Source organism: Podarcis liolepis (assembly GCF_965112155.1).
Source record: "Podarcis liolepis genome assembly, chromosome: 10".
In the NCBI taxonomy this organism is placed as follows: Eukaryota; Metazoa; Chordata; class Lepidosauria; order Squamata; family Lacertidae; genus Podarcis; species Podarcis liolepis.
In genome coordinates this window covers 46,292,848-46,430,197 of record NC_139562.1, presented here as the reverse complement: position 1 = coordinate 46,430,197, position 137,350 = coordinate 46,292,848, and the positions used below count along the sequence as shown (strand labels likewise).

The 137,350-nt window shown below is 43.2% G+C and overlaps 3 protein-coding genes across 10 annotated transcripts; 2 read left to right on the top strand and 1 right to left on the bottom strand.

Moving 5' to 3' along the window:
• Positions 1-643: 643 nt before the first annotated feature.
• RASSF3 (Ras association domain family member 3) lies at positions 644-57,193 on the top strand. 4 transcript variants are annotated; one of them, XM_083463756.1, is made up of 6 exons: positions 644-863; positions 10,298-10,407; positions 49,022-49,129; positions 50,996-51,263; positions 53,318-53,433; positions 53,682-57,193. In XM_083463756.1, exons 1-6 carry the CDS (start codon positions 659-661, stop codon positions 53,829-53,831), a joined length of 957 nt encoding a protein of 318 aa, XP_083319882.1. In that variant the 5' UTR covers positions 644-658; the 3' UTR covers positions 53,832-57,193. The 4 variants fall into 4 exon arrangements, 3 of the variants coding, with proteins under 3 accessions (XP_083319882.1, XP_083319883.1, XP_083319884.1); XM_083463757.1 differs by lacking the exon at positions 644-863 and adding an exon at positions 6,820-6,932; XR_014516617.1 differs by lacking the exons at positions 644-863; positions 10,298-10,407 and adding an exon at positions 31,404-32,031 and having other exon boundaries at positions 53,682-56,094; positions 56,211-57,193.
• A 1,918-nt stretch (positions 57,194-59,111) lies between these two features.
• Positions 59,112-87,105, bottom strand: GNS (glucosamine (N-acetyl)-6-sulfatase). The gene is made up of 14 exons (XM_083463596.1): positions 86,755-87,105; positions 83,352-83,411; positions 81,523-81,729; positions 80,527-80,592; positions 79,414-79,512; positions 77,332-77,499; positions 74,922-75,004; positions 72,846-72,964; positions 72,263-72,366; positions 70,778-70,879; positions 69,499-69,606; positions 69,110-69,220; positions 63,825-63,985; positions 59,112-62,547 (listed from the first exon to the last, which is right to left on the bottom strand). The coding sequence occupies exons 1-14, from the start codon at positions 86,902-86,904 to the stop codon at positions 62,472-62,474; spliced, it is 1,614 nt and encodes a 537-aa protein (XP_083319722.1). The 5' UTR covers positions 86,905-87,105; the 3' UTR covers positions 59,112-62,471.
• A 4,649-nt stretch (positions 87,106-91,754) lies between these two features.
• Positions 91,755-136,934, top strand: TBC1D30 (TBC1 domain family member 30). 5 transcript variants are annotated; one of them, XM_083463434.1, is made up of 14 exons: positions 91,755-92,192; positions 97,052-97,216; positions 112,442-112,503; positions 112,988-113,053; positions 114,202-114,327; positions 119,179-119,364; positions 120,157-120,325; positions 121,590-121,758; positions 127,681-127,786; positions 131,064-131,170; positions 131,346-131,485; positions 132,618-132,824; positions 133,009-133,065; positions 135,247-136,934. In XM_083463434.1, exons 1-14 carry the CDS (start codon positions 91,850-91,852, stop codon positions 136,023-136,025), a joined length of 2,682 nt encoding a protein of 893 aa, XP_083319560.1. In that variant the 5' UTR covers positions 91,755-91,849; the 3' UTR covers positions 136,026-136,934. The 5 variants fall into 5 exon arrangements, with proteins under 5 accessions (XP_083319560.1, XP_083319561.1, XP_083319562.1 ...); XM_083463435.1 differs by lacking the exon at positions 133,009-133,065 and having other exon boundaries at positions 91,756-92,192; XM_083463436.1 differs by lacking the exons at positions 91,755-92,192; positions 97,052-97,216 and adding an exon at positions 109,013-109,547.
• The last annotated feature ends 416 nt before the right edge of the window (positions 136,935-137,350 follow it).

The window sequence follows — 137,350 nt, the reverse complement described above, 5'->3', positions numbered from 1 at the left end:
TGTTTTGTTTAACGAGAATAGTGTAATTATCTAAAAGCACAATGAAAATATAAGCATCACTGTTGCACAGATTCATCATTCTTATCTATATATAAAAGCATGTCATTTATTTATAGACTTTCATTTTGAGGTGCCAAAAGTAAGCCACTATATATTTTATTCATTTGTTGGATTTCAGTGTCAACAAAAGTGATTTGTTAGAGACTGAGCCTAAGACTGCATATTGGGAACTTCAGCATAGATACCGGCAGTACAGTTTAGAATCAGAAAAGGATTTCAAATAAACATGTTAATAACAGAGCACCTCATTCTAAATAGTAACAATATCAAGGTATCTTTATAATTCATCACCCACTTCATACGTTTGTGGGAAGAATTCTCTATTGATTTGATTAACGGATTTCTGTAAGGAAAACACCTGTTTAATGTTGGGATCATATATAACCTGAGAAAAATACTACAGGAAATGGTTTTTTAAACAGCATTTTTGTAAAGATACTGATGAATTCCTCTCACTGTACTACCATACAGTTTGGTTATAGTAATGTGACTGTATATAAAGACAGAGATCTCTAGTTTACTAAATGTAGATGAGAGGATTTAGGACCAACAGGTGGCCTTGAGACATGCTGGCTGAGGTTCTATTCACGGCGATCTTATGGGGTTGTGGGTATTTGAGGCTTTTTCCTTCCTTCCTGCACTTCTGTGCAGTTACCTCAAGAGCAGTCGGCTGACTTTAGCTATGGCAATAAGAAACGACTTCAACAAAACAATTAGAAGGATAGCACAGTTTTTTTATTGGTTCCCCAAATCACTGGGTAGCCCAAGGAGGAGAAAAATCAAGCTTCTTTGCACATCTTCTGGTAAGTTTATCTTTTCCTCTTCTCTGCAATGAACTTAAATTGAGAAGTTATGTATTCTTAACAAAACTAAAACCTTTTCTCCTGCAGTTTTGTGATGAGTGTTGTAGCAGAAAGAAATTAGTCTGTCAAGTTGCTTGAAGCACATCTAAGGGTCTGAGCAGGCCTACTAGAATTTTTACTCTTCGAACCAGCACGTTTCCACTGATAGATAGATAATAAGCAGCTTAATGTTTTTTAAAAAAATCTAAGCAGTGTACAACATGAACACTGTAACAATTTCATTAAAACAAAAATACAACAGTAAAGCTGTAGTATGGAAGCATATTAAAAAACCAGGTTCAGCAAATTTATACAGAGAAAATTGACTGATCTTATGGATTAGGGAAAGCCTGGGCAAAAAGATATACTTATTTACAAGATGTCTGAAGTTGCTGCTTCACATATGGCAGAGAGAGAGAGAAAGAGAAGAGCTCCTCATTGAGTTTGAATAGAGTCTTGAAAGCTGTTCTTTAGGGAACACTTGTGCCAAGCAGCAGTGGGTACATGGGCTCGTCGTGCTCCTGTCTGAATTCCGATCATATGCATTATTTTGAGATATATTCTTAAAATATTGCTTTGGTGGATTAAGGCCATCTGCTCTAGCATTCAGCTTCACGTGGCAGCCAGCAAGATTCCTCTAGAAGCTAGGAAGGAAGGAAGGAAGGAAGGAAGGAAGGAAGGAAGGAAGGAAGGAAGGAAGGAAGGAAGATATCTTCCAGCATCTTGGAACCAGGGATACATTGCTTCTACAAGCAATGGCCATTCCCGAGTTTGCCTAATCCTTTACTTGATCCATCTAAGTTTGTGGCTGCCACCACATCTTTTGTGAGTCAATATCATTCATTATACATTTGGTCAACATAGCCTGTCCTGAACCTACCGTCAGGTGACCCCAGGTGCTATCATGAGAGAAGGAGAGAAATGCCTTCCTCACTATGTTTTACACATTGTTAATAATTTTAGAAAACCCATTTATTTATGTATTAAACATATATCAAGCCTTTCCTCCCAAAGGAGCCCAGAGTGGGAAACACATCAGCATTAAAGCAAGAACAATTAAAAATAGCACAGCGATGCATTCAAAACATTCACATACGACGACATACTTTCACAGCTAGTAATTTCAAGGTTGCAGGAGCAGAAAGGCTCAGTCATCAAAGGCCTGGGTAAACGGGAATGTTTTCAAATTCTTTCTGACAGTTCATAAAGAAAAGTACAGATGCCCTTCACCAAGGGGGCAGGATTCAAAAAATGGGGAGCAGCCACCAAGAAGGCCTTGTCTTGGGTCAATGCCAACGAAGGGACACCACCAGCAGTAGCACCAACAGGGCCTCCCATGGCATTCGTAGAGCCTGAGATGGTTGGTATTGGGGAAGGCACTCTTTTAGGGTCTCATGCCATTTTAGGCTTTGCATGCTAGTAATAACACTTTCATTTGTGGTAGCTCCCTGGCAGCCACTGCAGTGCTTTCAGGACCAGTGATACATGCTTCTATCAGGCTGATCCACTTATCTGTCTAGCAGCTGTGTGCTAGCTACAGCCTCTGGACCATCTTAAAGGGCAGCCCCAGGGAGATCACACTGCAGCAATCCAGGCAGGAGGTCACCAGAGCACAGACAACTGAGGCCAGACTATCCCAGTCCAGGAATGGCAAAATATTCCTAGCCACAAAAGCAGCTTAAGATTCCAGTGACAAGTTAGAATCCAGGACTACTCCCAAACTATAAACCTATTCCTTCAGCAACCTCTCCCAGAACAGGCCCCCCTAATTCCTGGACATGGGAACAGCCCATTCACAGCACCTCCATTTTATCAGGATTCAGCCTCAGTGTCATGGCCCCTGTCCAGCCCATCACTTCTTCCAGACAGTGGTCCAACACTTTCTCCGCCTCTCCTGATTCTGATGAAATGGAAAAACCAAGTTGTTTGTCACCAGAGTTTAAGAATTTACTGGATTCACATCTTCTCCCCTCCTGCCCACAGTGTCAAGCAATTTCTCCCACTATGAAATGGCACTGCATGTATGAAGTATTATACCACGCCCTAAGTTGTTGTTATTCTGACTAGGTTGCCCCAACCACTCTAGGTGGCTCCCAACAAAATATTAAAATCGCAGTAAAACATTAAAAAATTCCCTGAACAGGGCTGACCTCAGGTGTCTTTTAAAAGTCAAATAGTTATCTCTTTGACATCTGCTGGGAGGGCGTTCCACAGGGCAGGTGTCACTATTGAGAAGGCTCTCTGCCTGATTCCCTGTAACTTCACATCTCACAGTGAGGGGAGGCCCTCAGAGCTGGGCATCAGTATCCAGGCAGGACGATGGAGGTGGAGCCTCATGGCTCTGGCCCATGGCTCACCCAGTCCAGTGTCCTATTCTCACAGTGGCCAATGAGACAACATCCATTTCTGACAGTGCTTCTGCAAAACACGCCACTGTGGCGCAGTCCCAGAGCTCTTTTCCACTAAGAAACCCAACTAGGTAAAGGTAAAGGGACCCCTGACCATTAGGTCCAGGTTGTGGCTGACTCTGGGGTTGCGGCGCTCATCTCGCTTTATTGGCCGAGGGAACCGGCATACAGCTTCCGCGTCATGTGGCCAGCATAACTAAGCCGCTTCTGGCGAACCAGAGCAGCGCATGGAAATGCCGCTTACCTTCCCGCTGGAGTGGTATCTATTTATCTACTTGCACTGCGTGCTTTCGAACTGCTAGGTTGGCAGAAGTTGGGACCGAGCAACGGGAGCTCACCCCGTTGCAGGGATTCGAACCGCCGACCTTCTGATCAGCAAGTCCTAGGCTCTGTGGTTTAACCCACAGCGCCACCCACGTCCAGAAACCGAACTAGAAATGTGTTAATTGCCACCTTTCAGAGAGAAAATCTGAAGTGTCAAATTGCGAGGCTACCTTCAGTGTGTGATTCTCTTCCTAAGCAGACATGAACATTTTTCCAAGACTGCGCTGATGCAGTATTTATCTACCTAGCTTTTCTGTTTGTTGCTCTGAACACAGTCAATGCAAGTGGGACCTGCAATGTTATAGTGTCTTCCCCCATCCAATGGATATTATTGTTCCAGGTCTCCAGATAGCTGCAAGCCTTGAGGTCTCTGGAGGGCAGGGAGATATTGAGGAGAGGGGGGAACGTGCACCCTCTTTTTCTTTCCCAGCTCTGAGCCCTTTCCCTGTTTTGCTATCTAGAGATATAGTGTCAGAGGACTCAGGTTTGGGGCTGGCTGACAGTTCTGAACCTGGACGTTTTAATCACTATTGTGTGTCTGTGTTTGCCCTTGCAACTTATTTTGTTTACAGGAATACTGCAGGTTTCACAGAAACCATTGGGGCTTTATATCTCCTAAGAGTCACATGGGAAAGAAATTATTTTAGCAAACCTGTTAAATCCGATAGCCAGTCTAAGACGTGCTTCAGACCCATTTTAATAAACAGAATTAAGCAAGGGATGCTGCTTTGTTGTTGTGATGCTGCACACTCAGCACTAGGGGTCAGTAAATAATCACTGAAATAAATATACTAAAACCCACAGCAGAGTGATATCTGAGACAATTCAAAATGTGCCAAGCTTTCAAAACCTATTTGACCATAACTTCACCACAAGTCTGATTCAAGCACATACAGGGAAATATGGAGCAATGAGAATTCTGCCTTAATTTGGCAACTCCCATTTGACAAAATGGCCTGTTCAATGTTTTTGACTTCAGGCAAGATGCATAAACGTTATTGAATTTGTGATAGAAAATGTAAGTGATATAAGGCTCTATTTCACCAGCTCACTCTTAGAGGGGGGTAAACAGCAGTCTACTGATTCCTGTTTTCCAATCTTATCCCCTGCTCCCTATCAAGAAATTATATACTTGCAAGATTCATTAGTTTTCTTTACTGGACATTTTCTGTGTTTCACTCCCCTAAAGACGTAGAAAAGGGAGGTGTCTGCAGCTATGGAATAAGTCAGTGGCACAACTGTACTGGGATAAAACTCCACATAGCAAATTTGAAAGGTTTTCCCCATTGCTACTGGAATATCCTACTGGTAACATAGCATGTTATTGTTGCTGTTGTTACAATCCTCCTCCTCATCATCATCATTAGTTATGCTGCAGCTTGTAAAAGAGCCCATCATGGAGTAAGAGATGTAAAAAACAGGGGTGGTAGAGATTATGTAGGCAAAAACTGTATCAGACAATATTATTAGGTAATGTCATCAAGCCCTGGCCTACCTGGCGGCAAGTCAGTTTGTCAAGTCCCCAGTCCAGGGTCAGGTCAGTCCACATATCCAAAGTCCAAAGCACAGTCCATAGCGGTCTGGGAGCATCCAAGCTGAGGTCCATCAACATGGGCAGTTGAGCAGACACAGCACCTCATCTCTGCTTCCTTTTAGTACTTTGCATGCAGATTGCAGCATCTGGGCTTGATGAGGCAGGTGTCCCTCACCTGTCCTGAGTCTACTCCAGCTGAGGAATCACACACCTCCTCCCAGAGCTAGTGGCCAGCTAGGGAGCTGGGTTGTGGGCCCTTGCCTGCCCTAGCCTCCTAAAGCTTCTGTCCCACTGCTCCCTACGCCTCAGAGCATGCCATGTTTGTGGAGATAGGGGCCCCTCTGGTGGTGGATCCTGCTGCTCTGGTTCCTGTGCACTGAACCCCATCTCCTTGTCATCCTCCATCACCTGTGAGTACTTCCTACACCAACCTCTCCTTCCCCATTCCCAGCTTGTGTCCCTGTGTGTCCCAGTCCCGGCTACACCGCACACAGGGATACTCTTCCTCCTCCTCCTCCCCGTTGTCCTGCCAGTTTATCACAGGTAAATTTCAAATCATTAAAAAGATGAGATATTCTAGAATCCAGATCCTAAAGAGACATTCTGTATTCTAAATAGATATTTAAAAATCCCCCCCAAATACAGAACTGTATACATTCATATGCAAATACATTTTTCCCAATGGAATATTATAATCTCACTTTACTTTTTCTAACCAGAAAAAAATGTTCGCATCTGAATCTGAAGGCATTCCTATACTGTAGAAACTGAAAGCTGGCATAATAGATTCTTTTGCGATTCTCAATTTCGTCATCTCTGAGTTTTCTTGAGAGACAAATCCCATTCAAGGCTGCAGTGCTATCTTCACTTGCCTAAAAATTTGCCCCATTGAAACAGTGGGCCTTACTTCTGATTAAGCATGTATAGGGTTGCATTGTAAGGCTGCAACCAATGCATGCATATGTGTGTATGTGTGTGTAAGTAAATCTTACTGACATCAGTGTGAATTGCTTCTGAGTAAATGTGCAGAAGTTCAGACTGCACATTTCAAATACAGGTGCGTTGATCATCCTTCTAGATTGGATCCTGGGCATGCAAGATGATGGTTTGAGGGTCACTTACAAAGGGTCAGTGTGTGTAGGTCATTGGCACCATACTCACACGACCAAACTGCCTGCATTGCCGAATATGATTGATTGTGAAATATGTGACTGAATCTAGGCACCCCTTTTGTCTGCTCCAACCAGTGACAAGCCTAGCCAGAAATTACAGCACCAGTCACATGTTTTGTGAAGGTGGCAAAGCCTTCCATCTGCACTTCATGATTGTTGGGGCACAGAGTTGTCTAGCTGAGCGGCAGATATAACATGGCTTCAAATGAAAATTTATTCAAGAGAGATATAAGAAAGGGGCACTGCCCATACCAAATCCGACGTGCTTATCCCTGTTTTGGTTCTGTGCAGACTTTAGCCTCCATTTACAAATGTTTATTTGGAAGTCAAATCAGCTAATTCAAATCAAGGTTTCAGCGTGTAGGGCTACAAAGGCTGAAAAATAAGTCTGGCAGAATATGGAAACTTCTCTTGAGCAGCAGCAGCCTGGTTGTTTTATGAGATCCAGCACAGCTCAATTATCTGCGTCTGCTTGTAGAGCATCTGTTAATCTGCTTGCCTACGCAGCCTTGTAGATGCTCTGTGATGGGAACAGCCATATACAAACTATCCAGCAAAATCAAGCTTGAGGTGAAGAAAAAGCAGAGAGCAGGTAGGTGGCAACTTAACGCCGTGAAAGAATCACACTGTTGCTGCAGGCAGAATATAAGGAACTACCATGACCACAAGTAATTTGTATGTTTTTCAGCTGTAAGCGTTATGCTAGTTCTCCTTAGATTCTAATTTTTATATATATATAAAGAAGACAAATTTAATTTGCCCTAGGGCAGAATCGAAAGTAATGTTTTGTCATGCAGCCCTTCATCGTTTGAAAATGGAAAGCTTAAAATATTGTTTTGTATCTATTTCTCATGTATTTTTCAGATGTGTTTTTAGAAACAAGCCAATACTGTAAATAAATAGCGAACTGATTTGTTATGTGCAGCACCAGCTGAATTGCTGAGGGAAAACTTTAATCTGATCAGAATGCCTTTATAAATATTTGGTAAAATTTTAGTGACACCAGCATGAGCCTGTGCTACCCTCCAGATCAGCATCTTTCAGATGTTATCAGGAAAAGAACAATGAGAAATTAAGACTGGACAAAGCTTGTTTTCAGAAGCAAATAATTTTGTATTAGATTGATAAGTACTCTAGGAGTGGGCAGAATAATTCTTTAAAGGCTTTCACACACAGCTATCTTTTTCTCAGCTTTATGGTCTCTGTGGTTCTAGTACAGGCCTATACAACGTAGGTCCTGCAATGTCTATTTTGTTCACTCTCTGCCTTCTTATAGCTTCATCAAATACACTTTGCTGCCTTTCCTTATCCTGGCAAAAACACTGTAGACTTGCTCAAGCTCCTAACAAATGGGAATGCATCACTAACTGTGCATTGTTCCCACTCTCAGGGCCCAGCTGCAACTGCCAGGCCAAGCAGCAGCTGAGGGTGGGGGTTATTGGGACTGCAACCGCTCTTAATGTAGCTCCCAGTTCAACCCTGATTGCTCCCCACTTGCTATTTAAAATGGAAATAAATAGTAGCAAACAATACCACACAATGTAACATGTGGTTTGGCCCTTATTTGATTCAGAGGCATATGGTAGAACTTTTCCAGTCTGTCGTAGCCATTTTTATGGCCTACCTGTATCTAAGATTTCCATCACTGGTGTGAATTTGTTTGACAGAGAAAATTTGCCAGTAAACACAGTGGAAGACAACTACTGAAACTTCAAACACAAAGCACAAATTGGACATATACAAGTTGGGTTTTTGTTTAAGTTGTGTTTCTAGGGTGTTTTTTATGACAACAGTCATAAGGAGTATTGGCATTGCTATTTTTGCTGCCCCTGGCAGCCATTTTGTACTGGCGCCCACAGACCTTTTATCAATACAGTGGTACCTCAGGTAACATACGCTTCAGGTTACATACGCTTCAGGTTACACACTCCGCTAACCCAGAAATAGTGCTTCAGGTTAAGAACTTTGCTTCAGGATGAGAACAGAAATCGTGCTCCGGCAGTGCGGCAGCAGCAGGAGGCCCCATTAGCTAAAGTGGTGCTTCAGGTTAAGAACAGTTTCAGCTTAAGAACGGACCTCCGGAACGAATTAAGTACTTAACCCGAGGTACCACTGTATATGATTATCAGTACCTCATTCCCCGCCCCAAAAGGCACAGTGCTCTTTAGTAGAAAGAAATTATTAGCCTCTTATGTGAACAACTTCAAAGATACTCAGGTTGAGATTGATGGTGATAATAAAAACAGCCATAGCATCACTAGTTTCCTAATGTGATTAGCCACCTTGTCTTTGCACATTGTTTAACCAAATCACAGCTTTTTAATTTGACTTCCCAAAATGTGTCAGCTCAATGATAAAAATAAATTAGTACTGTCAGGTGCTGTTGCGGTTGCTCGAGAGTAACCAGGCAGGACTCTGACCTGTCTTTTACAGGCTTTATTTTGGTGCAAACTATTTACAGTGAAAAGCGCCATAAGTTCATGTCTGGCTCAATCGCTAGCAGAATCCGGGAGTGGTCTGTTTTGTACCTCTCCCAACATAAAAGTTTTGTCACCCCCAGCCTTTTTCGCCCCTCCCTGCGCCTCAAACTACTGTGCATGATGGGCGACAGCAAGGGCGTGCCTCCTTCCTCTCCGGCTTGCTCAGGTGTTAAGGCTCTTACTAGCAACTTCTGCCCCTTGCACCTCTTCTCCACTGGAGGTGGGGCTTTCCTCCTTGCTGGAAGAGGAACTGCTTCGCAAGATTTTCAGAGGCTCCCTGTAACACAACTGCCCTTCTATCTCTCGCCTCTGAGCCGATGGCAGTTCCCTGACAAGTACAAAATAAATGGGATGCCTAACAATGGTTATTCACAATCTCCAGCTATCATTACAGTGTTTGTGATCTTGCTCTGCCCCAGGCAACAGTGAAGACCACATGTATAGGCTGGTGTATTTCTACTGCTTCAAAAAGTCACTGTCCTAAAGGGCTTTTCTTTTCCTCAGGTTGGGCAGCCTCAGCATGATTTTCAGTTTCCACATGACTGGGAGTTTCAGTTTGCTTGTGGCCTAGTCTATATCCTTCTTGCCATAATATTTAAAACAGTCCAGTTCCATTGAGCCAAATGTACATGCCACAAAGCTCTAGATATTTTCCTTACAAAATGCCTTGAAACCTTCAAGGCTGCCTCTAGCTTACCTTTATTGTTCCTATTCCCTACCAGCAACTTCGGATCACAAGAAAACTTATATTGGTAACTGACACGTTGCTTGCAAGAATGGTGTCTGGGTCGTCCCCCCACAACAATTTATTTACAGGCACAAGCCTCTGGCAAGACCCCAAAATTTTGTAAAACTACAGTAACTGTAATCATAAGGTTGCATTATTGTCCTATCCTGACCTTAGCAAGAGGACCATGGGGTGCAAGGTAGACTGGTCCTTGCAGCACCATAGAAAGCTCCAAGTGAGCTAAGTGCTCCCACACAGTCTAGGACTGGACTAAATACTTTTATGCCTCCAGAACCAGTTCTATGCCTCTTCCTTGAGGAGCAGAAGGCCTTAAAGGGGCAGGTCTCTGGCTTGGAGCCTAAAATTCCTCCTCATCTTAGACCACTCCCTCCAAACTTATCACATATGCTAACCAGACAACATGAGGCTGTGAGTCCATAGCATGAAGAGAGTTGGTTCTTCAAGGGATGCGGACTCTAAGGATGCAGACCCAATGCAAGGGTTTCTGGGTCATGGATCCCCAATCTAATAGGATTTGGCACTGGCTTAATTATGATGCTGGGGCCTAGGCTGGTTAAGGCTGTTCTATGTCTAGTGTTGCTGATCCAACATAACTGACTGCCCCTCACTCTTCAGAATCAGAGCACAGGCTGCTGTTCAGGATAGGAATCTTGACAATTCTATGAATTCAAAGCAACATGAACGGCACTGATATGTTATCTAAATTGAGTCATGCCTTTTATGTTTCAGATTGCAAATACACATGCCATTCTCACTGTCAAGACTTGCTACATCTGGACTATACACAGAATGGAAAACTGATGGAATGCGGCTCCATACATGACACTGATGATGGGCAGGTAATGAATTTTATTCTCATATCATAAAGGGCACCTGCCTTCAAATCAAACAGTGAGGGAGTCATAGGGACCCACGGTTTAGAGGTTGTGTTCTTAGGTGAATACAGATGATCATGTGTCAACAAATTGGGCATTAATACCTTAAAGAAAACATTTAAGGTAAATATAACACAGACAGAAGTCAATCTGTTTCCCAGAGAACAGAGAAAATTTGACCCAGCGGATAAAGAGAAAGCTAGAAACTTACCAGTCATGTTTGATTTTCCTGCGCAGAAGGGTAGAGGTGCATTTGTGATTTTTCAAACTCTGCTAGTTGTACCTAACTACAAAGGACAAATCGTCAGTGTTTTGTTTTTTGCAACAATCACAAGACACTTTCAAATATCAAATTCAAAATATTTAACCACTTGTTGTTGTTGTTTAGTCGTTTAGTTGTGTCCGACTCTTCATGACCCCATGGACCAGAGCATGCCAGGCAATTCTGTCTTCCACTGCCTCCTGCAGTTTGGTCAAACTCATGCTGGTAGCCTCGAGAACACTATCCAGCCATCTCGTCCTCATCCAACCCCTTCTCCCTGTGCCCTCCATCTTTCCCAACATCAGGGTCTTTTCCAGGGAGTCTTCTCTTCTCATGAGGTGGCCAAAGTATTGGAGCCTCAGCTTCAGGATCTGTCCTTCCAGTGAGCACTCAGGGCTGATTTCCTTCAGAATGGATAGGTTTGATCTTCTTGCAATCCATGGGACTCTCAAGAGTCTCCTCCAGCACCATAATTCAAAAGCATCAGTTCTTCAGCAATCAGCCTTCTTTATGGTCTAGCTCTCACTTCCATACATCACTACTGGGAAAACCATAGCTTTTACTATACGGACCTTTGTTGGCAAGGTGATGTCTCTGCTTTTTAAGATGCTGTCTAGGTTTGTCATTGCTTTTCTCACAAGAAGCAGGCGTCTTTTAATTTCGTGGCTGCTGTCACCATCTGCAGTGATCATGGAGCCCAAGAAAGTAAAATCTCTCACTGCCTCCATTTCTTCCCCTTCTATTTGCCAGGAGGTGATGGGACCAGTGGCCATGATCTTCGTTTTTTTGATGTTGAGCTTCAGACCATATTTTGCGCTCTCCTCTTTCACCCTCAATAAAAGGTTCTTTAATTCCTCCTCACTTTCTGCCATCAAGGTTGTGTCATCTGCATATCTGAGGTTCTTGATATTTCTTCGGGCAATCTTAATTCCGGCTAGGGATTCATCCAGCCCAGCCTTTCGCATGATGAATTCTGCATATAAGTTAAATAAGCACTTTAACCACTATGTAACCACAATTAGTTGTATTTCCCCAAATCAACAGATATGCTATCCTTTTTAAAAACTTTTAAATGGATCTTGTCTCAACTGCAACATCGTCTCAACTCAAGAGCCACTCATCTTTTCATTTTGTATCCAACCTGGGCCAATTTTCTAATATATTAAAAATATCTTCTAATGATCTCCTAACCAGGCTACTCATAAAAGCCATAGTTGCTTCCCTTCAGTCACTAGAGCAGCATTAGGTGCCCCAAAATCTCCTGAGTTTTATGCTGGGGTATGTGTTGTTTTTATTTCTTGTCATGCAGACCCAAGCGAATCAATGTGCTAAAATGTTCAGATGAACTTCTAATATTTCATGAACTATGATTGGTCCCCAGACAAGCGTGGCACAGTCCTAAAGCTATGCTGCCTAAATTCATTATAAATTCAGCTTGTATTTACATTCCGAATTTCCCACTACCATCATTCAAAGGTTTTATTTATAATACGTGTGGGGTTTCCCCCGCATGAAAATGCTAAAGGGTGTGAGCTGCGCACAATGCACAAATGATACATTTCATATGGTTTCGCCTTGTTCTGTGGCGGGTGAAAGCCGTCTCTCTCTTCTGTCCCTGCTCTGGCTTGTATGCACTCAATAGAGCCATTAACAGCTGGGAATAAACTTATGGGCATGGCTTTGGGCAGAGCTGGAATGCTGTTAAATAATTAGGGTGAATTGTGCCATACAAATGGAAGGCCTTTCTTATTAACTTACCAAATAATAATGTCTTCTTAAAACGTGCCACCCAGGCCACTAAGGAATTACTAATGCATTTTTTTTAAAGAAAAGCTTCTTACACTTTTGTCATGCATTCTTATTATGTATCATTTAGCATGAAACTGCAGCTAAAATATGTAGTGTCACTGAGTAATTGAAACTGAAGAATACCAATGATATGTTCCATGAAGATATCCATCTTTTTTTGGCCTTAGATGTATAATATTAATATTCTGTACATGGTCTATGTATGTATAGACAATGTATCTGGCTATTATAAGCTTTCCTGGTGCATCTTAAAATAGCTTATTGCATAGTTCTCTCCTTCAGCTGCTTCTTCCTTTGCAAAACCCACCCTTCTAAAGTCCTCCTTTCACATGAATATACATTTCAAAGGCACCCACGCTCATCCCCTGCTGAAAAAAAGGCTCAAGTTTCCTAGAAGAGTCAGTGAGAGGTTTTGACATGGCAGGTGCAATTTTTGTGCCTCTGTAGAATGGACTCAGGTGACTATACACCGTCTGCAATGATGGCACGACAGTATGGTATTACCATAGCATAAGAACAATGGTGTGTCTTCCTGATCATCCATCATGGGTAGACCTCAAGCGTCATTGTATAAAATGCATTTTCTAGGACACTCAGAATGGACACAATCTGGGCATTTCATTAGCAAACAGCTGTCAATCAAAGGCAAGATGATACCATTCTGGACACCTCCAGAGAGCCTTTTTGCTTTGCATTCTTGATTATTTGTGCTCATGATGGTATTACGGTCCAGTTTTCTGTACTGTTTGTGCCTGCAAAAGTTATGGGATAGGAATATTGCTTCATTTCTCTAATCGGTGTATGTCCCCAAGCTTCTTGCTGAAACCCAAATCCTTTCATACCACAAAAAATGTTCCAGTGAGGTTTCATTCCACAATAATGCAGGTAATGTTGGGGAAACATCATGGAACAACTAATAGAATGGAATGACGTATGTATGGCCAGTCCAGTATAAATCCACAACTGATACACTATTATTGTGTCAAGAACATGTTGGAGAATACGCCTGCAGAAAACCTGGAGGGCCTTACTAATCTCCAAGGATTTATGTGATGAAGCTATGCTTAATAACTGTTTTCTTGAGGTTTTGGTGTTTATGAACTATTTTAGAGTAAGACCGGAGTCTGAACATGTGCCGAGGGACCCACATTTTGACTCATTTGAAATGTTCATGTGTTTTTGCATTATCCACTTTAAAGTATTATAAATACAGTGGTACCTCAGGTTAAGTGCTTAATTTGTTCCAGAGGTCCGTTCTTAACCTGAAACTGTTTTTAACCTGAAGCACCACTTTAGCTAATGGGGCCTTCTGCTGCTGCCGTGCCGCCAGAGCCCGATTTCTATTCTTATCCTGAAGCAAAGTTCTTAACCTGAAGCACTATTTCTGGGTTAGCGGAGTGTGTAACCTGAAGCGTATGTAACCTGAGGTACCACTGTAGGAGAGATGATTTTCACCCATGGAATGAGCAGGAGCACCTTAGGATAGATAGATAGATAGATAGATAGATAGATAGATAGATAGATAGATAGATAGATGGATAGATAGATGGATAGATAGGTAGATAGATAGATAGATAGATAGATAGATAGATAGATAGATAGATAGATAGATAGATATTGCTTGTTGAAAAGTATGATTTGTGGGAAATTAACATTTTGCTCTGTGCTGAGGTCATTGTTTGGATACTGTGCTTGTCAGCTTAGCAGCTGTTGGGAACCCGTTAGGGAAAGTTTGCCAATTTTTTTTTTGTTTTTTTTGACCCACTGTAACAGGTGCTGATCATTCATTAGAGTGGGAATATGGAAGATGCCTTTTTCTTTCATAATACATTTTTGGAGGTATTAGGGCTGACTTGCTTGGAGAAAAAGCTCTGTATATGTGAGCTCTTACAGATAGTGCTGAAGTAGGTCTGGATATTCCTCACTGTTGTTGTTGTTCTTGTTTGGTAAAACTCATGCTGGTAGCTTTGAGAACATACCCCAAAACATACCCCTCATACGACTTTGTTTCTTCACTTTACAATCTCAAATTTGGTTGCTCTTTGAAAACCTATTTTTCTCCCCCCCCCCTGCCCAGGTTACCGTAATTCCTTCTTTCTTGCAACCAAAAGGACATACAGTTCTACTTTTCCCCACAGCTTAGGATGATTTAGAAATAAGTAAGTCGCTATGAGGGTCCCTGGACTGAAAAGCAGGATATAAATGCTTTAATAGGTAATAAAAATGTCATCTCTTAAGCGAAACATCTATTGTAGCCAGAATTTGGAGATGGATGCTTTCCTCTCATGCTGACAGCCAACATTCTGAAAGCAGATCTTGCTTTCCTCTCCATACCCAGAAGGATGGGTTTGCTGACAGCTGGCCTGGACGATTTGGAGAAAGTTGAGCTTGGCTCTCCATGCCCCATTGAAGCCTTAAGAATTGTTGGCATCTGCCCATCCCATTGTCAGCATTTTATGGAAAGAGTCTAATAGGTTAGGTTACAGCAGCTTGTGCAAAAGGAACGTTTCCTGATAATTCCCCACTCTGTGTTGCACTTGCATTTCCCTTAACACGTCTGCAGTTCTTGCTAGAATCTTAACTACTCCACTGCGCTTCAAAAATAAATAGAAAATCTCTCCAGCTACAGCCACGCGTGTCCCGTTCAGTATGTAGATAAATCTGCAATCCTATGTCCACTTACCTGAGAGTAAGCCCACTGAATATTGCTGCTGAGTAAATACTACAGTCGTACCTCAGAAGTCGAACACCTTGCGAGTTGAACATTTTGGCTCCTGAGTGCCACAAACCCGGAAGTGAATGTTCTGGTTTGTGAACGTTCTTTGGAACCCGAATGTCCAACGTGGGTTCTGCGGCTTCTGATTGGCTGCAGGAGCTTCCTGCAGCCAATCAGAAGCCGCGCCTTGGTTTCCAAATGTTTTGGAAGTCGAACGGACTTCCGGAACGGATTCCGTTCAACTTCCGAGGTACAACTGTACATGCATTCTTCTATTTAAATCAAACAAGTAATAATAATTCTAAATCAAGGATTATCTATGGAGAAATGGTTGAAGGGGCCCCTGATCCCTTCTGGGATATTTAAAAGAAATGCTTTTTAATTGTCGTCATAATCTAGGTCTGTTTCCTGAGTATTCTGCTTTAATATTTAAATATTTCCTAACCCTTGCACCTGTTTTAAAACAAATGTACATATAAAATAACATGTATGGGTATCCTTGCCTAAAGAAAAAAGATTTTAGCAGGTGCTGGGGGGGGGGAATACGGCAAAAGCATGCTGCAGTATTATGTTTAATTTCTCAGTAATTGATAACTCTGCTTACTTCTGGATGGTGAGTGCAAATGGCACTGAAATGTTTTTCAAGGACTAGGCATTTACTTTAAAATGTGTAATGTACTTCATATAGTAATGCAGTCTAATCATTATTGCTACTTGTATTTAGGTTCTGGTTTTTCAGCATTTGATTTACATGTTTGTTATTAGCCCTCTCGTTCCCAACACTTACCACCACAAGATGTCTGACTATGGGCCAGTCCAGTTGCTATCAGATACACGGATTCATTGTCCCTGAAATCTGTTCTGCAGGCAGTGATTGTTTCCCACCACAAGATGGCTGTCATTTTGGGGTTTATCAAATCCCAAAGGTTGGCAAAAGAAAGGAACTGTTTTTAGCAACAGCTCTTTATAGTTAGGTCTGGCATGTTCATTATGGCTGCTACTTCCAGCAATTATCTCCCTCTGACACTCTTTCTCCAATTGCCCTTTTTATGAAAATGCCCTACTCATATTTTGTTTTGGAAATTTATTCTTTTGCAGACTGCTTTGCATTACTAAACTTAAATGTGGTGCGATGACAGAATCTCCTCGGACCTTTGTATGGCTGTTCCATGTTGGAGATTATTCATAGTTTGTATAATAGATGTGTTTGCTGTGTGAGCAACATGCATTGAGCCACACAGAGTAGGGCTGGCGAAGCTGTGGTCCTCTTGACATTGGCCCCATCTGCATTATATATTCAAAGCAGTGTCATATCACAGTTAGGGCTTCTTCCAGAGCATCCTGGAAGCTATAGATTGTGTGCCGATAGTTTTTAGGAGATCTGCAGCTCCTTAACAAACCACCGTTCCCAGGATTCTTTGGGGGGGAACGCAGATATTTAAAGTGGTATGGTACTGCTCTAAATGTATAGTACAGTCATATCTCAGGTTGAAGTTGCTTCAGGTTGAGCGCTTTCGGAACGTGTTACTTCCTGGTTTCGCAGCTCGCACATGCGCAGACGGTCAAAATGACGTCACACGCATGTGCGGAAGCGGTAAATCACAACCCGCAGACGTGCAGTCACAGGTTGTGTTCGCTTTAGGATGCGAACGGGGCTGTGGAACGGATCCTGTTCGCATCCTGAGGTACCGCTGTATATATAATAAAAGTTGGAAGGGACGCTGAGTGTTGAGTTGTGGGTTGACATAGCAGACAACACAGCAATTTCTCCAAAGCAGCTCTTTATTTTGTAAGCTGGAACAGAACTAAACTGAGGAGCTCAGTCAGCTTGCTTATATAGAGCTACAGAACAATTGTAACTGTTGCAACGTTCTAAAACTATCCAATCACTGAACGTCACTTTTCGATCCTTCATTTGCATAACTATCTACAGTATCCCCCTGCTGGCCCAGGGTGAGAACTTCAGTACATAACACTGAGGGATCATCAAGTTCAGCCCCTTGCAGTGCAGGAATCCCATACAAGGATTGAACCTGCAACCTTGGTGTTATCAACACCATGCTCTAACCAACTGTGCTATCAGCCCCAGCCAGCACATGCGGTAGTCAGGTGATGATCAGAATTGTAGCCCAACAACATATGACGAGACACAGGTTCCCTTCCTGTGCCATAAAGTGTGAATGCGTGAGGCAACTCTCTATTTATGTGAGGAAACACAGTGGACGTGTGCCAGAGAGCCACAGGTGCTGTGATTGTCTGTTATGCAATGTGATTCAGCACTTAGTTTTGCAGAACACCAATGTCCAGACTCCAGATTTTAAAAAACCAAAAGATGTGGCATGTCTTACTCTAAGCCTATAGTCGAAGGCATCAAATACACAACATTGACAATGCTTTCCTTTGTTATTTGTGCAGTTATCGCCATGATTATTCTGTATGTGACTTCTCTCTTGCACTTTGGTTTGTGATATAATTATGAGAAGCTCTCGAGTAAGGCAGCTGCTGAAAGAGTTTTAGGATCAGCATCCTGTGTCATAATTACACTGAGCTAAATAAGAGGTAGAATTAGCTCTGGAGGTGAATACACAAACCAACTTGTAGAAACAACTTCCCTGTTAACCAACAGAAACCACTATAAGCAAGATCTTTAATCAAAGTTAAGGGCTTCAGGCAGTTGAGCCCTTTCTTGGCTTAATATTGCGTGTCAAACATTTGACGCAGCTGCTTAAGGGAATTTCCAGACAACTAGATGTGTCACTTTTCACATGCCTTTCAGGGGGTTATTCCTCAAAAATATAGGTATAATGTCAAATACCACCCACCCCCCGACTTTCTTCTGTGTTGGAACATAAGGTAGCACAAGTCTCCCAGGTGGTTCTCCATCCAGACTCCTAAATTTTAGGGACGGTAAAAATTCCTCTCCCCACTTCACAGGAAATTCAGTATTGACCTAGGACTTTTCACTGCCCCGGGAAGTTAAGAGGACATTTTAGTATTACGCATCGGGCTGTCAGGTGGCAATCCTAGACTAAACCAACAACATCCAGCTGACTAGCTACACCTAGTTCTAAACATATTGTTAGCCTAGCCAAGCTCACTTTGGATATTGGGTGAAATACCAGGAGATAGGGTGGAATCCAACATCATTTTAATTTTATTATTTATTACATTTATATCCCACCTTTATCTTCCAAGGATCTCAAGGTGGTGTACATGGTTCTCTCTATTTCATCCTCACAACACCCCTGTGAGGTAGGTTAGTCTAAGAGATGGTGACTGACCCAACGTCACCCAGTCAGCTTCATGGCTGAGTGGGGATTTGAACCCTGCTCTCGCAGGACCTGGTCCAACACTCAGATTGTTCTGTCAATGCAAGTATTTCCACTTGACAGATAGAACCATCTCCCCTCTCCTTCCCTGCTTTTCTGGGGGTTCTCCAAAGCTGATTTGGGGGAGGCATTGGGTGGAAAGAGGGGGGAAGCCCCATTACACTAGTGTGAATTTTTGTTCTGCCTCCCACTAGTGCACCAGGGTAAGGTAAAAGGTAAAGGATCCCTGGACGGTTAAGTCCAGTCAAAGGCAACAATGGGGTGGAGCGCTCATCTTGCTTTCAGGCCAAGGGAGCCAGCGTTTGTCCACAGACAGCTTTCTGGGTCATGTGGCCAGCATGATTAAACCGCTTCTGGCACAACGGGACACTGTGATGGAAGCCAGAGTGCACGGAAACGCTGTTTACCTTTCTGCCACAAGCGTACCTATTTATCTATTTGTAGTGGTGTGCTTTCGAACTGCTAGGTTGGCAGGAGCTGGGACGGAGCAATGGGAGCTCACTCCGTCGCAGGGATTTGAACCGGCAGCCTTCTGATTGGCAAGCCCAAGAGGCTCAGTGGTTTAGACCACAGCACTACCCGTCTCCCAGGGTAACTGAATGTGGCCCACGGACATTAAATTTGGTTATTTCAACTGTATGGTAATGAGCAGAAGAGATCCTGAAGCAGAAGTTCAAAACAAAGTAGCTTTGGCAGTGCACAGTTTGTGTTCTACCTGCTGTGATTGTGACAAGCCTCTGCAAAGTTAATGGAGTAAAATATGGGTGAAAAGGATAGCCCAGAGGAATGTAAACAAGCTTAACTAACATGCTTCTCAAGCTACAGGCATTGACCCTGAGCTTTGTTGATTTGATTTGCTCTGATCCAAACCATCTGCACTGAAAACAATTAAAAGCCTTCACATCTAAGAGTTTCCTTCCTCTTTTTAGAACATGTGCTGCATGTTGAAACACAGAGAGTGGCTATTAGTTAATATATTCCAGAATGGTACAGTACTGTAGTTGTCTGTAGCAGCAATGGCAACAAAGGGTTTTGTGGCACCTTCAGGGTGAATGGATGTATTTGTGGTCTAGAACTCAATTTATCCATTTGACAAGTGTTATATGCGTGCACACACACACACACGGCGAAATGTAAACAGTGCGGCTATATAAAATTATAAAGATAGTAGTAGATCTGTGACATTTCCTAGTGTGACCAGTTGTATTTCCTCCCAGAGGCATGCACAGAATTACCACCTAAGAGAACAACCATATTGTGTCTGAGGAGCATTGAGCAGTTTTGTTCTGGCCATCACATCCACCTGACACGGCAGAAGGTGGAGAGGCAGTACTGTAAATCCACTTTTTTTTTTGGCTGTGCCGGCTCCATGCTCCTTAATAAATGCCTGCTTTTTCTTTTCATCACTTGCCAAGTAGTTACCCCTTGCAGCATGAAACTGACACGTTTGATTTTATCAGAAAAGGTAAATTCGTTGTAAGACTTGTAGGTGTATTTAGCCAGCTGCTTCAGTTTCCAGTATAGCATATCTGCCCTGTATTTACAGTACATTTCCATTTTCTTCTTAGCTGTTCAACACACTTCAAATGTGCAGTTCAAATGGAGTGCATCCGTGACCAAGTTTGGGAAAAATACTGGATAACGATGTTGGCAAAGGTATCTGAAGAAGTGTGCATGCACACAAAAGCTTGTACCCAGAACAAACTTAGTTGGTCTCCAAGGTGCTACTGGACAATTATTTAATGTTGACAAATGTGAGCTGAGAAGCACCTTCAGAGTACAGTGGTACCTCAGGTTACATACGCTTCAGGTTACTTACGCTTCTGGTTACAGACTCCGCTAACCCAGAAATAGTGCTTCAGGTTAAGAACTTTGCTTCGGGATGAGAACAGAAATTGTGCTCCGGCAGCGCAGCGGCAGCAGGAGGCCCCATTAGCTAAAGTGGTGCTTCAGGTTAAGAACAGTTTCAGGTTAAGAACGGACCTCCGGAACGAATTAAGTACTTAACCCGAGGTATCACTGTATTTCATTTTGACTGCTGAGGTTCTTGCGCAGACACATACATCCCTGCTGAAAATAAGCACTTGAAAGGAGGATTACAATCTGATTCTTTTTCCGCACTTGGCTCTTGAAGCTTTCTCTTTTGAAGATGCTCTTTGCTTGTATTGATTTTCCATTTGATGGCTATCTTTTCAGCCTTTTTGTTCTCTGCCCCTCATCCTTTTATGGGAGTAAAGTAGGAATCTGAGCCATGTGTTCCAACCAGCCAACGGTTAACATATTCATTATCTGTTCAGTTTATTGACTTATTCACAGTATTTATATACCACTTTCAGGTGGGTTTTAAAAGTTGTTTACTTAAGATTATTAGAATAAATATCAATATATTTTTTTAAAGTCACCACAGAATGAAAAACACAATTTGTTTATTTAAAAAACTCTGTTACTGCTTCTTTTCCACTCTCTTTGGGAAAAGATGGTCCTTCAGTTGCCTCTGAGGTGACAGTTGGGTGGGGAGGAGCCAATTTAGGTATCTGTGATGATGGCCACACCATTGGATTGGTGTGGATATTTTTTTCCAAACATTACATCTCAGTCTTTTGTAATATTTGTAATTACATACTTGTACATTCCAATATTATAAATTGGGGGGGCAGGGGCAGTAACAGCCAATCTTGCTGACATTATTTGACATTCACGCAAGCTTGAACAGGAAAAAGAATGGAGTTTCCCTCTTTCACAGAGACCTTACTGGTCAGATTTTCTGATGGCTCCCTCTTCATGTCGAGTCGCTTGTTTCAAGACAGATGCTGGGAATCAAATTGCAATTGCAGTGCAATAACAGGCTGGAATTCTCTTGGTGCTTGCAGGCATGCTGAGATTCGACGTTTGGGGTGCTATATTTAAACCACAAAGTATTATAGTTGTGTTTTTATTGCTGCAAGTCTTTTTATTTTATTTTACATGCCATTAGTGAGTGGGGCAGGAGATGGAAAGTCCCCTTTAAGTTCACCCCACTACCAAATAAAGTTCACTAGAATAGAATTTATTATAGAGAGGTTTATGGATTTGTACTATGGAAAGAAGGAAGCTAAGGAAGGATGCATTTTTTACCACTAAATAATCCCATTCTTCCTGCCATGGAATAGAACTAACAATTGAGGAAAAACTCTTGGCACATTCTCAAGGTGCTCTGCCAACACAAGCTCTTTTGGAAGATGTAGAAGATTTTACATTCAAACATGCCTGTTTTTATTGAATTTATTATTTATTAAAATATGTATGACCTGCCATTTTATGCAAAATTTCCTCACTGTGACCCAATGAGTAAGAGCAAAGCACCTCCCTTTTCTTCCCTATCCTTATATTGTGCTCAGCACTAATGTCTCATAGCGAATGTAACTGATCTGTAATCTGTATAAAAGACTTTACAACCTGAAAAAAGAGATAATGCACGTACTTTTGTAAACCAAATAAATCTTTAATTAAAATTATTGGGGGGGGCAGCAGTGGTGTTAATATAGAATAGAATGTCCCTATTTTCATCTGAGGATTGTTGGAGGGTATGTAGCTAAACATAAATATGTGTGACATTTTTAAATCAGATTAGTTCCTGCAGAACACACATAGAAAGAAATCAGAATTGTGACCAGTATTTTATAGGAAGAGAGGTTCTGGCTGCATGCATTCTTTTCTATGTGTGCCAATCACAGAGGAAGACTTTTTTCAGGCCTGTTGCTATCTGTCTTAAAGCAAAGAGATTGCTGAATATAAAATTAGGGTATCTATTTTCATCTAACAGATGTCAGAGGCTATGGAAAGACTTGATGATTGTCTCTCAGGTCAAAAGTGGTCCCAGTTCGTAGATGATTGAAAGAATTATCTCTAGGCAAGGACAAACCAACAGACAGGGTTGAGTCAGCAGTGGCTAGGGTAGATTCCCCTGACAGAGGAAGGGCATTGCTTATCTGAGGTAGCCAGCTGCTATGACTAGGAGCTAAGCCATCTATGAGTGTACCTTGAGTCAGTGAGCAGGTTTCCTTTAACCGTCATACGTGTACAGTATATTTCTAAGTTAGAGCCATGATATTTTTACGAACAAAATTAATGATTGTGAAACTTGAGGGTTGTTTTAACTGTGTAAGTAAATCTCCTAGAGATACTTTGAATCATGCAACAAACAAACAAACAACGTTACATAATCATGTATTTTTACATCCATCTCGCTACATAAATGTTTGCATTTCACAGGAACTCTCACAGTATGAAACATCTTGAACCATATGATTGATTTCTTCAGATTCATTGCTCTAATCTACTTTCCTAATCTGGCAGTGTGAAGGGAAGGTAAAGGTAAAAGGACCCTTGACCATTAGGTCCAGTTGTGGCCGACTCTGGGGTTGTGGCGCTCATCTCGCTTTATTGGCTGAGGGAGCCGGCGTACAGCTTCCGGGTCATGTGGCCAGCATGACTAAGCTGCTTCTAGCGAACCAGAGCAGCGAATGAAAACACCGTTTACCTTCCCGCCGGAGCGGTACCTATTTATCTACTTGCACTTTGACGTGCTTTCGAACTGCTAGGTTGGCAGGAGCAGGGACCGAGCAACGGGAGCTCACTCCGTTGCGGGGATTCAAACCGCTGACCTTCTGATCGGCAAGTCCTAACCTCTGTGGTTTAAGCCACAGCGCCACCTGTGAAGGGAAGAGTTAAACATAAATATGTAGGAAAGGAAGATTGCATATCAATGCACAGCCTATATAATGGCTACATTATAACAAGCCTAGAGTAAGTCAATTTTGTTCCAACTACCAATGTTTTTCAAGGCTCAATTCAGGTTTCTTGGCTTAGGCCTTCAAAGCCTGGGCCACGGTTTCTGAGGAAGCATCATCCTCTGGCATATGAATCTCTTTGAAATTTGCATTCAGTTTTGAGGGAGTGTTTATCATCTCTTCATTCTTTATTTTATCAGGCATTTTTGTTCAGTGTCTATGATTATAGTTTCAAGATTGTGGGTTGCTAATATGCTTTTCTGATGCTCTTTTATATTACTACTGTTTTATATTTAGGATGGATTTAATTTGTTGTGACATATATTTCTAAGCTACCTTGTGTATGATTTATCATAGAACGGCTGGTATAAAAGTCAAAATAAATGGCAGGGGGAGATGTTATTTCAAAGGTGTTTGTATCCTCACAGATCTTACACAAGGAAGTAGACTCCGTTTAATAGAGAGAAGTTGTCAAACCTGTTTCGGTTTGTTTTCATGTGTTTTTATGACTCGGATGACCTTGTTCAGCACACTCCTGCTGAATTCAAACTCCATTGCTAACGTGTAATACTAGATATGCATTTACTGATATCCACTGATTCAGGAAGGGATTAAGCAAAGATTACTGCAATTTCAAAAACAGAAACCTTGTTTTTACGTCAGTTTGATGGTTAGATGCGGTAATGTGAAGTTCAATTTAAACATCATTGTAACCTTATCTATTATCTGTAAAACTGAAAACTTTGGTTACAACCTTGTCAGAGATATGTTAGACTTTGCAGGGCTATCACAAATATTTTAAAGAAATAATATTGCTGATCCATGTTACAAATAATGTGAATGTCGCAGGTGGGAGAATTGAACACAGAGGTAGGCATGCTTAAGTACCTTGAAATCAATTGGCTTAAGCATGCCTCTGTGTTGGATGAAGGATGATCCAAATAATTAGGAGCAGGGATTTTAGAGCAAGTGGGTGTCAGGATTTGACACAGGAGCCTGAGGGTGTTGTCAAGTGTCACAAAATTGCTTGTGTCTTGGACATCCTTCTTCCAGCTTTGTAGCATAGAAACCAATTGAAGAGTCAGAATGACTATCTACTGATAAGTAATCACAAGGAAATGCAGTTTAATCCTTAAATATGAGACTAAAAGGATGCAAAGGTTGAGTAATCAGCATTCTAAAAAAAGTACAGTAAACAGCTTTGTTTTCTTTGCAATCTTCTACTAATTGATATGGTTATTGGAATAAATGCACTTCCTTTGGGTAATGGAAAATGATTTAGGACTTAATGCAGAGGTCTGCACCCAGAAGTTTACTATTGATATATATTTAAAATGTGTTTGTCTTACCCAAATCTTCTGCCAGAAAGTACTCAAGAGTGGCTTACGGGAATTTAAAATATGCAGTGAATACATTGCAATCAAGCTTACAAATAAAACCAAAATAGTGCAACAAAACAATTAAAAGGCTTCCATAAGAAATCCTCGTTCAGGGAGGCGAGGAATCTAAAACTCAGACTTGCCAGCACTGTAATGCCAGCAAATGGTTTCAAACACTAATGAGCATACCCAGTAAGCTCTGGACACTGGGAATATGGCTCCGGTAACCATGGGAACCAGAAAACAAGGAGGGAGAGGCCAAGTATAGCATAACCTAGGTTGATTTGCTGTAAGCTGCCAGAGATCTCCGCCTGCAAGACAGGAAAAAGGAGTTGCGGCAAACAAGATCAACACAGTAATCGGAAACTGTTACCTAGGAGTGCCAAAATCCAATTTGAGTGAGGGAAGCACAAGGCCTGGGAACTGACTGGGAACAAGAGGAAGTCTTGAAGCTTAGAAAGAATGTGTCTCTCAAGGCTTCCCAGTGGTGCAGGAAAGAGGATATCACTGTATCCTCTGATGCGGGCAAGCATCATCTTCTTGGGTGCTAAGGTTGCCAATAATAATAATAATAATAATAATAATAATAATAATAATAATAATAATAATTCTTACCTGCCATATACTGAGGTCCCAGGACAGCTTGCAACAGCTTAAAAGTGCTGGGCAGGGTTCGCCTAACGAACTGCATCAAGACTTTTCTACCTCTCCTCCCTCTGTGCTTCCCCATGACTCATGAAATTAAGGAGAACCCCCAAAACAGTGCAGGAGGCAGAGGAGGACTGGAAGGGGGTCACTGAAGCTGGGAAGCTGATATGCTTGTGCAGACAGCGTGCTTATAATACAGTGGAACCTTGGTTCTTGAATGGCTTAGTTCACCAACAAATTGGCTCCTGAACGCCGAAAACCCGGAAGTGTTCTGGTTTTTGAACGTTTTTCGGAAGCCAAACATCCGACGTGGCTTCCACTTGAGTGCAGGAAGCTGCTGCAGCCAATTGGAAGCTGCGCCTTGGTTTTTGAACATTTTGGAAGTTGAATGGACTTCTGGAACGGATTGCATTCAAGAACCAAGGTACCACTGTAGTACAATGTTGAATTCCACCCACTGTTACACACACTCCATTCTCTGAGTGGCGAAAGACTTCAGCTGGTCCAACGCTTACCTCAGGTTTGGTTTCTCTGGGGTGAAGGTCTCTGGGTACCGCGGTGTCTTTTTGAAATATTGTCTTAATTACACATATATACAAAGACTTCTTACAGCATTAACACTCCAACAGATTTTGCTTTCCTGTTAGGTTTTTAGGAGACTCCTCAAAAGCATAGCTTTGGCCTACTGTTTCCCTGTTTCTAGGATGGCTTGGCTTCCAGCCAGGTGAGGGGAGGGGAAGAGACCTTCTGTCTCCTCCTGGAAGAATTGCTAGGTAGTTGCTTTTATGACAACACACCTTTATTTCACCTTTACACATGTAAAAATGGTGCTTAACAGGCTTGGCTTGGGCCATTAACTTAACAGAGACTGGTTTGTCCACTTTAGCCGTTCCTTCTATCACACACTCCCAGTTTACAGATTTAAAACTAGAGGCTTAGAGAGGACCCAAAATATATCAAACCAGCCTCCCACCTCCTAATCTGAGCTCTTGAATTGGGCCTGGAGCTGTTTTAAAATTTGGGTTCTGTGAGTTCTACATGGAAACCCAGCCAGTATTCTGGCTGCCATATTTTGGGACAGTTGAGAGTTCTGGGTCTTGTTCAAGGACAGCCTCATGCACAGTGTGGAGGAGAGGAAACCACCCATTTCTCCATTCACTGCAATTCCTCAATCCTTTCTGGAAATTTCAGTGATTAGTCTTGACTTCTCAGGTGAGAGGAGATCCCTGGTATTCCTAAAGAAGTTATTGCTTCCACAGTTCTTCCAAGTTTATTCCAAAATTCATAACTGTTTCGCCTCCAGGGTGCCTTAGTGCTCTTTGTATGAAAAATTAAGCAAGTTTGCTTTTGTCAGATTGAATCCACTTTGCTGCCCTTCTCTCAAAATTGTTTCCCATTTATTTACCTAAACAATAGCTGTCAGTTTGAAAGTGAACACTTCAAAGTCAACCCTGTTCACCATCTTTGCAACTCTTCAACCTGACAATTAAGTTATAGATCCTGTTACATATATTCTGCTACCCTTCATGGTCTTTGAAACCTGCCATCATCAAGGTTTATTCTATCTTGAATAAACTTATATTTTACTGCAAGTTAAAGTCTATGATGTCCATGCTAAACAGTATATGTTTAAGAGAGGGAGGAAGAGAAAGGTATTCAGTTTCATGTGGTTCCTGGAGATGTTAGAAGTAGATGTAGAAAATCGTGTGCTTACATGCTGACTTGCTGGTGATAGTAAATACAAATTTAAATTGTTATAATTGCTTACAGTTATTTGTTAGAATTGTCACACATAATCCATATACCTTTCGAAGGCACTGGCTCATTTTGCACTCTTGCCAAGCCAGCTGATTTGTATCTTAAAACACCAGATGCTATGGTTAGTCATTTTTCCTAGACGGATAATTATCCTTCTACTTCCTTCCTTTAAACATTCACAGTATTAACTAAAGCTTCTTGAAACATTTACAGTTCAAAGTGATTCATCGGGACTAAATACAGAGCACCACTAGATGTCTAAGGGTGTGTTTTAAATTCCCATTTTTGCCATGTTATTTGTCTTCTGATACAACATTTCATTAATTTTGTGCATTGAAAAAAATGGCTTTTGATTGGCTATCTGCAAAAACATACAGGAATCTTTATTCTAAAGATGAAATGTCATTCTAACGGTTCTGATCAGGTCTACTTATAAGTAGGTGGGCAGAACAATCCTAACTGGGACAAGGAAAGACAGGAATATCTGACTCACCACGACACATATGAAGTTTGATCAGAAAGGAAAGTGGAGAGGCGGTTTTTAGCCATAGCTGAGGGGTCTGAGGAGCCATGTTTTGGATCCTCTGGGTCCAAACCCTCAAGCCACTGAAACAATAGAGGAGACCCACCAGTAATGTTTCCCACCTGCAAGGGAGTAGTTTGGGTGTCTGCTTCTCATCATTGGCAGAGAGACAGCGCTACATCTTACCTCTCCCCAGCCAACAACATGGGGGCGGGGCGGGTTAGGATTACTACCTTAGACAAAAAGTTTGTTACCGGAAAAATCCGAGGGCTCCCTTGGACAAAAACAAAGACACCAACCAGGATAACTTGGAGCAAAACAGCAGCCTGTAGGCTTGGCCTTTATTGAACTGTTGCAACAGGGTGTTCCCCTCACTTGCAGGAGAGAGGAAAGACCCAGAAAGATGGTGTGCAAGACCTTATAAAAACTTTTGAAATTCCCATCCTCTAGGTCAAGCCCACCCCCAGAAACATCATGCATACATTACAGAAAGGAGGGGTTGAGGGAGGAGTTGTGGTGGTAACCTGAGTGTCCTGTCACCTGGCTGGTTCCTCCTTTCCCCCTGCCCATGAGTCACTTCCAGGAGACAAAGGGGAGTTTGCAGTTTCCTGCCCCCAGAGGGAAGATCTGATCATTGTCCTTTGTTTCAGTCCATGCTGAATCCACTCCCATATGCAAGTTCTTTGTGATCCTGATTGTCTTCTGTCTGGGATCATCAGGGTTGACATAGCAACTGGGCAGGGCTCCTGTGGATGTGCTGGGATGGTGAAGGGATTATGGCTGACCAGAACCAAGCCACCCCCCTTTGATAGTCCCTGCCATATGGAGTAAAATAAAAATGGAACAGTGCAAATCCGATGCATGGTTGATTTTTCTATGAATTTATAACAGAAATGTGGCGTATGTAATGTGTGAGTGTGAGTGTGTGTGAAGTTTGTACAAACAGAATGATTGGGGTGGGGGGGTTCCTGCTACAAGTTGCATCAAAGAAATTGGTAGGAATGATTCAGTAAGTGCACATGGAGAAAGGGAAGTTCCCAGATTTAACTTGAGGCTTTGGAAATAAATAGGCAAGAGGAAGTTGAAAAGTCAATGCATGTTACCCTTTCAAATAACTTGGCAGTAGCTGTTACAGATAGGTAGCCGTGTTGGTCTGCCATAGTCAAAATAAAAAAATTCCTTCCAGTAGCACCTTAAAGACCAACTAAGTTAGTTCTTGGTATGAGCTTTCGTGTGCATGCACACTTCTTCAGATATGTATCTGAAGAAGTGTGCATGCACACGAAAGCTCATACCAAGAACTAACTTAGTTGGTCTTTAAGGTGCTACTGGAAGGAATTTTTTTATTTTGCAGTAGCTGTTAGTTCAAATGCTGCTTTACTGTATGTCTGAGTTGCAGTTGTGGAAAATTAACCTAGGTCTGAAATAAAATGACTTGCATTTCCTAAAAACCTCCTTACAAAAAGGAGCCTCTCCTCACACAAGGAATTCATAGCACAAATGAACGGCTATTTACATTCCTGATACTTTACTAAAGGACCCATCAATTTTAGGTGTAAGAAAGCTACTTTTCTTCTTTTGTAATGTGATTTTGCCATTGTCTTATAGAGCAAGAGGCTCAAGGAATAACAAGTAGCAATTCTGGTTGTTGTTCATAAGCAAAGCATAAGGCCCCTGTGAAGTATATTGTCTGTCTCACACACTATAATTCAAAGTCCAATTAAAATTTTACAGCCAGCAGGCCAAACTCCATTTGCATACCTGGCCCATAATTTATAAAGAGCATGCTTTGGAACTCAGTGGTGGATAGAAAAAAGTGCTATGCTGTCCACCTGAAAAGTACCGTACTTACGCATAACTTGTACTATGAGGACACAGAGGATGATATTCTCTGCTTTACTGTGAAATTTGGCAGAAAGCTAACACAAAGCATTGATTCGTATATGCTCATTCCTTTGTTGATGCAGTTAAGTGTTTTGCCAGTAGCTTTAAAAAAATGCAAATAAAGACACTAAAGCGATATAACTTCAGGCATCTTAGCATGGTATTAGTTGTTACAAACCAGACAGTACAGTGTTCATATAACAATTGTTTTTGTTCTTTCTCCTTCCTTTTCATCCTGACAACATGCAATTAGATATTCAAAGTTATGGAAACACTGACTATGGAACTTTATTTGCAACTCAACTTTAGAACATATTCATACTTGCTTTCGCTTTGTGGAATTAATAACTGAGCTTTTTTAAAATGCCTACCATGTTTGTGCTGTCTTTTTTTAAAGACTCAGATTATATTACTTTGCTGTATTATTTCAGCATTGTGTTTTTAACCATGTTCAAAATGTGCCAGGGAATGTACAGGTGGCAAACTCCTCATCTAAGGCTGCAGGAAACGTAGACTAAAAGACCCAAAAAAAGAGTCAGATTCACTTCAGCATAACCATGCTTACGATCAGGGTATTCTGTGGAAATCCTCTAACAGTTCAGAATTATGATTCGGCCACTTGGCAACAAATATATACAGAAGTATTGTCTTTTATCTGAAGAGAGATTTGCTTCCCACCACCCCATAAGACACTCCCATGTCCACAACTTTACTAATTGTCCGTCTTGTGGGATAACCTGGTTTTAAAAACTGCTTGCGCGCGCACACCATGGACTAAACCTGTTCTGCCCCACCTGTTTAGTTTTGTTGACTATAGTGTCTTTTACATTAGGATATGGGTACTTATAATTGATTTTTGGGGACTTCTAACCTGCCTTTCACCATCTGCTCCCAGTTTGTGTAAGGTCATACCTCGGGTTGAAGTAGCTTTGGGATAAGTATTTTCAGGTTGCGCGCTGCAGCGACCCGGAAGTAATGGAGCGCATTACTTCCGGGTTTCACAACTTGCGCATGTGCAGACTGTCAAAATGATGTCACGTGCATGCGCAGAAGTGGCGAATCGTGACCCAAGCATGGACGTGGGTTGCGTTCGCTTCTGGATGCAAACGGGGCTCTGGAACAGATCCCGTTCGCATCCAGAGGTACCACCTCAGGTTAAGTACTTAATTCGTTCTGGAGGTCCGTTCTTAACCTGAAACTGTTCTTAACCTGAAGCACCACTTTAGCTAATGGGGCCTCCTGCTGCCGCGGCGCCGCTAGAGCACAATTTCTGTTCTTATCCTGAAGCAAAGTTCTTAACCTGAAGCACTATTTCTGGGTTAGCGGAGTCTGCAACCTGAAGCGTATGTAACCCAAGGTACCACTGTACTAAAATCTCACCTAGTGTGCAGCCTGGTCTTTTTTTTTTTGGCATGTTTACTTGGAAGTCTGCATGGGGTGTACTCCAAAATGAGCCTGGGATTGCAGTCTTGATTGCTCCAGCTCCATGATATATCACCTTTTAAAATGTAAAGGTGTCACCCGCTTTGCTGACACCTGTGTGGTCCTTTGAGGCTCTGACACCAGTATTCTTCTGTGTGCTTTTGATACTTGTCAAGGCTTGGTGCCATTCAGAAAACCAGAGGTGCGTCGTGCCAGATTAAGTGACACCCGTCGTGTTCTCTTAAAAAAGAGTATCTGAAGAAGTGTGCATGCACACGAAAGCTCATACCAACAACAAACTAAGTTGGTCTCTAACGAGCAACTGGAAGGAATTTTTTTATTTTGTTTCTTAAAGAGATGAGCTCTTCTGGAACTAAGGAGGTGCCCTTGACAATGAGGGCCATTTGCCAACCCTTGAAGCGCTTCTGCAAGAACGCGCGCCTATCAACACTCGCTATCTCCGACGGATATTAGCTCATGCAGCCGGCCTGGGCCGAAACTTTGGCGGCGAGGTGCCCAGGAGCCAAACGGCGCTTGGGGAGGAGCACTAACTTATCTCCGCGGGAAGAAGCGCGGCCTCGTCTTTGCCGGCACACCTGTTGCAAGGCGAGAGGGCGCAGTCCCCGCGCGCGAGCGAGCCAAGTTCCTGAGGGGAAAGGGAGGCGAGCCAGAAACTCCCGCCCAGCTTCAAGGCAGGTGGCGGCTCAGTCGCGGCCACTCGGGGGAAGGGAGGAGGAGGGAGGAAGGCCCGGCTAGCTGGCTGGCTGGGCGGGAGGCGGCGCTGCCTCCGCGGAAGCGCGTCCGAGAGGAGAGCCGGCTTCAGTGCGCCGCCGGCCAGGCTGCGGCGCGCAGCGACCACGGGACTTGTCCGCCACCGAGCTCCGGCCGGGCGGGTCTCCATGCGGTGGCGGCGGGGACGCCCGGGCCCCCCTGCTGCTGCTGCTGCTGCACGGAGGGCGCGCCACGGGAACTAGCAGCATGAGCAGCGGCTACAGCAGCTGGGAAGAGTCCGAGTCGGAGGAGTTCTTCTTCACCGCCCGCACCTCCTTCTTCAGGAGCTGCCCCGCCAAAGCCAAGCCGAGTCTGCAAGTAAGCGAGCCGCCATCTCCCTCCTTTGGCCGGGCGGGAATCCTCCCCGTCCAGAGCAAGAGCGCCTTTGCCCTGGCCTGACCCGCAGCAGGCCGCGCCTTCCGCTGCGACCCCACGTGCTCTTCCCAGGCTCGCTCTCTGTCCCCGCGCCCCACGCCAAACTAAGTCTCAAGTTTCTGGGGAGCACCTGGTGGCGCTTTCCCGGTTCCTTCCCCAAGTCCCAGCGGGATCTGGAGGGTGCCGGGTGCCGCTTCCGGGTGATCGCAGAGGGAGCAGAGTCCAGGCAGCAGAAGCATGGGGGTGGGGGTGGGGGGCTCGAGCCCCGAGGTTTCTCTCTTCACCCCCGCGCCAGGCTTTCGGTGAAACTGCACGTGTGGATTCCAGCCGTTGGGCTAGCTCGAGCAGTGTTGCTGCGACCTTTGAGGATGAAAAGCGTGCTTTTTCAGTAGATTCACTTCCTCGTGAGCCAGAACTTCTCCCGGCGGGGAAAAAAAAAAGATCTCCCATGATGCGACCGGGGAAAAGAGAAGTCTGATTGCTCATGCGTTATTCCTGAAACCGCATGGTCTTGCAGCCGCCACTCTCGTGCAAACCGTTGTAGGGTTTCTGGGAAAGCGCATAAATAGGAAAAAAAACTGTAGTTCCCTGGGAGGTAACGGATTTTTTGCCTCGTCTTCTCAGCCCCACCCCGGCAATCATAACCATTAGAATTGTTTTTAACACACTAACGAAGCCTTAATTGGGATATAATCTTTCCTTCATAATGATGTGGAGGTTGTCTGTGTCTGCTCCTAAGTGGTTTTCAATATCCATGGATTTTTAATAGTTAGAAAGTACTGTACAAATAGTTTTTAAAATTGCTGCACTTTATTTCTGTAACACCATATGCACCTGACACAGGTAGTTGTATTTAAATGGGAATTTACATGTAAAAGGCCTTCAGCTAACCAAAGCATTTAAAAGACTTTTACCCAAAACTCCATGCATGGAGTGTTTTACAAATATGATGCTAGCACACTAGTCTAAACGTGTTGGGAAAATAGTACATTTTTTAAAACACAAGTCAGTTGTGTGGATCACCTGCATGAGCAAGTGCTTCTCATACCTCAATGTTGCATTTAAATTTGGACATCATAAACTCAAGGGTTCTTTATAGCGTCATCATGTGCAGGCTATTTTTTTCTCCTTCTCAAAATAATTTCAAGAATGCATGTCATGATTTAAAATGCAATGGTGACAATGTGGTATTCTAGATGCTTTGATATTCTGTTAATACTGTAGACATTAATATTTTGCTATTAATTTCTTAAAGCTGTTAAACTAAGCTGAGTTGGCTGTGATCTTGTTAGAATTGCAGGGTTGCCATCTGACTCTCAGGGTGCCAGAGCTTTTGCATAGTGGAATGATAATGGAATAAGGTTCTGCCAAACTTTGTGTTAAAGTTTTGAAACAGCAGTTTCAGAGAGGATCAGGGTGACAGCAGCGGTTAAGAATTCAGCTAGTATTAATTCCTGGGCTTTATACATCCTAAGGTAAGGATAACCTTGTCATGTCAGTATGTAGATTGGCTTTGGCTATTCCCAAGTGGTTTTCAATATTTAGGGACTCTTAATAGTTGCTAGGAGATGGCTGCAGGCAACATGTTGCAGCAGTCCTTAATGATGTCAACAGGGCAGTGTTCAGCCTCCACTCCTGGCACTGATTCAGAAACACAGTCAGTGATTAAAAAGTAGGCAGGAATAGGCAGATAAGGAGTATGAGCAACACACTGCATTTAAGTTGTATGTGTCCTGAGTGTACATAGTGTTCTATAGAGTAACATAAGCAAGAGTGGTCCATCCTCCGAAGTAGCTCACATTCTGAATTTACCCTAGAGGACAGAAAGAAAGTTAGGAGGTTGATAGGAAGAAGCAAGGGTAACAAAGCAATGCAGTGCAGAAAAAGCAAAGAGGAAGAATAGCTGAGGATGAATGCTAGCAATTGCAATTATGGGGTTCATTTCTGCTGGGGATGAGGACTAAAGAATTAAGGCTAAGGTTTTGAAGACAAGAGCAGGCTGTGAGCTGTGATTTGGAAGAGAAAAGTGGCACCAAGCAGATTTCCTTGTAGGAAGCTCCAGGCATAAGACAAACTTTGGGCTACAATGGGTAGAATCACCGAAGAGGACAACAGGTGTTGTTGAGGGTGCCCAAGTTGGAGGAAAGAAAGATCAGGGGCAGAGACACAGCGGAAGAACAAGGAGTCTATGGGTGTGTAAGCTTTGTGAACTAGCAACACAGAATTCTGGTGAAACAAGTAGAAATATGAGAGGGACAAAGTGGATTTTACCAAAGATTATTTCTCTTTTAAAGAATTGTGCACTAAGCTGATCTTTTCCTATTCCTCTAAACTTGGCATTTGATGCACCTGTGGGAGAGAGTTCTGTGTCAATCGCTGGAACTCCCACTTTGACTAAAACATGTTGATACTCCACTAATCATGCAGAGAAAGTACAGTGGCCTTTAGTATTGTGTGGTTTGTTATAAAATCTTCAAAGCTGAGGATTTTGGTTTCTGTATATTATACTTCTCAGGTTAGAAGCCTCTCTTGACTGTCTAATGTGGTAGAAAAAGTAAAAACAATAACAAGAATAAACATGAAGACCACATAAAACAATGTGAAATACTAGGAACAGAAAATACTGTACTATAAAACAGATTAAACCCATATGTAGCATTTAGGATCTAAAAGACCTAGGCCACCAAAATGACAGAGTGAGCATTTCAGAGTGAGCTATGCTGATATTCTATACTTTCTTTGGTGCCTGACCTGAGTGATAAGGAGATTAGTGTCCTATCTTTAGTGTGATACCATATTGGAAGTGCTCTGAGCTCTTGCAAAACTGCTTTATAAATATCTATTAAGCCCTACCGTTAGAATTTGGCACAGATTGTTTATGTGGTCAGGAACTGGGGTTTAATAAACTGATTAACTTAGAATCTATGGGCATAGTAAAGGTAAAGGGACCCCTGAGCGTTAGGTCCAGTTGCAGACGACTCTGGGGTTGCGGCGTTCATCTCGCTTTATTGGCCGAGGGAGCCGGCATACAGCTTCCGGGTCATGTGGCCAGCATGACTAAGCCGCTTCTGGTGAACCAGAGCAGCGCACGGGAATGCCGTTTACCTTCCCACTGGAGCAGTGGCTATTTATCTACTTGCACTTTGACGTGCTTTCGAACTGCTAGGTTGGCAGGAGGAGGGACCGAGCAACGGGAGCTCACCCCGTCGCAGGGATACGAACCGTCGACCTTCTGATCGGCAAGCCCAAGAGGCTCTGTGGTTTAGACCACAGCGCCACCCACATCCCTTATGAGTATAATACTTATCCTTAAATATGTTGAAACCAGTGGAACCGTCTGCTTCCTCATTACAGTGGTACCTCAGGTTAAGTACTTACCGTATTTTTTGCTCCATAACACTCACATTTTTCCTCCTAGAAAGGAAGGGGAAATGTCTGTGCGTGTTATGGAGCGAATGCCTGCGGGTGGCGGGGGAATCTGCTGCAGTCGTGAGCAGAGGATCCATGGTTCCCCTTCCTTCCCTCCTCCGTGGTTACAAAGCATGGATCCTCAGGATTTTTGCATTGGACTACTCCAAACTCACTGTCAGATCACATGTCTGTGGTCACAGCATGAACCACAAAAATCACATATCCACTATTTCGTTTAGAATATTTTTTTTCTTGTTTTCCTCCTCTAAAAACTACATGCGTGTTATGGTCTGGTGCGTGTTATAGAGCGAAAAATAGGGTAATTTGTTCCGGAGGTCTGTACTTAACCTGAAACTGTTCTTAACCTGAAGCACCACTTTAGCTAATGGGGCCTCCTGCTGCTGCCACGCTGCCGGAGCCCGATTTCTGTTTTCATCCTGAAGCAAAGTTCTTAACCTGAAGCACTATTTCTGGTTAGCGGAGTCGATAACCTGAACTGTATGTAACCTGAAGCATATGAAACCTGAGGTACCACTGTACTTTTATAACCCCTCTTTTTTGTTTCGGGAAGTTTTTTAATGTTTAATGCTGTACTGTGTTTTTAATATTCAGTTGGGAGCTGCCCAGAGTGGCTGGGAAACCCAGCCAGATGGGCAGGGTATAAATAATAAATTATTATTATTATTATTATTATTATTATTATTATTACAGTGGTACCTCGGGTTACATACGCTTCAGGTTACATACGCTTCAGGTTACAGACTTCGCTAACCCAGAAATATTACCTCAGGTTAAGAACTTTGCTTCAGGATGAGAACAGAAATCGTGCTCTGGCATCGCGGCGGCAGCAGGAGGCCCCATTAGCTAAAGTGGTGCTTCAGGTTAAGAACAGTTTCAGGTTAAGAACGGACCTCCGGAACGAATTAAGTACTTAACCCGAGGTACCACTGTATTATTATTATTATTATTATTATTATTATTATTATTATTATTATTATTCCTCTGTGGAGCTTAAGGGAGCATACATTGTTTCCGTTCTCCTCTTCCCCATTTTATCCTCACAACTACCCTGTAAGGTCGGTAGGTTAGGCCTAAGTGATGGTAACTGGTCACCAAGTTCACCCAGTTGCTTCATGGCTGGGTGGGGTTTTGAAACCTGGCTTTCCAGGTCCTAACCCAACATTTCAACCTCTAAACCACACTATTTCCTAACACTGATTCTAGAACAAATATTTGAGGGTTGCTGCATTTCTGAAATAATGCTGCAGGGTACTGGGAAACCTGTTACCTTGCATTTGAGGTTCAGTTCCTGAAAATCTGGAGTGGAGTTTTTTGTCGACATTAAAGTTTTTTTCTATTGATTTCCTCATTTAGAAAGCTGATGAGTTTCCTGGTAAAGGTCAAGACTATGGTTGGAATTGCTTGTGTATTGCCTCTCCTTCCTGTTACAGGCTCTGTTTCAGTTAGCTACTTTTGCTTTCATAGAAATCATAGGTCGTCTCGCATACAAATCAACAAGCTGTGAATTGTGCATCCCCTCAAACCACAGCTTGATGGGGATTGTGGAAACCACAACTTGTGGGTTTGGGTGTAATGGCAAAGGGCTTTCCATGGGTTTTTTTTTTAAGTGTGTGCAAGGGGAGAAAGAAAGCAGAAATGTGTAAAGTGTAGAAGTCTGATTGATCCAGGGCTGAACTCTGGATTGGCACTTGTGTATTTGTGAAGTAACCCAAAGTATGTCATCTATGCCCTCATTAGATTTGAAAGCTACTTACAAAAGCACACACCTTTGCATTGGTTTGGTAACTAGCGTTTATAATTAAAGACTTGGTTTGTTCTCACCCGATCAGGTGTATGGCTACTTGATCCATACCTAGTGAGCCAGTCACATAATAGGTCATGTTCAACACACCAGTGCAAAATCTGTTGAAGGGGGATTGGCAGGGGGCATCTAGGGTGAACAGTGGCAGCAGCGCACATTGAATCATTCTGAGCATGTTGCCAAGTGAAAAGACCTTTGAGTCAAAATAGGCTCTGAGCTCCTCACTTACCCAGGCCAGCAGCAGCAGCAGCAGCAGCAAACTTAGGTTGTGGATTGTTAGTTTCATGAAAAAAAATAATCGCCTTGTTTTGAGTACATACAATGAATTGTTTTTGTATTGCTTAAGGTACACAGAAGGCAGGGAGTTGTAGGGGCTCGTTTGTTCTTAGTAAATAAGCAAGCATGCCTTGCTCCTGCAGTTTGCGTGCCTGCATTTTCCCTTTGGAGAAGGGGAGGGGCACATGGGCAATGAGGTCAAAGGAAGCAGCAAATATAAGTCTCTCCACCCATCTGCTAGCACTTTAGTTGTACTTGCAGAGTTGGCACTGCATATGGTTGGCATGTTTCCTTCTGTTTTATTTCCTGAGGCATCTCCCTCTTTCCTTCTCTTGGTCTTCTGAAGTTAAAACAAAGATAATTCTCAATTTAAGGCAGCTTGAGACTGGTATATTTTTCAGATTTGACCAAATAAAAGAGAGGCTATCTGTGTCTTGCGTGTAGGAATGATGTCATAATGACTATGCTCCCATTTCACATGCGTTTGGGCTTTATGCTTTCAGCATCTCAACATGCTATCCTTATATACTGTGTGTATATACAGTTAATAATATGGTATCCCACAGTTGAAGTAACGCAGTGTGTTTGTCCAAGTTATGGGTGTTTTTACTAATTGAAATTGCATCTTTGTCCAAGAATTGTGTCAGATTTCCTGGCATGGACATTTAGTGCGGTATTGCATTGTGTGTAGCCCTTTGGGGAGTTGGTTGCTTTGATGGCCTGGGGCTCGGGCTCGGGCTCAGACTCGGAACTGGAGGAGTCTCAGTCCGCATCAGATCCTCTGCCTCAGGCGGCATCTGAACCGAGTCTGGGGCCTGATTCTGAAGAGTCTGAGTCTGCACAGGTTCCCCTGCAACAGGCAGCAGCTGGGCCGAGTCAGGGGCCTGAGCCTGCCCTGGCTCCAGATGCGGGGATTACCTTGTTTCCCTCTGCTGGGCAATCACATGCAGCTGCTCCACTACAAGTTGGTCAGGAGAGGCTGAGGCAGCCTCTGGGTCTAGTAACCCACCGACATCTCCTGAGCTACAGAGACTCAGGTCTGAGAGAAGGAGAGACCTGAGTACTTGCAGGAAGAGTGCCCGCCTTCTGGCGAGACAGAGAGGTGAGTAACCGGGGGATCAGGACTGGCCATTACCCTGTCAGAGATAAAAGGCTGCCGGACCCCACCCCAGGTTGTGGGAGCAACATTGCTGCTTGCTGGAACCTGCCTGTCACCCTGTGCCTGACCTGGCCTGGTTTCCTGCCTTGGCCTGTTAGACTGACTCCTTGTGGAATCCTTGGATTCGGGACCAGACCTGGACCGCGTTGCTCGGGTTAACCCTCTGGCCCAGCACAGTTGCGGTGCAAAAGCTTAAATATTTAAGCATAGCATCTTGGCCAGGGGTAGACAACCTAAGGCCCATGGGCTACACCTATGGGGTTTTTAACTGATAATTTCTCTTCAAGGGCCCAAATTTGGCCCCGGAGCCTCCCACTGCTGTTACGTAACCATATCTTAGCTTGAGTACCTCATTTCTGTTGTGGATTTTTCACTGTGACAATTGATTGCACTGCAGGTTTTTTCATCTTTCTTAGCTCCATTTGAATCCGGGTTTCAGATAAGATCACGAAAGTTTTGGTATCCCAGTGGAGCTCATTGCACTGCATATGAATAGACAGTTACACCAGGCACCTCTACTGGCAAGGCGGCATGCCTCTAAGTACCAAGTTGCTGGGAATCATGTGTTCTGTTTGTGGGCATCTGGTTGGCCATGGTGAGAACAGGTTCCTGGGCTAGAATAGGCCTTTGGCCTATAAGATCCAGCAGAGATCTTATGTTCTTAACACCTTGATTTGTTCAGACAATTAAAATAGAATGCCGGTGTCTTTAAAAAGCTGCTAATCAGAGATTTTGGAATTCAGGCATGTGAAGAACTAATTTGAGGTTCCACATGCAGTTGTTGACTTGGAATGGCAGATCGCTGCACCATATCACAAAACTGCTGTTGAGAATGTCTGAGTTTGCAACGCTGCCTGGGGTTCTTTTTGTATTGAGAAACAAAAGCTCCAACACTCTGTATACATGCAGAACTAGTTGTGTGACAGTTGTGGATCTTGACTTGGCCTGTGGGGGTAGTAGTAATAATTTCCTTTTTTGAAGTGGAATTATACAAATAATACATTTTAGAGCTCCTGTATGTTATCAATCAGTTTTAAATGGTTATACTTATAGTGCGGGGGGGGGGGGGGTTGGTTCTGTTCCTAAAAGTGTGTGTGTGTGTTGTGTGTGCACGCGCACACACACAAACACACACACACCCTGAGTTCTGCAGTTCACAATTTTTGTCTACAGAAAGACACTGCAGTATCATTTCGGGATGGATAAAGCAAACCATATTAAGATAAAATTAAAAAAAAGGTAATCTATTGCTCTGTGGAAATTTCTGCTTCAAACTCCTGTTTCATTTTTCAAAGTAATGTCTCTAATACGTGTATTGGAAGAACAGGATCTAAAAATAGGATGGCACTTGCCATTATTTGTAATTAAGGATTATGGAAAATACTCTTACTTGAAGCCAAATAGAGAAGGCAAGTTCATTTTTCTAAATAAGAAATGAGTGACTCACATTGGATTAAAGCTGCATTGAAAGAGGTTGCTTTTTTTAAAAAAATGACTACAATAGTCGTAGTTAGCAAAGTGGTACCTTTTTAGTAGAAGAAGCTAAGTAAATTTTAGGGACAGACTCTCATCAGGATTTGGACTGGGATTTTGTCAAGTTGCTGTTGATCAACATGATTATTATTATTATTATTCATTAGCAAGGTTTTTTTTTAAAGTATTTTTTTGCTAAAATGTAGAATGAACTCTAGACTGCTGGGAAAGTTTCCAGGAGAATAACTTTGTATGCTTGCTGTTGGTATAAGTGCTAAAATTACTATCACTAGCGCTTCTACATATTTCCACTCCGAGATATCCACAGTACCGTAATTGTTTTAAGCTTGGCAGAATACTGTTTACATTCCATTTGCTCTTGCAGCACTTTTTCTATGTTTTGATAAAAAATGCATTTTTTTCTCTATACACAATCCCTTTTCTGATTGTACCGGTATATCTGCTCTTTTAAAGTTGTGATCCCTGGTGTGTATTAGAACCTAATAGTACAACTAAATCTGAAGATGTTTTACTGCTCAGAAATAATGTTATCAGTGGGATTGCTCCATTATCAATAGGCAAGTGCAGGGTTCAAAACGCCCATTGTTCTAATCTAAGCACATTTTGCAACAGGGAATTTCATTAGTGCTAGCGGTTTCTGAGCTCTGGGCGAAGTACTGTGCCTAAGATTTTAGTTTAAAACTGCAGAGTGGAAGATGTCAGGGTCGATCCTGGCGCGCAGGTATCTTTACTTGGTTGCAAGTGATTGATAGCCAGGTGCAAAATGTGCTTGGCACTTGACTAATTTCAAACACTGGCATGGTCATTGGTCCAAGATTCTTGAATTGATACATCTGGAGAGTACCTGGTAGTGGAAGGTTAGTTTAGGGGGTGTTGGTGATGAGACAGAAGGATGGCATTGTGTTTGGTAATAGTATAAAACAGGCATAGGCAAACTCAACCCTCCAGATGTTTTGGGATTACAACTCCCATCATTCCTAGCTAACAGGACCAGTGGTCAGGGATGATGGGAGTTGAAGTCCCAAAACATCTGGAGGGCTGAGTTTGCCTATGCCTGGTATAGAACAACCTTCTTGTGTTACCATTGAAGGAGTGAATGTGAACTTCTACATGGGTTCCCCTCCCTTGAGATGGATAAACTGAATGTGGAAATTAATCAATAGTCCTTGGTGGTATAAAAAAGAGTTGTGTGTAATTTTTTCTGGATACTTCTGTCCCAAGACCTTAAAATTCCAACAGCATACTTTTTATCCTGATTTCTCAGTAGGTTATACAGTGGTACCTCGGGTTAAGTACTCAATTCGTTCCGGAGGTCCGTACTTAACCTGAAGCTGTTCTTAACCTCAAGCACCACTTTAGGTAATGGGGCCTCCTGCTGCCGCCGCGCTGCCACTGCACGATTTCTGTTCTTATCCTGAAGCACTATTTCCAGGTTAGCGGAGTGTGTAACCTGAAGCGTATGTAACCTGAAGCGTATGTAACCTGAGGTACCACTGTATTTTTGAAATCACATTATGATTTTGAGGTGCTGTTGAATAATACAAAGTGAGCACACAAGGCTGGATGAATGGAATTCTCAGCTGATCAGCTAAGAATGGTCACACACTTCCTGACATGCTCAGAATTGTTTGCTAAAAATGGAACACTCTCAAGGTACAGAGTCAAGATCCATGGCCGGTAGAGAGAAAATGTTAATGCTGTGTTGGAATTAACCACAATTATCAGATTGAACTTCCTAGTGCAAAAGCTTTCACTAGTGGCAATGTATGCAATGGAATGCTAGATCAGATGGAACAGAACTATCTCACCTGGGGCTCAGCCAGCTGAGCTGAGACAAGGGTAAGTCTCCAGGGAGGGACCAGAGGGAGGGACTTAGGCTGGATGCTAAGCCTAAGTCATGTGACCTGAAGATATGGCATATAACACTACAGTAGTACCTCCAGTTGCAGACAGGATCCATTCTGGAGCTCTAGTCGGATCCCGAGGTTTTCACAACCGGAGGTGCCTGTTCTGCGCATGCGCACAGCATGGTAGAGCGGTTCTGTGCATGTGCACAGTGCAGTAGAGCGGTTCTGCGCATGCGCGTGTGGTGAACCTGTAAAAATACTTCCGGGTTTGCCGCGTGTGTATCCCGAAGGATCTGTAACCAGAGGTACGCGTGAGTAGAGGTACCACTGTATTTTAAAAGCTAATTTTCTCCCTGCCAGGCTTAGGCAGAGCAGCAGGTTAGGATCTGGTGAAAATTTGCACCGGCTTTTCGTGCATAGGATTGCTACCTAAGTTGCTGACATCTAATTTGAAATTCTTTCTAAAAGAGCAGTAGCACCTATGGTTTAGAAAAAAAAATAGTGAGAAGACACAAAGGAAAGATAATAACAGAAAGAAATTAAAAACTCCACTGTGCTTTAAACCAGTATATCTAGATATATTGTTGAGAACTGATTATTTTGATTGGTGGAAAGAATATTCTTGTTTTATTAAATCTTGATAAATGGTTACTGGGTGGTGGTGGTTTTTTTAAAAAAAGACTTCTTTTATTATTCCACTCAGGGCAGAATAGTGTTGTGCTATTGTGAGCTTTATGGCATTTTTACCTTGAAATCTAAAAAAATTGTCTTAAAGGATGGGTGGAGCAGCAAATGTCCCTGTGACTGTGATTTCCTGAGCTTACAAACAGGGAAGCTGCTGTTCAAAAAGGAAGAAAGTGTTTGAACCTTGAATTACAAAGTCAACGCACATTATTCCCTGCACTCTTAAGAACAAAGCCACTCTCGCTGTGCTTCCTGATGGCCTCTTTCCGGAGCTAGTAGAATAACTTGTTTATTTACAATCTGATCCAGTGGCTTGCGTCCAAAAAGCAATGTGTGTGCACGCACATGTGTGGTTTTGTTTTTCTCCCAGTGCAGTCCAAAGAGCATCATTTTTCGTTCAAGGTGAGTTAAATGCATCCAATTGCTGCTTATTTGGCAACGCAGGTTTCATTCCTGCTGGTGCCTGTAAATACTATTTAAAGCTGATATTTTAACCCCCCCCACAATTTATTTAAAAGTATTTCTAATCCTCCCTGCATTGCAAAGGGACCCCAAGATTGGCAGCAAGGCGGGGGCTAAGTAATGCAGCCCTTGGGGGGGGGGACCCAGACACCACATGGTTGGTACCAGAGCAGATACAGGGAGAAGATTACTGGAAATCAGAATCCCAGGTAAATGAGGCAGGAATCACACACAGTGATTTCAGCTCAGGATTGGTGCATTATTCTCACTGTGCACGATGACTTGAGCAGAGGTAGCGTTTTTCAGCCCCTTTTGTATTTTCCAAAATACAGTGGTACCTCGGGATAAGTACTTAATTCGTTCTAGAGGTCCGTTCTTAACCTGAAACCGTATTTAACCTGAAGCACCACTTTAGCTAATGGGGCCTTCTGCTGCTGCCGCACCGCCGGAGCACAATTTTTGTTCTCATCCTGAAGCAAAGTTCTTAACCCAAGGTACTATTTCTGGGTTAGCGGAGTCTGTAACCTGAAGTGTATGTAACCTGAAGTGTATGTAACCTGAGGTACCACTGTACAAGCTAAAAAAGAAAATACAGTGGTACAGTGGTGCTTCGCAAGACGAAAAGAATCCGTTCCGCGATTCTCGTCGTCTAGCGGTTTTTTCGTCTTGCGAAGCAAGCCCATTGATTAGCGCTACAGCGGTCTAGCGGCTTTCCCTGATCAGCTGTTAAGCAGCTTTTTCAGCGGAACAGCTGATAGGCGGCTTAGGAAAAGGGGGGGAGCGGAAAAAAACCTGCGGGGACGCGCAAGATTTTTTCGTCTTGCGAAGCAACCCCATAGGGAAATTCGTTTTGCGAAGCGCCTGCAAAACGGAAAACCCTTTCGTCTAGCGGGTTTTCCGTCTTGCGAGGCGTTCGTCTTGCGGGGCACCACTGTACCTCGGGTTACATATGCTTCAGGTTACATACGCTTCAGGTTACAGACTCTGCTAACCCAGAAATAGTACCTCCGGTTAAGAACTTTGCTTCAGGATGAGAACCGAAATTGTGCGGCGGCAGCCGGAGGCCCCATTAGCTAAAGTGGTCCTTCAGGTTAAGAACAGTTTCAGGTTAAGAACGGACCTCCGGAACGAATTAAGTACGTAACCAGAGGTACCACTGTAGAGTACAACTTAGAGCATGTTGACATTGTCATAGTTGCATAACAACGGTATGCAGAGAAGAAAAGCTTGTATCAGGATCTGTGCATGATCACAGGGATTGTTTCAGATGAGCACCGATGTTTTCAGGGTGGTAGTCTGAGGAAACATGGGACTCTCAAGAGGGGAAGTTGATGTTCTTGCTTAGAGATGCGCCATGTATGGTTTTGTAAGCAATAGGTGAGTGTGCAGGGCTGGGTGATACCTGGTTTTCAGTGTCGCGATATATCTCCAGCTTAAACATCTTGATATGTCGATATATCACGATGTCTGAAATAAGGGTGGAGCTATGTGGAGGCATTGGCTGACTTCACAATTTTTCCTGCATTGTGCGCACCCCCCATGATTTATATGGCTAGGTCAAAAACTATGAAACTATATGGACTTCAGACAATATTCTGTATGCATATATCACCCAGCCCTATTAGTGTGCTATGGAAGTGTTAGTAGGGTGTCTCATTGAAAAACATAGAAGGACATCTGGGCCTGCTGCAGCCAGACTGGATCTCCTCTCTTCCCGTGATGGGAAGGAAAGATGTTGGCTATTCTGTTTTGTGAGCATTTGGCTCCTGGTGTATCTTCTGTACTTCATAAATGTTAGCTGCTTTGAGGACTCTGGTAAAAAAGCAGGATGTGAATGTACCAAGTCAGTAAACATCCTTGTGAAAGTCTCAAGTGTTGTGCTGCACCTCAGCCAATGTGGTTTAGTGGATAGTGTTGGGGGGTTCATTGCTTCGTTGGGGGGGGGGGCAGGTCTCTCTCAGACACCGCTATCTTAAAATGTCTGCTACCCTGAATCTTAGTAAAATGTGATGAAAACAGTTTCAGAGTTCTCGTAAATTATTTCTTTACATACCAAGTTCCAAGTTTTCTCATTCTTTTTACAAACTGACACAAGGTCACATGGGCCTGTATGAAAAGTATATTTCATCAAAACAAAACCCTTTATTCCATTGTAAATGGATGGGTAACCTGCTGTGCCTTTTGCTGTAAATCAAGTGCCAGGAATCTAAATGCTATTCTTGCAGCTTCAAACTTTAAACAACCTACTCTGTTTAGAACTGGGTTGTGTGCCAGCAGTTAAAGCACAACCATATAGGGTATGGCAGAACTTGTGGTTTTGGAGTGAGAGCATGATAAACGTGATCAGTTACTTTAGTATCGCAAGTACATATAAGTCTCTCGTATTCCTACTCTCTCTCACATACACAGGCACACACAAATAAATTGTGTTATATTTTTGGCTCTTTTTATGGTTTGGTTTTCTGCAGTAGCAGAAACTTGCATGCTAGTTTGCACGAAAGAAGGAGCAATAGCAGCCGACTGGCCTTCCCACAGGGTCACAAAACTAGCTTGCACATAAACAGGTTTTGATAACTGACGTGTGTGCGTGCACTCGTGTGTGCGTGCATGGTAGGGCTGGGGGATACCTGGTTTTCAACATTGTGATATATCACCAGCTAAACATTGTGAAATACCACTATACAGTGGCACCTCGGGTTACATACGCTTCAGGAATAGTGCTTCAGGTTAAGAACTTTGCTTCAGGATGAGAACAGAAATTGTGCTCTGGCAGCGCGGCGGCAGCGGGAGGCCCCATTAGCTAAAGTGGTGCTTCAGGTTAAGAACAGTTTCAGGTTAAGAACGGACCTCTGGAACAAATTAAGTACTTAACCCGAGGTACCACTGTATCGCAATGTCTGAAATATGGATGGATGTTTGTAGAAGCATCAGGCATGGTCTGGCTTCACATTTTTCCCCACGTTGTGATTTTTGCTGGCGCCTGCTCTTGTGATTCGCTGCTCCCTGCAGGAGGCAGGGGACAACTGAGCCACCAGAGTTAACAGGGGCTGCAGGAATTGAGAGCATTGGCTGGCTTATTTGGCTTTCCCACGTTTTTATTTTTGTATGGGACATGCACACGCATATTCACAATATATTGCCAGGTTAAAAATCATGAAACCGATATCTCAATACAGACTTCAAACTGGTTATGGATTATATATATCGATATATCGCCCAGTTGTAGTGTATGTTTAATAGAAACATACTGATTGATTTATGCTGTTAGAAGTCACCTTAGCTTTATCCCCTTTTTATCTTCTAAAGATGTCAGGCAAAAGATGGTCAGGGTTGCCGAAGATATGCCCACATATGATATTTATAGTGGTGAAAGCTTTGAGAGTATGTTAACACCCTTATTCATCAATTGCTGGATAATCAGAGCTTTTGGTATTCTCATAATTTCATGTCCCTAATGCTTTTTTTGGGGGGGACGCGGGTGGCCCTGTGGGTTAAACCACAGAGCCTAGGACTTGCTGATCAGAAGGTTGGCGGTTCGAATCCCCGTGACGGGGTGAGCTCCCGTTGTTTGGTCTCTGCTCCTGCCAACCTAGCAGTTCAAAAGCACATCAAAGTGCAAGTAGATAAATAGGTACCGCTCCGGCGGGAAGATAAACAGCGTTTCCATGCGCTGCTCTGGTTCGCCAGAAGCGGCTTAGTCATGCTGGCCACATGACCCGGAAGCTGTATGCTGGCTCCCTCGGCCAATAAAGTGAGATGAGCGCCGCAACCCCAGAGTTGGCCACGACTGGACCTAATGGTCAGGGGCCCCTTTAGCTTTTAATGCTTTTTAGATCCACCTGCTCAGTTGGTTAGAGCATGCCAAGGTTGCAGGTTTGATCCCTGTATAGGACAGCTGCATGTTCCTCCATTGCTGGGGTTTGGACTAGATGATCCTCCACAATTCTATGATTCTTTGATAGGGTCTTGATACACACCCAGCAGCTTAAGTGTAAACTTTCTGTCTGAGGGAGCAAAGGCCTAGTAACCATTCCTGGGTATGTTCTGAGTATTTTGATCCTGTGTTAGATACGCCTGACGAGACGACTTTCAAGTGAAGGCAATTAAATAGAGGTTTCAGTTCACTAAAGTTGAGAGCTGCAATAATTTCAGGCTATATATGGCGTGTTCGTGCAAATAATGGAAGAGTATTAATAGCACCAGTTTTCCATATGGGTTGAGAGCAAATGCCCTTTGAAAGATATCCTGCACTTAAGGAACATATTTGTATTGGACTGTAAAAATCAATATGCCACCTGGAGAAAGCTGTTTTGGGAGAACAACTTATTTTTTTTACAACAAGGTTAAAACTAACCAATGGAAATCTATTAAGGGCTAAACTGCCCCCCCCATGTAAATAGTAGCTCTTCACATTGCTTTTTGGTTATTAGCTGGCCATGGTCAAATTGGGGTGAGGAAAATATACCCTTCCTCGTTTAAGGATTAATCTTCATTTCAAGAATGGTTCAGTTGGGGTGCTTGTCTGTTAAAGGTCCCCCCCCCCTGTCAATTCCTTGAGAACCATTTTTTAAACGTTTTCAGTTTGTGTCCAAAGAGCTTAGGGGCATTTTACTCTCACGCCAAGTTTGAGCAGGTTTGCTCACCCTGTGAGCTTTATAGCTAAACGGGGATTAGAACTGGGCATTAGGAATTCTGTCTCTTCTTCTCCCTGCCCCACAATTTCCAGTTACTTCTGTACCACATTAGCTCTCTGCCTAACAGCTGTCACCCAACGTTAAATGATTCAAAGTAAATCAGTCGCTACATGCTCAAACTCTGCATGGCTTTGGAGAGACGAATCATGAAATAAGATACCCCAGCAATAATATTTTTTTTTGCATTCAAATAGTGGACAAGTGAACACAATTGCATTTGGGCATGCTTTGTTTCAAAGTGGTTCTCTTAAGTGCACCACTTTTGCTGGTGCTTTGTATTCTGCAATGTGAATATTGCAGTACATTGATTTCAGATTTCTTTGGGTGAGACAGAAGAATCTCCCCTTACCATTTCTGCATCTTGTCCAAAGCCCATTAATTCACTTTCTAGTCTGGTAGGGAGTCAAGACAACATGGAAACATGATGATTAGATATGTGAGTGACTTGTTCCTCCACTCTCTGGGTAGGAATCCATTGGTGTCCATTTGGATGCTTCCTTTTAACCAACTAGCAAGGGAGGCATATTTTGCTGATTTCTCTCTGCAGGAAATCTCAGGAGCTGATTTTCAGGGATGCTAGGGAATTCAGGGGAGTGAAGGAATCTGCAGAATGCCTACTACATGGTCCTTTTGTGAGCATAAGGGCATCAGTCCGATTACACTTGCTGCCTGCTCCTAAGCCATTCATTGAAAGCTAAAGGTTGATTCCACTATATACATTGGTCGTGTGTGGAATGTGACAGTCGCATCCACACCAGACCTTCAAAGCGCTACTATACCACTTTAAGAGCCACGGACAGTTATGGGAACTGTAGTCTACTGATCTCATAGATGTCCCAGCACCCATCAGAAACTACCACTTCCAACAATTCTCTATGACTCCAGTGACACAATAGTGCTTTAAATGCATGGTAGATATGTGACCTAATATGGAACACATACATTTGCATTAAAACTTTTGTACATCAGCTCTCGTTTTTAAAACCTCTAGTTCAGTAGCTAGAAATGCTCAATAAATACTAAGTAGTAGTATACAGTATATATTTTTGGTATCTTTAAAACTGTCAAATCTCTTTTGCTTTAGGATGTTCAGAAAGAGCGAGAAGCTCACACGTATCTTACCAAAGAAGCAATCAATGAAAAAGTCCAGACGTACAATTCAGATGTCACTGACAAGCTAAAGATGACATTGGTAAGACTTTGTGTAAAGTTTTTTTTTTTATTTAGTTTTGGTAGTTTAAAGGGGTGCATGGCGGCAACATCAAATCACTACTGTATGCTTTGAGTATATGGGCTTGGACAAAAAATACTTATTATCATATATTACTTATTTCATTTTTTTCACATTCTGTGTATTTGTACTTAAAATACTCCTAAACACTATATAGCAGAATGGTGCTACCTTATTGGTTTGCAGTCAAAGAGAGGAAAATGAAAACAGGCAAATTCAGCATATGCCTTAGTTAAATCCAGCAGTGTCATGGGACTACCTCTGAAGGATCTTCAAAAGTTCCAGTTGATTTAGGATGCAGGAGCAAGGATGCTAGTGGGTACTTGCCCTTGGGATCATGTGAGACCTGTTCTGCAAGAGCTGCACATTGCCAGTTTGTTTCTGGGCACAAGTCGATGTTTTGAAAATTAACCATTTAAAGCCCTCCAACAGGGGCAGAGAATGGGATCTGGCTGGCAGGCCAAATCCTGAGCTCCCTTACCCTTCTCAGGGCCATTTTGACAGGCCCTAACAATCAAGGTAGAGACGCAGGTGGCGCTGTGGGTTAAACCACAGAGCCTAGGACTTGCCGATCAGAAGGTCGGCAGTTCGAATCCCCGTGACGGGGTGAGCTCCCGTTGCTCGGTCCCTGCTCCTGCCAACCTAGCAGTTCGAAAGCACATCAAAAGTACAAGTAGATAAATAGGTACCACTCCGGTGGGAAGGTAAACGGCATTTTCATGCGCTGCTCTGGTTCGCCAGAAGTGGCTTAGTCATGCTGGCCACATGACCTAGAAGCTGTACGCCGGCTCTCTCGACCAATAAAGCGAGATGAGCGCCGCAACCCCAGAGTCGGCCACGACTGGACCTAATGGTCAGGGGTCCCTTTACCTTTAACAATCAAGGTATTTAACAAACAGGCCATACTTTGAGAGCAAACTCTGCTTTGTGTAAGGATAGGTAGTGCAGCAGAGCTCAGCAGGCCTTGCTGTAGGCTCCAGTCAGCTGATCGGCATTCATGGCAAGCTCACTCACAGAGGAAGATCTTTTGTATTGCCAATATGAATTCAAAGGAGGAATCTGGGGTGTGCTTCTAGTTTTTCTTCCTTTTAGCTGTGGCTTGAAATTCCCCTGTGCTTGACATCATAGATGCTATCAAGCCTAGGAAAGATGTTTGTGATTTGCGTCTCTCCAAGACCTGGTGGAACTAATTTGATCTGCGGCCTGGCAGTTCCCCACCTTTGCCCTAAAAGGCTTGGGCCCAGGTTACCTAAAGAGCACGCTGCCTTCACATCTGGTGGAGGGGCCTTCTCTACGTTTCATCTATGATGGAAGCAGAGTTGAGTGTGACTTTCAATGGCTGCATTCCATTTTATATCCGCTTGCCCCACAAAATCTGGGTGGCTCCTTTTCTTGCTGGCTAGTAAAGACTTAGAAAGAAATTATATGCCAGACTTTTGCCAGACGTGGCAGGATGGCAGATAAGTCTCCCCCAGCTCCTCTGAGTTGGTTTTCATGTTATCGTAGAATCATAGAATCATAGAATTGGAAGGGACCCTGAGGATTTTCCAGCCCAACTCCCTGCAGTACAGGAATATACAGCTGTCCCACATGGGGATCAAACTTGCAACTCAAACTCAGCACCGTGCTCTAGCCAACTGAGCTATGTCTGCATCCGTTTGTGTTGTGTTGGGGTTTTTATGTTGATTTTGTTGAGACATTGTGATGTGGAAGCATTAGAAAAGTGGGGGGGGGGGGAGCAAAAATGGATGTACGGAACTGTATCTGATCCTTGAGCTTCTGGTTATTTTGAAAGAACCAACCCTATAGTTTTTGTGTGTATTCTAGCACTCCAGCGGAGTATACACCGGCTTCATCAAAGTTCAGATGGAACTGTGCAGACCCATCACGGTACGGGCTCCTGCGAGTCCCGGGAAGCATGTCAACAACAACTCGGAGACAGCTTTTTGCTTGCCTAACGGCTACACAAACACCCTTCACATCAGCAGCACTAACACTGTTCGCGAAGTTATTGAAGCTTTGCTCAAGAAGTTCATGGTGGCTGATAACCCTGCCAAGTTTGCGCTTTATAAACGTTGTCACAAGGAAGATCAAGGTATGCTTCTAAATCTTCTGAATGATCATATGGTCACTCTGTACTCTTCAGACTTGGGGAAGAGGGCTTCCCGGTTTGAAGTCCCATCTAGCAGAGGGTTTCAACCATTTTGGGTCCACGGCTCCCTTGACCAACTACATTCTTTCTGCAGCACCCCTGTGGGGCTCAGGAGCCCAGTTTTGTCACCCCTTGCCTGCAGAGCTGCCAGCCCTTCAGCCCTTTTCGAACACACTCCCTTGTGGAGTGTTCCCTCAGCCTCGTCTCCTCTCCTCTCTCCGTAGGAGTCGTCTGCGCAGTTGCAGCTGCCACCCCTGGTCTCTGAGCTGCCCCTCCCCTGACTCAAAAGAGAGGTGCCTTCTCCCACTGCCCCACAGGGGCCTGGGAAGCAACCCCTGGCCAGCCCTAGAAGCACCATTCACCTGTGGAACTTGTAGCCAGGGCTGCTGCAACAAAAAGCTGTGCAAGCCTTGGGGAGGCAGAGATGCAAGAAGGCATCAGAGGAAGGAGGGAGGGACAGAGTTGCTGGTGGCACCCCTGACCATCATTCAAGGCACCCCAGGGGGCCATGGCACACTGGTTGAAAACCACTGCCATCTAGTGGTAGCGGTTTCATAATTTCTCACCTCCCAATATATTGTGAACCCTTACGTGTGTGCGCGCGCGCTATGCAAAAATCACAATGTGGGAAAAACCATGAAGCCAGCCCATGTCTGATGCCTCTACAAAACTCCATCCTTACTTCAGACACTGTGATATATCAGTTTATCACAATGTTTAGCTGGTGATATATCACAATATTGAAAACCAAGTATCACCTGGCCCTATTGAGGAGCACTAGTGTGTGTTGGAAAATACTTAGATTTATTCAGCTTGATGGATTTTACTGCAGAGGGCTGTAGTAGATAAGAAGTCACAGCAAAAAGGTGAGGGCTTTCTACTAAGGCAAAATCGTCATTAGATACACAACCCATAGATTCACTCCAAACACTGTTTAGATCCAGCCACATTCATTGCACTACTGTATAAGACGACCTGTTTACATCTAAATACTAGGCCTACTAAACACAACATGCACTTGTATCATGTTTTGAAAATACAGTACCATTTTTCTGTTTAGGTGGTGTACGAATTGAAAAAGCACATAAATAATATTGTCTAATAAAATTGCATACATTTGCTACAAGATTCTTAAACGAGCAAGCAAGGGAGCCATAAACCAGAACCATAAAAGGCATAAAGAACTGAGTCAGCCTTTCTTATCTTCCTTCTGAAACTGCATAAATGTTCTTGTTTTTGAAAAAGGCTCTGGAAACGGTTCTTGCTACCCTTGCTGTTGGGCCACCACTAAGAAGGCTATCTTCTCTGAATGCTAAATTGCTTCACAGGCCAAACAGAAGAAACAAGATTTCATTCCAGTGCTTAGGTGATGCCGAACTTAGTACAAAGTACTAAGTATTTGTAATACAAAGTATTTGTTACTTTTGAGTACCAAATCAAAGGAATGTAACCTTGCTTTTGCCCACAGACAAAGAGAGTGTTATGCTACGTGAGCCAATCATTAGTCTAGCATGAGGTGTTCACGTGCTCATCATGCTCTTAGCAATATCTCGTGCTGTAAAATCACTCTGCAATAATAAGAACTCTGCTCATGCTCTTATGTACAAGCAATCATTTTCCCACACTTAGGAATGTTCATCTGGCAAAAGTGGTCCTTTAGATATACTTGAGTCTTGGCTGTAAAATAAAGTGGTTGTGTTTTTTTTACCACAAGTTGCAGGAAACTGATTGCATATACACTTGTCAGTTTTGTGTAGTCTGAATATGTTTAAGTTTGGGTGTTTTGCTTAGTGTTTCCTTTTCTGCTTTAGCAGTTGTCATTGTTGCTGTGCCTCACGTAATGAACTTTGCTCATAATTCTCAGTTTGTGCAGCAACATTTGAGGTGGGGGGGGGCGGGTCTTTTGTGTGTATGTTGATCTAGTTCTAGTCCTAGTTCAGCAGAAATTCTGTATGCATATTTACTCCCCACCCCTTTTAATCTCACACTTTTTTCAGTGTATATGTGCAAGCTCTCAGAAATTGAACATCCCCTTTATTTGCGGTTGGTGGCGGGCCCAAGGACAGACATGCTGAGTTTTGTTCTGCGTGAGCATGAAACTGGAGAGTTTTTGGTAAGTTGGCAGCTCTGTTTATAGCATCAAACAGCTTGGAGGGGTTTTTGAGGGTTTTGAAGTCCTACTTTTTTTCCATTGCCAGGATTTTGGGCTATTTCCCAATTGATGTTTGTCAAGTGTACTACTCTCAGGCTCTTTTGTAGGCCAGAGAAGGACCTCTTTAAATTACAGACTGGATTTTAACTGGTATCAGAAGATTTTTTTAATCATCTACATGCTTTTGTAATCCCCTTTCCCCTCCACAGTGGGAAGCCTTTAGTGTTCCTGAACTACAGAACTTCTTGCGTATACTGGACAAGGAAGAAGATGAGCAGCTGCAAATCTTACAAAGACGCTATGCAGCATACAGAGACAAACTTGAAGAAGCCCTTGGTGGAGTCTGGAAACCAGGTTAAAATGGGGCCAAAGAACACTCAGGAAAAATACAAATTACCAAATATTGCATAGCATGCCAACCCCCAGAGCAAGAGCAAGAGTACCTGTGTCATTAAAACATATGACCTTTTTTTGTTATCAAAGAGGCGGTTCTGTAAATTTGACATACTTTTACATCTTGCAGGTAGCAGCAAAGGGAATTTGCAATATTTGCAGACCTGTGTTGTGTGCATACTTCACGAGTCTTTTCAAGATTGCATCATGCTAACTGTGATTGTATGATGAATCTGTTTCCAAAGACCCCGTGAAACACGAGACATTATGTGCTTTAATTATAATTTGTAGCTTTTAAAACTTAAAGGGGTGTGCAAGTTAGATTTTATTATAAATCTCAGCTCAGTTTAGAATAAGGATTAGCACACTATTTGATACCAAAATTGATTTTTGCACTACCTTTCTTCTGATATTTTTGAAATACGTATTATTTTTATTTGTAGAAGGGATGAACAATTGTGTCCCAAATGTTATTGCAGAAGGTGTTGAAGTAGTCTGAGCTGGAGAAGGTAGAGGGGAAGTAGAAAAGAAGGTGAGAGAGGAGAGAAGTGAGAATGTTGGAACAGGAGAAAAGTTGGTTAGTGTGTTGTAAAGACGGTTGAGTGTTTGTGCTGATTAGTATTACTGAAATTAATATATTCAGATGCTATTATTGAGAGAGAATTTACTAAATATAGTAAAAGCTGGATTGCATGGAGGCTGTGTGTGACCAGCAACACACTTTAGTCACAGTCTTGCATGTGCTGTTAAAATACACTCAGATTCTTGGTTGAGGTTTTCATGAGTAAAAACAGCTTTTAAGGAATTAATCCACAACTGTTGCAATGCTGAAAGGTGCAGTTGCCTTGATCTCACCACAAAAAATTGTACCTTTGCGTAGAAAGAGGCAAAATAGTGCCATTCTCCTGGTTTTATTGAAAAACTCAAGGAAGGAAGAAAATCCTTCTGAATTAAGTAGGCAAGGAGGGAAAGTAGCTTTGCGCTGTGAGAAACTTGAGCTATCTCTGGTTTGGTTTCTGTGTTTAAACTATACAAGTTTTGAAAAACTGGCTAGGATTCTGTATGCTGCTGAACCATGGTAAATAATTGGAAGAGGAAGAATTTTGTGTTTTGACTGTAACTGCATTTCCCCCCAGAACTATTTTTATCTAAAGTATGTAAGGTGTAAATGAAATCAAAGAAATGGGTGTGCAATTCAAACCTTTATATAAATGTATCAAAAGACTTTCAAGTTTATATTTGCGGCCACCCAGAGGAAAAAAAGATATTGGTTTGGAGTGACTTAATTTATATAATTTAAGGAATTATGAGCAGCAACCATTTCCCCTCCCTTTGAATTATTTGGGCATTAATTTTGAAATTTCTGAGTAATATCTGCCAGTTGCTGACACCTGGTGGGGATTATATGCAACTCCAAGACATATGTTCTCTTGGATAAGTGTGCCTTTTATTGTTTTTAAAACTTTGGCTGCTTATTCCCCTCAAAATATTGAGCTTTGAGGGAGAAGTTCTAATCTCAGACTTGCCAAGACAATCTTGATATATTAAATGGTTAGCAATAACTTAAAAGTAGAATTAGGTATCAATCAAAGGCATATCTTGTTGGAGTTTTTATTATTATTTCATGTGTAATACTGTAGTGCTTTGTGTGTGTCGTACTGTTTTTTACCAGAGACCTAATCAAGAGTTACATAGGGTAGTGGGTGCAGGTTATGCGTTGAACATCAGTTTTGGAATTATTTTTCTACAAAGGCTATGTGTCACATTATCGGAAAGGTTTAGGCGTTAACTGCTTCTATGCGCCAGCCACCCAGAAGCCTTTGCCCTTTGTTGAGGGAAGTGTTAACATTTAAATGCTTCTTATGGCACACATGTTGGCCAGTTGTGTGCAAGGGTATATACCCTGCTAGGAACACACCATTAACTGGCAGAGTGTGTACACTTTGCGCACAGTGGCACAATCCTCTTAGCAAAATGCATCAAACATGGCTTCTGCATAAAGCATTGTCACAGAAAGAGATTTTTCACTAGAGCAGAGCTGAAAGTTAATCACTGAGCCCTTTCTGCTAAAATTAGGGGGGCAGGGGGTAGCGCCACCCCGCAAAAAAGAACAACGGTGGTGACCCCCCCACTCACTTTTTTTTGCTCCTTCCACTGCATTTTCATTTATTTTTCCCATTTCTGAGTGCTGTTGCTTTGTTTCAAAATGGCAGCTTTTTTTTTACAGCGGTTCTCAACCTGTGGATCCCCAGATGATGTTGGACTACAACTTCCATCATCCCTGAGCTCTGGCCTTGCTAGCTAGGGATGATGGGAGTTGTAGTTCAACCTCTGGGGACCCACAGGTTGAGAAAGGCCTCACCTGCCTTGAAGCTAGATCGGAGTGACGGCAGGAGGGCCCTGCTTGCTGCTTCCACTCTGGTTGTCTTCCTGGGTTAAGAAGTCAGTGGAGTAAGGGAAGAAAGCTCCATTTCCCACCCCCGTTTTGGCCTCAGAATGGACACCATCAGAGCTAGGAAGCAGAATATCCTATATGCAGTGGAAGAAATGCCATTGACAAGTCAGGAGAAAACCCCACCCTTGTTTGTGTTCGTATTCTCATGTGCACAGTTCCAAAATGGCTGCCCAACTTGGATGTGGTAAACTGGGGAAGAGGAGTGCATTTTGGCTTAGCTCTTTGCTCATGCCTTGCATCTGGGAGCAGCTGAATTCTAAACTGGCCTTTGGAGTCACTTAATTATATTGAAACTCATAAAAAGTTGATGTTTGGAATTTTAATATTAATCAGGTTGCTCGAAATTTAAATACTGTATTTCAGTCTAGAAATGACAATCTACAAGTATGTGAATCTTAATTATTATTATTTTTACTTGAACTTTGTGTTTTCCTTACCCCTACATCTTCTCTTGGTGTGTTTTATGAACTGCAGGAATAACAAAATTTCTATTCCAAGCAGTCTCGAAACACACTGGTTATTACAGGTGTTTTGTTTTTGTTTTTTTTTTAAAAAAACCAAAGCTTCAAAGAATAGGTCAACATTGATCCAAAGGTAGGGGTTTTTTTGGTTTTTTGTTGGCTTTAATTTTGTTTTCTTGTCAGGTTCTTAATCTGTCAAAGATGCATTGCAAACTGTTTTATGTTTTGACTTTGGTAGTAGCTGACTGGAGGGTGATGTGGAAAACACTGAAAAAAGGTTTTCTTTTTTTAAAAAACAAACTTGTACTATTTATTTTGAATATTTTTTTTTTTATAGGGAAGCCTTAATGATTCCCTCTGAAGTTGTTATAGCAAGTTGTAATTCCATCATTAAAGCTGAAGTTGACACCGATATGGATGCTTTCATTGTTTAATTATTGGTTTAAGTTTATAGTACTTCCAACTACAAGATAAAGGCAACACTCTTTGCTAACTTGATGGGACTTCGCAACAGCAGTATCCTGAATCAGCACCAGGCATCTGACACCAGCTAAATTTCCCTCAATATCTCCAAGGGTGAGGGGTACAATATTTACATTATTTTTGTTGTTTTTACAGTTATACTTCCACATGCCAGAGATGGATAGTGACTTTCCCAGGACACAAAATTCTGCTATGTTCAAGGATAAGAAAAAGCAAACCATTTGTTCATGTTCCAGCAATCAGGAAAATTCCTTACAAATTCAAATCACGCATCCTAGTAAAGGCATAACCAAGCCTGCAGCAAGTATTCTTCAGCTTAGGGATGGCAGGTGCTTAACACATTAAGCAGCTATGGCCCATTAGAATCTGAGAGAGTTGTCATACTGTAGACATTGCCCATTATCACAACCCTTTATACTTTGAGAAACTGCAGGGCCTGCATTTATCCAAAATTGTTTTTCAGGGCTCTTAACATGATGCTATAACATCTAACGAAAACTTAACCACAGACCTCCTTCATTGGTTATAAAAGATTCATCATTGCTGCTGGAGTCTTTAGAGCTTTATTAAGTGAGAGCAACCCAACTGAAGCTGGAGTTCTGTTACAAAAGCGAAGCAAATGAATGATAAAGTGATTTCTCGTAGAAATCATCATGAAAAAGAACACATGACATTCTGTATAGTTTCTTTATTCAAATCTCACTTCAGAAACCACGGAGCAGGCCCAGAATTTTCAGTAGCTTGGGATCTCTCTCTGCATTAAATGTTACTATCCTAAGATAATTTGTAGTGCTAATTTGGGTTTTTCCTAAGGTTTCTTTATAGGTAAAGCAACCAACTTCCACTGGGGTGGTCATGGGTATGGGGTTCCCCCTTCCCTATTTAACAAAGATAGTTTGTTTATTTATTGAAGTGTTTATGCTATTTACTATGCATAGCTATTCATGCCCTGGTTACAACCACATTAGACTACTGTCGCGTGCGCTAAATGTTGTCTTTTAAGGATGATCTGGAAGCTTGAACTCGGGGGGTCAGCAAACTTTTTCAGCAGGGGGCCAGTCCACTGTCCCTCAGACCTTGGGGGCCAGACTATATTTTGAAGAAAAAAAAAAGAACGAATTCCTTTGCCCCACAAATAACCCAGAGATGCATTTTAAATAAAAGCACACATTCTACTCATGTAAAAACACACCGATTCCCGGACTGTCCGCTGGCCGGATTTAGAAGGCGATTGGGCTGGATCCGGCCCCCGGGCCTTAGTTGCCTACCCATGCTTTAACTCATAGAAAACAGCTGCTGAGTTACATGTGCAGGCTAAACAATACCTTTTTCAGAGGAACATACAGGACATATTCTACACCACCTCTTCTGCTTTCAAAGAGCCAATGAAAGTGTTGATTGTTCCCTTTAAAGCCTTAAATAAGACCAGGTTATCAGGAGGAGGAGGCCCCATTAGCTAAAGTGGTGCTTCAGGTTAAGAACAGTTTCATGTTAAGAACGGACTTCCGGAACGAATTAAGTACTTAACCCGAGGTACCACTATAGAACATAAGGCCCAATAAAACAGATGAAGTGTTAATTGTGCTTGTGTTTATGGAAGGTTCTTAAAAGCACTACAAAGGGAGTCGCAACTGTGCCAATGGCCACAGAGTGCAGCACTTGTGTAATTTCAACACGCAGTGGTCTTGTGTAGTGGGGTGTCCTGCCTCTTGCTGCCAAGTGGTGTGTATACTTCAGAACATTATGCGGATGCAGGATGTGGTGGTGTTTTTTACAGAATTTTAAGCTGTTCCTCACAAAGCTAAATCAATGTGTCGTGATCACCAAATAGATACGTCACTCAACAATTCAGATGTGTGTGCCTTTAATTTCAGTTCATCACAAACAATTATTTTTGTTGTACATAAATTTAATTACTGAAAAGTGCAGCAATAATACAGGGTCATTCAAAGGGCACTTTCTAAAAAAATTGCTATGATTCATGAGTAAGAAAACTAGCATACATAGTTGTCATACAGCAACACTTAAAGGAAAACTGAACAGAAAATGCCATGGTTTTGAGCAGCATTATAAACAACATTTTACTAGAGGTTTTTTTGTTTTTGTTTTGTACTGATCAGGATGGATTTGGTGGTGTGGGGCCTAAGTACAAAAAAAGACCTACTTAGTACAAGCACTTGTAAAACCCTAGCAATTACATGCAGTGACTGTCTATTTGGTGAGTTACATATGAACAGACAGCCTTCCAGAATAACTTGCCTTTTAAATGAACTTGCATTTTGGCCAAGAGTTGTTTTTTTAGAAGAAACTTCTGAGATGATAGGGCAGTGCTGTGAAATGTTAACGAGCCCTGAAAAAAATTGATAGGTTCTGTTAATTGAGCTAGAAGTTGTTTTTTCTCTGCACAAGAGAGGTGAGCTGTGGAAAAAAAAAATCTAATTAAAACTCCACCAGTCAACACTGGGCTGCTGCTCACAATATATAGCAGCTATGCAATGTCATGAGTAACTGTGTGCAAATTGGCTTGCCAGGCAGATTCATTTTCTACTGCATAGTTTGCTCCCACATCACTGCCAAGCAGCTCTCAGTTTAGCAATGTGAATGTTACCGTCACGTTTTCTTTAAAACTAATACTGTGTAAGGCCTCTGTTGGTATCCAACAGTTGGACGACAGCGTCTTCATCATAAAGTGCAAACAGACAACAATAGCTAGAATCTTACAGAAAGAAGTGATTAGATTTGTGTGTGGGGCTGTGTACTTTTAGGTAAATGCTTAGGCGCAAAGACTGGTTAAAAGTAGGTTTCTAGTGGTCCTTTCATTCTTATGATTCCACTTGGCATCAAATTCAAAGCAGCCTGTTTCTCCCATGCCAACATTGTGCATTGAGACATGATCGGACTGCCTCTCCCTGACACCCCCAAAGCTCCCCCAATCCCCACCCAGAGCAAATTTTGGGGTTGTATAGGGATCTGCAGGTGGAGGAAAAGGGAAAGTCCAGTTTGCGTGAACTAAAATCAATTGCACAAGTTGTGGTTTGTTTGCTTTTTAACAGAAGGTATGCAGCTTTGGATAGGATAGTTAGAAGTTAACACATTTAAGACATTTTGAGATGCAAGCTCACTGTTCTGAAAGAAAATCATAGTAAGAACCTAAAGAAATAACAAAACAAGTAAAATCTTTCCATTCTATGTTTTACAAGATCCCAAGTTTCTTCCTGAATTGCTATTGTATATTACCTGGTTCATAAGTGCCTTGTGAGGAATCAACTGGTGAATTTCATAGTATTAAATATACCAAACTACTACTAAGTTGTTGCACTCATTCTGTATGGTTAGTTTCGATAGCATGAACATTGTTTAAGACATGCAGTACAGAATCTGCTCATACCAAGTAAAACACCTTAACTCTTAAATGTTTCTTAAAGTCAGGGGTGGCAAACCGGTGGCCTGCCAGATACCACTGAACTTCCATCATTCCCGACTGATGAATGTGATGGCTGGGACTGATGGGAATTGGGAGTCCAACCACCTCAAGGTGATTACAGGCTCCCACCCCTACTCTCAAGTCCACACAAACAGAATATTACAAATGAATATATTGGAAGTCAACCTTAATATGGTATAGGAGCTTGCTACTAAAATATGTTGGAACTCCTTCTGATCCACTCTAGCTAGAGGTATTAAATGCAGACGGGAGACAAGAGTAATCTTTCTCAATGTTATGTATGACAAACAGAAAATAAAAACACGGAATATATTTAACTGCAGCAGAACTGACATGTTTCTAGCTCTGATTTAAATCATTGAAGTTGATGAGCAATGCCCCCCCTGCTGGTTTTCAGAGGTGTTTAAATTGGCTGGAGCAACAGCCTGAATCTCTGAAGCAATTTCCTTTCATGCTCTCCCCCCCCCCGCCACTTCCAGGATGACTCAAGCCACCTTCTCACCTTATTCCTCCTTGACCCTGCTGCTCTTTATGTGACCTCAGCCTTTATCATCTGACACAGCATATGTCCAACTAGGCCATTCTTATAAAAGAGGTCCATTTAGATTTGTTGCTTCTATCTATTGTTAAGTGGATACGATTGGGACAAAACTGTTTGGGGGCGTTGTGTTGCCCAAGTGTTTAAGGAGATATGCCCTTTGGGTGATAAGTCAGCCAACTGAAGAGAACTGGTCTGGTATTCAAGCAAATGTCGATAATAGCTAGCAAAATAGTCTGATCGGCTTAATATTAAATAAAAATAGGGCCAAACGTTCAACAAGTGCTAACAATATATTTCACAGGCATAGGCCAATCGAGAATAAGAAGCGTCAATTCTGGGCATCAAATAAATACGACTTGCAGTTTTCTGGCATAAAGGGCTAACACAGTAAGCATTATATCCTAAAGCAACTTTCTCAGATGAGGCACTGGAAATACTCTCCTCTGTATATATTGCTACATTGGGACGTCAGATTCTATTGTATTTTTGAGAATGCACACTTTCCAATTAAAATATCACTCTTAAATTAGTGGCTCCCATACAAAATAAATGGCATATTCAGCGCATTTTCTATCTTTTTTTGGGGGGGGGGTCCTCTCTCCATTTAGTGGTTTACCCAAGTTCTGATCTGAAAAGAGAGTTGATTAATACATATTGAGACAATCTAACAGGCACATACATTCTAACCAGCAATTCCAGACGAGTCCTGAAAGGCTGAGAAGAAAAACAATGGCAACCTCCCTGGTTAAAACTTGACTAGACTTCTAAACACAACCCAGAAGCATGATGCATCTTCTTAAAAAGCTTAGCCGGTAGTGCTGTAGGGAGGCAATATATAACCTCTGCCTACAGGGCAGGCCCAGGATGACCCTGCTCCCCCTCCCCAAAAAAACTTACATCAGGACCAGCTCTCAAAGGTAAGCAGTTAACACAGTTGCCACCTGAGGTCTTTCACATAACACCAAACAAATTGAGATTCCTGGCCACAAGTCAACATTGTACTTCAGGATGCCATTTTCAGATTGATGTGGTAATCAGATTTTGAGGGAACTAGACCAATCATGTCTGTTAGCACGTATTGCACAAAATAACCAACTGGGGAGGTCATCTTCTCCAAACAGAGTCCGCCAATCATGCCTTTCAGATGTAGTCATAGTGGATTCAGCAGATATTCTGCAGTCACTTTGAAGAAATGTTAACAAAACAGGCTAGTCACTGCAGCTACAGGGACCGTGTAAAAAGTCTGCGAGCCTGAGTCCCATGATTGCTGAACATCAGGTGTGGGTTGAACTTGTATCTGCAGGGAAAGGGGTGAGTTTGGGAGAGGAGGAGGGGAAAACAAGTCCTTTCAAGTCAAGTCTGGTATTTACAGTTTTTAAAAATATCAGCATTCTATATGTGTTACAGAATCTCTTGCTAATCTTTTCCTCGAGAGAAACCTCTGCTGTATTAGTTACATTACATGCATGCAAGAACCCCGTACTCCATTAAAATGAATGGCGGCTATACAGATGCTGCGTTTAGTTGAACACAGTATTTTCAAAGAAGCAACTGTTTCTGTTGTTTAGTTCCAAGCTCAAAAGTGTTTGAAGCAGCTGCTAACAAGCAAGCTGCAGCAAGGGGTTTGTTATATATAAGCTTTAAAGACTTCATGGTTAGGCCCAGATAAGCGGTTTCTTTTAAAGCCTGTGGCTTGGACCAAGGAAAACCTCCTTCCCCCGCAGCCCCCCCCCCCAATCCTCTCTAGAGAATCAGGTTGGGTGCAAGTACGGGGAGGAAAAATGAGAAACCTTTTATTCAAGATAAATGATCTTAGTATTCAGGTCTCAGGATGGATGTGTGCATATAATTTTTTAGTGCTTTATATTTTTAATAAAAATCTCAAAGTGGTTTAAGGTAAAGGTAAAGGGACCCCTGACCATTAGGTCCAGTCATGGCCGACTCTGGGGTTGCGGCGCTCATCTCACGTTATTGGCCGAGGGAGCCAGCGTACAGCTTCTGGGTCATGTGGCCAGCATGACTAAGCCGCTTCTGGTGAACGCCGTTTACCTTCCCGCTGGAGCGGTACCTATTTATCTACTTGCACTTTGATGTGCTTTCAAACTGCTAGGTTGGTGGGAGCAGGGACTGAGCAACGGGAGCTCACCCCATCGCGGGGATTTGAACCACCGACCTTCTGATCAGCAAGTCCTAGGCTCTGCAGTTTAACCCACAGGCAAAGTGGTTTACAGCATATTAAATCAATAAAGCATTAGCCGGGTGATGTTCCTCCAGCCTCATGAGGAGCCTCTTTAGTGGAACTGGCAAGTATGGGCCAGGCCCCCTAGCCCAGGTGGAAAGGGCCTTTCGGGGATCAGCCTTCACGCCTCACTGCAGGGTGATGTTCCTTTGTTGGATAGCCTTCACTATTAAAAAGACTTGCATCACTTGGAAGAATTCCGATTTAAAACCTTGTAACTAAATTTTACTTACAGTAACTCAAAGACCAAGAGGGAAGGTCTATGTGCCTGAACTGTTCAAAAACAGTTGCAAAGTTATATAATGACTGAAATAGGTCACTAAGTGCAGACTTACCCTGGATCAAAGACCCCTGGTGTGCGGCAAGTTGCTCCAGAACAGGACTGCAACATCATTAGCCTATAGTTCATCTTTTCTAAAATTTCTTGATCTATTGTTTTTGCTATGTTGGTAATCTGGTGTGGGTCTGCAGTCAAATTGTAAACTTCGACAAACACCTGCATTAAAAAAAAAAAAAAGATACGACATGCTAAATAATATGGAACTAAGGATTTATAGCCAGAGATACTACGATGAAGATTGCTATTACATCTTAACATGGTCTATTACAGTGGTACCTCGGGTTACAGACGCTTCAGGTTACAGACTCTGCAAACGCAGAAATAGTACCTCACGTTAAGAACTTTGCTTCAGGATGAGAACAGAAATCACGCAGCAGCAGGAGGCCCCATTAGCTAAAGTGGTACCTCAGGTTAAGAACAGTTTCAGGTTAAGAACAGACCTCCAGAACGAATTAAATTCTTAACCCGAGGTACCACTGTAGATGCCACATAGATCAATCCATTTGTCGATCCCATCCTGTAGCTCCTTTTGTGGGAGCAATACATCTGAACCTCAGCTTGGTTTGTGCGACAGTAAGCAGAAACCAAATCTCTTTCTCATCGTCTTCTAGTTTCACCACTCATCGTGGATCACCCTCACGATAACTGGGAGGCGCTGTCAAGTGAGATGGCCGCCCTCTTCCACTAAGCGCGCAAGCTTTGGGAGGGACGCACATGGGGCGGGGAGGGAGGGAGGGGGACACCTGCCTAGCCTGCCAGGTCAGCTGAATCAACCCCGATGATCTATGGGGTGACAGATGTCGCTTCACGAGCAAGTGTTCATGCAGCCAACATCTTACTAATGGGATTTAAATTTCGCTTCTAAAGGGAGAGGTAGGTCACTAAAATCCTCTCAAAGCCAATTGTCCCGGATCTTTTTACAGACCTGTGTTCCCTCCTCAGTGTTCAAGCTGCCTGCCTCGTTTCAGTTTACGATGCTACCGGTTCATCAAACCTTAGGTTTTACATTCGTCATTAACAACTACTGCTAGAGCCGCACCTGTTAGAACAAGAACTGTACTCTCATGTTCGGCCCCAGCCTTGTTTTTCGTACATCCTTTGCGGCATGTAGCAAACAGCACCTTACCCAATGTTTGCTCACTCCAGCAGTGAGATACAGCTGAGGGTACAATCCAGAGCAGGCTATGCATGCAAGTCTCTTTTCTCCTAGTATTAAAATTACTGCCTCTTTAAAGCCAAACAGAGCAGTATTCACTGCCAATGCAGTAAGAGTAACATGCCAAAAACCCATTTCTAGCCATTACACAGTTACCTGGTGTGTGATTGCTCTGCACAAAAGAAAATACTAAACTTCTGCACCAATGTTATAGGAACTTATACTAAAAGCAACTGAAAATATAACCATGTCCACTAGGATGGGGGATATATAATGCCGTCAAAAAAGAAGAAAAAACCTCCTCTCTTTTCCAACACATGAAAGAAACAGGACACGAAATTAATTTTGCAGATTCCAAATTGCTCTTTAACATGGAACATCACCACAAGAGAATAATCATGGAAGCCATCGAGATAGAGAAACACCCCCACAACATGAACAAGCGTGACGACACGTCCCGCCTGCCAGACATCTGGAAATTAGCCCTCCCCACAAAAACCGACACCAGAACCAGAGGCACACAGAACGCCATCACCAATCAACCACACCAGACCCAAACCCAGACCCTCTCCACAGATAAATTACAGACTCCATCCAGTAGCCAAACCATAGTGGCACCTCCGGATGCTGCACCCCTCTGCAATCCCTACACAGATCTGGCTGGCACAGGGCACAAAACCACAGCTCGCCCCTATACACGAAGCCAAGCCAGAGCACAACTAAGTGCAGTACAGCCATCTTCTCAGAAAAACTCTTCACAAGCTCAAGAGGTCAAGACACGAAAGCTTTAGCAACTAATCCACACTTAATGACCCACCTAAGTGGTACTCAGAATATCACTCAAGAAATCACTCAAGATATCCCTCAAGTAATTAAGGAACAAAAGAAGAAAGGACACACTAACCTGGGAACTTCCCCTCTGCCCAGAACGTTGGAGGCTATATACCACACCCCCTCAACAGTATTTATAGGAACTCAAACACTGAGATCCTGCTCTGTTCCAGTAACAAGAAGCCGAAAGCACCAGCCTGAAGATGACGAGTGAGACCTCGTCGAAACGTCGCCTAGACACCCCAACTCTTACACGGGAAGACACCCGAAGACACCAAAACCTGCATTCCTGTACCCGTGAAAATCTACGAAAGCAAATATATATATATATATATATATATATATATATATATATATATATATATATATGCAGGTTTTGGTGTCTTCGGGTGTCTTCCCGTGTAAGAGTTGGGGTGTCTAGGCGACGTTTCGACGAGGTCTCACTCGTCATCTTCAGGCTGGTGCTTTCGGCTTCTTGTTACTGGAACAGAGCAGGATCTCAGTGTTTGAGTTCCTATAAATACTGTTGAGGGGGTGTGGTGTATAGCCTCCAACGTTCTGGGCAGAGGGGAAGTTCCCAGGTTAGTGTGCCTTTTCTTCTTTTGTTCCTTAATTACTTGAGGGATATCTTGAGTGATTTCTTGAGTGATATTCTGAGTACCACTTAGGTGGGTCATTAAGTGTGGATTAGTAGCTAAAGCTTTCGTGTCTTGACCTCTTGAGCTTGTGAAGAGTTTTTCTGAGAAGATGGCTGTACCAACCGCTACTTACATGCACAATCACACCACCACCCTGCACAAATAAACTCCGTAGCCAAGACTCTCATCTCCAGAACCAAACGCCTGGCTGACAAAGACCACTTGACAACTGAGTTACAGAATCTCTCAAATGTATTAATCGCCAATGGATACCAGCAAAACAGGGTTACGAAGCTAATCCAAAAAGAAACACCCCCCAAAAACCAAGACACAGAAGAAAACAATGGCATGGCCCTCCTTCCTTATATCAAGGGCACTACAGATAAAATTAGCAAAATCCTCCATAAACACAATATCAAAACAGCCTTTTGCACCAACCAAAAAATAGCCAATATCCTCAGAAACCCCAAAGATAAAATCCAGTTGGAAAACCAAGGGGTCTATGAAATACCCTGCAAAGTCTGCCCAGCCACGTACATTGGACAAACAAACAGACGAATAAATGCACGTATCGCAGAACACAAGAATGCCGTCAAAAAAGAAGAAAAAACTTCCTCTCTTTTCCAACACATGAAAGAAACAGGACACGAAATTAATTTTGCAGATTCCAAATTGCTCTTTAACATGGAACATCACCACAAGAGAATAATCATGGAAGCCATCGAGATAGAGAAACACCCTCACAACATGAACAAGCGTGACGACACGTCCCGCCTGCCAGACATCTGGAAATTAGCCCTCCCCACAAAAACCGACACCAGAACCACAGGCACACAGAACGCCATCACCAATCAACCACACCAGACCCAAACCCAGACCCTCTCCACAGATAAATTACAGACACCATCCAGTAGCCAAACCACAGTGGCACCTCCGGATGCTGCACCCCCCTGCAATCCCTACGCAGATCTGGCTGGCACAGGGCACAAAACCACAGCTCGCCCCTATACACGAAGCCAAGCCAGAGCACAACTAAGTGCAGTACAGCCATCTTCTCAGAAAAACTCTTCACAAGCTCAAGAGGTCAAGACACGAAAGCTTTAGCTACTAATCCACACTTAATGACCCACCTAAGTGGTACTCAGAATATCACTCAAGAAATCACTCAAGATATCCCTCAAGTAATTAAGGAACAAAAGAAGAAAAGGCACACTAACCTGGGAACTTCCCCTCTGCCCAGAACGTTGGAGGCTATACACCACACCCCCTCAACAGTATTTATAGGAACTCAAACACTGAGATCCTGCTCTGTTCCAGTAACAAGAAGCCGAAAGCACCAGCCTGAAGATGACGAGTGAGACCTCGTCGAAACGTCGCCTAGACACCCCAACTCTTACACGGGAAGACACCCGAAGACACCAAAACCTGCATTCCTGTACCCGTGAAAATCTACGAAAGCATATATATATATATATATATATATATATATATAAATAATGGGTTGAGAAATAAGAACAGAGGGTCTTCCCTCTGAAGAATCTAACTAGAAACTGAGAGTGACAGTCAGAAGAGGGAATAAGGGATTGATTGCTGTAGAAGTGTAGGAAGAGAACTACTTTCATAATGACAACACAGAATAACAGTATTCTATTAAAACTGATATTCTCTTAAGCTGTGACCTGCTGGCAAGATGGCAATTCTCTGTCATGCAGTGCTGTCATATTCCTTACACATCTCTCTACCGGCTTCATTTGGCTAAACTTACACAGCTTTCTCTACGTATCTTTTCATTGCAAGATTCTGCTTGTAAAGGAAAACTTTCAGAGTTCTTGAGCCGACACTGAGTTTGCTTCAGAAGACAGAAGGTAAGTGCTGGACTAGCAAGATTATAGGTAAAGGTAAAAAAGGTAAAGGACCCCTGGACGTTTAAGTCCAGTCAAAGGCAACTGGGGTTGTGGCACTCATCTTTCAGGGCAAGGGAGCCGGCATTTGTCCACAGACAGCTTTCCAGGCCATGTGGCCAGCATAACTAAATCGCTTCTGGCGCAGTGGAACACTGTGACGGAAACCAGAGCGCATGGAAATGCCGTTTACCTTCCCACCGCAGCAGTACCTATTTATCTACTTGCACCGGTGTGCTTTCAAACTGCTAGGTTGGCAGGAGCCAGAACAGAGCATCGGGAGCTCACCCTGTCACGGCGATTCGAACCGCAAAATTATATACCCCTACTAACGGTTGCTTCCTGCATTGCATTTTACTGACACAGGGATAAATTCTTACAGGAGTGGGTTGTGATTCCCTTTGTCAAAGTTCACCTAAGTATTTAACGAGTTAGAATTGTCGTTTGGGGTCAGAAGCAGCCCCGGGAGTCTTGCTAACTGCATAACTGAAACGAAAGTTACAAACCCAAAATGAACAGGATGATTAAATATAGATATCTGAACCAGCTGTCTGGTGAGGGAGCTTTCAGGTCAAATGGGAAATAGCTGATCACACTAAATTTAACCTACTTGGTTAACCAGGTTCTGGGATTTGCATAAATAACTCCTAGAACTGTTATTCCCATCTGCACAGAATAAATACATCAGGAGTTGAAGTTAACATGGTACTGCAAAAATAAAAATAAAAAACAACCCAAAAAACAGAACAATTACCTCACGATCATCGAATTCACAGTACTGCAGATCCCATGAAGAAGAGAGTGTTCTTACACATGCATATGTATTGTTGTATGCATCTTCACAGACACAATCTGGAAAACAATGCTATAAAAACAAAAGTTCTGTTACAATGCGGCACACGCCCATTGTTAAACATGAACAATACAGAGCACTGACAGCGGACAGCGACGTATGTTAAGACCCAGCCCACAGACTGTCCTAGATGCAACTTGCAAATTTGCCTTTAAACTCCTCCTTTTTGGGGGCCCATGTACAAGATGCCACTCCTAATCTTTCCACACAAACCCTCGGCGACCCCATGCTTCTCAACATTCTTCAGGTAAGGATTCTAAAAGAAAATGGAAGAAAACAGAACTACGTACGGTGACACCAGGTCCAAGGGCAGGGCAGGTAGGATCACTACTGTTGTGTCCTTCTCCTTGGTACTCAACCAAAACATCTGATCTCCAGGTCACATTTGCATCTCCTCTCTAAAATAAAGCAAATGTCAACAACTGTGTGGGTCAGACCGAGTAGAATGGAAGCGTCATAAAACAAAAAGCTTTTAGCCTTCTGGACTGTGGAGACTAAGCCTGAAACTTGTAGCAGCAGCAGAGACTAAGTATAAACATGAAGAAGGCCTCAGTCCTTGCACTCTATAGTTTCATGACTGAAAGCTGACGTCATCTTCAGTATCTGATGTTAGAGATTGAAGAACCGCTGAGAAATAATTTATATGAAGTTTCACACTGCTAAAGTGTCCCCTAAATGCACTAGGTGCTCTCCACCAGATTCAAAATAAAAATGGCACAAATGTGTGAGGTACAACTACAGAGCTCAGAGATGCTATGCCAGGCATAGGTAAACTCGGCCCTTCAGATGTTTTTGGCCTACAACTCCCATCATCCCTAGCTAACAGGACCAGTGGTCAAGGATGATGGGAATTGTAGTCCTAAAATATCTGGAGGGCCGAATTTGCCTATGCCTGTGCTATGCTAAGTTTGCATGTTATAAACATGCACCGTTCTTTTCTTTTAGCTCCTCTGGAACTTATCACAAAGCGTTTTGCTTTGTTTCCCTTTTTTTGCTACTAGAAACAACCTTGCACTGTATACAACAATGTTTCACATCGAATACAACTGATCTGCAGAAAGGACTTTATGATATGAAAATAGAGATGATGTGTGCAATTTGTAACCCAAGAAAAATAAAGACATTTTTTAATAAAAAAAAGATACAGGCAAGCTGCATCAGTACTCAAATTATTTCACAATATGTTTAATCAGTAAATTTGGTTGTGTTCAATAAATATACACTCTGATTTGCTTTACACCAGGTTGTATTACTTTTTTGTCCATCTAGCTCGATATCAGCTATTCTATGCCTCTCAGACACTGTTCTTTCACATCACATGCTGCCTGATCCTTCCGTTTTAGTGGGTGTCTGCATACAGAAGATCCTGGGTTCAAATTCTGTGCTCTACCACTGAAGCTATCACTCCTACCAATACCAACAGCAAGGGATGTGTGAAAATACCTACAAGGTAGAGGAGATTACGACTGCTGAACATCATAATCTAGAGTGGAAGAACAATCACTGAAGAACAATGTTTAGAGCAGTTACCAGAATACCTAATAATAATAACCCCACCAATGTACTTACCAGTAGTGGTAGTAGTGACATCCCATCCATCTGTGTTTTATTTAGATCATAGCCTGCAATATCTAAAATAGTAGGACCCAAATCAACGTTTGCCACAAGCATCTAGAAGGAAACATAAAAAAATATTATTGATTTTCCTATTATGGTCCAAGTGGAAACATGCACGTTTTCAGGGTCCAAGCATATTGGTGCAAGCATGTTAGTCTACACTTGCTTCTGTCACATAAACAGACTTCCACTGTGCTCTGAAAAGCTGGGGGAACGTATTGCTAAAGCTCTGGGTAAGCAGTTTAAACAGTACTTGCCATTTCCTCCTGCCAGCTTTCTGCATGCACTGACTGAGCTGCCAACTCAGAACATCTTCCATTTAAAGCTAGGACTATAGTTGATACCTGCCTTCTGCTATTAAATGGCAATTATTTGTTATTAACATTTACTTTACAACAAAAAGGGTACAAGAAAATACAATGATCATTTCTGTGTAATAACTAATTCTTATCCGAGCCATCCCTCATATTCTCCCCTCTAATCTTGCACGATAACTTCTAAGAACTTCCATCCCACTGCATTCCATAAGCAAGACAAAAGAGCAAAAAGGAAGACAGAGGGGAAAACATGAAAGGTGTCCACATTCTAATATACACACCCTGACTATTATTTTTATTAATGTGTTACCTCATGGCCAACTGTGCTAATCTATGATTTGGGACCAGTTATTTATTTAATGTGAACACATGTTTAAAAGGGTGTCTGGAGAAGCAACGAAGCGCCATCTCTAGGGTGAGTCCTGGTCCATCTTCCAGTTTTCTAGACGTCATTAGAATACTTTTCACACCCTTTATCTAGTTGCAACATAGTTGATGCTACCACTAATGACGCCATTATTGTGAAGTGGTGGCCATAGAGGTAATCATGCAACTTCTTTACACCAGCCACGACTGCCATGACCTCCCTGTCAATGATCCCTATCTTTAAGTCTGAACAAAATGCTTGTTTAACCTGGAGGTAGGCTGTCTGAATTGTGCATTGCTTTGTAACGATTTGTTGGGTCTCTGGACCATAATAAAGATTGATTGATTGAGTTGCAACATAATATTTAGAGAAGGCCAGTAAACAACCAAATTTATCCAGTCCCTCGTGTGACTAAGAACTGCCAATGCCTAGGCAAGAAGCTTTGTAACAACTCAACACACACACAATGTTAAATCACACAGGCCTGTAGCTGCTGTTGCTTCTTTGCAAGTCCGATTCAGAAGCAGTAGGTTTCTTCTTCGTAGGTTTTTGACTATTCCATTCTACACAACTGCAGGCTTTACCACTCACTTCTCTTTGCATATTCTGTTTCCGCTTCTCAACATTTTCTCTCTTTCCAATGTCACTCATACTTAATTCTTTTCCCAGTTCACACAATGAATATTCTGGAACCAGGCTGCTTTCAAACAACATAGTCGCAGGTATTTGCACTTATTGTAAGTGTAACTTTACCTTGTTCGTTTGGTTGGGTTTGATTCCTGGTCCTCGCACCAACAGTGGAACTTTAATGTCAAACTCGTAGAGCTGTCGTTTGTCAATAGGCAATGAAAACTGACCTAAGGAACATGCAGAACAGAAATTCTATATATTGGCATTGACAGCTTTTGTAATTTTATCCCAGGGAGGGGCTAATCTTTGGTCTTCTAGATGTTGATAGAATACAACTCCTACCTTCTCTGACTATTGACCATGCTGGCTGAGGCTGGTAAAAGTTTGAGTCTAATAATATTTGGTGGGTCACAGTTTAGCCACTTCTGCTTTATCCCTCTTGTTGTTTGTTCAATCCCCAGCTGGTCTGCATTTATTCATTAGGGAAACGCTTTATTTTCGGTCACCCCTATATTGTTTTTAGCTTAGAGCTAAATTCCAGGAAGTGACCACAAAGAGAGAACATAGGTCTAAGATGTTTGGATGCCAATCGTTTCCAAAGCCACAAATTTGCATCACTTCTCCCACTTATCTGAAGCAGTTTCAAATGCATGCATAAAAGTTTACAGCCTTTAAATATATTTATATATAACTAAAACACATCCACCTGTATGAAAGCCATTGTCTGAAGTGTAAAAAATGTATGTATTATCCAACTCTGCATGAGATTCCAGCCTCTTCACCAGTTTTTCAATCAGATCATCCACTGACAGAAGTGTCTGCCATCTGCAAGCAAACAGGAAAGTTTAAGTGTGTTAAATGTATGAGGGTATGAGCATGCAAATGTGAAGTGGAGTATGAGTTTCATAACTCAAAGCAGACTTTCTTATATATTTTTAAATTTTAAAGCCCTCCTGTTTTCTATTCTAAAAAGGTCCTGTATCTATCAATACCTTGATCTAGTTTGTTTGATAATGAGAACCACCATTTTCATGGGATGCAAATTCAAGCAAGTGTTTGAAAATTCTGCAAGACTCACAACTTTGGGAGGGGTGTGAAAGCATCAGCTGGGTACTTAGGTACTATTTAACAGCTCACTGCAAGTTTGGCTTATTCCAGAGGCAGCTGGTTGCAATGGGCAGAAAAGGAAGCAACCCCTTAAGAGCCAGAGAGAGAAAGTGTTTTTTTTGTCTCTCGCATCTGCACACATAACTAATTCACTACCTCTTTTTCTGCCCCCTGTTCTCTGAAATCTATTCTGGTCAACAGAAAGTGAAACCTGATGTGCTGTGCATGCATTTTGCCCCAGGTGGCACAACCCCACCCTCTCCAGAAAAAATATATATTAAAAGCACTACCCATTGAAAAGATACCCTTCAGTAAGGCTAATATGAACCAATGATTCCCTCTTAGCCTCCTTTTTAGAGGACTTTCAATACCTAGCCAATCACAGCCCTCCAAAACAGTAATTTGCATGAAAGTTAAGTATCCATAACCATTATTCACAACCAACCCACTTTTAGCAGCGTCTTAACATTCTTTGACCATTGAGCCATTGCCTGGGTGCACACGTGGACCCACAAGACACTCTCAGGCAAGCATGTGAAGAAGATCAGAAGTGGCCACAGGGAGCCGCTGAGAGAGGCCTTAGCAAGGGAGAAATCCCTTCTCTGCTTGGCGTTTTTACTTAAGGCTCTCTTGACTCACAAGCGCTGCAGCCATTTAGAGGAGCAATGCACACAAGCACAGCTTCCACCCCCAACAAGGGAAGGTGTTGACTGTGGATCTGTGGCACAAAGGACCATTACATATAGGGGACTATTCCTGATCCCAGCTGCTCGCTCACTAATGGTTAAGAGGTGGCTATGCCTTCTTAACTGTGCTATGTGATAGGAGCTTCATCTCTCAACACACAGCAGAGAAACATTCCTATCTGCTCATGGGGAAAGGAAACTTTCTCCCCGCTCTGCCCTCATCAACAGACCCTCTGATTACTGTGCTAATCAATGAGATAGGGGTTTCCTTTTTCGCAAAGCATAATAATAATAATAATCCACCCATCTGGCTGGGTTTCCCCAGCCACTCAGGGCAGCTTCCAGCACATATAAAAACCATAATAAAACACCAAACATTAGAAACAATTTCTTCCTTCCCAGGCTGTCTTTCTTCCTCCCTCCCTTTGATCACATGTTTGAGAAATATACGAGAGAAGAGGGTAGGAGTCGAGTGTATGTGAGTGCATGCCAGCAACAAGAGAGAAGGGCTGAGCGCATGCCAGTGTAACATGAGAGCATATTTCAGCGTCAGGTGAGATTAGCCAGGTGTGAATGTGCCTGTGTTCCATGTCTTTAAGCTATCTCTTTCTCTGCTTCGCCACCTTCAATGGTCACCAGTCACTTCTGCTTATCCCTTTCAGCAGCTACTTAAAAGCAACAGCTGTTCTCTGGTACAGAAGGTATGTAAAGACACCAGCTGTTTAAAGGAATCTTTGGTGAGGAAAAGGTGGAGAGGCAGATGTGACATTCGTGTAACCAAACCTTCTTCGGCCAACTGCAGTTTATTTCATAACCCAAAGCAAGAATATATCATATAGATTTTCAAAGATAACTACATATATATATATATATATATATATATATATATATATGTGTGTGTGTGTGTGTGTGTGTGTGTGTGTATAGTGTGCTCCGTTTCAGTTTTGCAAGAAATCCCATTCAAAAAAATATTAGTATACGTTTCCTACCTTTTCCTAAAAGCGTCATCTAGAAATTGTATTGATGAATTAGTCATTGGTGTCTTTGCTTGCCTGATGAGCCAATGTTTGTCCTATAAAACATATTATCAACATTTGTTACTTTAGATTTACCCACCGCCTCATGCCAAAGACTTAGGGTGAAGAACAATTTAAAGCATATAAAAAAGGGAACAAACTAAGATTCAGTTTAAAAGCCAACAATGATATTATTTTACCTGGATTGCCTTTTGATAGGATGGACCAAGGTTGGGTTTAACCGACATAATTTTCAGTTTGTGATCAACATTTTACCCACCTCAAGTCACTGGGATTTGGAATGACAGACACAAAAAACCCAAACTATTCCAGTTCAGATAACATGTACAATCCTATCCATGTCTACTCTGAAGTAAATCTGATTGAGTTCAATGGCGCTTACTCATTGATAAGTGGATATAGGATTGTAGTCTTAACAGTTGGAACTATTTCCTTTTAGCTTTCTTGGTGCCATAAATTTCAGGGAACTTTTGTCTTATAAAGATGGTGTCATATTTGGCATTTGATCAAGCTCACTGGTTAATTATTTTGTAATAATTTCGTTAGAAACCAATATAACGTTAGCAGCACAATTTTCCAAAATGATACGGGATATAATCCATTTGGTGCCTTTGTGCTCATGGAAAGATTTTTGTTCGATTGGATAGGTCTGCTAACAGAAGAGAAAGGAAAGTGATTTTTGACAATTCATCCTTCCCCGTGCAGCCAGATACCACCTTTCACCCTGTTCTGGAGGGTCCCCCAACTTTCTGGAGCCAATTTTCAAGGAGCGCTGGGGCAGCTGGGAGAGGGGGAAATAGGCAAACATAGCCTCTTATCCTTTTCCATTAACAGATGACTCTATTCATGGACTCTGCAGTCAGTTTCCTATTGCTATGTACGCAAGCTTCTCCTAAAATGGAATCTAACAAGGTTTTGCTTTAATGAAAACATACTGCCAGAGCACAAGATGCTCTTGGGCCACAAGGAGGAACGAGAACGTTTGAGAGATTGTTCAGACTTTAAAAAACAAACAGGACCTTGAACTGGAGAAGTAGAAAAACAGATAACAGTAAGCGCTGATGAAATCTCCTTCATAATTCTCATCCAATGAGGCTGAGAGCTGCATGGCCTTCACCTTTACTCAGAAACAGCACAAATAGCTCCAGTCTAATCTGGGTTGACAATGTGAATGACTATTTTTTGAAAAGAACTGTGCGTCATTGCTTGCCTAACCACGTTCCAACGCACTGTACTATACAGTAGAACACAGCCTGTTCAAGATAGGAGCCTATGCAGCAACAGCAACTGAAGGACAAATAGTTTTAAGGCACTTTGATGAGTAATGTAACAGAAGTGGGAGTTAGAATCTTAGCTGCATTAGATCGGTGCTGACTATACATTCACCACTGTGAACACAGTACTCCTAGGCACCATTTTATTGATATAAATTCCTGAGACCACTACTTAGCAATCTTCAAGCCACAGATGCAACAACGTCAGATTCTGAAGATCTAGATGCTTAAATCCCCCCCCCCCCTCTCTCTGTGTGTGTAGGCTGATTGGTCACTAAAGCACTCTCTGAAGCTCCATTAGAAATGGCAACTACAGTGGTGCCTCGCAAGACGAAAATCCGTTCTGTGATTCTCTTCGTCTAGCGGTTTTTTCGTCTTGCGAAGCAAGCCCATTGACGGATTAGCGGATTAGCGCTATTAGCGGCTTAGCGGCTCAGCTGATAAGCGGCTTAGCGGCTTAGAAAAAGGGGGGGGGGGACCACAGGAACCCGCAATACATTTTCGTCTTGCAAAGCCCATAGGAGATTCGTTTTGCGAAGCACCTCCAAAATGGAAAACGCATTCGTCTTGCGGGGCACCACTGTATTCTGGCAGAGTTTCATTATAAGTTAGAAAGGCAAATAGGGGATGCTTGAATACTTTCATCTTGAGTCAGAAGACTGAAAAGGACCTATTGATTTTAAATAGTGCCAACCCTATAGACACTTGTTAAAACAACAACAACTAAGCTCATTTCCAAAGAACAGACAACTAATCACAAGAGTACGATTCACACATTTAGAGGCGATATAAGGGCTGCACATATTGAAGGATACAAACAGGAAACTAAACAAAATTACGAACGGCAGAGGAGCTGACTTAGCCTAAACACTCATCACACTTGCCAAAAATTTCTGTATTTTGTAGAGAAATCAAGTTCACCCCCTGTAGACCCACAACTTCCACCTGTGTACTTTTATGCCTTGACCACATGGCAGGTTCTCATGACAGATTCTCATGGTGATCAGCTGTTTTAAAAGCTCAAATGAAGATTAATTCATTATATCTAGTAATCGCTAATTAACACGTTTGTAGTAGATAATCCATACCTTTCCATGGATATTGAAATTACTGTTTCTTGGAGCACTGACATTCTGAAAGCTTTTCTTGTACTGAGGAGCAGCTATCCAAGGTGAGTGGGGTGCAGGAGTTGCTATCATCATGAAGAACGGCTCGAAGTTGGATTTATATTCCAGAAAATCCAAGGACATGTTGGCCTGAAAACCAAAAAAAATTGTTAACTAATTCTATTTTCTCCTGCCAACCTAGCAGTTCAAAAGCACGTCGAAGTGCAAGTAGAAAAATAGGTAGCACTCTGGCAGGAAGGTAAACGGCGTTTCCGTGCGCTGCTCTGGTTCACCAGAAGCGGCTTAGTCATGCTGGCCACATGACCCGGAAGCTGTACGCCGGCTCCCTTGGCCAATAAAGCAAGATGAGCACCGCAACCCCAGAGTCAGTCATGACTGGACCTAATGGTCAGGTACCTTTTTAATTCTATTTTAATGCTGTCCAAGTTATCAGATACAGATTCTCTCTAGAGTCTCCAAAATTACAAATCCCTGTTGCACTGGAAGAGTTACCGGTACATGTATTTCAACTGTTCCTTTCTTTTGAATTTTCCTTTGAGCAGAAGTTAAATTCTATGTGAGAGGCAGGGCATATTTATTTCTTATTTTATCAAAGTAAGTACCAGAGTTCTTTAGGTCTAACATGTGATGCCATGCTAGTGTCCAGACACAAAAAGGAGGAAAATCTGATAAAACACCATTGCTTCAAACTTATGCTATCCCACTATGGGCAGCCATTCTTGTCCAACAATGCATTGCTATTATTTTAGGAAGTTGCCTTATACCAATAGTCAGACCATTGGTCCATGTTGGACTGTATTGCCTACTCTGCAGTCCTGCATTGCAGGGAACTGGACTAATGAGCCTTGGAATCCCTTTCAGCTCTACAATTCTATGATTCTATCACTGGCAGTAGTGATGTATGGAAGTGAGAGCTGGACCATAAAGAAGGCTGATCGCCAAAGAATTGATGCTTTTGAATTACGGTGCTGGAGGAGACTCTTGAGAGTCCCATGGACTGCAAGAAGATCAAACCTATCCATTCTTAAGGAAATCAGCCCTGAGTGCTCACTGGAAGGACAGATTGTGAAGCTGAGGCTCCAATACTTTGGTCACCTCATGAGAAGAGAAGGCTCCCTGGAAAAGACCCTCATGTTGGGAAAGATTGAGGGCACAAGGAGAAGGGGACGACAGAGGACGAGATGGTTGGATAGTGTTCTCGAAGCTACCAGCATGAGTTTGACCAAACTGCGGGAGGCAGTGGAAGACAGGAGTGCCTGGCGTGCTCTGGTCCACGGGGTCACAAAGAGTCGGACACGACTAAACGACTAAACAACAACAGATCACTGGCAGCAGCCCTCCGGGATTTCAGACGGGGATCTCTCCCAGCAACTACATGGAGATGCTGAAGATTAAATATGGAATCTTTCCTATGTAAAATGTGCTCTGCAACTGAACCACACCCCAATCCCAAAGACCGTAGCATGGAACACGAAGGGTTTGGTATTGTAAAAACATTTAGTGCACATGTTTTTGAGCATTGCTAAAAATAAAATCATCTTTGTAACACAGGTTGGTCATCCCGTTTAACTGTGACCTTTAATCTCATTATAATTTAATCTTATTATCACAGCTCTGCATTTCAACCTTCTCTTGCTTTTTCAACTGTCATCCTGGTAGCTATTAACAAACTGGTTACTGGGGCATAACTAGTTTGAGGACTTGTCCTGGGTTCAAAATGGTTGACCAAAATAACTGAATGACAATTAAACCTAACAAGGCTTACAATTTTTTATTTTTTAAAAATATATATAAAATTTTCTATTACCTCACAGTTATCAATTAAAAACAACCACCTGTGTTATAGCTGGGCAGTTTTGGTGCCTTTCTAGAAAGTACATTTAAGGTACATTTAAATCCTTTGTGCTGTAGGACACCCAGTGTTCATTTACACTCAGGATTTTACCTTTGCTTCAAAATTATACTAGGAGTTCAACCCGATATAGTCTTGGAAACAAGCAAGAATTCATCTTGCTAAACACCTAATTGCTGAGAAATCCTTACCAGTACATCTGTCAGGTAATCAACGCTGTAGTTCTCACCATGCCTCCGTGCTTTTCCATTTACTGAAAGTGTGTAATTATAATACTTGGAATTTTTTTCCTGCGGAAGAAAACAAAAGCCACTTTATATATTCAAAAGGAGACATCCAAGGGGTTTGTTGTTAGAATGTTACTTGTCCCCAGTCACAATGAGATAAATTTAAATCCCAGTAAGACTTACCAAACTAACACACTGGTAATAAATAAATAAAGAATCTCATGGTGCAGGGCTTAAAATGCTTCACATACCTTCTCAGTAATCTTGCAACTCTGTACAACAGAACTAGGCCTATATTGCACATGGAGGGGCTGAGAGGGAAAATCATGGCATGCCTAAGGCTACCTGGTGAGTTTGTGGCTAACATGGCATTGGAGTTGAGAGAACTTTCTCTGTTAAACTCCCACTAGTGGCCACCATGCTATGACTCCTCTTCTGGGAATTCTACTGCAGTGATTGATTCAGGGTTAGTGTTTCTTCTTCTTCTTCTAAACTCCTTAATACAGTGGTACCTCAGGTTACATACGCTTCAGGTTACAGACTTCGCTAACCCAGAAATAGTGCTTCAGGTCAGTGGCGTAGCGTGGGTTGTCAGCACCTAGGGCAAGGCAAGTAATTTGCGCCCCCTAACCCATGGATTTGCGCCCCCTAACCCCCAGATGTTGCGCCCGGTGCGGCCGGCCCCCCCTGCACCCCCCACGCTACGCCACTGCTTCAGGTTAAGAACTTTGCTTCAGGATGAGAACAGAAATCGTGCTCCGGCGGCGCAGTGGCAGCAGGAGGCCCCATTAGCTAAAGTGGTGCTTCAGGTTAAGAACAGTTTCAGGTTAAGAATGGACCTCCGGAACGAATTAAGTACTTAACCTGAAGCACTGTATTACGAAGTACAGGTATGCAGATGGTCTGCTAGAATGATGGCAGGAATAAAAGGCCAATGCTAAAGGCTGCAAGGTTCCGTGTTAATTATTTTTATTTCTGAAGGGCCCCCATCGTTTCAGTTTCAAGAATTAAGAGCTTGGCATATTATACGATGGTAAAACATATAAAGCGAACTGTAGATATTTAACAGACACTTACCAATGCATACCAAAAACTCCATCCAGGAGGAACATGACCGATTCCTCCTGCATCTTCTGCTCCATACTGCAAATGAAAAGAATCCAACATTAAGCAAGTCATTAGTATTATAATTATCCCAACCAGAAAGCCTTCGCCTGACCCAGCCTTTCTCAACCTTGGGTCGCCAGAAGTTGTTGGACTACAACACCCATCATCCCTAGCTATCAGGATGAGGGGTCAGAGAAGATGGGAGCTGTAGTCCAACAACATATGTGGACTCAAGGTTGAGAAAGGCTGGTCTAACCTACGGATGGCTATTGCCAGAGGACCTGAGCAGGGTTCCAGATTCATCTTATCCTGGGACTCATGGGTTTTAAACAAGGGCATGGGAAGGGATTGCTTACGGTTGCAAGTTCACTCCTACAGAAAATGGGTTGTGTCCCATTAGTATAAGGACTTCAGCCTGTGCGACAAGACTTCCTCTCTTCTTCCTTCATTCCAGGACAAAACTGCTCTAGAAAGTTTGGTGGGGGCACACAAAGAGTGAAGAGGGGGGAAGAAGTCTTGTGGCACCACAGGTGGCTAACGCAGCAACCCAGCCTTTGTTTAGTTGCAAGAGGGCCTTCAATTTATTACACTGGCTCTTGTAGATCTTGTACATGACACACTAACTGTGCCTGATCACACCGTGCTAGATGGCACCAGCTCTATCACAGAGCTTTACCACTAAAAGCAGATCCATTTGCTTGGAAAAAGGCAATTCTGGTGAAACAGCCACCTAAGAGTGCTTCCATGTGGGAGCTGTAATGCCAATGTTTCAGAGCAGACATCTGTATGCAATAAAAGTCAGCTTTACTATACTTAAACTACTCCTGCTCACTGCATATCCTAACCTCCCTTTCACACAAACTGCTACTTTGGAGGTTTTTTTAGTAAAGTCTCGATACACGCACAAGCATTTTAAGACTGATCGTTCATGCAAGATATATATGCACAGTACACACAAAACTGTACCTCGTTCAAGTATTTCCCAGCAAAGAACGTCTGGTAGCCGCACATGGACTTGAGGATGGCAGGAAAGGTAAATGGTTCCTGAATCTTCTGCCAGGATTTGCTACTGCAGTTTCCCTCCAGTGTGTTATTGACAACATGGTGGTTGTGTGGATATTTTCCTGTCAAGATGCTTGCTCTACTGGGACAGCACAATGCACTGGGCACATACTGAAGAAGATGAAAGAACATGGGGAGAAAATAAGTTGCATGTTGTCAGAAATATCTACAATATAATTAATAACATTCAAGATTTCTGTCTATAAAATGTTTAGTATGCAAATCCCTTAAAATCTTTACACTATTCATCTGAAACTAACCTGCAAGCAAATTAGAAAGACCTGTATCTTATTGGCAGGGAGCAAATAAATGGTTACTTGCCTAGCTGTAAGAGCAATAAATTTCCTGCCTCTTCAACTTAATTTCTAAATTACCCAAGATAGCATACAGCAGCCTCATAAAAAGCAATCATTTGAATAGTTGATTGTTTCATCAGCCCTTTGGCCTCACTTACTGAGAAGGCTTTTCAAGGACAGCCCCATGTTAGACTACCGTATCATTGATATATTCAAGACGGCAGTTTCTTGTAGATGTTATATAGCATAAGCCAAACATCAAGATGTCAAGTAGCAATCCACACACCCCTTTGCACTCGAAAGGGTGGGAACCACCAGAAATCTGCTTCCAAATCTCATACCTGCCTAACAGTTGAAAAGGATACCATGGTTGATGGGCACTGAGGAATCCAGCAAAATCAAAAGGAAGATACTTTTCAACGAGCTCCTGGGCAAATTTTCTACCAGGGTCATCAAAGCTGTTTTAGTCCAGAAACCACGTTATGAGTTAGACTGAAATGGACCCAGAAAAGCTTTGAATTGGGTTGCCACCATGCACGCTGAAATATCCTGCCCCAGAATGTGATGCGTCAAAGTGTAGTTGACTAGAATGGTAGGGCTTTTTCATAACAACCTCTTCCTTTAAACTCAGTGTCATTACACCTCTCCTAGGGAGATATTCAGTCTCTTCTACCCAGTCCACCCCAGGGCTGGCCACCTTAAACCAGCCATGCAGCGCAAGACTCATAATGCAAGTAACTGACCCAACCCCTTCTGGACTCCTGTGCACATCTTCAGGCTGCAGAAACTGAAAGTAATCTAACTAAAGCTGACCAAGACTCAAATCAGGTATCAACCTTTGTTTATAGCCAAAGTATCACCACAGCCATTCCTGACAGCAGGAAGCGGGCTCTAGCATATAGACACAGGTTGTCCATCATTAAAGTAAAGATGATCAAGTAGACTTTGAAACAGATGGCAATCAGAGATCCTAACATGGCAATGCTGTTGCATTTCCACCTAGAAAACAAACCGGGATTCTGGGAAACATTATGCTGTCCCTCTGGCTGAAAACAAAAGATGGAAAACATAGAGCAATACCAGAGAAGACTAAGGTGGCATCACCAGCCATTTTCTGTACTTTGTTGCACTCAGGTGGTAACCCCGTCTGCGAATGACTCTTCTTCATAAGAAAGATGCTCTAACTCCCAGTTGACTTAAAATTGCTATCTAAGAAACAGCAAAAGTCACCACCTGAATGATATACCATGGAGAAACAGTGGAGCACCAAGGTAACAGTTCTGCCAGGTCTCTCTATGCCTTTAATAAACAATGTGTTGATTCATCCCTTGGGTCCATTTCTTCTTCCCTTTTTAGGTTTTCTTGTGAGAACGATACAATAAACTCAGCGGTAAAAATGGCAGTATTTTCAACAGCACAGCCTGATTTGGTACTTACTGCATTTGAGAAGGTTATCCCCATCTCTGCAATAAGAGCATTGGTCTTTTTCAGCGGTGTCTGAAAGAAAGGAAATACGTGTAAAGACCTACAACTATAATATGACTCCACAGGAAGATTGAGGTGTTTATGCTTGCAAACCTGAACACACAAGAAGGGAATAAGCCCCACTGAACACAGTAGGCTTTACTTTGACTAAATACACAGAGGACTGCACTTGTTACTTAATGGGGCTTGTTACTTAAGTAAATAACTTCAATGCTGGACTTGCTACTTAAGTAACCAATTTCAATGATTGCTAACACCCAATACCAACTTCAAGAGTACCAAAACAAATTCTAGCTGTTAGTGTTTCATTTATTATTATACTAAAAGGAAACTTTTCAGGCTTGCAACTTAAAAGGGAAACCAGCACTTATTGCTAAATACAGTATGAGCAATACTGTACCTTATTTACTAAACACTTGTCTGTCCAAATAGCCAAGGCTACTTACAACAATGAATAAAAATATAAAAACAAACAAATTAAATAACCTCAACAGTATTCTTTCCCAAAAGGAAGCAAAACAAAGCACCACAGATGGGCATAGAATCACAGAACTGTTGAGTTAGAAGGGACCCAAGGGTCATCTAGTCCAGCCCCCTGCAATGCAGGAATCTCAGCTAAAGCATCCATGACAGATGGCCATCCAACCTCTGCTTAAAAACCTCCAAGGAAGGAGAGACCACAACCTTCCAAGAGCAGGTGATGAGCAAGTGAGTAGGAACTTAAACGTCTTACCAGTTCTTTAAAAAGCCCCCGCCCCTTCAGTCTAGAATCCAGCAATTACCGTATTTTTCGCTCTATAAGAGGCACTTTTCCCTTCCTAAAAAGTAATGGGAAATGCGTGTGCGTCGTATGGAGTGAATGCAGGCGGGAGGCTCTGCTCAGCGCTCCCTTTAAAGAGCCGCATGGAGCGTGTGTGCGGCTCTTGGGGGCTTTTCCCTGAGGAAGGAGAAAGGCTGCCCTTCTCCCTCCTCGGGGAAAAGCCCCCAAGAGCCACACACACACACTGTGCGCTCTTTAAAGGGAGCGTGGCTCTTGGGGGAGCCTTAGCCATGCGCAACCTCTCCTGGGCAGGGGATGAAGGCTTCCCTTGCCCGGGAGAGGCTGCGCATGGCCAAGCAAGAAGCCAGGACAGCCAGCAGGCGAGTCTTATGGTCTGGTGCATCTTACAGAGCGAAAAATACAGTACTTCTACAAGCACACGGTTCCATAGCTCATAGATACTCTCCCTCTTATTCTGAAGGGATTGCCTGTGGATGCCAGGTTTGTGGCCCTTCTGTGTGTGTGTGTGTCTTCGTTTGTTTTTAATTATAAATAGCCCACCTGTGAAGGGCCTTTCCCAATGTGGGTGTGTTCATGTATGCCCTGTCTCTCTCTAAGAGAGCAATTCACGTGGGCAAAAATTTAGAAGTTTGTGGTTGTGTGAAGTTTGTGGTCGTGAAGTACATGAGTCTGTGTGAGAGATTTAAGTGTTTGGGGGCTGTATGTGTGCAGTGAGTATGCAGTAGAGACAATGGTGTGGCCATTTTGTGTATTCTTCTTGAACCTGGGGAATGGTCCCTGTTATTAGATAGCAAGAGCATTATTGTGAGTGTTGCGAGAGAGAAATCAATCACAACGAGCAGGACACAGGTGACTTCCTGCAGCAAGTATGAGGTTGTCTGAGGGGAGGAGATGCAGAAATGGCCCCACCTCTATTTTGAGTTATGCTTTGCCCGCCCCCACCCCCCATCAACAGAAGAAATTTTGTTATGCCACATGGCAGCCCTTTTGTGACTGGCACCCACAGCACTGTCTTAAAAGCCAAAATGTGCCTAGTGGTCTGATGGGGAAAGCACCAGAAGAAGAAAACAGTGATGGCCATTTTTGAGGCCAAGTCTAACAAAAAGTTAGCTTTGCCCATGTAGAAAAGGCCAAGGAGTGTATTGCTTCACGTTCTTGCTGAATCCTTCCAACAAGGAAGAACATTCCAACACCCAGTGCTCTTTCACTAATGGAAGTGACACACTGTTGTTACCTGTTCAACACATTTCCATAATTGGAAACAAACAAACAAACAAACAAACAAACCCCAGATCATTTCTCAAATGTACAAAATTCTGTTTCACTGAATAGGCTCACAATGTGTTCTTATGCAACCTATGATAAATGCATTAGCTTAATTGGCAAAGAGAACGGTCAGTTTACACAACCTGGCCATAAGGAATGTGCAGGCAAAACCTGAACATGTTGATTCTCCGATGGAGATGATCCAGTTGTGTACTTCCACTGCCACACCCAACATTAACTTCTAGTAAACCACCACGTGCCCCCTCTTTCTCGGCATTTGTGGGAGGGAAAACCAAAGGTCGGCCATCCTGCACCACATATCAGATGCACACAACCAATTCTCCCCAGTTCTGGAGCCAAAAGACGCAACAGGCCTTTCCTGAACTACTTCACACCCAAGGGCCTTTCTGGCACACTTCCCCATTACAGAATAGTGGGGCTTCTTCTCTTACAAGCATGAGAAAGCCAAGCTATATTGGCCTTCACACCTTGGTTAACCCCCCACCCCAGTGGATTCAAACTGCTCCTTGGGCATTCCAGCCTTGCCAATGCAACCCTATGACTTAATTTGTTCCCTGGAGTTCACGCCTGCCTGCACAGGATCGCAGCCTTAGCCTGGCTTCTAATCGGATGGCACCAGGGCCGGATTTAGGTTTGATGAGGCCCTAAGCTACTGAAGGTAACGTGGCCCTCTATATGTCCAGCTGCCCTTTGTCAACAAAGAATTGTCGCTGTTTTTTTGTGTTGAATATATGCTATATGGTAATTTATGGACCTAATAGGTCCACTCTCCCCAAGAGAGTGAGGCCCTAAGCTATAGCTTGTTTAGCTTATACGTAAATCAGGCACTGGATGGCACCAAGAGGTTGAAAAAATATTTTTTTGTGGGTGGGGTAAGACCCCAGGTAAGCCCCGCCCTGCACAACCGATCACATGATGCAGTGCATGCACACCACTTGAATGCCCATCAACTTTGGAGGGGCCCGGCCCCCTCTTATATTTTATTGGGGGGGGGCCAAGGAGCCTCAGCTCTCTAGGAGTTGGCTCCTCTGGCACCGAGGAGATAAGCAGGCTCCCCTCCCCTCCAGGCACGTACGCTACGTCGAGGGTTGGGAGAAGGGCAAGCCTCCTTCTTCTCCGAAGGCGGCCGTAGCCATTTCCCTCCCGGGTCTCGGCTCTTCGGCCTCTTCTCTCCCACTGCAGAGACCCCTCTCTCCCCCCTCTTTTCCGCGTGCGCAGGCCCCCAATCCACAAACACCCCCCCTCTCCGCCCCCGCCCACCACTTCCCAAGGGAGGCGCGGCGTTACCATTCCGCCCAGATAGGTGTCCTGGTCGTCGGTCAGGATCAGCACCACATTGGGCTTCCGCGCCCGGGCGGAGGCCAAAGCGAGGGCCGACGACAAAAGCAGGAAACGGAGAGTCCAGGCAGAAGCAGCAGCGGCGGCGGCGCGCGCCATCCTTGCAGCGGAGCTGGAGCGCGGAGAGGGAGAGGCGAGCCGGGCTGGACTGTCACGAGAGAGAGGCGCGCGCGCTTCCCCGTTCCATTCTCCCCGCCCCCTTTTTTAAGTACGCCGAGAAGAGGCCGATGGAAGCGAAAGGAGCCCCGGCCACGTGACCCAGAGGCCTCCTGCGGCGCTTCCGCGGCGGCGGCGCCGGTGACGACAGGCCACAAGCCCCGCCCACTGGCCATTTGCTGCTCCCGCCTCTTGGCCGCCGAGCTTGAGTCGCAGAATGGCAGAGCTGTTAAGGGACCCCTTGCAACGCTGGAAGCAAAAGTCTCTCTTTTTATATAAAATATACTAAATAAAATAAAATAAAATAAAAATCCTTCCAGTAGCACCTTAGAGACCAACTAAGTTAGTTATTGGTATGAGCTTTCGCACACTTCTTCAGATACCTTCTTTCTATATATACAGTATACAGAGCTGGATAAATGGCAGCTATGTGAAGATAGGGACGCGGGTGGCGCTGTGGGTAAAACCTCAGCGCCTAGGACTTGCCGATCGCATGGTTGGCGGTTCGAATCCCCGCGGCGGGGTGCGCTCCCGCTCCTCGGTCCCAGCGCCTGCCAACGTAGCAGTTCGAAAGCACCCCCGGGTGCAAGTAGATAAATAGGGACCGCTTACCAGCGGGGAGGTAAACGGCGTTTCCGTGTGCGGCTCTGGCTCGCCAGAGTAGTTTCATCATGCTGGCCATGTGACCCGGAAGTGTCTGCGGACAGCGCTGGCTCCCGGCCTCTAGAGTGAGATGAGCGCACAACCCTAGAGTCTGTCAAGACTGGCCCGTACGGGCAGGGGTACCTTTACCTTTATGTCGGTGGTTCAAATCCCTGTGATGGGGTGAGCTCCCGTTGCTCGGTCCCTGCTCCTGCCAACCTAGCAGTTCGAAAGCACGTCACAGTGCAAGTAGATAAATAGGTACTGCTCCGGTGGGAATCTAAACGGCGTTTCCATGCGCTGCTCTGGTTCGCCAGAAGCGGCTTAGTCATGATGGCCACATGACCCAGAAGCTGCACACCGGCTCCCTCGACCAATAAAGCGAGATGAGCACCGCAACCCCAGAGTCAACCACGTCTGGACCTAATGGTCAGGGGTACCTATGTGAAGATTAAAAAATATGTCCCCCCCCCGTGACTACAAAAGCATCATTGCTGATTTCCAACAGTGCAATCCTATGGATGACTACACAGAAATAAGCGCTACTTACTTAAGCGGGGCTTTGGAGGTTGCTTCTGAGTAGACAGGGTTGGCTGTTGGTCATTACTGCTAGCATTGAGAGATAGGCCCGAAACAACACTTTGAAAGCAGCACTGTGCACGGCTTACTAGAATAAGGCTAAATGAAAAAGACAGGAATGGTTCAAAAAGGTAAACACTGCGAACAGCTGCCTGCAGTGTTTCTGCTCATTTGGTGCATTTAGGGCAGCCATTTTGTCACACATAAACAGCACAATTATCTCTGACAGTCAGAAAGCTTAGCCAACACTTAATTTATTGTGCTCAGACTTGGCTGGAAGCCCCAGCTTCTGATCTTGACATTGCCCAAGCAATCCTTAAAATGTGCAGTGCTGGCTGTGGTTGAAGTGAAGTTGTCTGAAGATGTTGAGGCGCCCTCTGCTGACTGAAGAGTCAGCAGCAAAATAAGATTTGGGAGGCTGCCAAGGTGAGACAAGCTGTTATCCTAAACACATTTTCTAGGGAGGGAGCTCTAGACATTGCTTACTTTGGATATGGTAGGACTTGCTTCAAAATAATTGTGCCACACATACCGGAAGGGGTGACACAGGAGAGGATTATCAAATTATGACCTGTGTGGAGAAAGTGGGTGGAACTAATTTTTCTCTCCCTTTAATACAAGGGTCAGAAACTACTGTAGATCCAGCCAAAAGGCTGAATACAGAACTGGCCTGTTCTCTATGGGGCACTTTGACACTTCAGCATTACACCTAGTGTGCTCCTGATTCTCCCTTTCCAGTTGCAGCAACTCAGCACTTTCTGAATGTGGCAACAGAAAAGGTGCCGATTCAAAAAGCACTGGATTCTGCCAGAGGCTGCAAAGGAAAACTCAAGAGCACACCTAGAACATGATCTTAGTTCTTCCTTTTCAACTTGATGCTGCAGTTCAAGCTGCAGTCATATGATGGTCACATGGACATAGTTTGAACCAAATCATGCCGCAGACCAAGTGTACCGGCTCGATGGGTCTAATTTGGGTCAAAGGCTCACCTCCACTGCTATTATGCCAGAACTTGGGGCCACCCAATAAAACAGTATTGGAGGATTCAGGATAAAAAAAAGAGAGAGACTTTTTAACACAGTACATAATTTATGGAATTTGTTGCTACAAGGCAAGCCAATAGCCACCAACTTAAAATGGTATTCGCCAAATCCATGGAGAATAAGGTAATCAATACAATACAAATCTTTATTAGATAGCATATAATTAATCAATAGCTTTTACTCACGACTGAATCTTCAGGTTCAGAGATAGCACTGAGCAACAGAGCTGTTGCCTTCAGTTCCTGTTTGTGGGATCCCAGAGGAACTGGTTAGCCTGGACAAGGTGAAACATTTGTCTAATCCAGCAGGGCTCTCCCTATGTTTATTAGTGTCATCCAGCTTGGCAAGGAAGGCTATTAATACTCCTATGATGACGGAACTGAGGTCAAAAGAGATAACTTCAGTGTCACATGTGAATTAAGGATGGCAGGACATTTTAGCAGAAATCTGCCTTAATAACTGGCCCATACTCCCAAAAGAAACACAGTTGAGATTCTTTGGGAATGGTCATGCAGGACAATATTCACCAGGCATAGCTTAAAAAAAATAAAATCAGTACAGCATTGTGATGGAGGAGCTGTGCTTGTGAAACTTCAGCATCACTGTTAACTTTTGAGAATGACAGCCTTACTCATCAGATACATGAACTATTATTGTCAGTTAGCATACTAATAATAAACAGTGATAGTAGAAGTCTAACCATATTTACTCAGAACTAAGTCCTATTCAATTCAACGGGGTTCCCAAGGAAGTGGAGTTAGGATTGCAGCCTCTCACACACACACTTTTGGCAATTTTGCCACTGCTGTTTTCTGATCCTGTTTTGATGGGACAGCTTTTAACTTTTTAACTGAGACAGTTCTATGAGACAAACACCATGACCATTCATACCAGCAGGAAGGAGCAGTAACACGATCATCCTGGGTTTTGCTGTACTAATTTGCTAATATTTCCAGGGATGCCAACTTGAATAAAATATGGGGGCGGTCAGGTAAGCCCCATCCCAAATAATTGATCACAAGGCACACACGCAGACTTTGAATGGCAATGCCCAAAAACTTGGAGGGGGGGAGCCCAGCCCTCTCAAATATTTTATTGGGTGGGACTTCGGCTCCTTGGATTTGGCTCCTATGCTTTGCTCTAAATTCCAGAAGAAAGATGGAGGCAGGCAACGATGACCTCCAGCTGTGTTGCAGTTGGACCCCTCACCTCCCTGCGACCACCTGTCATCACCTGTATCTTGTGGGAAGGATCCGGGCGGATGCTTTCCTAGTCAGTCCAAACTCTTTATTGCACTTTCTTTCCTATAATTTTTATTAAATTTTCTGTTTCACATTTTAGAATATTCATTTAAACAACCTTAAAATATCAACGACTCCCCTTCTCCTCTTTCCATGGTTCATTTTGCATAGCATAAATCCCTGCATATTTTACATAAACTAAACCATTTAGTATTCCATTATTACATCCACCAAAACTTATTTACACTGTTGAATTTATCTTAATGTTGCCAACGTTTTCAGATGTACACAATTTCCCCCATATATTCAATAAACGTTTTCCTATCTTCTTTAAGGGATGCGGGTGGTGCTGTGGGTTAAAACCACAGATCGTAGGGCTTGCTAATCAGAAGGTCGGTGGTTCGAATCCCCACGACGGGGTGAGCTCCTGTTGCTTGGTCCCTGGTCCTGTCAACCTAGCAGTTCGAAAGCATGCCAGTGCAAGTAGATAAATAGGTACCTCTCCAGCGGGAAGGTAAACAGTGTTTCTGTGTGCTGCTCTGGTTCGCCAGAAGCAGCTTAGTTATGCTGGCCACATGACCCGGAAGCTGTACGCCGGCTCCCTTGGCCAATAAAGCAAGATGAGTGCCGCAACCCCAGAGTCGGCCATGACTGGACATAATGGTCAGGGGTCCCTTTACCCTTTACCTTACCTTCTCTAAATGTATGTTCTCGTTCTCTTATTCTGTGTTAAGTCTGCAGTCTGGAAGCTGTGCATATTCCATCTGCTTAAGTTGCCATTCTTTGCTCGATTTCCATTTTGGGGCTAACAAAACAGAGGCCGCAGTGTACAGTAGTGGCATATATAAATAACCTTTATTGCGCTTTCAAAACACGTGCTTGAACCTGACTTTCAGCCACCTTGGTAGGATTTTGACCCTGAATGCTGGGATGCCAACACTGGCGACCCAACAAGAAACACAACCACAAAAACGGACTGGAACCCTAAACTGACAAAACCAAACTCGACGACCACTTCCTCCTTAAGCCATTTCTTTCTCTGGGAAGTTCGCGCCAGAGCGGTGACTTGGGGAGACCCCATTGGCTGGCGGCGGCGGCAGGTGCACCGCGCGGGCGAGCTCGGAAGCCACAGACCCGCAGCGCGCAACAGGACGGCGCGTTCCATTCTCCAGGGGACACCGACGAATGTGACCTGCGCAAAGCCTCCTTTGCAAAAGAGAGTTTCTTTTTCCCCTCCTCTTCCCTCCACCCCCCTCGCCTCGAGGACAATGGGCCAGACCCGGAACTCTGGCCCTGGGATTTGCCACAGGGCGCGCGCCACCCTCAGTCGCCTGGCAGAGGCGCGAGTCAGCGCAGCGAGGCTGCTCCTGCCTGGGCGAGGGAATGGAGCTCGCCGAGGTGGACCTGGGCGACCCCGGGGAGCAACCGGGCCGGGACAGGGTGTGCAGCAGCGCGGACAGCCCGGCGGAGGAGGAAGAAGAAGGGGAGGAAAGCGAGGAGGCGCTGTCGCGCAGCCGCGCCTCGTCGCTGGTGAACGGCCTCCTGACCGAGCTGTACAGCGTGGGGCGCGCCCGCCATCGCGACAGCGTGGACAGCTCCACCGAGGCGTCCGCCGGCTCCGACGCCTTCCCCGGCGGCAGGGGCAGCAGCGCCGAGTCCCGCTTCCTGCAGGAGCTGCGGCGAAGGCCCGGCCGGCGGCACCAGAGGACGTACCTGGCGCAGAAAGGTAAAAGGGTCGGGCAAGGATGGACCCTTCCGGGGGGGGGAGGTTCCCACCGCCGGAGAAGGAGTTTCCTGCTTCTTCCTCCTGGCAGGCAGAAAGTCAACAGGTGAAGATGTCCTGCTCTGCATCTCCGTGGTGCGGGCGGGGAATGCTGCAATGCACCGGTCGGCTTTCTTTTTATTTGTATTTATTTCTGTTTATTTCACTGCCAAGAAAGTGAAAAGAGTTGGCAAAGTTGTCCTTGCAGGATGACTTTGTTACTCATATATTCCAAGCAGTGCCATTTTTCTAGAAAAAATGCACGATCTTCTCCCTTGTTCTCTTGGAATGGCAGTGGCGCCCACCTGAAAGGTGCCGGAGCTCCTGTCAGCTCCAGCTGAAAAAAAAAGCCTTGATTAAGATATACTGGGCTCTGAGTGTGCACCTGTTGCATTCATCCCCATCCCTCTTCTTCAACTGAATTAGGACTTTGCTGCTCAAGACTTCCCTCTCTTCCTATTTGTCCTTAGGATTTTTCAGACTGTGTCTCAGATCTGCTTCCATGGCCCGATTTTTAAAATCCTGTTTACTTTCAGCTAAGCAAACAATCTTCTTTCTTCTTTTCCTTACTCATCATTCTTTTGGAGCCCTTTTTCATGTTTGCTTTCCCCTAAAAACAACACTAGTGGGTGCACATTTCACAAACTTACCTTCCATGCAGGTTTATGACAGATTGTTAGCGGAAAAGGATACTCCCAGCTCATGTTTCCTGCTGCCTTTTCCAAGTCTTGCTGAAGTTATGCTGTTGTTGTATACTAAAACTGGGACCTAAATTTACGCTGCAGCCACTTTAGCTACTGTACATTCAATCAAGGATGACCACAGAATAGCCATGGATGATGAAGAAAGCAAAATAAGGGAAGTCGTAGTCAAAAAAGAACAGGGAGGAATCAACCTATCAATTGCTTTTCTTAATGTCCTGAATACTGATGTTAAGTAAACATTTACCAGCAGAGATGATCTTACGCCTTGACTGTAAATGGCTATGACATCCTTGCTTGCAATTTTGGCATGGGTTGTTAAACTGAAACTTTTATAGCTCTTTGTGTTCATCTTAGGTGTTTAGATGTTAATACTAGGTGTATAGCATCACATTTTTCTTACCTCAACAGGTTACATATGTCTCTGTTTCTCTGTCATCTCATACCCTCACCTTCTCTGTTTATACCTCTTATAGTCCCGCATAAGCTCCCTAAGGAAGATTCCCAGCTTCTGTTTTTCAGCAGGGCAAAGTAGATCTATACTTAATCAGCAACAAACTTGGTGCTTTTGTTCAGCTAGAGAAGCTAATACGCTAAAACAGTTTACAGAGATTGCTAATACAAATTTATGCTGACCTAATACTCTAAAAAAAGGGATGCGGGTGGCACTGTGGGTTAAACCACAGAGCCTAGGAATTGCCAATCAGAATGTCGGTGGTTCGAATCCCCGTGATGGGATGAGCTCCCGTTGCTCGGTCCCTGCTCCTGCCAACCTAGCAGTTCGAAAGCACGTCAGAGTGCAAGTAGATAAATAGGTACCACTCCAGTGGGAAGGTAAACGGCATTTCTGTGCGCTGCTCTGGTTCGCCAGAAGTGGCTTAGTTATGCTGGCCACATGACCCGGAAGCTGTATGCTGGCTCCCTCGGCCAATAAAACGAGATGAGTGCTGCAACCCCAGAGTCGGCCATGACTGGACCTAATGGTCAGGAGTCCCTTTACCTTTAACAATCAAGGTGACCCAACAAGCCATACTTTGAGAGCAAACTCTGCTTTGTGTAAGGATCGGTAGTGCAGCAGACTGGACCTAATGGTCAGGGGTCCCTTTACCTTTTTAATACTCTAAAGTAGATAGTTCTAGGAAGGGGTAACACCTGTTTCCTCTGCAACAGCAATTAAACAGGCCAATATGGTTTTCATAATTGTTTCCTAATTCGGCTAGGTTCTGAGTAAGATGTTATGATGTACCATCTCTTTTGCTTTGGTCCCAAAGCACTAACTGTTTGTGGACAGTTAGCCATAGCTTCTGTTGTGCCGTTCCATCACTCTGAGGGGAGGGATTGAGAGAAGGGCTCAAGCCTGTCTTGGGCCTTTGCACTAGGATTCCTAATTTAAGGCTTGGGAGCCCCCAACAGTCTCCATGGGGCATCTGAACCTGGCTCGTTTGCTCATGGGCTCAGATAGTTATACTGTGTGGTGTTAATAATGCCAAGGTTACGAATTCAATTGCTGTGAGAGCCATACAATTTTTAAAAGAAGGCTACTCTTTCAACAAGGGACATGGGTGGCGCTGTGGGTTAAACCACAGAGCCTAGGGCTTGCCGATCAGAAGGTCAGCGGTTCGAATCCCCGCGACGGGGTGAGCTCCCGTTGCTCAGTCCCTGCTCCTGCCAACCTAGCAGTTCGAAAGCACGTCAAAGTGCAAGTAGATAAATAGGTACCGCTCTGGCGGGAAGGTAAACGGCGTTTCCGTGCACTGCTCTTTACCTTTACTCTTTCAATAGTAGTGGTCCAAGCTGAAAATGTGGCCTTTTAAAAGATACCTGTGCAGCAAGGCCAGGAGACCAGGATTGCCTTGGAGAGATGCTGCCAGTCAGAGTGGACAGTACTGGGTTGGGTAGAGACACAATCTGCCTCATATGCTGATATGACGCTGCCTCTGAGTAAGATCATATGTCACTTTAGCCTAGTATTGCCTACTCTGATCTGTTAATAGCTTTATTATGGACAGTAGCTTCCTAAAATCATATTTATTTTCTTGTCCTGCGTGTGCATACCTATAACAGGAATTAATAGATGTTTTGTCCTGATTACTGGTGATGTGTGGCACTCCTGGTTCATTTGTAGGCCCCTTAGAAAATACTGCCATGATAAGAGTTAATAACTAATGTGATCTACCAGCTACTATGACAACTAAATGTTGATCTGTTGAACTAATTTTATTTTAAAAATAAAAATTTTATTGGTCAAAGTAACATCTTTCTGCAACATGCCAAACTCTGATCCACAGATTCTCAGCTTGCCTGCTTTTCCCTTCTCTCCACATAAGTAGCTAGTGATCTACCTTTCCACTTGCTTAAAGCTTTCATCTCTTCCCTCCCTGCCTTGTCTTCATTTTAGGTACTGTATTTTTAGATTTGTAAGTCTATCTATCAACCTTTCATAACCTGCTCATGGAGCCTTTTAAGCCGGAAAGAGTGGGATTCTAATATTCGATGGCTTTGTGTTCTCAGCCTGCTGTATTTACAATATGGGCAGCATAATGGTGACCTACCTTATAGGCTCAACTGACCTACCTTATAGGCTCAACCTTATAGGCTCAACTCAACCGAGACAGCCTGTGTGAAACACTTTGAACACTGAAAAAGCATTATATAAATATTATGATCATTCTCTCAGTGGGTGTGTTCAACCAAGTTTTCCCATAGCACCTGAAATTCTACCTCTGGTTTTCTTTCTCTGGTCATCAGCACCAGTTGCGTAGGATGAGTACTCTTTTTAATAAGTCCCCTGTCATTACATTGAAAGTTATCCCAGTACTGAATTTTTAAAGGGCCATTTCAGTGAGGTCCACACTACAATGTCTGTTAACATCACAATACAGTTCCTACGTTCTGCATGCAGATAACATCCCTGTTGAATGCCATTCTCCCTGTTCTCTGCTGCGTTCTTTCTCAAAGGGTTGTCCACTGTTACTGATTACAGATATAACCTTCTTTATTTGTTTTAGCTAATTTCATGAATGGCAAGCAGCTGTTAACTTCAATGCTGATTTCTTTTACCTGCTTTTGCCCACTAGAGGGTGCACGCTGTGTAAATAAAATTGCTGTTTTAAAGATTACAATTTTCTTTGCAGGTGAATTTATGTTCAAAGATCTCTAAACAATCTAAGAAGCTAAGTTACCAGCAAACCATATATATTAAATATTTGCAGCTAATGAAAAATAGAGTATGGGCTTTTTACAAAGTCCTTATGATGCCAAACGAACTTGCCATGGGGAAAGAATAGGAAATGAAATATGCATGTATGTATTACATTTATATCCCATCTTTCCCCTAAGGAGCTCAGTGTGATTTACATGGTTCTTCTTCCTCCCAATTTTATACACACAACAACCCTGTGAGATAGGTTAGACTGAGAGTGAATGACTGGCTCAAGGTGAGCTTCATGGCTGAGTGAGGATTTGAATTTTGGTTTCCCAGGTCTTAATCTAACACTGTAAATGCTACACCAAACTGGCTTACTTGAGTCAAATGTTGCCAATAGCTAAATGCTTCTGAAGGAGATACTTATAGTATACTAAGGAGCCTGAAAAAAATTAGTAAAATAATGGTAATAATTTGGAAAACATGTTCTCAGGTTCATGGGTATATAAAACTGCAGATGAAATTCTCACGCAGTTGTGATTATTGTCTCTTAATAATTCAATTATTTTACTGATTTTTGTTGCTTTAATTTGTGGATTTACTGCTATATATATTACCTTGGGCAAAGTATTGACCTAATAATAAATAACTTGTTATCCATCATTTACTGTACTGTAAACTTCTTAAGGTGTAACACAACATGAACTCTTTGAGTGTATGCATTTATAGCAGTGGTGAGGGAAATTTTGCGCCTCCTGATATTGCTGTACTCCAGCAGCCATCTTCCCTGATAATTGGGCGCACAGGCTGAGGCTGATGGGAATTTGACTCCAAAAAAGGGCCACGACTTTCCACCCCCAGTTTACAGGATAAGAACCTTTAGGGGCGAAACCCCTGGTGCTTTCCATAGGGGAAAATGTGTTCTCAAGTCACAGGTTTCACCCAGCAGGCTAATTCTATTCTCTGTTTGTTGACAGATACCAATGAGTTGACAACCATAATACGCGAGCTGAATTACAGAATTTGTGTTCAGTCAGCAAAATTGCTTCGCCTTCTGAAACAAAAGGACAGGCTTTTGCACAAAGTGCAGAAGAACTGTGATATTGTAACAGCCTGTTTGCAAGCAGTTTCCCAGAAGCGGCGTAAGTACCCTTGTGTGTTTGTGTGTTGTCATCTAGGTGCTCTGTAAGCTTATTTTGAAATGCCATTTTACTGTTCTACTGTTGAAAATGCTGTTTAGTACAGGGGAAAAAATATTTTTGGTTTCTATAAACATATATATAAGGGAAGGAGACAGGCAAGTGCTGTTCTGAGATGAAGGTTTCTTCTATTTGTTTTTGCAGGCTCTGTAGTGTACAGTGGTGCCTCGCAAGACGAAAATAATTCATTCCACGAGTCTTTTTGTCTTGCGAAGCACGGTCCGTCGCAACTGCGCCTCTTCAAGCGGCTTTAAGAAAAAAGCGCAAGACGTTTTCGTCTTGCGAAGCAAGCCCATAGGGAAATTCGTCTAGCGAAGCAACGCAAAACCAAAAAACCCTTTTGTCTAGCGAGTTTTTTGTCTTGCAAGGCATTCGTCTTGCGGGGCACCACTGTATTGTTTATAAAGGAACCAATACTTGAACAGGAGGTTTTTTCATTTTCAGCTTTTAAAAAGGAATTTTAAAATTTAGGTCAGATTCTTATACTTGAGGACTTCTTAGGTCTGCATCCAAACCATACTTACTAGGAAGTAAACCCACTGAACATAATGAGACATGCTTCCAAGTTAACACGCATAGGAGTACAGAGGTCAGCAATTTTTTTCAGCAGGGGGCTGGTCCACCGTCTCTCAGACCATGTGGTGGGCTGGACTATATTTTTTTATATATAACCCAGAGATGCATTTTAAATAAAAGGACACATTCTACTCATGTAAAAACACTCTGATTCGTGGACTGTCTGTGGGCTGGATTTAGAAGGCGATTGGGCTACCCAAGGAGTAGATTATAAGTTTTATTTTTTTTAAAGACATTTTGGCCCTCCCTTTCAAGATATAATTCTCAAGACAGCTTGTGACATAATAGAAAAACCATGAATGATAAAAGAATGTAAACCAACTATATAAAACAACAAATTCAGCAATACCAATATTTTCACGAGCCTTTTAAAGTTTTTAACATTAATAGCCTAGGAAAGAAAAATATTAGCTTTGGTATAAAAAAAAAAAAAGGAGGTATGCATTTAAAGGAGACACAGTCCAGTCATAAAATGAATTTCATGTATAAGGTGAAATTCAGTAATGGTGAACCTCTCTTTGTCCCAGTGACATGCTGGCAAAGAGTTCAGGCTGTGCTTCAAAATCAGCAGGACAGAAATGATTTAATTGTGGCTATGTAGATTGTGCCCACACATAGTTCTGAGAGTTTCAGACATACGGCACCAAACTTTAAAAGGCCTGAAGTACAACCATCTGACCTCAATTACACAATTCCCTTATAAAAACTGAAAATGCAAAACCTCCTGTGCATTTGTCTTATGAATTCACGTACCATTTGGTGGGCCTCACAAAGCCACAAAGCAGTTTACAGAAGATCAGTAAACCTCAGACATGTTACAGTAAGGCAGAAAAGACAAAAGGAGGACGTTCTTTTGCTTCTGTTTCCTTCATAGCAAAATGGTTCTTCAGAAACTCCTGTAGTGGCAGTTTAGGGAAGGAGGGATTGCCACTGGGAGCCACAGCTAGTATGCACACTTAATTAGCCTTTTTACATGTTTTAATTGAGTGGTATTGTGCATAAAATGTATCACAGGTTGTTCTTCAGAATTTTTCTAAAGCTAACTTTTTTTTGTCTTGTATCTTTTTTTTATTAACATGCAGCATGGCAGTTTGTTATATTCAGGTACAGTACATGAAATGGCATGAACACTGCACTAAAATGAGCTTTTACATGCATGCATTACAAGGGACTTGTCTTGTTTTGATGTATGCATCTTCATGTTCTGTCTCTCTGAGTGGAGAGCCAGACGAAGTTTTCTACATCCGAGTAAAGTAGCTGCTTAGAATCACGTGCAACATTCTCTCCCACTCAGGAAATGTTTTATGGGAAGGTGGTTCTGGCAGCTAAGTTAACACACCATGCACTGTTGCACAATGCACACATGCACTGTTGGGTCAAGGGAAGCAAGCCCACTTGTTCCATGGGTCTGCCTTTTCTCCATATAATAAAGACACTGTGAAATGCTGCTGCTGGGGCTTTGAAGCTTGTGGCAGCTGTGTTCACTCTATCCTTCTGTATTCCTATGACAGTAAGGATGAGGAGAAACTGCTTCTGCTAGGCTGCTATATCCAGGGATCTGCAGAAATATCAGTGGGACTTCTGTGTCTTCTCTCGTTTGTCCATAAGCCGGAAGCCATTGAGGCTGCTTTATCCCAGGATCTCACAGAAGCAAGTAGCCTCATGGCATCAGTAACAACTACCATGGCATAGCCTGACCCCTAAGTCCACCTGCTTCCACTATTGTGATACTATTGGGTTCTCAGACCTCTTAGGACTGGCAACCACAGGCTTCATTTAACTGGCTGATGACAGATTGATGGGCAGGTGTTTTCAGTCTGAGAGCTAGATTCCATCAGGTCAACCAGTGGTGGTGGTAGTGGGCTGGAGGAAAGGGTGGAGCGGCTGATGCAACTCTTAACTTTTGTACAGTGGGCTACCTTCCACCCATGCAAAAGTCGGAGGTTTCTGCAGAATTGTAGAGATTCATCCATTTCTGCGGCTTCCATCCCTATACTAGAAGACTGAAGGAGTGACAGTGAAGATGAACTGGTCAGCAGTATTAACAAGACTGATGAAATGTTTCCCAGCTCTTAATGTACTTTCCCAGCTCTTAATGTACTTTCCAAGGTGGAGGGAAACCTTTCTCTATTTGAGCAGAAGAGACCCTGATAGTGTGACATTGTGCAATAGGTACAAAATGGCCACCTGGTATACTTGGTCTCTGGTGTATTTGTTAATGATTTGTGGAGCGAGTCAATTATGGACATTATATGCAAGTCGGTCATGACCTTTTGGCAGGCCTTCAGTGTCACTGTACTGAACAGGTTTGCTAGCCCCTTGTTCAAGGGATTTCTGTGCCGGTGCCGAAGAGGTTGACAAAGCAGTACCTTGGACAATGTGACCTTAACCTTGAAACTGGAGTTATAAAGTCTGTCTAGAACCCAGAGAGCTAGTATAGTATTCTTGGCTGGATGTGCAAGAGGGCTTGGATGTTTTGTTTTGAACGCTAGCTCTCCCTTTCCTGACCCATTCCATCATTTAAAATTCACAAGCAGTTTGTATGAAAAACTAATTATGCTTTCTTTGGCTCCTTCCCTCGCCTTTGAAGTAGATCCAGTGGTTCAAACATCTCCTGTTGCTTGCATATTACTTACAGTGGCTGGCTTTTATGACTTGCCACCCAACAGCTTGAACATTAAATTGGAGACAGTAGCTTTCTTTTCACAAATTTGGTTATGCGTTCTTTGTGTGTGGGCGAAACGAAGATTCCTACCCCTCCTACACAAATTCTGTAACTCGTACTCAGTTCATGTCACATTCTCCATCGTTCACAGCATGACCTAAATGGGAAGAAAAATATTTGAAAGACTGGTGGATCAAATGCATTAATTAAAAAATGCAGCACGAAGTGTGTATTTTTAGACATGACAGCACCAAGACTGCTAGGAATTAGACAATCTGTTCTGTTTGAACTGGAACAATTTTGCTGTGATAGTTTTTGCCTCCTGCGATAAAGTTGCAGTATTGCTGTATTTCCTTGATATGAGGCAGGGCTTTGGAGACAAAATATATTTTTATTTATTTTATTTAACAATATGAATATGCCACTTAATCATCAAAAACTCTTAAGCTCTGATAAAAGGCTATTTTCATACCTAATTGTGGTTCACAGGGGAATTTCTGGGCAGAGAGGTCATAATTGGAGAGGGAAGGGCTAATCCTCTACCCCAGGTCAGGAAAATGCCCTCCTCTCACAATGAGGCTTGGGGAACAACTTATTTCCTCCCATCAAGCCCAATAGCTGTTTCAACCATAGAGCTGCATTCCCTCTTGACAAATTCTCCAGGGGCAAGAATCTGTCAGCGATGGTGACCAAAGCAGGCATGATCAGCCACACAAATGTATCCATGAACTGCACGCTGTGATAGTAGAAAGCACTTCCATTTCTGCAAGGCAGCCAACCCCATTTTCTGTCATCCTCCCCAGCCGTTACAGTCCTGTACGCCATACTCCAGATGTGGGGAACCTCTGACCGGCATGCCATTGTTGGCCCATAAGTTGCTACAGTTCCTGAAACTTTGATTTTCAGCACTAAGGACATGAAATGTACTTTGCAGAGATGGAAAGCAACTTGCACAGTTCTTATATTAGATCTCATTATATCTTTTTCATGGACAGCACATAACACTGTTTCGTTTATTAGACTTGGGTAGTAAACCTTTATTGCATCTGACATAGCTGTCTGGACTGATTACGCTAGTCAATAGCATGCTAAAGTGCAGTTTTATATGAGCTGTTAAGCAAATAATTATATTTAGGGAAGAGGGGGGAGGGAATCTTTCAAAGGTGCGATTAATAATGCATTGCATACTTTGCAGATAATGTGTTAAAACAATTTGCAAATAGGATATGTGGAAATAGAGATGATTTCTCCCCACCCTCCCGCATACTATGCTCCTTCCCTGCCTCTGTTGAGTAGTTTTTCCTGAAAACAACCTGGATCTAATTGCTTAGAATAGCTTTTGAAAGCTAGTCAAAATACATTTCCTTTAACTAACTTAAGTTCCTGGGTTTCAGGGTAACAGAGCACTATTCAGGGTACGCACCCAAGGGTGGTGCATACAACTTGAGAAGTAAACTGTCCAAACGACTGCTGGTCAACAAGTACCGTATTTTTTCGCTCTATAAGACGCACCGGACCACAAGACGCACCTAGTTTTTGGAGGAGGAAAACAAGAAAAAATAATTCAGAATCTCAGAAGCCAGAACAACAAGAGGAATTGCTGCGCAGCGAAAGCAGCAATCCCTCTTGCTGTTCTGGCTTCTGGGATAGCTGCGCAGCCTGCATTCGCTCCATAAGACGCACACACATTTCCCCTTACTTTTTGGGAGGGAAAAAGTGAGTCTTATAGAGCAAAAAATATGGTAATTCTTAGGCCTGGTTTACGTGTTATGATTGCTGTTGTGTAGAACAAGCTTTTCACTGCTGTACGCACGGTGAGCTGTTCATGCGCCACAGCTTACACAAAGTTTTGACTCTTTACACTGTTGCAAGGAGCAATTTAAGTGTTGTCTACATGGCGCCCATCCTGTGTAGATGGGCATTTTGTTTGTGGAGAGCAGAGTGAGTGAAGCATATGGGAGGCGCATGATTAACAGCCAACTTCTGCAGGGACTAATGTTGTGCTGTGCTTAGAAATCGTCACACTTGGAAGCAGAAAGGGGGCTTAAAAATTATATTTTCTCCTTCGCATTTTATATCCTGCCTTTCCTTTGACATAGAAACTGAGGTGGCAAAGGTGTGGTTCCCTGGAGGCCACCCACCCCAGCCACTGATTAGATCCAAATGGTGGCTTAGCTTCAGCAAGATGGTGGCTTTGTGCACCTTCAGACCATACTCTGAGACCATATCCCTGTTATGATATAGAAGCAATGCGGCCGCGAGCTGGTAGCTTGAAAGCAAAACATAATGGGAATGTTGGGACTGTTCCGTGGGAAACAGAGGGACAGTCTATTCACAGTGCGAAGCACCGGAATTAGCTCAGAGTGTAATATGAGCTGTACAGGAAGTACAGGAGGAGTTTGTCTCTCGGCTGCTGGAGTTTGATGAGAGCAGACGTGTTTTCTGTAACGCTGCAAAGACAGAAATAAAGGCATGTAAATACGTTTCTGTCTATCTCTTTCCCCTGCCTGTGGAGGGGCAGGAAAAAGTGGTGTGTCCTTCTCACGCCGAGAAGGATCGCCGATCGCGACCTAGCCTGTATCCTGCCGGGAAATGCAGATAGGGAGGTCAACCGGAGATCAAGCCGGGTGCCTGGAGAGTGGCCAGTTTCTCCTGATAAAGGCTTGATTCCCAACAATCCCCACCAGCACTTCTAAAGAAACTTAGAATTATTCTATCCCTTTCCTTGCCCTAACAAGCTTACGTTCATAGTCTTTTGCTCTTGTTTGCTGCCCTGGGCTGCTTTGGGAGAGCAGTATAAAAATCTTATAAATAGGCCAATATGGACTCTAGAACATTTAATTTGATTAGGGGCTCTGATGCTGGGCCCAGTAAACCAAACATATCTTTAGGCTTGATGCAAATTTATATATAAATCTGGAAAGGTGGAGGAGACCTGCTGGCTATATTTATTATCTGAATATCTTCAATGTATGTTTTGAGGCTACAGTGGTACCTTGGGTTACATACGCTTCAGGTTACAGACTCCGCTAACCTAGAAATATTACCTCAGGTTAAGAACTTTGCTTCAGGATGAGAACGGAAATCGTGCTCCGGTGGTGCGGCAGCAGCAGGAGGCCCCATTAGCTAAAGTGGTGCTTCAGGTTAAGAAGAGTTTCAGGTTAAAAACGGACCTCCAGAACGAATTAAGTACTTAACCCGAGGTACCACTGTACATTTGATCAATGACATATTTTCATGAAAGCAATTTCCAGTACTTTTAATGGGTGGCTATGATAGCAATTTCTTTTTTATTTTGTACAGTTTTGGGGCTGGTTCAAAGACTTCTGTATAAAAACATGTAAAAGAAAGCAATCATTTATACTTGAGTTTCGGTCATCCTCTTATCAGAAGAATATATAGCCTTTGTAATAAAAATTAACAATGCACTTACATATGAATAACAATGAGTGGCTTTTCAAGGAACAATCCCAGTCAAAACAAAAGCCACAATTAACTATATTCTATGTACATTTTATTATGTGTACAGTTGATTTATTGTTCAACTTGGTGTGATAGGACCTTTTATTTAATCTCATACAATATGATAGCATCATAAACATCTTGCACTGGGAATCTTAGTTACTCATTTATTTTACAGGCTTGCAGAAAGTGTTGTGCCAGAGAATAAAGCTGCCTTGGTGCTCATGTGTTCTTTGTGTATGTAGGACAAAAAAGGGCAACCGTTTGCTGTACTTAATTACTACACCTGCTTTTTACCACGGGTAATGAATTGACTATCCTGAACAAGAAAAACAAATACTTGCTGTCGCTGAGGAATAGGGAGCAGTTGTGTTAATACAACAAAAAGCACCCACTACATTTCTGTTTCAAAGAGCCTAACTAAACCCTGTTAGAAAATGTAGCAATTAGCCAGTCTCTTTTGTTGTTGTTGTTGAAAGGTTGAAATGAATTGTGTTGCTCTTTTCAGGTTAGGAGTATCACCTTGATATGACTGACAGATCCAGTCTGGCATTCTGCAGCTTACGATGGTTATAATGAAAAAAAATGTTTTGAACCAGGGTGTGCAAATTGTTCAGTGTCAGCACACTGCATAGAAGAGAGGCTATGATGTATTCGGATAGGTAGCTACAGGCACCGCAAGATGTGGTGGTGATTCATTTGAATGTTCTTGTCCCCCTGCACCCATGACAGATAATGACTTACCAAGCAATAGAACATTTATCTTCAAACTTTGTCAGATCTGGAACACACTTTTATTATGTATGTATGTGGTGTGATGGCCACACCAGAAGTTCACCTTGGAGTTGTTGATTCACCATGTCAACCACCATCTCATGTGGTTTTCTGAATCCACATTAAGGAGTGCATAAACCACAGAGCCTAGGATTTGCGGATCAGAAGGTCAGCGGTTCGAATCCCCGCGACAGGGTGAGCTCCCGTTGCTCGGTCCCTGCTCCTGCCAACCTAGCAGTTTGAAAGCATGTCAAAGTGCAAGTAGATAAATAGGGACCACTCCGGCGGGAAGGTAAACGGCATTTCCGAGTGCTGCTCTGGTTCACCAGAAGTGGCTTAGTCATGCTGGCCACATGACCCGGAAAATGTCTGCGGACAAACGCCGGCTTCCTCGGCCTATAGAGCGAGATGAGCGAGCAACCCCCAGAGTCAGTCACGACTGGCCCTCTAATGGTCAGGGGTACCTTTACCTTTACAATACCAGCAACACATATTACAGGAAAAACTCGATGTAAGCTGTGTGAATTTGCTCCAGCGAGCTATACTAGATTGAAGAAATTAAACTTTCACGAAGCTTTATATTTTTATTCAGTTTGGTACAAAGCAATAATAAATGGTGTGTTTGTGTGTGTGGGGGTTATTTCCTCCCTTCCTCTTCTCCCCCTCCTTTTCCAATCAACATCCTTGTTAAGGAAAAACATTTCTCCAGGCATAGGCATATGTATGTCAGGTTTCTGTGTTATCAATAGAAAATGATATAAATGGATGCCATATTTCAGTAAAATTGCCTGAGTCCTGGGTGTTATCTAATGCATTTATATGTTTAATCAACATATCAGGGCTATTGTCCATACCTTTTTCCTCCACTGTAAGGTATAGATGGGCCAGACTTTTCCAGTTCTGTGCAATGAGTTGTCAGGCTGCTGTGAAGCAGGAATGTTGCAAGTTCTTTATGGTGGAAATCCCTCTGGTCCTTGGTAAATCCAACTGCGCTGAGCTTTGTATTGTTTCTGAAAGGAAAATAATGTACATATGCATATCAAACAGTGATGTGGGTATGCAGTGCAGCCCAAGGTTTCTTGCTTCAGCTCTGGCAGAAGTCTTGACCTTAAAGTGACTCTTGAATGTGTCCGACATTCCTTCAGTTATTACACGTTACTGCCGCAGATATAATTTAATATTGAAAATAGATGCCGATAGTGTTCACTAGCACAGAGGATGGACTCTTGAAAGAGGGAAAAGAGGGGGAGGTGCAGATGGAAAGGCCCTGGGAACTTTGAATTTCTCTTTTCTATAGATTTCGTTGGCATATAATACACGCAAAGCATCTTCTGCTATAACATATTCCATCCCATTGTGGCACATATGGTGTCTTCTGTGCAAAGGGGGTAACTGGAAACTGGAAGCGCCTCCCCCCCCCATTTCAATGTTTTTAAGGATGCTGCAAAGAAAAGCACAGCTCATCTTAATCAACAATGGGAGAGACACGTTGTCATAGGAGCCAATGCACACCATTTGAATGGCAATGCTCATTAGTTGGGGGGGGGCGGCTTCCTGATTATGTGGGTCAGGGCTCCCCTGCCCATATTTATTCAAGTTGGCACTCCTTGTTGTTGCTGTGCGTGCCTAAGCAGATGCCCACCACTCTTCTGCAGCTCCCTCAGGACAGGCTGTGCAAACCGGACGGATTGCAGCCTGCCTTAGTGTCGTCGTCAGCTTTATATATATACAGGGGCGCCGACTTATAAAAAATATTGGGGGGGCCCATACCGGGGTCCTGCCGCTGGTTCGCTCGGGTAGCCGGGAGAACGCAGTTCGAGGTGGCGGTGTTGGGGAGAGACCCTCGCTCAGGGCGCCACTAGACTTGGCGGCCAGCGGCCTATCTGGGGGGTTTTGGAGCGTATTTCGGCGGAGCGATTGGGGAGGAGGGGGCTTGTTGCCGGATTCTTCAGCTGAGCCGGAGATCCGCTGCTGGGGGTCCCTGGGCCGAGTTGTGAGCACGGCCTGCTGAAGGGAGATCCAGCCGATTGCGCGACGGGGACGGCCGGGGCTCTCCGGCTAGGGCGCGCGACTGGCTGGCTGGCGAGGGAGCAGGTGGGGAGGAGGCGGGGGTCCTCACTCTCTTAGGAAACGCGCCCGATTGCCACGAAGTCCGAAGGGTGCGTGTGTGGAATTAAAAAGCAAAAACGAGATACGGGCAGGGCAGGCAAAGAGTTTTCTGCAAGAGGATGGAGGGCAGGTTGAAGAGAAAATCACTCAGGATGAGACAGTCAAATCAGCCATGATAAAATGGGCTCAGGATATTGGGTATAACATCATGTTTGAGGACTGGGAAAGGTTATGGACCACCGGAATGAAATTCACGGCATGTAATGCCTTGAAGGAAAATATTATGAAAATGATTTATAGGTGGTACATGACCCCAGTCAAGCTTGCAAAAATATATCACCTGTCTGATAATAAATGTTGGAAATGTAAGGAGGCTGAAGGGACATTCTTTCACCTCTGGTGGACTTGTCCAAAAGTGAAGGCCTTCTGGGAAATGATCTATAATGAGTTAAAAAAGGTATTTAAGTATACCTTTCCCAAGAAACCAGAGGCCTTCCTCTTGGGCATTGTTGGCCAGAAAGTGTTAAAGAAGGATAGAACTTTCTTTATGTATGCAACTACAGCAGCAAGAATACTTATCGCAAAATATTGGAAGACACAAGATTTGCCCACACTGGAAGAGTGGCAGACGCAATTGATGGACTACATGGAACTGGCTGAAATGACTGGCAGAATCCGAGATTTGGGAGAAGAAACAACGGAAGAGGACTGGAAAAAATTTAAGGACTATTTACAAAAACAATATAAGTTGTATGAATGTTAAAAATTTACACGATTCGGAAACTATAGCTTCAGCAATTAGATTTGGGAAACAGGAAATTATATTTTAAGTAAGAAAAGGTCAAAATCTAAGGTAATACTATGTTTAATTTAAGATATAAGTAACTGATGAAAAGTATGTTAAATTTAGAGGTATAGTATTTGAAAAGTACAAAATAAGGTACGAAACAAGGTAATAATTTGCTGATATCTTTATTATAAAGAATGCAGGGTAAGGGAGATGCGAGGAAGTCCAGTTAGTTATATAAAAAATGTGTTGAATGGTTGGTTTTCTTTTCTTCTTTTTCTTTTTCTTGTTCTTTTACTTTTTTCTTCAGTGTATGTTTCTAACTTTGTATTTGAAAACTTAATAAAATATTTATAAAAAAAGAAGAAGAGAAAATCCTTTCGCTTTTCTGGGGCTCAGGGAAGTCTCAGAGCCGGAGGTTGGGGAAGGGACCCCCTTTGCTCTGCCCTCTTCTCCCGTCTTAGATTTGCATGGGGGTCCCCGCCCGAGCTTGCCTGGCCACCGGGCCACACAAGGGCCGCGCTCTACGCGGCGCACCTTGCTAGCCGCGCAGCTGTCCTCCGCGGCTGCGGAGCGGCCCTGCGCCGGTGCCCAGCCCCTCTGGGCGCCCGCTGCGCTGCCAATGACAAGCGGGCGACGTCGCGGGCGGGGAAGGCGTCGCTTTCTTTCCCGATCCTTCATCCTCCCAGTCTTCCAGCCCTTTTTTGGGTTGGAAGCTCGTCTCGTTCGCCCTTCTCCTTTCTTCACCCTGTGTGCAATTTTCCTCCCTCGTCTCCCTCCCCATTTCTCCTTCCTTCCTTCCTTCCTGACTGACGGGCTTGGGCTCGGGCTCAGGCTCGGGCTCCGGGTCGGGCTCAGGCTCAGGCTCGGGCTCCGGGTCGGGCTCGGGCTCCGGGTCGGGCTCGGGCAGCCACAGCGTCGGCGGTGTTGGCGATCGGCGGCGCGGGGGGATGGCCCTCCCGGGGGAGCCGGCGCTGCTCAATGGGGTTGCAGGGGAGACAGGCCGGCCGCCCCCCTCCCCCGGCCCGGCGCCCCCCCGCCGCACCGGTGCCCGTTATTGAGCTGGGGCGCCCTATAAAAGCCGCGGACGCGCCCACCGCCGCCCGAGATTATTGGGGGGGCTGAGCCCCCCCAAACGAATTTTTGAGGGGGCTCGGGCCCCCTCAAGCCCCATGAAGTCGGCGCCTATGTATATATATATATATATTTAAAGACGCTGTATAGATGCTGCTGGCATCCCTGTCGCCTCGCGTTTATTTTTAACCCGAGCTGCTTCCTAGCAGGCGGTGCCGGAGGAGGAACCGCCGCCCGGCTCGCCCCCCCCCCCGCGCGCCCGTGATGCTGCTGCTGCGCTTGTGGGCGGGAGCAGCCCTTTCTCTCCCTCTCCTCCCTTCTCCCTCGCCTCGCCTTTGCCTTCTTCTCTGCACTGCAGATGCCCCCTCCAGCCGGGAGGGAAGCACGCCGGCCGCCTCTCGCCCCCGCGGCGCCCTCCTCCTCCTCCTCCTCCGTCCCCGCCATCATGCCTCCCCCACGCCTGGCCCTGCTCGCCGCCTGGCGCGTTTAAGGCTCTCCCCCGGGCGCCCCGTCGGCAAGAGACGGCTCGCCCGGCAGGCCCGGGCATTGCGTCACCGGCTGGGAAAGCCGCGCGCTGCACCTGCAGCCCCGCCGGCTGCTGAGCTGAGGCGAGCGCGGCGGATGCTTGGTCTGCGGCCCGGGGTCAGCCATGAGGCAGGACAGGCTGGCGAGCTCGCTGCGCCGCGGGGGACGCTGCCTCAAGCGCCAGAGCACCGGCGGGGGCGGCGGCGGCGGCGGCGGGGTGGGCACCATCCTCAGCAACGTCTTGAAGAAGCGCAGCTGCATCTCGCGCACCGCGCCTCGTCTCCTCTGCACCTTGGAGCCGGGTAAGGGCTGCCTGCTGCTTGTTTGGCGCGCCCGGGAGGCCCTCGCTTTTCCCGCCTTGGTTTGAAAAAGCGGCCGCCGCGGGGAGGAGGGCATGTGGCGAGGGTTTTTAGCCGGGCTTAACCCGGGCAGGCTTTAATCGCTTAAGCTGCTGGGGGAAGGTGGGGGGGGCGCTGGCGACAGGGAGCTGCGTGCGAGGAGATGCCCGGCGCTGCTCCTTCCAGACGCTCCCCAGAGACGCCGGAGGGGCGCAGATGGAACCCTCGGGTAGGAAGCGCGCCCTCCGCCCGGGGCAATGGGCTTTCGGGCTGGCTGGGGAGGCTCCGGAGGGCGAGGCTCTGGCGCCGCCTTGGGCGGGGAGCGCGGATGGCTGCGGCTTGAGGAGAGCTCCTCCGGGCCTGGCATTGGCAGACAGGGCCAGAGGGAAACTGCGCCTCTGGAGCTGCGAGGCAGCCCACCGATTCCGAGCCCCTGGCAGGGGATCTCGTCGGGGCATCTCGGAAGGATGGTGTAGAGCCGTCCAGCCCAGAGATGTCCCCTGTGAACGTCCTGTGAGCCAGGACGTCGGGTTGGTTGAAGGGTAGAGCGTCCCTTCGCTCCATCTGTTTTTCCACCTGACTCCTCCAGCACACGTGACTCTTTAGCACAGTGTCTTTGTTCTGGAGGCAATTCTTAGGTTTATGCTTAGAGTACCTATGCTGCACTTTGAAGACCAGGCCTATGGCAATGCAGAAGAATGGCTGAGGGCGAAGTGCGCTGATGCCCGGCCATCTGTGGTTCTTTAGAGAAATAACTAGAATGGGGAGTATAGGCAACCTCGGGAGGTATCTGAGAGGTATCCAATACCGACAGGTAGAAGAAGACTAATCCTCTCTCTCTCGTGTGTATATTTATATAGAATCACAGAATTGTAGAGTTGGAAGAGACCCTGAGGATTTTCTAGTCGAACCCCCTGAAATGCAGGAATAGGCAGCTGTCCCATACTGGGATTGAACCTGCAACCTTGGCATTATCAGCAGCCTGCCCTAACCAACTGAGCTATCCAGGTGCTTGGAAGCATTGCAGGCAGGACAGGGTTGCTGAAAGCAGCGATTTAATTCTTGTTGGAAATTAAAATCTCAGTATTCAGACAAACCCAACTTTGTTGCCTGGCTGAAGCGAAGACACATTTGTGGAGGGTACAAGGAGCTTGATGCGGATGCATCAACAACCTTGCATCAAATGCAAACAAATTCCCTAGTAGTGATGACCTCACCTGTAGGGCCTGTATTGGAAAGACCGTTAAAGCTTCAGGGCTCCTTTGGTTATATTATATTGAAGTACTGTAGTTGGTGTGTGTAACACTATTTTGTTCCTAGTTCAATATGGTTGAAATTTAGAAGGAATGGTTGTGTGATTGATTTGAGAAGTTGTCATGTCTGGCCACCCTTTCATTTCCTAGTAATTGTCTTGTAACAGAAGCAAAGCCAGTATCTCCAAAAGTTGCAGTCTTTTTATATTTCTGCATGTCTAAGGTGTCATGAGTTTGTTGTTATAACATCAGATGACATTTCAGCACCTTAGCTTTGGACAGCAGCACTCTACCATGTGGGGAAAGAGCCCTTTATAATGTATGTACTGTGGTACCTCTGGATGCGAACGGGATCTGTTCTGGAGCCCCGTTTGCATCCAGAAGCGAATGCAACCCGCATCTGCGCATGCGTGGGTCGCGATCCGACGCTTCTGCGCATGCACGTGATGTCATTTTGACCATCTGCGCATGCGCGAGCGGCGAAACCCGGAAGTAACACGCTCTGTTACTTCTGGGTCGCCGCAGCGCACAATCCGAAAATACTTATCCCAAAGCTACTTCAACCCGAGGTATGACTGTACATATTACGCAGCTTTTCTTAAAAAAAGAAAAGAAGTGCACAGGTTGTGCATGAAACTAGTTTCTTCTTGCACAAGGGCTGCATAAAAGCAGGTGGCCTATTGTCCTTAAGGCGAGTTTGACAAATCAGACTTCAATGAAGAAAGGGCATGAAACAATTCACTGTGATCCGTATGATTCCTTGGAAATGGATATTGATTAAATATGTAGCTAATTTGTTAATTATATTTTGGCTACAACTGGATACAAAAGGAAAGCTAATTGTGAAAGGTCGGAAATTTCTTTGGATGTCAGTATTGTAAATGTAGATTACCAAAGGTACTTGTGAGATTTTTCAAAGTTTAATTATCCTAATTATATGTCTCCCCATATTTAAAAAAGCTACGGGTGCAGTTTTATATCCACTTAATGGAGTAAGCTCCGTTGAACTTGATGAAAGTTTCTTTTGAGTAATGTGTATGGAATTGCACTATACATGGCTGATCTGGATGAAAATGAGTATCTAAATATCTACTTTGTTTTACGAAATTTGGATATTTTTTTAATGGCACTACTTGGAGACGGCTGCAGATTGAACATGCAAAGCAGATGCTATGCTTCAGAGCTGTGGCTCTTAGTCTTCTCACCTTCCTATCCAGCCCTCCCTTCTGCTCTGTCAAGTTTCATTAGCTCCTGTGAATAAGGGAGCTAAACACAGACATCTTGATTGCCGAACTGTCCTAGGGTACTGGCAAAGTGGGGCTGGGGGTGGGGGAGAAAAGCTCTGTTGAACCCAAGGTGTTTCCCTCCATGTGTAGGCGCTGTACCCACCCATTTTTGCCTAATGTGTTTTTACCTATTCTCTAGAGTTGTCTCTGACCCAGAGTAAATACCCAATTTTGTATGTGGAAAATTGTATCATTACCATACGTTGATTTAGATATTTGGGGACATTCACATGTCACAATTATCTGATAATTTTCTTCTTTAATCCCTAAACCAATATTTTAGTAATTGGTTTCTTTGTTTTTTTATTTTACTGCATAGGAGTTGACACCAAGTTGAAATTTACACTTGAGCCATCTTTAGGTCAGAATGGCTTTCAGCAGGTAATTTATTATTTTTATTCATCTATAAGTGGCAAAATGTCTTCTGAATGCATGGACAAATATTTATTTAAAATCTGCACTGGCCTGTGAAGTGGGAGTGTTATCCAAATGAACCTATACAGTAATCACTTCCATTGCAAATGTGCTTGTTACTTGTGGTGTTTTGATACCTCAACAGTGTCCTTTTCTGTGACAGCAGATCGTTCTATACAGCTAAGAAGCTAAAAGGATTAAAGTCCATCACATTATTTTTATTTTTGTAGTTTCTAGAATATGAATGAATAATTAAGCAGCAGATTAGTTTTTCCTCTCCATGTTGATCATTTCTAATGTTGATCATTTCCTCACCATGTTGATCATTGGGTAACCAGGTATTTAAGTACTTGGTACTTAAGTTCATGGTAAATATATTAAATTGATAATGTGTTGCTTGCCCAATTATGTTTCTGAACTGGAATAATCTGTCTCAGTGGTTATTTTTTAGTGGCACGATGCTCTCAAAGCAGTGGCTAGGCTGCCAACAGGAATACCAAAGGAGTGGAGGAGAAAGGTGAGGAAAGCTATAACCTTCTGTGTCGTGTGGATTTCAATGAGCATAACTTTCATTATTGGATAAACATCTACATGTTCCTTCTAGATTTAAGAATGAACATAGAAGTATTCTTTAGTGACCAGATTCATCTGAAGTTTCTAGTGTAAATTCAAAAAAGAAAAAGAAAAAAAGAAACCCAATCTTTGTGCCAGCGCTCATAACTTTGACAGATGATTTAATGCCTCAAGCTTGGCACTGGTGAAGTTATCTCAGTTCCTGGTGACTGATAGCTGTGAATTAGGCCAGTTGCTTTGTGAAGAGATAGCTGCATGTAAAAAGAGTGGAGTCACTGCCTTCTTCTCCTTCAGGCTGCTGCTCAGCAAGTAAAGCCGATTCCTGGCCCAACTTTATATCCTATGAAACAGGGCCAGACTTAGTAATGCTTAGATTATACCCATTGGAATCAAGGTAGCTTAAGTTAGTCAGGACTAAGTTAAGCCCCGTTGATTTAAGCGAGTCTGTTCTTAGCATGAGTAAGTGTGGATCCAACTCTATACCTTTCTATATTCCGCTGCGTGCACTACGTAAAAACACACAATTTCCCAATCTTCTTCCTACATCTGCGTTGTGGGAGAGAATTGCTCGTATGAGCATGGTACGTTATGCAATATATAGGTGAGCTGTGCCTTTGAATTGGTACCATGAAATAATATGCAGTCTGCAGAGATGCAGTGATTTTGTATAACTAAAAGGATTGCACTCACTGTTCAGGTGTTGGTCCAATAACTTTGAAAGCAGCGCCTTAGCAACTGCCTGGGGCGAGCTTTTTTTAATATAAGAACGCCCAAAGTTGCTGAACTGCATCGCCAGTACTGCCAACCAACTCCTGTGCCGCCCCAAAGCTCTAATCCTGCCCTCTAATACCCCCCCCCCCGTGACGCCATGCAGTCCCCTGCAGTGCCCAGGGCAGTCTGTTCCTGTCTTGCTATGCTACTGTTTGAAAGTTTGTTTGCATAGTGTTTCAGGCTGATATGAACTTGTTGATTAGCTTTACTTATTTATAAACTATTTAAAGGAGGGATGACTCACAATAATTTTGTGGGGGTGGGGAATCTCTTTTGGGTGTGGGGTATAAATAATAACATTTTTATTTTTTATTATTTAAGGTCTGGCTCACCTTGGCAGATCATTACTTAAGGAGCATAGCAATTGACTGGGATAAAACAATGCGCTTCACTTTCAATGACAGAAGCAATCCTGACGATGATTCCATGGGTATTCAGATTGTAAAGGTACTTTAAGCAATTTTAATTAGTTGATTCTTTATGGCTGTATATGTCCCTGCTTCTTTTCCTGAAAGTTACGTTTATATTATCAACGTGCAAGGAAATTATTTCTTTGCCCATTGTTCAATTAGATCAATGGGAACTGGTAACAGCTAGGAAGATTAATGAACTGTTAAACTTTTAATAATAAGACTGAGCTCTTCACCACTTCCAAAAGCAGGTTCTGTTTACCATGGAAGCTTCCAAAATGGCAAAAGGGAGCTTAGAATAAAGAATGGTCCTAAAATACTCCTTTATTAGCATTACTTTTTGAATTATTATGCTCATTGGAAATTATTCCCCCCCCCCGTGTATTTCTAGAAATATATACCGTATTTTTCGCTCTATAACAGGCACCCGACCATAACACGCACGTAGTTTTTAGAGGAGGAAAATCCGTAGGCATGCCACCCGTAGGCATTCCCTCCATAACACGCACAGACATTTTCCCTTACTTTTTAGGAGGAAAAAAGTGAGTGTTATGGTGCAAAAAATACGGTATGTCTTAGTCTTGTCAGTTCCACATTTCAAGGCCACCTTCCACTTGCAAAGTAGCCTATTATCATGTGTGAACCACTCCCTACCATGGTGGTGTTCAAGGAAGCTTCTCATATTATCTACCTGACCCCTGACCTTTTAAATATACTGCAGCATGATCTGAATGTAGAATTGCTTCATGGGTATCAGGTAGCCCTTGGTATGAATTCCACATTACAGGAGACAGTGTGGTGTATTGATTAAATCGTCAGGCTATGAACTGAGAGGCCAAGGTTGAACTCCCCTCTCAGCCATGAAGCTTTACTGGGTGACCTAGGGTCAGTCGCTACCTCTCAGCCTAACCTACCTCACAGGGTTGTTGGGGGGGGAATCAAATGAGGAATGTATGCCACCTCGAGCTCCTAAAGGTGGGATTTAAATGCAATAAAATAAAAATTACCACAGTGAACAATCCACGACTGTGGCGATCACACAGGGTCCCTGGACGTTTAACGGTCTATTGATCCCTGTGCCACCACTGTGCTCGCTTCCCCGCTGCCACCAACCTGTTACTCTCGGGTAAAACACTGAGTCCAGACAGTTGTTAAAATTAAACCAAATAAACAAGTTTATTTTATAAGCATTAACAAGTTTATGGTTTCTCAGATAATATTCTTGCCAGTTTCTTAACTTTAGTTTCTTTACTGGCCTATACCTTCCTAATACAGTGGTACCTCGGGTTAAATACTTAATTCGTTCCGGAGGTCCGTTCTTAACCTGAAACTGTTCTTAACCTGAAGCACCACTTTAGCTAATGGGGCATCCTGCTGCTGCTGTGCTGCCGGAGCACGATTTCTGTTCTCATCCTGAAGCAAAGTTCTTAACCCGAGGTACTACTTCTGGGTTAGCGGAGTCTGTAACCTGAAGCGTATGTAACCTGAAGCATATTAAACCTGAGATACCACTGTACCTTCTGACTGATTATCTCAACTGTTTGACTGACTCCTCTTAACAAACTCTCTCACATCAGACTAGCCCAACCCACAGACTTATCCTCTCTGTCTCTTACAACTCTAGACTGACTTCCCAACCACCCTAACTCGAACTCCTCCCCTTGGGTTCCCATTGGTTAGTCATTTTATAATTAGTTAATCCTTTCCTTATGAACCCAGTATGATGTCACTCACCTAGGAGGGCAAACGCCACAACAACTATACCTAAGTCTTTGTTCTCTATGAGTTGGCAAACTTGTGTTTGGGCTGGATCATTCAAACTGCAGGGGAAACTTGATGTGGAAGAATATAAGAGGTCAGGCAAGAACCTTTCTCCAAGACACTTAGTTTTCTATGTGCAGGCATTTTATTTCTGTGGGTGAGAATTCCATTATGTAAGCCCCAAAATGCAATTTGAGGTGGTATAGCCCAGAGTGAGAACAGGTAGAAATAAACCACCTTGATGAGAACTACAGCCAAGCTTTGTAATAGGAATAATAGAATTCTAGAGTTGGAAGGGGACCCCAGGGATCATCTAGTCCAATCCCCTACAATGCAGGAATCTTTTTGTCCAATGTGGGGCTCGAACCCACAGCCTTGGGTTTAAGAGTCTCATACTCTACCAATTGAGCTATCCCCATGGGTCTTAGTAAGGTTATACATATTTCTGAATGTTCTGTATGAAAATACTGATCCTAATTGGAAGGTATAAATTATAGAGCTTATTTGTACAGGGCCACATTAAAAATTAGCAACATATCTGTTTTGTCTCTTGCTTACTAATGGTCTATAACCGCCAGTACAATGTAACTCTTGGGAAACAAAGAAGTACGTTTGTGTCTCTCTCCCCCCTGCCCAATTTCTGTGTTCTGATAACTGTATTTCTTATTGATTTGCTTATATAGAATGGAACAGGGTTGCATCCAACTAAGTTTTATTCAAAATAGACCCATGAAATTAATGGAACTAATTTAGTCTTGTCCATTAATTTCAACAAGTCTAACTGACATTGAAAACAAGCTATTGCAATGAATAAAAACATCAACATCTGATCGTGCCAGCATCTGATCCTGTCTTAACAAATATGAAGAAAGAGCTGGTGTAGTGACAAAAGTAACCTGCAACTCTACAGATCTTGTTGGACTACAGCTCCCATCATCCATGGCTGTCTGGCGCTGATGGGAGTTGAAGTCCAGCAACATTTGAGGGCCACAGATTGCCCACCCTTGGTTAGAGTATTGGACCAGGCCTGAGGAGACCCAGGCTCAAATTTCCACTCATCCATGAAGTTAATTGGCTAACCTTGTGCCAGTCACAATGTCTCAGCCTTTCCTACCGCGCAAGGTTATTGTGAAACTAAAAATGGGAGTGGGGAGAGAATCATATTCACTCTCCAGATTTCCTTAGTGTAAGGGCAGCAGATAAGGCTGGTGACAGTGCTCTCTAAAGATCCCCCTTCAGGTGTCTTTTGACTGACAGGTTCTGAATCAAGCCCACTGGTTCCAGTGTAACAGCAAAAGAAGGCAAAGATACCAAAACACTAATCAGCAATAAATAGATTATGTATTAAATATTATAAGGGGGTGCAATTCTCATGAACAGCATGAATACAAGATGGCATGAGGAAATGCACAATTGGAGGTGAGGGAAAAGAAAGGAAGCAATGTATGCTTTATGCACATTCAAGGTCCTAGGGCGCACCAATAAAAATTAAGAGAGGGAAGGGCTCCTGGGCAGAATGAAATAAAATGGAATAATGTGCTGTGTGAGTTGATTATGCATTGAGTAACCTAAAGGATTTTAAGCAGCGAAGTCCTTGCTTATACCACCGCCTTGTGGTTGCCAATCAGTGTTGAGAAGGTGTTTCTTCAGCAGCAATAAGCAGTTTGGAATAGTATCTGGAGGCTCTTGGGTGAGAGGCGGGGGCGGGGGAGAAGCACAAAGTGGAAACCAAAGTTTGCCTGTATGTTTGGCACACAAACCAAAATTTGGGTTCTAAATAACAGTTAGCCCACCCCTGCAGTGTAAAATAACAGTGGGGAGGGGGGCAGTTGAGTGACCCAACGGTCAATTCCTATGTACAGTGTAACAAAGGAAAAACGACAATGACAAAAATGAGCGTATAGGTTGGAATTCACACTAAGGCACAACAGAATATTCCCCCCTTTCCTCCTCTGTGCATCCCTATGTCTTTTGTAGAGGTTCTCCCACAGAGAGCACAGGACCAAAAGAATGGCAGGGAAGTCCTGTTATTTAAGCAAAGTCATTCCGGTCATGCAATTATATAGTGCATATTTTTCTAGAATTTTACATGTGGCTTTTGAAAGAGCAGCAGTGTCTACTCAGGATGTGGGGTTGTTGTATCTAATGTTTGTCATACTCCGAGTAAACCCACTGAATTTATTGGCCGTGGCTCACTTAATTTTACTGGGTTTGCACTGAGAAGAACTTAGTTAAATGCAACGCATAACTTGTGCGCTCATGCGCATGGAGGCTAGTGCACTGTACATGCTCACTGGAACTTCTCCGCTGGTTCCAGAAGAAACAAATTCTGTAATTAGAATTTTCTGCGTTTCCTTCAAATAGTGAACTTTTAAAATTGCAGTAGTTTAACGTTTTGAATTGCCGCTTAACATCATCCGCTTCACTCCGATTTTCATTCTGCTCTTTTATAAGCCTTTGTTTGATTTAAAGGCATGCTTTTAAAGAGACAGATGGGACTTTGCAAGCTATCTGAAACCTCCCTTTGAATGTTAAAATTTACAGCTTGCCTGATAAAATGCACCTGTTCAGTGTTTGTTTCAATATGGCTAGAAAGCGCATTGCCTTCTGTCCCAGGGATATCTTAATTTCTTAAAATGTTGTTATGAATGTTAGCTTCAGAATGCTGCTGCCTGTTGCCTTCACCCCAGGATGGTATTTATTCCAATATACCAGCATGTTAACTTGGGAACTAGGAGACAAAAGGATTAAGTAGCAGGCTTTATATTGCTGTTGCTTCTGCCCAATACGATATTGACTGGTGTTTCTAATTTTCCATTTAAGAAATAATCCACTTTCTGCACAATGATTATTTTGTTTCTATTTTATATTGACCAGTGGTAATTGCTTATTCAGTTAGCCTCCTTGAGCGTGTCAGTAGATAAAGGGTGTGGATACTGAATCTACTAAATTACTTCATATTGGAATTGGACATTTGCAGATTCCGTTCCATCATGCAAAGTCAATTTAATTCAGGAAATAAAAACAGGGCTGACGTTAGAGTGTGTGCTTGAATTTAACAATGTAAAAGTCCTAAAGGGAGCTTCTGCGGAGACCTTATTCCCTGTTTCCCCCCCACTTTCTTTAGGATCTTCATCGAACTGGATGCAGTTCTTACTGTGGCCAGGAGGCAGAGCAAGACAGAGTGGTATTAAAACGTGTTTTACTGGCTTACGCCAGGTGGAACAAATCTGTAGGATATTGTCAAGGCTTTAACATTCTGGCTGCCCTCATTCTTGAAGTAATGGAAGGCAACGAGGGAGATGCTTTAAAAGTGAGTAATGCTACTGAGCAAGGTGTTTTTTTCTACCTGTATTTTGAAAATTTTCTGTCAGAATAGTTCGGCAGTGGAGATGAAGTCCCCTGAAGCAGGGTGTGTGTGTGTGTGTGTGTGTGTGTGTGTGTGTGTGTGTGTGTTTTACACAGGAATGCAAGGGATTTTGAGTTAAGTCTAGTCAAAGGCGATTATGGGGTTGCAGGGCACATCTTGCTTTCAGGCCGAGGGAGCCGGCGTTTGTCCACAGACAGTCTTCCGGGTCATGTGGCCAGCATGACTAAACCGCTTCTGGCGCAATGGAACACCGTGATGGAAACCAGAGCGCACAGAAATGCCTTTTACCTTCCCACTGCAGTGGTACCTATTTATCTACTTGCACTTTTTGGTGTGCTTTCGAACTGCTAGGTTGGCAGGAGCTGGGACAGAGCAACAGAAGCTAAACCCGTCGTGGGGATTCGAACCACCGACCTTCTGATTGGCAAGCTCAAGAGGCTCAGTGGTTTAGACCAGCCTTCCTCAACCTGTGGATCCCCAGATGTGGTTGAACTACAACTCCCATCACCCCTAGCTAGCAAGGCCAGAGCTCAGGGATGATGGGAGTTGTAGTCCAACAACATCTGGGGACCCACAGGTTGAGAACCGCTGGTTTAGACCACAGCACCACCTGCTTCGCTTTACCTTTACCTTGGATACAAGTAGATAGAGAATTGCATGGAAATAATTTGTATTCAACCACAGTGATTCCGCGGGACCCTTACTAGCTGCTAGCCTTTTCTGCTTTGTTTTCAGATTATGATTTACTTAATTGATAAAGTGCTCCCTGACAGCTATTTTGTCAATAACCTCCGAGCGTTATCTGTCGACATGGCCGTGTTCCGAGACCTCCTGAGAATGAAACTTCCTGAGCTGTCTCAGCATCTGGATACTCTTCAAAGAGCTGCCAACAGGGAAAGTGGAGGTAGATGCCTGCACAGATGCCTTCCAATTCTTTTCTTTGTTAGTTTTCTGTTTCTTTGCTCCTATAACATTTCTTTGCCCTGGGCGCATTTAGAACACATCTGATCACAAGGCTAAAAAATTTAAAACTTAACAAATGTTTGAGGTGAAACAACTTCTTCTTCTTCTTCTTTATTTATTAAATGTGTATACCCATCCTTCATCTGAAGGTGGTCCACAACATAAATATACATAACGAGAACACAAAATACGTAATGAAAACAAGAACAAAACAAAACCAATAACGTTCCCCGGACAAACACATTTAAAATGACGTAGAATGTTAATCAGCCAAAAGTCTGGTTAAAGAGAGAAGTTTTTGCCTGGCACCTAGTGATATGTAAGGAAGGTGCCAGGGGAGCCTCCCCAGAGATAGCATTTTACATGTGGGGAGCCACCACAGAAAAGGCCCTTTCTTGTGCTGCCATGCTCTGGGTCTCTCATGGACGAAGGGCCTCAGATGATTATCACAGGGCCCTCATATATTTTTTTTGTATCAGATTTTTTAAAAAATAGAAAACATGACCATAGTGAAAATATTAATAATTGTTCCAGTTGGGGTTACTGGTTTGAGATAGAATATGTTCTTTGCTGCTGTGTTAATTTACATTTTTAAGAAAGTTCAATAAATAATTGATCATCGTTGCAGAGTTAAAAGATGCTGAGAGAGTGCTGGGCAATTGGACAAACCATTCCATTGAAAATTGGGATACTACGGAGTTTGACATGCAAATACTGATACCTAATCCCACTTACTTGTTGTATTCGGGCGTTGCTTGCAGGCTTCCCATAAGCATCTCGTTGGCCACTGTGAGAATAGGATGCTGGACTTTGGCCTGATGAAGCAGGGTTCTTTTGATGTAAAAGAGAGGAAGAGATGGGTTGATGGAAGTAGAAATGCAAGTGTAACAGAGTTTATTGTTACACTCCTGATCCAATCACCTCCCACACCGCCGTTCAGTTTATGATACCAATTCAGAAGGCTTGGGGGTAAAAATCCTACCAGATTCCGACATTAGTAAAAGCTGAGCAGTTCCATAGAGGAATGTTACTAGCATATTATCAGTTGTGTTTGGCTTCCTTGGATCTATGGCAAGCCGAAAAATGAATGAAATGGAATCATTTGTTGTTACTGCAGTTCTGTATTTTTCTTCCTTACGGGTTGTGTTAAGATAAACACTTTCAGGGAATAGCTGTGGATCTGTTCTGTTTTTTTTCTGTTTCAGGCGGTTACGAACCCCCACTCACGAACGTCTTCACTATGCAGTGGTTCCTGACCTTGTTTGCTACATGCCTTCCTAACCATACAGTTCTAAAAATCTGGGATTCTGTGTTCTTCGAAGGGTCGGAAATTATACTGAGAGTAGCGCTGGCTATTTGGGCAAAGCTGGGAGAGTAAGTATACTTTCAGCCTACGCCTAAAGGAAATGATACTGAATAGTTGTTTGGAGGGTTGGAAGTACTATATGAAATGGTATTGAAGTTCTGACAATGATGCCCATTCTTTTTTCCTTCTCCATCCCAGTTGACCCATATAGCGTGCTTTGCGATCCAACTATGTTACATACAGTTCAGTTGTGGGTTGGTGTTGGTGAGGCAGCAGCTGACATTGCTCCTGAAACATATCCCAGAAGTTGAATGGCCCTCCTTAGTGATTGATATACAGTCATACCTTGGTTCTCAAACAGAATGCATTCTGGGAGTATGTTCGACTCCCGGAACCGTTAGAAAATCAAGGCCGAAAATCGTTCGAAAACCAGAATGCTCACTTCCGGGTTTCGATCATTCGGGAGCCAATTTGTTCAGGAGCCAAGGTACAACTGTAACTGGATCATGTACAACATTACATTTACCATATTGGTCCGAATAAAAGCAGCACTTTCCCCCCAAATTCCGCCTGTGCAGAATATAAGTGTGGCTTATATTCGCGACCTTAAATGGCACAGCTCCCCCCTTGTCAAGTGCAAGTAGATAAACAGGTACTGCTCCGGCAGGAAGGTAAACTGCGTTTCTGTGCGCTGCTCTGGTTCGCCAGAAGCGGCTTAGTCATGCTGGACACATGATCCGGAAAAACTGTCTGCGGACAAACGCCGGCTCCCTCAGCCAGTAAAGTGAGATGAGCGTGCAACCCCAGAGTCGTCCGCGACTGGACCTAATGGTCAGGGGTACCTTTACCTTTAATGGGAATATTATGGGGTTGGATCCAGACTTTGCTGCAGCCAGTGGAGAGATATCTTTGCTAGTTGCAACCAGCACTACTTCTGACACTGTTTGATGGGGTGGGAGGGAGCCTTCTGTTGAATCAGAAGCCTTGCATGGAGGGAGGATTCCTGTCCACAAAAGGCGACCTGGATCCAACCCGCAAAATTTACACAGGCTTTTTGTCCAGGAGAGGCGCCCTCTAACTGAAGAGGAGGGGTGCTCACTATTTGCCAGGTTCCCCTCCCTCAAATGCAACTCTTGGTGTCCTCCTCCCCAAAATCAGCTCCAGAGATTTGAGGGACCCTGCAGAAGAGGCAAGGGGGAATCGGCAACAGTTCCTTCCCCTCCTCTTCCATTAGCAGAGGTGTCTGCTGGATCAAAAGCCCTTTTGTTGAGTACAAGGGAGTTAATTGAATTCCACCCAGAGTGTTTGCAGCTCTTAATGAAAGTCTAAGAAACACCCTGGTAATTGAATAAACTAATTATATTCAAAGGATTATTTTTTTAAAAGAAGTGTGTTTATTTTGGGACAAGTTCTAACAAATATTCTAGTGGCTGTCAAGAACTGTTGATTAAAAAAGCTAATAGCAAGGGCTTTAGGAATCATTTCCATCTCTTGTGAAGTACTTGAAAAAGCTTTCTGAAATAAAGTACTAAGACACATAAATTCAGATTTATGCTTTAAATAATAATAATAATAATAATAATACTTGGAACAACTCATTTCTTTTCCCAGTTAGTTACATTCAAAACAAAAAGACCCAGTCCTTTCGTGAACAAGTTTTTGTCATTGACTTCAAGGGTAATTGCAAGCAGAAGCCTGCTAGTTCAGCTGGAAAATGTTTTGCTGGATTGCATTATTGCTTCTGATCTCCTCTTCTGATGCCCACATATTTTGCTTTCCTGAAGAGCCAGTTTAGATGCAAAAGCTGCCCCTGAAATAAGACAAAAAACTAATTAAGTGCTACTTTCTAAATGCAATTAACACTAATCATGATTTAAAATTTTTCCATAATAGGCAAACAGTTTTCATTTGACTTCGTCTTTTGAAGAACAATTAGATTTTTATTTTATGTCCCATGAGGAGAATTTGCTCATGAGATGTTCCTGTTGCTAGGGTAGGCAATTCTTGGTGATTTCCCAGTTCACCCCTGAAAGTCTGCTCTGAAAGGATCAAGAACGGTGTGGGAGGTTTGTGGAGGGCTGTAGAAGGAAGGGGAAACCTGTGAACATTGCTCTCTTGACTTCTCCTTACAGTTGCTGGAACCTCTGCTGGATTAGACTTCCTTCTATACAAGGAAGGAGCCCTTCTTTTCAAGGATGGGCAACTCAGAATCCAAGCCAAAGGCTACTTCTCCAGCGGTACATATATTGTTAAGACCCAAGAATAAACACTGAGCAGTGCAGTATAGCTGCAGTGAGGTATCCACAAATGGTACCTCTATTAGGCATTACCATTATCTTCTCATATTTAATGCATTTCTCCCTTTCCCTACTTCCATCTTCTAGCCTGAAAGCAACTCTCAGTGGTAGCTAATTGAGAGAGATATTTGTTCAGAGCCCCCAATGACTTCCATAACTGAGTGGAGGTATGAACCTATATTTCTCAGCAACAAGCCCAATGCTCTGGTTCCCAAAATATAAGGCAGAATAATGGATAAACACAGTTTCAGGCACTGCATATTTGCAGAAAACTGAATGTCAAATAGTTTCAAGACCATATAAGTTCTTTCAGATATTCTAGAGCACTGGTCTTTAACTGCTGAATTGCAACCCACTCTGGATGAATCCCTAGCCGGAATTAAGATTGCCAGGGGAAAAAATCAACAACCTCCGATATGCAGATGACACAACATTGATGGCAGAAAGTGAGGAGGAATTAAAGAACCTTTTAATGAGGGTGAAAGAGGAGAGTGCAAAATATGGTCTGAAGCTCAACATCATGGCCACTGGGCCCATCACCTCCTGGCAGATAGAAGGGGAAGAAATGGAGGCAGTGAGAGATTTTACTTTCTTGGGCTCCATGATCACTGCAGATGGTGACAGCAGCCACGAAATTAAGAGACGCCTGCTTCTTGGGAGGAAAGCAATGACAAACCTAGACAGCATCTTAAAAAGTAGAGACATCACCTTGCCAACAAAGGTCCGTATAGTTAAAGCTATGGTTTTCCCAGTAGTGATGTATGGAAGTGAGAGCTGGTCCATAAAGAAGGCTGATCGCTGAAGAATTGATGCTTTTGAATTATGGTGCTGGAGGAGACTCTTGAGAGTCCCATGGACTGCAAGAAAAACAAACCTCTCCATTCTTAAGGAAATCAGCCCTGAGTGCTCACTGGAAGGACAGATTGTGAAGCTGAGACTCCAATACTTTGGCCACCTCATGAGAAGAGAAGACTCCTTGGAAAAGACCCTGATGTTGGGAAAGATGGAGGGCACAAGGAGAAGGGGACGACAAAGGACGAGATGGTTGGATAGTGTTCTTGAACCTACCAGCATGAGTTTGACTAAACTGCGGGAGGCAGTGGAAGACAGAAGTGCCTGGCATGCTCTGGTCCATGGGATCACGAAGAGTCGGACACGACTAAATGACTAAACAACAACAACAAAAGTAGGTCACAGCTTGATTCCAGGTGGATCACAACAGGTGCACCACCACCATTTACTTCTTAAGGGTATATGAAATATGATGTTGATCTGATGGTGCCACAGTTTCTTTTGCAGCATCCTGCAGTTCAGAGTCTCTTGTTTCCATTTATATAGATATTATTTAGTTTGTAATCCAGGGAGGTAACAGTATATTGAAAACATAGGACCAGACTATTGAACTGTTGTCTATGTTTTTATACTTGAATATCTTTGGCTACTGAAATAGTTTTGCGTTGCTTCTAGAAAATACTCAGGTTTAGAACTGAGTGCTCAGGTGGAAGGGTTACATCCACCTCGGGTCCTCCTCTAATACAAGGACACAAAGATAAATTATGATGATCAAAGCCAACCTGATGTTTATTTCAAATAGATCTTTGTCAGGGTCTGCTGTTGCTTATCTTCAGAAGCTCATGGTGAGATTGCAGTTTTCAGAGTTAAACTGGCAATCTGAAATAGAAGATGCTGCATGAATTCTAAGTCATGATCATTTTCGTTCCTTTGAGGCACATGGACTGTTGTCTTGAATCACTATCTTGTTGTCCTTTCTTTGACCTCTCAAGAGCACCCTAAAGAGTTCAACTGTCTTACAGATCAATCACATGCTTACTAAGAAAACACCACATTGAAGGGGGGAAATAATCATTCCTCTGTGGAAGTCTAAAGAAGGGCAGGAAAGCTTCAAAAGCAGCTCTCATCAAACTGGAACTGTGCAAATATTAAACAACTATGTCTCTAAAGCGTTCTATCTAAATTTTATCTAGGATGTACATGTGTAGAGACAACTGTCTAGCCTCTCCTTTAAATTGAATGGTTACTACCCTTTCCTTTGGAAATTTCCCAGGAATGTTTTTGGGACCCATTTACTGGCCTGCTGCTTAATAACAGATGGTTCCCTTGCTGATGTAGAGATTAAACAAAATTTCACAAAACACTGACGAGTTGCATAGACACTGCAATAAGGAAATAACTGAACGGAAACAGGACCAGTCCTTTCCTTCCTACACTTAAGGTTGAAGTCCTATCAAACATTTGGTAACACTTCCCTCTCCTTTCCCTTTGCTCTGTGTGCTGAAATTGCTTCCTACTCCCAGCATAGTTAGTCAGTGTGATCATAGTTCATCATAGATGGCTGGCTTTTAAAGAGCGATTGCTCTAATTCTAAACCACAAAATGGTTTGAATCACTTTCAGTTGGATTACTGAATTAGAATCTGCTTTTTTTCTTCTTACCGTGTTAGTTCAAATTTTATAAGTGTTCTGTTTTTTATGATTTTGAGGTGCTTTGAGAAAAGTGGCGTAAGAAATAATGTAAATAAATAATTGCCACAGCCGGAATTAAGATTGCTGGAAGAAATATCAACAACCTCAGATATGCAGATGACACAACCTTGATGGCATAAAGTGAGGAGGAATTAAAGAACCTTTTATTGAGGGTGAAAGAGGAGAGCGCAAAATATGGTCTGAAGCTCAACATCAAAAAAACGAAGATCATGGCCACTGGTCCCATCACCTCCTGGCAAATAGAAGGAGAAGAAATGGAGGCAGTGAGAGATTTTACTTTCTTGGGCTCCATGATCACTGCAGATGGTGACAGCAGCCACGAAATTAAGAGACGCCTGCTTCTTGGGAGGAAAGCAATGACAAACCTAGACAGCATCTTAAAAAGTAGAGACATCACCTTGCCAACAAAGGTCCGTATAGTAAAAGCTATGGTTTTCCTAGTAGTGATGTATGGAAGTGAGAGCTGGACCATAAAGAAGGCTGATCGCCGAAGAATTGATGCTTTTGAATTATGGTGCTGGAGGACACTCTTGAGAGTCCCATGGACTGCAAGAAGATCAAACCTCTCCATTCTTAAGGAAATCAGCCCTGAGTGCTCACTGGAAGGACAGATCGTGAAGCTGAGGCTCCAATACTTTGGCCTCCTCATGAGAAGAGAAGACTCCTTGGAAAAGACCCTGATGTTGGGAAAGATGGAGGGCACAAGGAGAAGGGGACGACAGAGGACGAGATGGTTGGATAGTGTCTTCGAAGCTACAAACATGAGTCTGACCAAACTGCGGGAGGCAGTGGAAGACAGAAGTGCCTGGCGTGCTCTGGTCCATGGAGTCACGAAGAGTCGGACACGACTAAACGACTAAACAACAACAACAACAACAAAATCACACACAAATAGGGTGCTTCGTTGGACGACTCATTCCCCTGAACACTGGGATACTTTCTGGTGTGACAAAGAAATAGTGTTGTATTTTCACTTTTTATGTTTGCATGATGCTGAAACACAGATTAATAGCCTGTTCTCTAATTAGAGCTATTTGTGGATATCTGTCTACTAATATCACTAGTGTTAAGCTATTTATAGCTGTTTATGTGTGTCCCCCTCTCTCCAAATAACTGATTACGCACTCTATATTTACTCAGAAATATAACATGTTGTTTAGATAATGGAAATGTTTGTGTTGCAATGCAGGCAGATAGATTGTTGTGAAACTGCGGATGAATTCTATGGCACCATGGGAAAGTTAACCCAAGAGATGCTGGAAGGCGACCTGATTGATAGCAATGAACTCATGCAGGTTAGTAAGTATGAACTACATTAAGGTGAAACTAGGGTGTAATAAAGGGACGTGGGTGGTGCTGTGGGTTAAACCACAGAGCCTAGGACTTGCTGATCAGAAGGTCGGTGGTTCGAATCTCCGCGATGGGGTGAGCTCCCGTTGCTCGGTCCCTGCTCCTGCCAACCTAGCAGTTCGAAAGCACGACAAAGTGCAAGTAGATAAATAGGTACCGCTGCGGCGAGAAGGTAAATAGCGTTTCTGTGCGCTGCTCAGGTACGCTAGAAGCGGCTTGGTCATGCTGGCTACATGACCCGGAAGCTGTACGCTGGCTCCCTCGGCCAATAAAGTGAGATGAGCGCCGCAATCCTAGAGTCGGTCACAACTGGACCTAATGGTCAGGGGTCCCTTTACCTTTAGGGTGGAATAATCTTGCTCTGGTTGGAGAAAGCTCATATTTTTTCAAGGTATTAAAAATATCCGAAAGGGACGCTGTAGCTCAGTGGTAGAATATCTTCCCTGCATGCAAAGGTTTTCATATTCAGCCCCTGGCATCTTCTGTTAGGACTGAGAAAGACTCCTTTATAGAGCTGCTGCCAGTAAGCAAATATAGTATGAGCTAGAAGGTCTGACCCTGTATAAGGCAGCTTACTGGGTTCCTGTGTTCAGAAAAGGAAGAAAAAAACAGTTCAAAAATTATAAAGTGTTCTCTGAAATCTAATTGAAGCAGAGTGTTCTATTACTGTTAATAACAAGTCAACCTTGTACAGTTCGCTTTTCATCCAACTTTGGCAAGAACTTTAAAGACAGGGAAAGAACCTTATGAATAATGCAAATGTGCTGTACTTTTAAAATACAAAGCAGTGGCTGCCCACATAGCTCTCGAAATAGGTTTGTACAATACTGAGAAGAGTGCAATGAATGTCAGTATCAAACTGCTTCCTTCTCTCTTATAAATTGCATTTCAGTGATTGGTTTGATGTGTGAATTCAAGATATGGGGCAATATTCAACTAAGTTTTACTCATGGCAGACTCGTTGAAATTATTGAGCTTATGTCAACCATGTTCACCGATTTCAAGGGCTCTGCTCTGTGAAAAACTTAGCTGAACTGCATTTGTCATAATAAAGCTGTTCCAGCTCAGAGAGGTTCCGGGTTTACAAAGGTATGAGTCATTGTGGTATAGTGGTCAGAGTGCTGGAATTGAACCCAAGAGACCATGGTTTCAATCCCCCTTCAGCCATAAAGCTCCAGTGGGTGACCTTGGGCCAGTTTCACTCTCTCAGCTTACCTCACAAGGTTGTTCTGAGGATACAGATGGAGAGAAGGAGAGCCATGGGTACTGCCTTGAGCTCCTTGAAAGAAAGATGGGATAGAAATGTAACAATAAGGAGTAAGCATGGACCAATAGTACCAAATAGTATGGGAAACAGCCCTACTAGAAAAATCAACCAATAAACTGAAACTGACACGGGGACAAACAGAAGAAGATGCCTTTACCCTGGTATGGCTCCCCTTTATCACATACACAGCCCAACAAGACAACGACAATAATCCACCAACAGCATACAAATCAATATGGCTAACCTGATCCAAAACACCCACCCACCCCCCTCACACATGAAAACAAAGATCACCACAGCCAATCACAAACAAACAACTACACCCTAGGCCAACCCCAACCTCTCTCACCACCAAAGGAACACAAGTGAACAGCACAAGCAATGCTGACACCAAACCCTACATACATTAAGCATAACAGAAGCATTACCACCCTACCCCACCCCCACCCATCTTCCCTCCCTCCACCCCTTCTTTTTTTTTTCCTCCCCCTAATGTCTCAACAAATGAAACAGATTTGTAAAAATGTTACATGGAAAAAATATGAGAGACATTACATTTACATTCTGTAAAACAAGAAAATCTTTAATAATAATAATAAAAGAAATGTAACAATAATAGGCAGATTGCATTGAGTATTAAAGGAAGCCATGTAAGATAGCCCACCAAGATGCTTAATAAATCACCTATTTTTTGCTGTTTTGGGGAGGATTTTTTTAAAAAAGGAAGGTACAATATATGGCTGTAGTGTTATGTTCAGCTTGGTGGGCTGTGAATATTCGTTCCCCTACCCACCCAGAAGTAGCCATATCAGTCTGTTGCAGCTAAAAGAGAAGGGGACAGGAACGTGTAGCTCTCTTTATAACCTAAACCTCTGGAAATTAGCAACATGCAGAAAAATAATAATGGTACAATTTCATTCAGAGGTTTCATATGGAACAGATTTCTATTGACATAAAGGGTATAAATGATTTTCAGGTTCTGCTAGAATTCTTCTCCCAAAGGATAGCATTGTAGGAATATAGTAACGCTGCAGGTGAAAGTGATCAAACTCCAATATCGGGGGGGAGAGATGTGGGGGCTAGGGTCTGTTCCCACGCTTGCCAGGTGTTGTGCGGACTCGCAAAACGGAAGAGGCGTTTTATGTTGTTGGAGTTTTTGTGCACACTTCTGACTGAGGCAAAAGGAATCTCATCTCCAGAAGGGCTTAATGTTTCATTGCTTGCACTGCATCAGGGCAATGTGGTGTCCCGTTTCCCCACCACCACCTTCAGGCAAGAAGTAGAGCATCAGTTTCTATGGTAGCTTTTGTGTATTAAGTACAGGCCAAGCAGACTCACTCATTCTTTATTCATTCAGAAACGCGCCTTAATTGAGAGACTTTTGCCCTGTGCTAACGCTCCCAGAGGGTGCATATGGCAGTACTTCTTTTTTGGCAAAGCAGACGTTTGTGATTATTTCCACCCTTTGTTCACTTTCTTGCTTTTGTGTCACGGTAGCAATAAAGAATTCTTCCAACATCTGTTAGTTCATAATTTCTGTTTGGAGTGGGTGCAGAGAGGACAGAAGTTGCAGTTTGGCAACATCCGCAGGACCATAGATCAACCACACTTGCAGCAGAGATGGTTTAAATTTGCACACACTGCCTTGAAAACAAATGCCTTAGAATGCAGCGAATGCTTGCATTTGCGCGAGTTTCGCATGCATGTCCTTGTTATCTTTTCTGCCTGATTCAAACAGTTCTCTTACGTTTCCAGCGAGACAGTCATCTTATTTCCTGCAGGAAATGTATGTTCCATCACAAAAAACAAACCTTTCACCTTTCGTTTCAGTACATGAGGAAATATATTGCCTAATCCTGCAGCCATCCTTTATTTGAGTTATGGACAGTTGCTTTGAAAAATTAAAGGAAAAGGCACTGATTTTAAAAGCTTGTCTCTTTCTTTTTGCCCCCTAGACTGTTTATTCTATGGCCCAGTTCCCTTTCCCACAACTAGCAGAATTACGGGAGAAATATACATACAACATTACTCCTTTTCCTGCCTCAGTGAAATCAGCTTCAGGGTAAGTCTGTCTTCACCTCTTGCCAGTACCATATATTGTAATCCAGGCAAGATCTGTATATAAAAGGGACAAACGTAGATGATTATGTATCTTGAGCCTGGTGAACTGTTCAGTTTATTATAGATTCATTTGCAAGTCCAGGTCAGCAATGTGTCTGTGTGCTTTCCTTTTGCAGATGGCTGGGAAAAATTAGAGACAGTGATGAGGAGAACGACCTTGATGATGAAGATTCCATAGCTAGTGTCATTGGTTGCCTTGGGCCATTCAGTGGGTTTCTAGCCCCAGAACTACAGAAGTATCAAAAGCAATTCAAAGGTAAAGAATGTAAACATTACAGCATCACCATAGGAGCCTCTGTCCCCCATGGGTTTATCTTGCAGTTCTGCTATGTAGTTTAGAGGCCGGCAGATTACCATCCCTGGGCATCAGCCTTTAATCAAATGCTCGAAGGACAAACCATGCCATTCCGTGGCCTATGAGAGGTGGGTATAGGAGCATTTGATTAATATGGCCCATTCCATTTTTATCTGTATTGGATTTAAAATGGTTTTTACATATGTTTTTATTACTGATTTTTTAAATAGTTGAGTCACATTAGGCTGTTTCATAGGAAGTGCTTCATAGGTGAAATATAGCTGTCTCTTTGGTGCTGATCACAGTACAATCAAACCTCGGCTTCTCAACAGCTCCATTTTCGATCAGTTTGGCTCCCAAACCCCGGAAGTAAACGCTCTAGTTTTTGAACATTTTTCAGAAGCCGAATGTCCGGCGCAGCTTCTTCTGAGTGCAGGAAGCTCCTGCAACCAACAGGAAGCTGCGATTCAGTTGTTCAAAGTTTCAGAAGCCAAATGGGCTTCCGGAACAGATTATGTCTGACAACTGCGGTTTGACTGTACGATAGAATGGTATTTTATCTCAGATATAATGCGATTGGGCTCACAACTGAGCAATTAGAGAGGAGCAGTGTATCCCTTCCTTGACTATGTTCTGTTCCCCACCCCCATGATGGCTTGCTGTGTACTTTTGAGAACAGCGTTTCTAAGTAATATTCAAAGTCACATCAAGATGAATACATGGTAATTTTTTTGTTGATAGTTCCTGAGGGTTTAAGTACAGGCCGGTAACAGTTTCATGTTGACTACTGCTGATCTTTTGAGATTTTAAATTTGTCAGCCGTTTAAATGCAAGTACAGACAATGCCAGGTTATTGAAATCCTCTGCTCATGTAAGGCAGGGATGGGGAACCTGTGCCCCCCAGGTGATTTTTGGATTGTGGCTACCTTCATCCCCAACCAGCAATGCCAGTGGTTAGGGGATAATGAGAGTTTATAGTCCAAACAGCATCTGGAGGGCTACAGTTTTTCCTCCCCCGATTTAAGGACGGTGCGGTTGCCATTATGTCATACATTCTGATGTGTTTTTCATGCTCTCTTCCTACTATGCATAGATCATAACGAAGAGCAGAGTCTAGGTTCCAGCAATATTGCAGAGCTAAGCCCTGGAGCAATAGATGCCTGTCGGAGCGAATACCACGCCGCTTTTAACAGTATGATGATGGAACGTATGACCACAGACATTAATGCGCTGAAAAGGCAGTATTCACGGATAAAGAAGAAACAGCAGCAACAGGTCCATCAGGTGTACATCAGAGCAGGTAAATCACTTGTGTTTGGAAGCGCAAGTTAGCTTCAGCTATGTGCATCAGAAAGCAAATCATGTTTTTGTGTATTCATTTATATATAGAAGACGAAAAGAATGAAATAGTTGGAAGGATCTCATCTGACTAAAGAGCATGTCACTTATAAAGACGATGTTGATCTTTGTTTTTCTTTTGTTAGGGTCTGAAGATGATGACCCTGGGATTATGTTAGATCCCAGGGACCAGCCGAATAATGGTATTTAAAGATATCTATGCTAATCTTGGATACAATATTGGTTTCTCTGATTTTACTAACAGCTCTGGCATCCTTGGACTTGGGGTGAAATGTTCTGAATTCCCAATTGGATGGACAGTGATTTGGCATCAGAACTATCAACAAATTACAAGATTATATATGAATTGGCTGGACTTAGACCAAATACGTTTCAATGCTGATTTAGCATAAAGTGCACATACAGTCACTGCTGATCAGTAAATACCCTTTGTGACAGTATTATCTGTGGGATGAACCATTTGGAAACTGAACTTTCACTTTACTGCTAGAGATGGGTCTTGCCTCCTGTCCCAGGCTGGATTTTCAGCTCCATCTTTCATAGGAAATACCCCATGAAATGCAATTTTGAAAATCTAAGAAACATAGTATGCACACAACAGCAATGTGGCAAAACCAAATTGATGAAGGTTTTCATTTCCCAGGATTGCCAAAGCCCCTTTTCACTAACCTTAATCAATTGTCTTGTATATATCCTTTAGCACTCTCTCTCTCGTCTCTCTGTGACTGGATATTCTGCTGGGAAATGGTCTGTCTTGGTTACCATATTAAATTGCTGAATGTTCTTTCTATGAAATGGAGTATTTACCCAGCTGCTTGGTTATAGACACCTTTGTGTGGTCGTCAGGACGAGGCAGAGGCAGAAGGCAGAGTCTAGCATGCTATTCACATGATTTAGTAGTTAAACTAAATCAACCCATAGTATCTAATCCATCAATTTATTCATCTGTTGTGTATGTGTATAGCTTCGTAATATATTTAATTTCACATTCTTGCTTTCTTTGGTCTTTATTGCCTTGAAAAGAAGGCTTGGGTTAGGATCTTCATTTTTATTTGCTTGGGATAGGTATTAGAGAAATTTGTAAAGAGTATCACTGCTGCTCAGTTAAACATATCTGAACTGTAACTTCAGTAGTAGAGTCACATAATCCTGACTGAAACTCTGGAGAGACACTGCCAGTTAGTGTAAGTTCTGAACTAGATGAATCAAGAACCTGATTTGGTATTTGTAGCTTCCTATGTACCAGATGTTGGGATGCGGGTGGCGCTGTGGGTTAAACCACAGTGCCTAGGACTTGCCGATCAGAAGGTCGGCGGTTCGAATCCCCGCGACGGGGTGAGCTCCCGTTGCTCGGTCCCTGCTCCTGCCAACCTAGCAGTTCGAAAGCACGACAAAGTGCAAGTAGATAAATAGGTACCACTCCGGCAGGAAGGTAAACGGTGTTTCCGTGCGCTGCTCTGGTTCGCCAGAAGCGGCTTAGTCATGCTGGCCACATGACCTGGAAGCTGTGCGCCAGCTCCCTCGGCCAATAAAGCAAGATGAGTGCCGCAACCCCAGAGTCGGCCACGACTGGACCTAATGGTCAGGGGTCCCTTTATTTTTTTATGTACCAGATGTTTTCCCTTTAAAAGTAAACAAGTCCTACTTACTGAATGGCTTTCTTAGTTTTGAATCAACTTGCTTTCTTCAGGCTGCTAGATGCTCTGTTTCTTGTTGCATTTCCCCCCCAGTCAACAGAAACAATGGAGCCTGCTATTAAGAAAGAGAGAGACATGAGAAGCACATGGTCAAATATCTGAGCCAGTTTTGGATTGGAAAATGCAGTGTATAGCAGGGATAGAAGGATCTTTCAACTTGTGTTCTCTCGGTTACTCATTTTTCTATTCTTAAATCACGTCCTCTACATTTCTGTAGCAATCTGATTCATGAAAACTGATCAACATTTTAATGCAAATTTCTCCTAATGAACACATTTTCATATTCGGTTTTGACCAATGCACACATTTTCGCAAGACATTTCCCCTCATATAATGCATTTTATGTCATTTTCACTGATGCATATTAATGTTCATGTGCACTTTCCCCTAATGTAATGCATTTTTAAAATAAAGGTTGATTGGAGAACATCACCACAAAATTCAGTTAAGTGCTAATTTTGAGGGATAGCTGTGTTTCTGTTCTCATATAATTTTCCTGAAAGTGCTAATTTGATAGATCTGCATTTAATTGCAAACTTAATTTAATTTCTCCCCCACCCGTATGTGTGTGTGTTTGTGTATCAGACTGGTCAGGTTTGCTTTAATGTTTGATCATTTGCCTTGCCTCATTCAATAGCGTGCTTCTTCAATGTTTGTTTTCTTCAGATAAAGGACCAGTTACTAGTCTTCTGCCCTCTCAAGTGAACCATTCTCCAGTGATCAACCACCTTCTGCTAGGAAAGAAGATAAAGCCGACTAACAGGTCTTCCAAAAATGCTATTATTCATGTTCCAAATCACGCAGGAGGCAAGATGTCTCCTAGTCCCCACGAAGATCTTAAAACAAAGCTCAACTCTCCTTGGCGCACTCACATGAGGGTCCATCGGAAGAATATAGCAAGAGCCAAAGGCCAGCTGGGCTATGGAGATACAATAGGGTTAATAGAAGAACAGAACGAAGGTGTGAAAACCAGTAGCCCCAATGGGAAAGAAGAGGCTCCAAGCAAATCTGAATCTATGGAAATCGAAGGCAGTGATTCAGATGCCCGGACTGCTGAAGGACAGTCTCCTGAACCAAGTTACAAAGATGCCAATGCCAACGTCAACGTATCAGCTGTTCAGCTGAAGCTCGAAGCCCTGGAACTTACCCCAAATGACAAAGATGATGTTGAATCAGTATCAACTTCGTTCTGTCAAACACCTCTATCCGAGTTCCCGAATTCGCCCAGTGACAGTGGGACAGTGGCAAAATCTCCCCAAGCCGCCACTACTAAACCACAGGTCTTCAGTCCTTTTCCCAGTGTCAAGCCTCTCAGAAAATCAGCTGCGGCCAGAAACCTAGGATTGTATGGTCCAACCGAGAGAACCCCAACTGTACATTTCCCACAGATGAGCAGAAGCTTTAACAAGCCTGCAAGCGGTAACAGCGGGTCAAAAAAACGATGATATATATATATCTCGCTGGCACATCATCATCATCATCTCAGTTTTATTACGTGTGTGTTCGTTGTTCTGAAGGAGTTTCTGAATAGTTTCATTTCTCAATTGAAATAAGGAAGATAAGTCGCAACTGGAACATAAACTGTATGATCAAAGATCTGTCTTTTTTATATATACAACGTGGAGTAGTGAAAGCACACAGTGCCACATACAGTTTTCATGTTCAAAAAATGAACATTGAATTTCAGCAATGAGAAGCTGTAATACGGAATTCGGTAATGCAGTGGTAGGACAGTTTTCCTCCTGTCAGTTCATCAAGAAGACTACCACCTTTTATGGTTCAGTGGCTAATTATCAGAGCCTTGTAGCTGCCTCAATGAAGTACACTGAACTTCAAAATTTCAGGCAGATTAAAATATTTTTTTAAAAACTGCTTCTGTATAATATATACAGAATATATTTGAGCAGCTGACACATTAGCTGTGTTTTAGCATTTTCCACTCGAATGCCACTGGTGTTACCTCCTTTAATTATTTTTGATATAATAATTATCACCTTAGGTCAGGTAAAAAGGGAAGTTGAAGTGCTTTCTATGACTTGATCGTGGCTCCCTAAATGATGACCTTCAGTGAGTCATGGGACTGTCGGAATACATATTTAAATCTGTTAGTTAATTTATCACTAAAATTCCTAGAAGTATCTGGCATTAAAGACAAATCTTCCTTAGCCTTTTTGATAAGGTTAAGTCACTTTTCATGTTAACTGCTGGGCAGTGTTGTTCCACAGTGTATGTTAATTCCCTAATGTGTCAGCTTCCCGGCTGAGGAAAATTTATGGCTGTATCCTGATGATGTAAGATCGTCTTTAGTGTACTACTTAACTTTTTTCGGCCAGTGAAAGTTTTAGCAGTTTCCTGCAGATCTTGTCCCTTGCTTCTACATTTGAAGTACAGCTGCTGATTCTCCAGTATCATATAAAAGGCATAGGATTTGGTCCTCAAAACACTGTCCCAAAACCAGTTTGGATTCCAACTTTATTTTGGAAATCTCTGTAGTTTCCTACCCTGAAAGACAATTATGTCCTTCGCCGTGTGAATTTTTCAGAGCTGATATTTTGTCCACATTAAATATTTCTGTAAAAATGATCCCCCCCCCATTCCTAAAGGAGTAATGAAAGCAGCTAAAAACTAAGCTAAAATTATATCCAAGGTTATCAATTTGCAAACCCATAAAACATTCTGAAATTGCTTGACACCCCATTTACTCCAATGGAAAGCACTATAGGTAATCTTATTTGGGATCTACCCTGTGCATGCACACAAGGCATTTCAG

What these genes read in the sequence shown, in the direction of transcription:
- RASSF3 (XM_083463756.1), top strand. Translation starts at nt 659, where the DNA reads ATGGGGTTGTGGGTATTTGAGGCTTTTTCCTTCCTTCCTGCACTTCTG. An exon ending in ATGACACTGATGATGGGCAG is followed by an intron (nt 10,408 to 49,021) that starts GTAATGAATTTT and finishes CTTTTGCTTTAG; the next exon opens with GATGTTCAGAAAGAGCGAGA. An exon ending in ACAAGCTAAAGATGACATTG is followed by an intron (nt 49,130 to 50,995) that starts GTAAGACTTTGT and finishes TGTGTATTCTAG; the next exon opens with CACTCCAGCGGAGTATACAC.
- GNS (XM_083463596.1), bottom strand. Translation starts at nt 86,904, where the DNA reads ATGGCGCGCGCCGCCGCCGCTGCTGCTTCTGCCTGGACTCTCCGTTTC. An exon ending in AGACAATGGCTTTCATACAG is followed by an intron (nt 72,367 to 72,845) that starts GTGGATGTGTTT and finishes CATGTTCCTTAG; the next exon opens with GTCAGTTTTCATTGCCTATT. An exon ending in CCAGGGGTCTTTGATCCAGG is followed by an intron (nt 62,548 to 63,824) that starts GTAAGTCTGCAC and finishes CTTTCCCTGCAG; the next exon opens with ATACAAGTTCAACCCACACC.
- TBC1D30 (XM_083463434.1), top strand. Translation starts at nt 91,850, where the DNA reads ATGGAGCTCGCCGAGGTGGACCTGGGCGACCCCGGGGAGCAACCGGGC. An exon ending in TCAGTGAAATCAGCTTCAGG is followed by an intron (nt 131,171 to 131,345) that starts GTAAGTCTGTCT and finishes TTCCTTTTGCAG; the next exon opens with ATGGCTGGGAAAAATTAGAG. An exon ending in CAGGGACCAGCCGAATAATG is followed by an intron (nt 133,066 to 135,246) that starts GTATTTAAAGAT and finishes TGTTTTCTTCAG; the next exon opens with ATAAAGGACCAGTTACTAGT.